The sequence below is a fragment of the Delphinapterus leucas genome, unplaced genomic scaffold (genome assembly GCF_059928025.1).
Source record: "Delphinapterus leucas isolate spDelLeu-1000000601 "Yukka" unplaced genomic scaffold, BTC_Dleu_Yukka2 spDelLeu_asBTCV2_sq25, whole genome shotgun sequence".
NCBI lineage: Eukaryota > Metazoa > Chordata > Mammalia > Artiodactyla > Monodontidae > Delphinapterus > Delphinapterus leucas.
In genome coordinates, this window is record NW_028322234.1 from 12,558,670 (window position 1) to 12,669,908 (window position 111,239).

General features: G+C 50.4%; 4 protein-coding genes across 5 annotated transcripts; 2 read left to right on the forward strand and 2 right to left on the reverse strand.

Annotated features, from left to right (window-relative positions):
- The first annotated feature begins 26,982 nt into the window (after window positions 1-26,982).
- On the forward strand, window positions 26,983-75,023 carry OLFM2 (olfactomedin 2). The gene is made up of 6 exons (XM_022557333.3): window positions 26,983-27,117; window positions 68,973-69,122; window positions 70,898-71,044; window positions 71,297-71,516; window positions 71,851-71,957; window positions 73,277-75,023. Exons 1-6 carry the CDS (start codon window positions 26,983-26,985, stop codon window positions 73,952-73,954), a joined length of 1,437 nt encoding a protein of 478 aa, XP_022413041.1. The 3' UTR covers window positions 73,955-75,023.
- Window positions 75,024-77,924: 2,901 nt separating this feature from the next.
- PIN1 (peptidylprolyl cis/trans isomerase, NIMA-interacting 1) lies at window positions 77,925-90,399 on the reverse strand. The gene is made up of 4 exons (XM_022557421.3): window positions 90,278-90,399; window positions 88,084-88,296; window positions 79,488-79,598; window positions 77,925-78,555 (listed from the first exon to the last, which is right to left on the reverse strand). Exons 1-4 carry the CDS (start codon window positions 90,333-90,335, stop codon window positions 78,446-78,448), a joined length of 492 nt encoding a protein of 163 aa, XP_022413129.1. The 5' UTR covers window positions 90,336-90,399; the 3' UTR covers window positions 77,925-78,445.
- A 5,875-nt stretch (window positions 90,400-96,274) lies between these two features.
- UBL5 (ubiquitin like 5) lies at window positions 96,275-97,930 on the reverse strand. The gene is made up of 5 exons (XM_022557346.3): window positions 97,813-97,930; window positions 97,373-97,439; window positions 97,082-97,165; window positions 96,883-96,920; window positions 96,275-96,429 (listed from the first exon to the last, which is right to left on the reverse strand). The coding sequence occupies exons 2-5, from the start codon at window positions 97,426-97,428 to the stop codon at window positions 96,386-96,388; spliced, it is 222 nt and encodes a 73-aa protein (XP_022413054.1). The 5' UTR covers window positions 97,429-97,439; window positions 97,813-97,930; the 3' UTR covers window positions 96,275-96,385.
- Window positions 97,931-103,204: 5,274 nt separating this feature from the next.
- Window positions 103,205-109,796, forward strand: FBXL12 (F-box and leucine rich repeat protein 12). Of its 2 annotated transcripts, none has more exons than XM_022557344.3 (3): window positions 103,205-103,544; window positions 103,656-103,728; window positions 108,313-109,796. In XM_022557344.3, exons 1-3 carry the CDS (start codon window positions 103,459-103,461, stop codon window positions 109,132-109,134), a joined length of 981 nt encoding a protein of 326 aa, XP_022413052.1. In that variant the 5' UTR covers window positions 103,205-103,458; the 3' UTR covers window positions 109,135-109,796. The 2 variants fall into 2 exon arrangements, with proteins under 2 accessions (XP_022413052.1, XP_022413053.1); XM_022557345.3 differs by lacking the exon at window positions 103,205-103,544 and adding an exon at window positions 104,773-104,813 and having other exon boundaries at window positions 103,662-103,728.
- Window positions 109,797-111,239: the final 1,443 nt, after the last annotated feature.

A 111,239-nucleotide genomic window follows, 5' to 3' on the forward strand; every position in this document is an offset into this window, starting at 1 on the left:
GATGGAGTCAGGGGCTTATTTGAAATAGGTTGGTCAGAAGAGGCTTTGCTGAGGAGCTGGTGTTTTAGCAGAGACCTGAAGGATGTGAGGGAAGAACCAAGTGGAGTCTTTTTTTTTTTTTTTTTTTTTGCGGTACGCGGGCCTCTCACTGTTCTGGCCTCTCCCGTTGCGGAGCACAGGCTCCGGACGCGCAGGCTCAGCGGCCATGGCTCACGGGCCCAGCCGCTCCGCGGCATGCGGGATCCTCCCGGACCGGGGCACGAACCCGTGTCCCCTGCGTCGGCAGGCGGACTCTCAACCACTGCGCCACCAGGGAAGCCCCAAATGGAGTCTTTTTTTTTGGCCGAGTAGCTTGAGGGATCTCAGTTCACTGACCAGGGACTGAACCCAGGCCACAGCATACAGCAGTGAAAGCCCAGAATCCTAACCATTAGGCCACCAGGGAGCTCCCCATGTAGAGTCTTGAGGAAGTATCCGACACACAATGAAGAACCCAGAAACCCTCAAATACCAATGAGGGCTCTTGAGGGGGTGGTGTTTCTCCTGGTCATCTCTTCTCCAGATGTGTTGCTTTTGCTGATTTCTTCACCCTGGGTTGATGTCTATCAACCCAAATGTATACCTGAGCCTGCCTTCCTTTTAGTTCCTCTCTCAAACATCTTTAACTCAAGAATGCATATGGTGGGCTTCCCTGGTGGCGCAGTGGTTGAGAGTCCGCCTGCCGATGCAGGGGACACGGGTTCGTGCCCCGGCCCGGGAGGATCCCACATGCCGCGGAGCGGCTGGGCCTGTGAGCCATGGCCGCTGAGCCTGTGCGTCCAGAGCCTGTGCACCGCAACGGGAAAGGCCAGAACAGTGAGAGGCCCACATACCGCGAAAAAAAAAAAAAAAAGTGTAATGAGGACTCTTTAATTACGTAAAAGCTCATTAAAGAATTAGAAATTCAGCCCTGCTAGATTAAAGGGTAATTGACAAAGGTGTAAGTAGGGAATTTTAGGCCTTGCACGCTCAGCTCTGTGTATTTACCCAGCATCATCACCGGCACCCTGGCGGCTGCTGGGAAATTCCCAGCTGATTTGCATATTCAGCAGCCATAATTAATCACACTGCTTGTGCTTCAGGAGCAATTACTCCAGAGCTGGGGGTGGGGCAGGGCGGCCAGCGTGGGGGCCCGGCTGCAGATTCAGGCCGGGTTGTAGGGGGTGGGTGGAGCAGGGGATGTTACACATACACACTCACAACATTGTCGGAGATACAAACAATGACATACGCAGACCAAGGGCTCATGGAATCGGACCCTCATCTTGTCACCTCCTTCCATCCCCCGCTGCTACCACAGCTGCAAATCACTTCCTGGACCCACAAGCAGACTCAGGCAGACCCGCATCACACACTCCCCTACACCCTCAGCCAGATCCAGATACACTGACACACAAAGGCCACACAGAAAGTTGCACACACCCAGTTGTGTCTGGATATACACCTAGAGCTGCCCTGAAAAAACAACTGTGTTCACAAACCCACCCTCAGAGATGGAGCCACACCTGGAGGGAGATCCCCATTGTCACACATAGAACTACTGTATCCTGGGGCCTGGCACATGCTAGGCACACAGAGGAACACGCAGCCCCACACAGAGACATGCCACCAACACACAAGCCACAGATGTGGGCCCAGGTAAACTCCATCATGGGTGGTTCAGAGATAACCCTCCCTCTGCCCACACATTCATTCATTCATTCAATCAATCAACCAATCTTTGTTAAGCACCTACCATGTGCCAGGCACTATTCTAGGCTTCGGGTACCCAGCTGTGGACAAAACAAAGATCCCTGCCCTCGTGGAGTTAACACTAGCGGGGTTGACAGACAGTAAGCAAATACATATATGATATGTCAGGTGGTGCTATGAAGAAAAATAAGGCAGGGAGGAGGACTAGAGGGGTGTTCCTTGAGACAGAGTAGTCAAGGGAGGCTTCCTGGAGGAGGCATCCCTGAAGCGGTGGCTCATACAGAGAGAGAGGGAGGGAGCCATGTGACATCTCACACAGCCAGGCCCAGAGGCACTGACCCATGCAGAACCGCGCCGATCCACATCTGGCCATGCAAACAGGTCCTGGCCCCACAAGGGCAGACGTGTGGCCTCCTGTGCTGAGTGCCCCAGACACCAGAGCTTCCTTTCGAGAGGACGGGCCTGGACCCTGAAGGTGACAGTGAAGCACTGGGAAGACGGGTGGCTGAGCAGATGGAAGACCCAGATTGACACCAAGAGGTTGTCCTGTCTTTCCGTGATGCTAGTCTAATCTCCTTTATACACGCTTTTTCCCCCTTGGTAAATTTCTTATTTTATTTTATTTTTGTGGTGAAAAACTGCATAACATAAAATTTACCATCTACCATTTTTAAGTGTACAGTTCAGTAGTGTTAAGTATATTCACGTTGCTGGGCAACAGATCTCTACAACTTTTTCATCTTGCAAAACCGAAACTCTATACTCATTAAACAACTCTCCATGCCCTCCCACCTCAGCCCCTGGCACCCACCTTCTACTTTCTGTCTCTATGGATCTGACTCCTCTAGGGACCTCACATGAGTGGAATCATGCAGTATTTGTCTTTTTGTGACTGGCTTATTTCATTGAGCATCATATCCTCAAGGTTCACCCATGTTATAGCATGTATCAGAATTTCCTTCCTTTTTAAGGGTGAATGATATTCCATTGGATGGATGGACCACATTTTGTATATCCAGTCATCCACTGATGGACACTTGGGTTGCTTCCAGCTCTTGGCTACTGTGAATAATGCTACTATGAATATGAAAGTGCAAGTATCTCTTTGAGACCCTGCTTTTCATTCTTTTGGATCTATCTCCAAAAGTGGAATTGCTAGATTGAGTATTATTTCTTTCTTAGAAATTGTTTTCATCCAGGCACACAATATGTACAATAAAATGCACTGATCTTAAGTGTTCTGTTGGAGGAGTTTTGACAATTGTCTACACACCCTAAACAAGATGTAGACTGTTTCTAGCACCCAGAAAATCCTGATGCCCTTTCCCATGCCCCCCCACCCCGGAGACACACCTTCTTCTCGGATCCATTCCAAGTGTGGCAAAACTGATGAATGAAATATGGAAGGTTTATGGAGGTAGTGTTGCGTAGTGGTTAGAGCCAAACCACCTGGTCCAAGTTTCAGCTCCTTTGCCATATCAGATGTGACCTTCACCCCTCTGAACCTCAGTCTCCAGAGCTGTAAAGTGGGGTGAATAATAGCACCTACAGCGTCAGGTTGTGTGAGGATTAAAGTAGTTAAAATAGATCACATACTTAGAACAATGTCTGCCATGTGGTAAGTGCTACAAAAGTGTTACATTTTAAGTGTTGCATATATAAAAATATGCATACATATGCAACACTTAAAATGCAACATACATATAAATATAGGGGGAGAGAGAGAGAGGGAGAGATAGAGAGAAACTTTATAATGAACACTCATGTGCCCACCACCCAACCTAAGAAATAAAGCATCATACCCACAATTGATGCCTCCTGTATACATTTCTGCCATTGCATTCCTCTCCTTTCCCCAGCAAGGGTAGATGAATGTGGAGAATTAAAAACATGGGTTTAGGGACTTCCCTGGAGGTCCAGTGGTTAAGACTCCGTGCTCACACTGCAGGGGTTGGGGGTTCGATCCCTGGTTGGGGAACTAAGATCCTGCATGCCGTGCAGCGCGGCCAAAAAAAAATACATAAAATAAAATTTAAACCATTTACCCATTTTTAAGTGTCCAGTTCAGTGACATGAAATACATCCACATTGTTGGGCAACCATTCCCACCATCCACCTCCAGAACTTTTTCATCTTCCCCAACTGAAACTCCATCCCCATGAAACCCTAACTCCCTATTTTTTCCTTTCCCTAGGTTGTGGTAATTTTTGACCTCTTTATTTCTCCATGTTTACTGCTTACAGGAAGCTGTATCCAGGGATGGTGCACAGCATGATTTTGCAAGTTTCTAAACTATCTTGCACTGGTACAATATTGGGCATGTATTTTTGTGACTTGCTTTGTTAGTTCAGCCAGAGATTTTTTCATCTTCTCCATGTAGGCACAAGTATTTCTAGTCTTGTCTTTTTCATTGCTTTGAAAATGCTCACCTCAGCAGAGTTAGCTGTTCTCCCACTCATACTCTCCTACTCATTTTAGGTACTTCCCATTTTGTTCCTCTTCAAACATCTGGGCATGTGTTGCACATGGTAAGTATCTCTAGGGTGTATAAGTATATAAGAAATTAGGAAATTCTGGGTTAGGGAGAAGGTACATTTTCATCTATCCTGAGTATGATATTCATGCTGGTTGCCCAAACCTCACTATGTACCTTTCAGATCACCACTCTCCCGAGACTCCCTTTTAGCCCTAAGACAAAGTCCAAGTTCTTCTACCTGCGGTTCTGGCCTCACTTGCCACCATACCTCATCAGGAGACCTAGCCTCCTGCACCTTGTGGCCTCAGGGCCTTTGCACCTGCTCTTCTTTCTGCCCACCACGCCCTGCCAGCTCTTACTCATCCCTCGGATTGCAACTCTGTTGTCACTCCCTGATGCTGACCCCTCAGGCTAGATCTGGGCCCCCTAGTCACACTCAGTGAACCCTGCCCATCTGTGCAGGCACCCTACTCCTAACTCTCAATTACTTGAAAACGGGGCTTCCCTAAAGCCAGTGCAGGCTGGGCCTGGATTGAGTGCCCGGTCTCTGCTTGTGGATAGATGGAGGAGTCTGTGCATCTGCCTTGGGGCTGGGGTGGCAGCTGCACAGAGACCTGGGTTCCACTCTCAGTTCTACCACTTGCTAGCTGTGTGACCTCAGGCAATGGCTTAACCCCTTTGAGCCCCTCACTTTCCTCTCCTGTGAAACCCTTCCCAGGGCTGTTGCAGGGGTTGAAATGAGCCCCAGCCAGGTCTGGCTCAGGGTAGACCGCTTTTGTTAGGAGCTGCTGTGGTTCTGAGCCAAGTTCCGGCCCCATAACCTTGGATTAGGGCTTCTCTCCTTCCTGGCTTGGCAGGGCTGGGAAGTGATGCTAGGTCTCCTTGTCCCGCCAGCTCATTCCTCAATTCCCAGTCCTTTAATGGGAACCATATGCACTGGACGCCTGCCTGCCCACCCGCCCTCCCCCCTCCGCCCTTCCCCCTCCCCCCTCCCCCAGAGAGGCCTCCTGAGTCATCTGGTCCCCCTCCCCCTCCCCCGCTTCTCACAACCTCATTCCCACACTGCTCCAGCCTGGGGTTTGAGTGTTGTGGGTGTCTGTGTTGTGTCATGGGTCCCTGAGGGTGTGTGTGAACTGTCTGCCTGTACTTTGTGACTGTGTCTGAACTCTGGGTCTGTGGGTGGGTTTTATACAAACGGTGTGCCTCTTTTTTTTTTTGGTTTTTTGGTTTGTTTGGTTTTTTTGTGTGTGTGTGTGGTACGCAGGCCTCTCACCGTTGTGGCCTCTCCTGTTGTGGAGCACAGGCTCCGGACGCGCAGGCTCAGCGGCCATGGCTCACGGGCCCAGCTGCTCCGCGGCATGCGGGATCCTCCCGGACCGGGGCACGAACCCGTGTCCCCTGCATCGGCAGGCGGACTCTCAACCACTGCGCCACCAGGGAAGCTCCCCCGGTGTGCCTCGTTTTTGTGTCTGTGTGTTGTGCTTAAACTACCTGCCCTGTTTTGTGTGATTGTCTTGTGAGTTTGTGCATGTTACTGTATGAACGATATGTCTGTTTCATGAATCTCCACATACATGAATCTGTGTGTGTGAGCTGTGCGTCTGAACCATGGGGTTTGGGTGTTTTTTGTGTCGGGGGTCTGTGTGTTGGATCAAATGTGTTTGTGAGTGCTGGTTCTTGGGTAACGGTGGTTGGTTCACCTCTGACGTTATTCCACCATTTGATGGGTGTGTGTGTGGGTTTCTGTGGGCTCTTCCGACTGGAACGTGTATCTGGCTGTGTGTTGCATGTGGTTGTATGTGCTGGTTCTGGGTGACACTGCTCCGTCTGAGCATGGCATTGTGCCTGGACCATTTATCAGGGTGCAGTGTCCCTGGGTGACTCTAAGTCCATGTTGTGTGTTTACGTGTCAGTTCACTTGAGGCCAGGCCTGTGCAACTGGGGGACAAATTCTCATTTTCACATGGTCAGTGTGTGTGTGTGTGTGTGTGTGTGTGTGTGATGCCTGGAGGGGAGGGAGTTCCTTTGGTGGCTGCAGCTCCATGGTGAGAAATGCCCAAGAGAAGGAAAGAATGGGGCTGAACAGTGGGGCCAGTCTGTGGGGGAACCCCCAGGCTCAAGGGCTGAACTTAGGAGCCTCTCCTAGAACATGGAAGGAGAGCTGGGCTCCATTCTGAGTGAACAAACTGGAAGAGCAGAATTGGGAGCCCTGGACCTGGAGGGCGCCTGGAATGATCGCCATGGAGATGCATGTGCAAGCCAGGGAGGGGAAGAGGTGATGCTCAGCTCATCTGGGATGGACCAGGTCTTCTGGACGCCACGTGAACATACCCCCTGCCATGTGAACAGATATCCCCTGCAACCACAGCATAAAAAGCCTCGTGTCTGGAATCCGACACGAACAAAATTATGGTCTTAGCTCTGCTGCACACCCCCTCTGTGACCTTGCTCAAGTGTCTTAATCTCTCTGAGCCTCAATTCCTCCATCTGAAAAGTGGGACTGAGGTAGATGATGTCGGTGTCCTGCCTGTATCCCCCTTGCCCTCATGGGTTCCTGTGCACACTTGAGCCTCAGGGCTTTCTCAACTCATATTCTGGCCAAACCAGAAATGCTGAGGAGCTGATGCCCCTGGGAGCAGGCCTCCCACAGTGACACGTGGGACTTGGAGAATAAATACCTGCCTCCCTCACCCTCTGGTGGGACAACTATGAAGGGCAGCATCTACGCTCTCTCCAAGGGGTCTCCAGGAGGACTGACCCTCGGTTGTCTGTGTGGATTTGATAGGAAAGGAAAGATGCAGAACAAATAACCCAGTAGAATGCTACAGAGGTCAATAGGTTGGCTTTGAGTCAGACAGAACTGGGTTTGAACCCAATGTCTGCTGTTTGTAGCTGGGTGGCCTTGGTCAAGTTAGCTAACCTCTCTGAGCCTCAGGCTTTTCATTCTTAAATTGGGGATAATAATTCCTACCTCATAGGGTTGTTGTAAGAATTCAAGGAAATAGGGACTTCCCTGGTGGGCCAGTGGCTAAACCTCCATGCTCTCAGTGCAAGGGGCCCAGGTTCAATCCCTGGTCAGGGAAGTAGATCCCACGTGCTGCAACTAAGAGTTCACATGCCGCAACTAAAGATCCTGCACGCGACAACCAATATCCCACACGCGGCAACGAAGGTCCTGCATGCTGCAACAAAGATCCCGTGTGCCACAACTAAAAAAAAAAAAAAAAAGAAGAATTAAAGGAATAACGCATGGAGAGGACTTCACCTGGTGTTGAGTCCTTAGTGGGAGCTCAATGAGTGGGGCTGGTTGTTATTAGAGAGATGTAGGGAATTCCCTGGTGGTCCAGTGGTTAGGACTCTGCACTTCCATGGCAGGGGGCATCGGTTTGATGCTTGGTTCGGGAACTAAGATCCTGCAAGCCACGTAGTACAGCCAAAAAAAAAAAAAAAGTGTGTGTGTGGGAGAGAGAGAGAGAGAGATGCAGCCCTGAGTAGGTAGTCGCACATAGCCTGGGGTATTAGGACTTCATGAATGACAAGGTTTTCTCCAAACAGGTAAGGGGAATGAATATTCCAAGAACATATCAATCAGGGTTTAGCTATAGGAAATAAGGACCGAAATCAGGGAATCTGGTGCTTACAAACCTGTTGGAAGGCAGAAGGATGGGGCTCTAGGCTAAGCCTATTGGATGACTTACTACAGAACATGACTTCTGAATTGACCCTTCCAGGAGCTTCTGCCTCTGATATTCACATAGGAAGGTGGGGAATAACACACTGGGAACCACTGACTTCAAGAATATATCACCATAACAAGAATGAATATATGTATATGTGTAACTGAATCACTTTGCTGTACACCTGAAATTAACACAACATTGTAAATCAACTATATGCCAATAAAATAAAAAAATACATCACCATAATGCATAAGCAAAATCCGGTCCAGCCATACAATGGAATATTATTCAGCTATAAAAAGGAATAAATTTCTGATACATACCATACCATGAGGTTTTTTTTTTTCTTTTTTTTTTTGCGGTATGTGGGCCTCTCACGTTGCGGAGCACAGGCTCCAGACGCACAGGCTCAGCGGCCATGGCTTACGGGCCCAGCCGCTCCACAGCACGTGGGATCTTCCCGGACCGGGGCACGAACCCGCATCCCCTGCATCGGCAGGCAGACTCTCAACCACTGTGCCACCAGGGAAGCCCATACCATAAGGTTTTGATAAACCTCAAAAACATTATGCTAAGTGAAAGAAGCCAGACACAAAAGGACAAATATTGTGTGACTCCACTTATATGAAATATCTTAGATAGGCAAATTCATTGAGACAGAAAGTAGATTAGAGGTTCCAGGGGTTGGGGATGGGAAAAATGAGGAGTTATTGTTTAATGGTTACAGGGTTTTGGGGAGATGAAAAAGTTCTGAAAACAGATAGTGTTGATGGTTTCACAACACTGAAGAGGTAATTAATACCACTGAATTGTGCCCTTAAAAGTGGTTTAGGGAGTTCCCTGGTGGTCCAGTGGTTAGGACTTTGTGCTTTCACTGCTGAGGGCCTGGGTTTGATAACTGGCTTGGGGAACTAAGATCCCACAAGCCACGCAGTGTGGAAGAAAGAAGGAAAGAAAGAAAGAAAGAAAGGAAGGAAGGAAGGAAGGAAGGAAGGAAGGAAGGAAGGAAGAAAGAAAGAAAAAGAAAGAAAGAAAGAGGAAGGAAGGAAGGAAGATGGAACTTCCCTGGTTGCACAGTGATTAAGACTCTGAGCTCCCAATGCAGGGGGCCCGGGTTTGATCCTTTGTCAGGGAACTAGATCCCAAATGCATGCTGCAACTAAGAGTTCACATGCTACAAATAAAGAGTTGGCGAGCTGCAACTAAGGAGCCCGCCTTCTGCAACTAAGACCCAGCACAACCAAATAAATAAATAAATAAAATATTTTTTAAAAAGAAAGAAAGATAGTTTAAATGGCAAATTTTATGATACTTATATTTTACTACAACTTAAAAAATTAATAATGTAATATACCAAAAGCCATTGAAGTATACACTAAAGGGTGAATTGTATGGTACGTGAATTATATCTTGATAAGACTGTTTTTTTTAAAAAAAAATACATCTCCATGGTTGCAGTTTAGAGATTTGGAAGCTACCCTCATTGTCACTTGCAACTGCCTCTCAACAAAAGCTAGTGACACTGGTGACTGAAGACAGTAACATCTCTGCAGGAAAACCCACATCTTTCTAGATGACCTCCATCCACTTCCCCCACCCACATCTCAATCTTCCAATTGATAGAATCTCATTGCCATACAGAAATCTAGCTGCAAGGGAGTCTGGAAAACATAGTTTTTAGCTTTGCAGCCTCTGTAGTGTAGGAACGCACACCTGGAGGCTGGGGTGGTGCTGAGAGTCAATTCATTGTCTTTTGGTTTTGCTTACACAGGAGTTTTTCCCTCTTTCAATGGTAAAAGTTCCATATCTCCCCCCACCACACACACTTTGCTCCCTTGTTCTCCATCCAATATAGATTGAATGAGGCTAACTCCACTTTCTGGGTCCAGAGGGGTGAACTATGAGCCAGGTCTGGTCAAGCCACATAATCAATTCCTCTGAAACCATGATTGGCTCAGGGATGGGCACATGACTTGGGATGGACCAATGAGAGACATTATTTTGCAAGCTCTCTTTTTGCTGAAGTTGCTGAGCTTGGAAGATGTAAGCTCCTGGGAATTATCTTTAACACCTCCTGGCTAAAAGGGATCCCTTGTAGAGAACAGTAGAGATGATAAATGGAGAGAGACAGAATTCTGATGATATAACAGAACCCCTGGATCCAGCCATGCCTGAATTCCATTACCTCTGGATTTTTCTTTCAGTTATGTGAGCTAATAGGTATTCTTTTTTTGTTTAAGACAGTTCAAGTTGCCTTTCTGCTACTTGCTATCAAAGGAGCCCTGAATAATATATGGAGGGGTCAGCAAGAGCAAATGTATGGGTAGACATGAATGGCCTAGATTCATTTACTCATTAAATTCTTCTTGATCATCTTCTCCATGTCAGGCCCTGTGCAGAGTATGGGAAAACAAAGGCCTGGACTGTTTCGTCCTCTGGCTGGACACATAGAGGGGTCACAGGTGAGTAAAGCCAATGGCTGCCCAAGCATCGATTAAGAAAACCCAACGGCCAGCTGGCGAGAGGTGGCAGGGATCCACTGCCCTTCTCCCCTGCCTCTGCACGTTGTAGAGAGCAGACTGTGCAGTACCAGACCCCAAGCCACCTGGTCCGTCAGTTTGGTTGTACAAGGTCCTTGAGAAGCTGATCTCTCTTCAATGACGGTGCACAAGGCAGACATCATGCTCATCGTAGCACTGACCATGGTGCTGATCTTGAAGCTGACGACTGTACAACCGGGACACTGAGTATGACCCTGACCACACTGCAACACGATAATAATTCTGACCATAGCCTGGCCAGGTCACTGTCCAAAGCTAGGTCAGAACACTGACCACAGCATGACCAGGACAGTGATTGTGACTGTGAGCCACACACAGCCGGGAAGCTGACCACCACACTGACCACAGCACAGTCAAGAATGACCAGTGGAGACCACAGTACTGACCACAATGCTGAGCACAGTAGAACCGGGATGCTGAGGGCAGTGCAGATCACGGTTTAACAGAACATCGACTACAGCACGATCAGGCCACTGGCAGTGCCACTGACCACAGCTGTGGTTATGTCTACAGCACTGAATGTATTGGCTAGGGTCTAATCAGAAAAACAAAGCTCATACCAGATAGTTCAATAGCAAGAATTTAATATGGGGATTTAGTTACAGAGGAGTTAATTAAGCTTTAAGAGCAAATAGGGGGCGGTGAATCTACTCTAGAAGAGCAAGCCACCACCTTCCAAGGTCTGAAGCAGCAAAGGGAGGAGGTGTTTACCAGAGTTACGGCCACCTGGCAGGAGATGAATGAACCATGGTGGGGACCCTCAAAGGGGCTGAGACCACAGAGGCTGAGACAACAGCCACGGCCAGAGACACCCAAACTGGAGAGAGAGGGAGAAATACCCTGGCTTCTTTTTTCTCCGGTCCTCCAATCTCTCTCCAGGCTTCCCATTGCCTGAGCCCAGCCTGGGAAATGTAGTTTGTAGGGATCAAGGGAACCTGGGAAATGTAGTTTTCAGGGGCCATCTCTCCTGAAACAGAGCAGGGGAAGGGTGAGGAATGGACCTAAGGGCCTATTGACCCATGTCAACCACACAACACAGGCCATAGCTTGACCATACAATGACCTCCTCCGTGACCAATCCCAAGGAGGACATTGTCCGTGGTTCTGAAACACAGCACTAACAAGGACAAGGAAAGGGACAGGGACAAGCAGGGCCCTCCTCCACCCGAGTTGACCACAGCCCACTCTTCGTCAAGAGCTCGTGGGTTCCAACAACCAATACCCCTCTCCTATCCCATGCCTAATGCAGGCTTGGCCTGAGGAGTCAGCAAAAGATCATCTCCCATCTGGGAAAAAGAGGGAGAGGGATGATGAGATGCTTTTCCTGGCTCAGATTCTGTTTTGTGTCCCACATCCCATGGCCAGTGTCCTCAACCCCACGCTTCACTGTAGTAATGCCCTCTGGGGATTGGGCGCTGGCTAGGTGCTCTATTCACTCATAAGTCACAGAAGTCCCCAACACCTCAAGAGGAAACAGGTCTCCTAAGAGAAGGAAAGCTCTTTGCCTGGGGTCACATGGCCAAGAAGTGACAGAACCAGGGTCGAGCCCAGGTCTTATTGGATAACAAGCTCTTTCTCCTTGCTTTGACAAAACCATAACTTATCTGCAGGGCACACAGTAGGGTAAGAAAAATGCCAGGCTTCCCCACTCCCAATATTTTATGGCTTATTTCTCTATAACCTGACTTGCTTGCTACCTCACCCAAAAAACCATAGAGGAACTTCGGTGAGGGAAGATGTCTGGGGAGACCGATGAGGGGGGACAGGCAGAGAAAGTCCGGAGGCTGGACGACGACGCCCTTCGTATGCAAACAGCTTCGTGTGGAGGTGGCCTTAATATTTTGATTCTCTCAGGATCTGGTCTCTTGTCTTGGGCCATTGCAATGGGAAACAGAGACTGTCCCAGGTGTGATGGGGGAAGGAAGATGCCCACCAGCTGGCCATCCCCTTTGGCCTCGTCTAGAGATCTCCCGCCCCCTGTATCTGTCTCTCACTTTCTGTCTCCATCTCCGCCCCCGTCCCTGCAGTGATCCGTCCCTCGAAGCCCAATTTCACAGACTCTGCCTCAGTTTCTCTGTTGACTCCTGAGCTTTTTAAAGAGGAGTCCTCTCAATTTCTCTTCTTTGCTACCAGGCCTTCCTCCTACGCCCCCTGCCCCTTGATCCCTCTCCCAACCCCATTTATAACGTGGGAAATGTCCAGGGAGGGTGAAATTGACTACCACGTGAAGGAACCCCCTCACCGTCCCCATCTCCATGAGCCACCCCCAGATTGGCCTTGGGGTTCTGGGTCGCAATCCCAGCTACCCTCTCGGGTGCCGGCTTTTCCCCCCCGCTTCGCCGACCCCAGACCCCGCTCCGTCGGCGCCCTAAGACGAGCTGGGGGCGGGGCGGGGGGCGGAGCCCGCAACAAAGACTCGGAGCGAGCGAGGGGCGGGGGTGGGGCGGAATCCCAGCCGCCCGCGAGGCCGGGGGGGCGACGGCATAGGGTCGCCCGGCCCGGCGGGCGGGGTAGCGCCTGGTGGCGGTCCCCGTGCCGAGGCGTCGCTAGGGCGGGCGGGGGACGGGACGCCGGGCCGGGGGCACGTCATGTGGCCGCTCACGGTCCCGCCGCCGCCGCCGCCGCCGCTGCCGCTGCCGCTGCTGCTGCTGCTGTGTTCAGGCCTCGCCGGACAGGTAGGGGCCCGGCAGGCAGGTGCGGGCGCAGAGGGCTCCAGAAGGGGCGGGGGCTCAGGGGGCCCCGCAGAAACGGGACTGGGGGCTCCATGAGCCCCCCGCGGCTGCGAGGGAGGGGGCGTCGCAGCGAGGGAGGGGCTGGGACGTCCACCCTGGCTTTGGGAATGGGAAGGGGAGCTTCAGATCCAGCCTCAGAGCTGGGATGGTTTGGGAGACAACCTGATCCCAGCTTTGGGGTTCTTAACCTCTCGGTGACCCGGAGCCCACACCCGCCATCTCGCTCGAGCTAAGTGGGGTTGTGGGGGGACTTCAGGGGGCCTTGTGTGTCGCTTATCCTTCACTTCCCCCATCATGGTAGGAGGTGCCTGGCTTTTATAGCCCCCCACTCCTTGCCCGCACCCCCAAGGTGGGCAAGGGGGCGGTACTCACGTGTGAGTGACTGACGGGGACGTGTGTGAAGTGCTGGAGGGTGCTGGGTAAACGTGTGTGCCTATGTCTCACAGCTGGGTGTGACTGAGAGTTTGCGTGTGTGGCTGTGCAGGTGTGCCCAACCGTGCATGACTTGGGGCATGGTTGGGGGAGGGTGTTTGTACCTGAGGCAGAGTCTGTATGTGACAGTGGGAGGCTGTGACTTGGAGGGCCGATGTGGAAGGCTTGTGAGCCTGAGACCGGGAGTTGTGTATCTGTGTGTGACCGGCTGTGTAACAGCAAGTGAGGACTGTATTAATCCCAGCGGTATGTGGGCAGCTGTGGCTGTGTATAAAGGACGGTGTGTGTCAGTGTCCCCATGACCCTGGCCCATCTGCCCGGGTGTTGTACAAAATGTGGGTGACCAGGTGTGTGGCTATGTGGGAGCTTTGGGTAACCATGTGTCATTCTGTGCCTAAGTCACTCTAAAAGCAGGTGTGCGGGGCAAGGGCTGTGTGTGCGAACGTGTACATCCGTGTGTGTGTGTTGGTGCCTTGCACACTACATGCTTTCACAGGAGCACGTCTCCCTCTCCATGGTACCTCATCTCTTGGGCAAGAGATGGGGGCTTTTCAAAATGCGGGGGGGGGTGGTCCCAGCTTTCTAATGCTATTGGGAAACCTCCTTCCTCCTCCATCTTGGGGGTGGGAGCCCCCTAAGTTCTCCAAAATAATAAAATAATTATAATAACAGCTAACACTTATTAAGTGCTTATTATATGCTGGGCACTGTTTCAAGCACACCGAATGAACTAAGACATTTAATCCTCTGAGAAGCTTACCTTCATTTTACAGATGGTGGGGGCTGAGGCACAGAAAAGTTAGGTCACTTGCTTAAGCTCAGACAGCTTGGGAGTGGCAGAGCTAGGATTGAACCAAGGCAGTCCGGCTCCTTAGCCCACACATTTACCCTCTTGTTAAATAATCCACTCCATGGGTGTGAACAGTGCCTGTGTAAACACTCGGAGGGTTTCTAGGTAGAAGCTCAGAGGAAAAACAGTCCTGGCACCTTCTCTTTCCTGGCCAAGAGAAGAATCAGAACCTTGTACCCACCCTGAGGGGGGCTATTGGGAGGGATGGAGATCAGATTCTAGATAGAAAGATTTCCAGGCTACAAGGAGACCTCGTGAGGTTCCCTCCCTCACTCCTCTGTTTCCCTATCTCAGGACCCACATACTGGCTGGGATGGGAAGTGTGCTCAGAGCCAAGCATCAGGCCACACATACTGTGTGCTCAACTGATATGTGAGCCCCAAAGAAGTAAAGAGAGTCAGCTGAGAGAGAGAGACGAGAGACCGAAAGAGGTATACAATTGAGAGAATGGTGCATAAAAATGCACCAGGAGTGAAGTTGAATTGGGTCTCCAAGGAGGATCCTTGGAGCCACCACCTGGGGATTTTCCTCCACCCCTGCTGGCCCCTAGGAAACTCTAGATTTCCTGTTTGTTCGCCAAGATTGCCTAAGGGTGTGGGAGAGTGCAGTGAGAGGTGATGTTGGGTGACCCCAGAGGAGGGTGGGAGATGCTTGGGGGCAGGGCTAACATGAAGATGCATGAGACCCATACCAGGCTCTTTAGGGGGTGGGACTAAACTGGGTTCAGTGGAGGTGGGGCTAAATGGCCGGTGGGGCGGAGCTAAGCTGGGGTAATCAGTTAGGGTGAGGCTGGTAGGGTCCTCCCACCAACTACAGTGCCTCCAGGCGGCCATGGGCACTACAGTGTTGTGTGCCCCAGCTTGCCCACCCAGCCTGGTGCCCCAGGGAAGGAAGAGGTCTGGAGAATGGATGCTCTGTCCCATCTCCGTCCCCTCCATCACTTCCCAGAACCCCCTCCTCGGTCCTTGATGGGCCCTGGTCTCCACCAGGGGTTCTTTCTAGAAATCATTCATTTGTCCATTCAATCAACAGATATGACGAAGCATTGGAGATATAGCCATGAGCCAAGTCATCAAATCCCTGCCCCCCTGGAGCTGACCTTGTTGCAGGAGAGACAGACAAGAATCGAATAAATATATAATACAATGTCAACAGCTAAATCAATATATAATACAATGCAAGTGGCATGAAGAATAATAAACAGGGCAAAGGGGATTAAAGTGTGATGGTGGTGCAGTGGGGGGCTATTTTAGCAGGTGTGGTAGAGGCGGTGTCTCTAAGAAGGTGGTATTTGAGGCGACACTTGAAGGAAGTGAGAGAAGGATGCCTTCTGTATTCAGGAGAAGAGAATTCAAAGCAGAAATAGCAAGTGCAAAGGCCCTGAAAGTGGGAACAAGCATGGTATGTTTGGGGAGCACCAGAGAGGCTGGTGTGGCTGGATAGGTGTGAGTGAAAGGGGAGTTGGGGGGAGATGAGGCCAGGGAAGCCAGGAGGGACCGACCAAGTGGGAACTTGTGGGCCGTGGACAGCAGTTTGGATTTGACCCTGAGAACAGGGGAGTAGGACCTGTCAGAGGAGTTGTCCATCCCTCCAGGGTCTGGAGCTACCAGAGAGCTTGACAGGTCCAAGGCTTACCATCTTACCTGTGGGAAACATGCTCCCTTCCTGACCACTGGGAAGTCCTCCTTAAGATCTAGCTACAGGGCTTCCCTGGTGGCACAGTGGTTGAGAATCCGCCTGCCAATGCATGGGACACAGGTTCGAGCCCTGGTCCAGGAAGATCCCACATGCCGCGGAGCAACTAAGCCTGTGCGCCACATCTACTGAGCCTGCGCTCTGCAGCCCGTGAGCCACAACTACTGAGCTTGCGCACTACAACTACGTGCCTAGCACCCGTGCTCCGCAACAAGAGAAGCCACCGCAATGAGAAGCCCGTGCACTGCAACGAAGCCCCGCTCGCCACAACTAGAGAAAGCCCACGCTTAGCAACGAAGACCCAACGCAACCAAAAATAAATAAATAAAATAAATACATTTACAAAAAGAAAAAAGATCTAGCTACATCTTTGGTACTATCTGGGTTTGGGGTCACCTCTTTCGTGGATGGGACAAGAGGAGTAGCTCAGTTTACAATGCATGCCTCAGGACCTTTGCACTTGCCATTTCCTCTGCCTGGGACACTGATCCCCCAGGTAACTACTCAACTTCCTCCCTCTCTTTCTGCTTAAATGTCACCTCCTCTGAGAGGCCATCAAAAATAACCTCCCACTGCCACTTTCTGAGCTCTTACTCTGTGTTATTTTTCTTCATAGGCTTTGTCACTACATTTCCAGGATTTGTTTCTTCACCTAGTGTCTGTCTTCCCTTAGAGGGGCAGCTCATCAGGGTCCAGTGGTCTCTGTTGTATCATTAATGCCTACAGCAGAGCCTGGCACATAGTAGGTTCTCAACAAATATCTGTTGAATGAATGGATGAATCCCCCTCCTCCTCCCACAGAATCTCTTTCTTTCTCAAACAGTGGAACTCTTGTGTCAAGGGAGGGTCGGGGGAACAACTCTCCCCTTGGGCTATCCCATACCCATTTCAAGTCAACCACAGCTCCTGGATCAGAGGCATCAGGAAAACCCATCTTCTTCATCTGTGCCTAAAATTCCACCATTGCAGGGCACCACTATTTGGGGTTAAGATGCTGTTTCCCCCAGGGCGTCTTTAGAAAATGTAAATGTCCCAGGTAGATGGGAGTAAAAGGAAATCTTGAGGACTCCCAGATAATAAGTGAACTGGACATTTTCTTCCTAAGGAATGGTGGTGTTGATGCTGAGCCGAAGATGAAGGAGCTGGGGCGACACCTAGTGGTAGAATGAGGTTTGTTCAGAGACTGTGTACGTCCCTGTGACTCTGGGGAAGACGTGTGGGCAGATGCCCCTGGGTATGTGTGTCAGCCAGGGTCCTGATCAGGGTGTGAAGCAAACCGGGCACTTGCCTTGGGTGCAAGATTGAAAGGAGTGCCAAAAGACTCAGAGACCAAGATAAATACTATTTTAATGCAACATTTTAAGAAACTCAAAATTAATGCAAAAAATCCATGATGAACAAAATATCAAAATTTAAATAAAGGCAGGATCCACCTCTGCTCTTGCATGACTCACTTCGCTGTAACTCTGGCCCTATAGGAGTGTGTCTGTAGTGTCCATGGGGGTGTGTGTGTGTATGTTTAGGGACAGTGTACTTGGCATTGGCCAAACTGGACACAGTGCCATAATCATGTTTGTGAGTGTGTGGGCACAGTGACTGTGTGTCCATACAGGTTGACCATGTGGGCATGTGTGGATTTCTCATAATCCCAGCAGTTGGTGTTGGCAATGACTCTGTGTCCCCAGAATTCAGTGTCAGTGCCTGGGAGGCTGTAACTTGCTCTTTTCATTTATTCATGCATTCACGTATTCATTTAGAAAGCATCCATTGTGAGCCTTCTGTGTTTTGAGCCTTATACTGGACACCAAGGCTGGGTGGCTGCTTGAGCTCTCAAGGACTGGGATGGAAGATTTAACTTCTCTAAAGTTGAGCCTGGCTGTGCTGGGGAGAAGGGAGTTGTGACAAGGGCAGGAGATTTTGTTCCCATTTTTCAGGAACTCTTGTCCAAGAACATTGACATATCTTCACTCCCAGAGCGGAAGCCTGGTCTGTCTCACAACCTCATCCATCCAGAGCTCGGCCACAAATGAATATAAAATTTACCATCTTAAACATTTTTAAGTGTACAATTGAGTAGCATTAAGTACATTTGCATTATGGCGCAAGCATCACCACCATCCATCTCCAGAGCTCTTTTCATCTTGCGAAACTGAAATTCTACCCACTAAACAACAACTCCCCATCCTCTACCCCCAGCCCCTGGCAATCTTCATTCTACTTTCTGTCTCTGAATTTGACTCCTCTAGGGACCTCACGTGGGTGGAATCATGCCGTGTTTGTCTTTTTGGCTTATTTCACTGAGGATAATGTCCTCTAGGTTCATCCATGTTGTAGCAGGTGTCATAATTTCCTTCCTTTTTAAGGCTGAATACTGTTTCATTGTATGGTTGGAACACATTTTGTTTATCCATTTATCCTTCAATAGACATATAGGCTGCTTCCACCTTTGGCTATTGTGAATAATGCTGCTATGAGCATGAGTGTGCTAATATCTCTTCAAGACCTTGCTTCTAACTCTTGGGTGTATACCCAGAGGTGGGTCTTCTGGATTGTATGATAATAATGTATTTAACTTCCTGAGGAATATGCATACCATTTTCCATAGTGGCTGGACCGTTTTCCGCTCCCACTGACAGTGCACAAGGGTTCCATTTTCTCCACATCCTCACTAACACTTGTTAGTATTTGACTTTTTGATCCTAGCTCATCCTAAGGGGTGTAAGGTGGTTCTTCATCGTGGCTTTGATTTGCATTTTATTAAGAGTTAGCGATGCTGAGCATCTTTTCATGTGTTTATTGGCCATTTGTATATCTTCTTTGGAGAAATGTCTAGTCAAATCCTTTGTTCCTTTTCAAAACTGGGATGTTTGCTTTTTTGTTGTTTAAATAGAAGGTTTTAAAGCCAGGAATGAGACATGGTTGGATTTGTGTGAGGGACAGATCCTTTGACTGAAACTAGAGTAGGGACAGTAAAGGTGCGAAGACAGAATTATTTCAGGAGCTAACAAGACCTGAGGCAAGTTGGTGACAGCCAGAGGCATAGTAGGACTGATATTTGGGGGAGGACAGGGGGAATGTACCTCTCATTGTCTGGTGTCCAAGGTCCTCAGCCAGGACTACTGTCTCCTTTGGAATCTCCTCTTGGAATTCTGAAGCAGGCAGGAAAGCAGAGATGGCAAGAGAGAGAATTCCAGGGAGAATTCAACACCATTTCCAAACATTTGCTGTAACCAAGCAAAAAACGAAAAGCAGGCATAGGCTAGAAGATTAGCACCATTTGTGTTCCAAGGGATGCAAAGCTGTGTATGTGCAGACGTAAATTCATGCCTTTCCTCTGTGTGAATGAAATGCCGTGGAGACCAAGAAGGCAGAGTTGGGTGACAGCGACCACTTGGCTTCTTACAAAGGACAGTGAGTTTTGCTTGGTTTATGTTTTCTAGCTTTTCTACTGGAACTTCTAGCATTTTTACCTGCTGCACATCAAACAGAAATGACCCTTATGTTTTATACTTGATACCTTAATTCATATTTTTGAGTAAACTTCCTTCTTGACATGAAGCATATCTACAAAGAAGTATGCAAATCATAAAGGTGCAGCTTGATAAATTGTCTTGAAGTGACATAAGGTACTAGATCAAGAAACAGAACTTTGCAAGAATCCAGAAACCCCCTCATCCTCCTCCTAGTTGCCACCTGCCCCCTCAAGAGTAACAGCTAAGCTAATGTCTCTCACTATGCACTGGTTTGACCTGCTTTGTAACTTAATGAAGTCATTAAGCATGTAGTTTTTGGTGCCCAGCTTTTTTGCTCCACATAATGTTTGTAAGATTCCTCCGTGTTATTGTTTTGTGATTGATTCTTTGTTTTTGTTGCTTTATGGTGTTCCGTTGTGTGGATATTATCGCATGTGGTATATCCATTCTACTGTTTCTTGGCATTTGGGCTGGTGAAGTTTGTGGCTGAGACAAAATGTGCTGAAATAAACACTCTGACACGTGTCTTTAGTGAATGCTTGTTCACACTTCTGTTTGGTATATATGTACAGTAGATTCTCTATTCGCAGTAATTATGTTCTAGAAAGAATTAGTGAATACTGAATTAGTGAATACTGAATCATCGTGGGGTTAGATTCTTGCAAGCTTCTGGTCATGACATTTTTGTCGACCAAACAATGTGCAACCTCCTTTTATGAATGTTTCTGTTTAAAAACACCTTATTTCCTATACATTGTTGATTCATTGGCAACAAACTCACTGCCAAAGGCACTATAACTCATGCTTGAGTGAAGCTTATTGACAAGTTGTATTTTCTCTGGAAGACACGTTACAGCTTTCTTGCGTGGGCCTAGAGCACTAGACAGAACCTAGCGCTGTGCATGGGGCCACTTAAAATAGCAAGATCACCAATAAAAAGCACGAGAATGTGAAAATTTTGGCACTAAGTAGGCTGTGAAAAAGACACTTGATTACAGTTATGAGAGCTAAAACAAGAAAGCCAGAGCATGGCTGTGGTGGATCTCCATTGGGAACCTGTGTGTCAGTGACTCAATTTTTTGCTACCCTGTGAATGTCCATGAATCCACAAAAGCCCCGTGAGGATTGATTTGGGGGTTACAAATAAATTGTAGTGGGTAGGCGAGTTTGACAATATGGAACCCACAAATAGTGAGACTCAAGTGTATATACCGAGGAGTAGAATTGCTGAGTCATAGGGGAGGAACATATTGAACTTTAGGAGATAACTGCTGAGCAGTCTTCGAAAGTTCCAAAGACTCTTCAAAGAGTTTACCAATTTACTCTCTCACTAGTAGTGTCTGGGCATTCGAGTTGCTCTACATCATCACCAACACTTGGTGTTGTCTTTCTGTTTCACTTTAGACATTCTGATGGGTGTTTAGTGGTATCACATTTTGTATTTAATTTACATTTCCTGATGACTAATAATATTTAAATACCTTTTCACATGCTTATTGACCACGTGAGTATCCCCTTTTGTGAAATGCCTGCTCAAGTCTTTTGCCGATTTCTCTATTAGGTTGTCTGCCTTTTTCTTATTAATTTTTAAGAATATATGTTTTTATACATCCAAATTTTATATCTGTTTCTCTCTCTTTTACATAAATTAAAAATTAGGATATCAGTTATTTGTTGGACATAGGATTGCAAATATCTTCTCCTACTATGTAGCTTGTCTTTTCATTCTCTTAGTGATGTCTTTGTTAAATAGAATTTCTTAATTTGAATGTAGTTTAAATAATTGTTTTTCCTTCAGGGTTAGTGCTTGTTAGTGTCCTGTTTTAGAAATCTTTACCTGCCTCAGAGTAATGAAGATATTCTTCTATATTTACTTCTAAAAGATTTATTATCTCTCACATTTAGATGTAAAATCTACATGGAATTGATTTTTGTATGTGGCTTGAGGTAGGGATCAACATTTATTCTTTCCCCTTTGAATAGGGCCAAATGACCCAGGAACTGGGTCTGTCTGGGATAGATTCCTGGGGACTGGGAAAAGTTCCTTAGCATCTCTGTGCCACTATTTCCTCATTAAAAAAATTGGAATTTAACCCTATCCACTTCACAGTGGTATTCTGAGAGTTAAATGAGATATTACATGTACATTGTTGCAGATGGTGCCGAGCTCATGATAAGTACTCAATAAACCTTAGCAATTATTGTTATTGTTTCTGAGAGTTATGAACTTTTTTCCTCCTGATAATTTTCAGGTCAGGGAAAAAAGATATAATTTATATACCATTAAATCCACCTGTTTAAGTGTGCTACTCAATGGCTTTTAGTAAATTTGCAGAGTTGTACAAACATCACCCCAATCCAGTTTTAGAACATTTCCATCACCCGCAAAAGATCCCTCATGCCGGGGGCTTCCCTGGTGGCGCAGTGGTTGAGAGTCCGCCTGCCGATGCAGGGGACACGGGTTCGTGCCCCGGTCCGGGAAGATCCCACGTACTGCGAAGCGGCTGGGCCCGTGAGCCATGGCCGCTGAGCCTGCGCGTCCGGAGCCTGTGATCCGCAACGGGAGAGGCCACAACAGTGAGAGGCCCGCGTACCGCAAAAAAAAAAAAAAAAAGATCCCTCATGCCATCCCCACCCCATCCCCAGTTCCAGGCAATCACTAATCTAATTTCTGTCTCTATATATTTGCTTTCTCTGGACATTTTGTGTAAACTACTCATACAAAGTGTGGCCTTTTGTGTCTGACTTCTTTCACTTAGTAAAATATTTTTGAGGTTCATCCATGCTGTAGCATGTATCAGTAGTTCATTCCTTTTTATTGTTGAAAGACATTCCATTGTATGCATTTACCACAGCTTGTTTATCCATTCACCAGCTGATGAGCATTCGAATTGTTTCATTCATTAGGAACAATGCTGTTATGAATATTCACATGCAAGTCTTTCCATGGACGTAGGCTTTCATTTCTCTTGGGTGGATGGAATTGTTGGGTCTTATGGTAAATTTCTGTTCAACATTTTAAGAAACTGCTAAATTGTTTCTTAAAGTAGTTGCAGCATTTTATGTTCCCACTAGAAAGCGGTTTAAGTTTCTCCACTTCATCACCGATACTTGGTACTGCCTGTCTTTTTTTTTTTTTTTTTTTTGCGGTACGTGGGTCTCTCACTGTTGTGGCCTCTCCCGTTGTGGAGCACAGGCTCCGGACGCGCAGGCTCAGCGGCCATGGCTCACGGGCCCAGCCGCTCCGCGGCATGTGGGATCTTCCCGGACCGGGGCACGAACCCGTGTCACCTGCATCGGCAGGCGGACTCTCAACCACTGCGCCACCAGGGAAGCCCTTGCCTTTTGATTGAGGTTGTTCTGGCGGGTGTCATGTGCTATTAGTCCTGTGAAACACACAAGTGGAGATGTCCAAGAAGCAGATAGGCATAGGGGTTTGAGCTCTAGATGGAGATCTGGGCTGCAGAAATGCTTTTGGGAGCCTCAGCTGTAGATTCATTTAGTCAATAAACAATTTCTTGAGCACCTACTATGTGCCAGTCACTGTGCTAAGCCCTAGGGATGAGGCTGTAAAAAACACAGACATGTAGGACTCCTTTTGGAACTGAAAGTCTAGTGGAAGAGACAAACCATAAACAAATAAAAGTACAATATAATGTCACATGGTGATAAATGTTCAAAAAAATAGAGCAGAGTAGGGGACGGGGGCAGAGGGGTTGCTGTTGTAGATGAGGTGGCCAGGGGATGTCTTTCAGGATACAATAGCTGGATCGCTCAGAGTCCAATCAGGGAAACAAACCAGTCTAGGTGTTTCAAAGAGAGGAAATTTAATATAGAGAACTGGTTAATGTGAGATGGAAGAGTTGAGAAGCCAAACTGATGGGATGATCAGGAATAAACCACAGCACAAAGCTACTGGAGGCACATGACAAAAGGGTAGTGTGATGAAGAAAAGTTTCTTGTGTGGGAGCTGGGATCATGGGATCATGGCACAGGTATGGCCACTGTCAGAATACACACCCCCACCCTAAGCAGAAAGAAAGAGAAGAAATACCCTGGCCTCTCCCTTCCTCCCCACCCTCCAGTCTCCCTCCAGTGCCTCTCATTGGGTGAGACTAATAGGAAGCCAGTGTGCCAGGGAACCTGCGAAGTGTAGTTTTCTGGAGAAGGGTAGGGCATTGCTCTGACTTGCACACTGATAGCGCAGAAATATAAATGAAGTAAAGGAACAATCCACATGTGTATCTGTGGTAATAGTGCTCTGGGTAGAGCAGACAGCAAGTGCAAAGGTCCTGAGGTGGGAGTGTGCCAAATGGAACCAAAACCCTACATGTGAGCGTGATGGATGGTCCAGGCACAGTATACAGAATGACAGTGGCTAGGGACCTAGGACAAAGCCGTGGGAGACATTTAGGGAGAAGGCAGGAGACAGTGATAGTGTGGCCTTGAAGTCAAGGGACAAATGACTTTCAAGAAGGAGGGAATGATTCATGAAGACTTACCTGTGAGAGTGACTAAATGAGGGCTTGTGTGAGGCTGTGGGACCAGCAAATCGTAAGGTCACTGGTGCTGTTAGTGAGAGGAGTTTTGGAAGCATACAGGAGGTGGGAGGTAAGGAAGCAGAGACAGCAAGTGCAGATGTGAGTGTAGACCACTCCTTGGAGAAGTTTGGCTGGGAGGAGGCAGGGCAGTTTCCTGCATCACCAATGGTGAGAGAGTGAGAGAGTATCATTGGGTTCCAGATTATCTAAACAGGAAGGGCTTGGAGCCCAGGGGTTTGGGGGTCTGAAATCAGACCCACCTAGGTCCAAATCCTGGGCTCCCATTTATGTGCTGGTCCCCTCTCCTCTCTGAGCCTAGTTTCCTCTCTTGTAAATAGGGAAGTTGCTGTACTGTTCATGGGAGGTTGCATCCAGCACTCAGCAAGTGTGTTTGCAAAGCGTTCAGTACTCATAAATGCAAGCTGCAGTACAAGTAGGCAAGGAGATATCTCATTTTTAAAAGCTCATTATCAGCTGCAAATAATTACAATGTCAGCTACTATTTATGAAACACCGTGCTCCAGACACCTGGCAAAGTGCTTTACAAGCATCATCTCTCCCCAGTCTGCCCCAGTTCACTCTGCTGCAACCACACTGCCCTCGTTCCTGTTCCTTGAACACTTATCCTCCTGCCCCAGGGCCTTTGCACTTGCTGTTCTTGGTGCCTGGAACTCTTCCTTCAGATATCCAAATGGCTCCCTCCCTCACCTTCTTCAGGTCTCTGCTCAAATGTCACATTCCCCAACCACCTCGATTAAAGTTTTACTCCCCTACCTAGTCCATATGCCCCTTCCTCCCGATACCCTAGGTATTTTACTCCCCACCCCACCCCCATTTGTTGTCTGACTTATCCCATAGAATGTTCATCTCCACATAGGCAGGCATTTTTAAAAATAATTAATTAGTTAATTATTTTTTGGCTGCACTGGGTCTTTGTTGCGTGCAGGCTTTCTCTAGTTGCGGCGAGCAGGGGCTACTCTTCGTTGTGGTGCACCGACTTCTCATTGCGGTGGCCTCTCGTTGTGGAGCACGGGCTCTAGGTGCGTGGGCTTCAGTAGTTCTGGTGCAGGGGCTCAGCAATTGTGGCTCGCTGGCTCCAGAGCACGGGCTCAGTAGCTGCCACACTGGGGCTTAGTTGCTCCACGGCATGTGGGATCATCGCGGACCAGAGCTCCAACCTGTGTCCCCTGCATTGGCAGGCAGATTCCCAACCACTGTGCCACCAGGGAAGTCCCAGGCAGGCATTTTTTAAATCTGTTGTTTACAGTGCTTGGGACATAGTAGATGTTCAATAAAGCTTTCACTTGATTCTCAGGACACAGGAGCCATTTACACGTATTAGGTCCATGGGTCCTTAAACCACCCACTTTGCAGATGAGAAAACTGAGGCAGAGAGAGGTCATTGCTGGAAGTCCCATAGGGGCAGAACCTGCCTCTCCCTGCTGTTAAGCTAAAAAAAAAAAAGGATACTTCAAGACCCCCACCATCCCTACCCCCATGTTCAGCGCTTCTCCCGAGGCGAGCCCTCGGTGAGCTGCCACGGCCCAGGGAAAGGCCTGAGTCATCGCCGCCTCCATACGGCGGCGGCGGCCGCGAACTGAGGGCGACTGCAGCGGCCGCGGCGGCAGCGCGAGGTGATGCGGGGACGCCACGAGGGGGCGTGAGTGCAGGGAAAACAGAGGAAATTAAACCAGCCGGGCTCTCCTCCTGGCGGCCTCGCCGCCCCGCCGCCGGCTGGTGCGTGGGTGCAAAGCTGAGGGCACTGCACTCCCCCTTCCTTCGAAAGGGCGGGCCCCGGAGCTGCTCCCTGGGGTCTGGAGGAAGGTCCGAAGTACCAGTTCCCCGCCCCCACCCCAAGTGGGTGGAGTGGAGTGGGTGGGTTGTGAGTGGAGACCCAGCTGGGACTTGCCGGCAAAAGGCTAGCTCCCGTGTCGGCCGTCCGGGGTTGTAATGCCGCCCCCTGGAGTCATGGGGGTCCTCCTGCTGCAGAAGTGACCCCACTCCCCATATCCCAGTAATCGCCTGTTGCTTTCGGACCTGCCACTCTGCGCTTCCCTCGTTCGGAAACAACCAATAGGTCCCCAAAGTGGTCCTGGTACCAGGGAAGCCCCTTCCCCAAGGGAAAAGGAAACACTTGGCCACCCGATTCAAGGGAGCGCACTGGAGCCCACCGCCCCATACCTGCTCTCCCGGGTTTTAGTGAGCCGGGGTCGGTGTCCTAACAGTAGGTGGGTTGGGACTTGCGACTCCGGCCCCCTGCCAGCTTTGGGTGCACAGGGTGGGGGGGCTGCCCATTTAAACGCAGGCCGAGCGCCCGGGGCTCTGAAAGGGGCTGTGAGCGGAGGGTGGCCCGGGAATACCTCGCTTCGGGGGGCAGGGGCGGGAACACCGCTGGGGGCGGGGCTGGGAATGCCGCGGCGGGGGGTGGGGGGCAGGTGGGGAATACCGCCGGAGGGGGCCCCTTGCGGGGTGGGGCGATCCCGGACAGAGGGGTTGAAAGGCCGGGGGAGAGGGGTGGGGACAGCCGGGGCGCCGCCCGCCCCCCGCCGGGCTCCGGGCCGGAGCCGTGACGTCACAGCGGCTGGAAGTGCCCGGCGCGGAGGCTGTGGGAGGCGCGGGAGGGGGTGGGGGGGGGCCGAGGCGGCGCTTTATAAGCGGAGCCCGCCGGGCGCGCCGAGCCGCAGCCCGCGTCCCCGAGCCCCCCCGGCCGGCCCCGGCCCCCCAGCTCGCGCTCGCGCCCCCTGGGCGGCTGGGTGGCAAGGGACCGAGCACCAGGCGGCGGGCGGCCGCGGGGCATGAGGCGGGGGCGCGATGTCGGTGCCGCTGCTCAAGATCGGGGCCGTGCTGAGCACCATGGCCATGGTCACCAACTGGATGTCGCAGACGCTGCCCTCGCTCGTGGGGCTCAACGGCACCGTGTCCCGCGCGGGCGCCTCCGAGAAAATCGTGAGTGGCCGCCGCGCAGGGGGCGCTCCCGGGGGGCGTGGTGCTCGCGCCGCCGCAGCAGCAGCCCCCGGGGGCCCCCGTCCCCCAGCTTCCCGGCGCGTCCGGCCGGGGAGCGCCCTCCTGGGGCTGGGGGCTGGACGCGGAGGCGGAGGAGCCCTAGGACCCGCAGCCACCTCCGCGCCTTTTATTATTGTTATTATTATTATTTCTTATTATTAGTGTGCAGTGTCCGAGCGGCAACAATCTACTAGGCTCGCTCAGGCCCCGGGGCGCAGGCGGAAGGGCTGCGGAATTCAGCCTGGTCCCGGCTGAGTGGGGCGGAGCTGGAGGGTAGATTCGGGCGGCTGGTTGGAACCCTGCCTCCGGATAGGGAAGTCTCCGGGTCTCCGAGGGTCTCCACCTTCAGCATCTCTCCCTGTTTGTGTCTCGGTGTCTCTGAGTAGCCCCTTGACTGTCTGTCTCTCTCTCCCTCTCTTCTCTCTCTGTCTCTGTCTCTCCCCGTCTCTGTCTCTATGTCTCTCTCTTTCTGTCTCTCTCTGTCTCACTCTATTCTTTTTCCTCTGGTTTGCGTCTCTATTTTCCTCTCTGTCCGTCTCTGTCGCGCTGTCTCCGACTTTGTATCTTTTTTTTTTTTCTGTCTCTCCTTTTCTCTCCCCTGCACAACACCCCACCCCCTGCATCTCCCTCCTCATTACCTGCCTCACCACGTGCTGAATATTTATTCCCATAACTGACCCTCCGTAGGAGGCCCGGTCTCATACTGGGGTGGGAGCCAGGGCTGGGGCTCATGCTGCCCCCAGAAACTGCAGGATTGCCCCCTCCCCCGTCCCATCCTATCCTCTTCTATCACCTTCATCCTCCAGCTTCCCAAGCCACAGAGTTTGGCTGGGGGGTGAAGGGGGGCAGGATGTGTGTGTTGGGGGGCACTCCCTCGGGGTTAATAATGGTGGTCCTGGGGAGAGGGGAGGAGACATCCTCCACCGCAAACTTCCCTCAGCCTCCTCCAGATACGCCCCTTCCCTCCCATTCCTTACCCTCTTCAATCTGGTTTTGGGACTCCTCCCAATACCTGGAACTGGGATTCATGGGGGCTCCCTCTCTTGCTTGATGTTCCGCCAACTTCATCAGCCCCCCTGTTTAGCCCCCAACTGCCACCACACTGAAAGCTAAGAGGTCTTTGCTCCCAAGCGTTGTGGGCAAGTGGAGAGGGGGGTGCCCTGTGCTCAGGCTTTGTCCAGCTCCTGGAGGGAATTGTCCCTGGGCTTGGCCCAGATGAGGGCTTGCAGTTTAAATCCTCAGAATTGAAGCCAATGTGTGAAACAGTGTTTATCTGTGTGTCTGTCACATCAAGCGATATTTGAATATGTCCTGGTGTATCTATCTATGCATGGTGTGTGTATGGGTGTGTGTGTGAGTGGAGGGTGTGAGAAAGTGTATGTGCTTTGCTAGCATGAGGGCACAAGTGTGTCTGCCTGTATATGAGGGTGCATCCCAGAATGAGTGTGGGTGTGTCCCTGAGTACTCGCTATATCTGGGTGTGGATGTATCTGCAGTTGTATGTCCCTGACTATGGGTTTGCATGTATGTAATTGCATGTGTGCATATAAGTTTATATACACGAGTCTGAGACAGACTTCTTGCTATTGCCTTCTGAGGGGGGAGAGAGATGGCGTCTCATTGAAATCAGAAGCCAGATTCCCCTCCCCTACCATCTAAAAAGTTTGAGTCAGTGTAAATGTGTTCATGTATTATGTACAGCATATGTGTAAATGAGAGCATGTATGTCTGGGGAACGTGTACATAGTGTATAAGAGCATGTCTCTGAGTTATGATTTTGTGTGGGTATATGTGTCTTTGCAAATATGTACAAGTACATGTTTTGTGCATATAAATGTGGACATGTATGTCTTTAGAAGTGTGTGCATATATGTTCAAGTGTGTATCTGTGAATGGTCTATGAATGGTGTGTGTGCCTAGTTTGTATGCATGTGGGTGGATTCCTGTGTGTTTCATGATTTTTCTGTAAGTGTGAGTGTGTGTGCGTACCCAAACTGACCTGGTCTTCACTCTAGCCCATCTGTAGCTAACAGGACCTTGATTCAATGCTTCCATGAAATCACCTGCTGAAAGCTAATAGTTCTCCCATTCCTGAACCCCACCCCATCCCTCAGTCTCACTAAGCCTTGCCAGAAGAGCTCTATGGAGTGAGATGCCAAGTAACTCAGGGTAGCACCTGGGAGGGGACTGTGACATGAGGGTGCTCAGGAAAGTGCCTTGGGAGTCTGATAGACATAGGTTGAAATCCAGACTTTCCCTTAACTTGCTCCACGACTTGCACTCTGGCCCAGTGACATCACCGTTCTGAGGTGCGGTTTCCCATCTATGAAATGAGAATGATAATTCCTACCTCACAGAACTGTTGTGGGTAAGAGGTCTACCATCCAGCCCTTCATCCATCCATCCTTCCATCTATCTCTCCATCCATCCATCTTTACACTCATCCTTTCATCCACCCATCCATCTGTCCACTCACCTATCCATCCATTTACCCATCTATCCATCTCTCCATCCTTCCATCCAGCTCTCCACCCATCTATCTTTCCATCCACCCATTATCCATCACCTGTCTCTCCATTGATTCTTCCACACATCCATCCATCCACCCATTTTGTTTATTCAACAAAATAATTGAGTACCTCCTCTATGTCAAGTGTGTATACGCTTGAAAATCCCAGCTCAGTGCCTGACATAGTAAATGCTCAGTTAGTGACAGGACTCTGAGTCAGATGAATCTGGGTTTGAATTCTGGTCCTGCAATTTACCAGTGGTATGACCTTGGGGAAATTATTTAATCTCTCTAAACTCCAATAGCCTCATTAGTCAAGGGGAGTTCAGAGTCCCCATTAAGCCACAGGATCCATGAGAACATCTATGTTTTACTCACTATTGAACCCTAAGCCCTGATGCAGAGTAGGCCTACAATAAATATTTGTCAAGTGGCTGAATCAACAATCACATCTTCATAAGGATTCCATCTTCAAATGGAAAGATAGCTGGGTGCATAGTAGGTGTTCAGTAAGGAGAGTTTGCTCTGTTTGACATTGTAGCCAAGCACATAATAGGCGTGGAATAAATATTTGTCAAGTGTCTAAATCAATAATGCACCTTCCTAAGGATCGGGGAGAACAAATGGAAGTGAGGAGGTACAGGGTCGATGCTCAGTAAGGAGGAGTTGTGCGAAGCTACAGAGCACCGACGTGGGTAAGCTGAGGGGTTCCGGAACCCAGGTAGTGAGAATTCCCAGTCATGAGGCAGACAGTTGGATGCTGGTCTGGACTTTAAAAACGATCTCTGTGAGGTAAGGGTGAGCCCAGACCCTCAAGCCATTCTTGTCTCTGGTTTCCCCTCCCCTATCTGATCCAGAGAAACAGTTTAGCATTCTAAGAGATTCTGAGAGATGGTGTTACAGATCATCCCTGAAAGGGGGGCGGGGAGGGAGAAGCTGCCACTGCTACTACCTTTGGCCAACTCCCAGCCATAAGCCATCCCTGTGGGATGGAGCCTTCAGTGGAATGGCTTCTCACCTGGGGGGTCATAAATTCAGAACCAGACTAAGAATTGTCAGCCCCATGGCCAGCAGCTGCCGTCATTACGGGGCCTGAAGTGAGTTACCTGCATCCTATATGTTATGCCCTTGTCCATCCCCTCCTCCTTGAGGGATGGATGGAAGGAAGGGGAGATGGAGGAGGGATATTCTGTTTGGGGAGGACCCTTTTCCTCATGGGAGGAACAGGGAGGGTCTGAGCAGCTATCAGCAAGAGGCTGTTTGAGGACTTCCTAGTAAAAACCAAAGTTCAGAATCTATGTGTTTTCTTGACAGTTTTCTGTGCAGGGGGGAAGGACCCCAATACTCAGTATCAGTCAAGAGAGGCAAGGTAACACTGGCATAACAAGTGGCCTCATATCTCAGTGGTTTAATACTGCACAGGCTTATTTTGTGCTTGAAATATGTATCCATGTTGGCTGGAGCTCTGTCCATGGTCGTCATGGACCTGGAATGATGGAGGCTCTATGGTGACACGATCATTGAAGCAGGGAAAGGAAGGTACAGCGTAGCCCCCACTGGCTCCTAAAGCTCTTCCCTAGAAGTGACACGTTACTTCTGCTCACATTTCATTGGCCAACACAAGTCACATGGCATGCTTAACCTCAAAGAGGGTAAGAAGTGTGGTCCTACTATGACCTGGACAGAGAAGAGTGGCCAAATATTTATGAACAACCCTAAATACACTACTGATCCCTCTTCCTCTTATTCTACAACAAGAATTCTCTTGGAGGGTATCTCCATTCATTCATTCACTCATTCATTTATTCAACAAATATTTATTGAGCACCTACTATGTGCCAGGTGCTATTCTAAGTGCCAGGGATATGACAGTGAACAAAACAGACAGAAATCCTTGTCTTTGTGGAGCTGACATTCTAGGGCAGGGTAGGGGAGAAATAAATAAGTATACAGATAAATTTATAATACATGGTGATACATGTACTATGAAGAAGCATAGAGCAATATAAGGGGAGTGGAGAGTGCTGGGGGGGACTATTTTAGATTGAGTAGGTGACATTTGAGCAGAGATCTGAAGGAAGTAAGCAGAGGGAACAGCAAGTGCAAAGGCCCTGAGGTGGGAATATGCCTGAAATTTTGGAGAGTCAGTGAGGAAACCAGTGTGGCTGAAGCAGAGTGAGTGAGGTGGGAAAGTGAGAAGAGATGAGGGCAGGGAGGTGGTGGGAGCCACATCATGTTCGGAGGAGAGGGACTTGCAGGGATTTTAGATTTAACTTGCAACTTCACATGCATTCCCTCTCCTCATTTCACGCTTTCCTTTTCAACATGCACTTTTAACCTTCTAACATTCACGGTGTAGTTGACATTTATTTTGTTGTCTGATTCTCCCCACTGTAATGTCAGCTCCATGAGGGCAGAGATTGTTTTAAAAATCCATTTATGTTGACAGTTATAGTTCCAGTGCCTGGCACTGGGTCTAGCACATAGTTGGTGTTCAATAAATACTTGTTAAGTGAATAAATGGGATGCCAGGGAGGCCCGACTTCAATCAGATCGCTGTCTCATCAACAGTACTTGTGACACGACATGGTATGTGTAGAGACAGAGATATTTCTGGAGTGCTGTTGGGGCACAGAAGAGGGGCACTGAAATCAGCCAGGTTGCAATGGAAGTTTCTTGGAGGTGGTGATGTCCAACTGAGTCTTAAAAGTGGAGAAGGAACTGGCCAGGTGAAAACAGAGCAACGGCATTCCAGACAGAAAGAATAGCACGGACAAAGGCTCAGAAGTGAGGAACATCCTGTTGAGGACGGACACTGCAAGCTGTTCGGAGTTGCTGAAGACAATGTGCCAGGTTGGGAAGAGTGTGGCCAGAGGGGTCCATGTCACAAAGGGATTTGGACTGAGGTGTCTGTACTTCATTCTGAGTGTCAAAGGATGGGAAACTTGAAGGGGTTTGGAGCAGGAAAGGAATATGAGGCTGTCAGTTGCATTTTTCAAAAGACCTGATTGTTAGAAAATCCTTCTAGATTGTGAGTATGAAATTTATCTCATTTTAACATTTTCCTGTCTCACTTGCACCAAATCTAAACTCCTTACCCTGGCCCAGCTTGGTAAGCCTCAGTTTCTTCATCCATAAAATGGGGATAATAGTAGATTGTACCATATAGCATTGTGTTCAGCCATGTGCCTGGCATGTGGAAGATGCCTATAAGGTTCGCTATTATTATTATCAGTAGACCCCTGCCTGAGTCTCAGATCTTGGATCACTCTTCCATCCCTTGCTGCTTTTCCTGCCTCTGGAACTTTTCACTTGTTCCCATCCTCTGGGAACATCCTTCCTCCAGTCCTCCCTCTAGCCAGCTCCTTCTCACCCCTCCTGTTCCAGCTCAAATGTCACCTGCTCAGAGACAGCTCCCCTGACCACCCCAGCTACAGTGTCCCCACTTTATTATTTGAACCTGTTCTATTATCTTCTCAGTACTCATAATGATCTGAAATCATCTTGGTAATTGTTTGTTTGCCACCAACAGAACGGAAGTGCCATCTGAATGAAAACTTTGTCCGTCTTGTTATTACTGGGATTTTCTCATTTGGGGCCATAGGTATTTCCTGAATGGTCTCAGTTCTGCCCCATGAGACCACTGCCCCTTTGTCCTCCCGGTGAAACTTCTGAGCCTTGATGAGTATCTCTGTGACCACTTAGTCTTCTCCCATTGCTCAGAAGTGTCTGCTTCTTATAGTTTTTTTTTTTATCGTGTCTTTGTTTCTCAACCCTTCTCTGTTTGAATGGATGTCCAACAAATGTGCACATTGTCACTTTCTCCATCTCTGTCTCTCAGTCTGTCTGTCTGTCAGACATAGATCTTGCCACCAGAGAGCAGAGTCATCCCTGACTAGCAATCACTGAGCTCTTCTGTGTGCCAAGTCCTGTGTTGGGGGCTGGGGATACAGCAGTGAACAAGAGAAACTTGATCTCTTTCCTCACAAAGCTTCATAGGGAGACACAGTGAACTTGGAATTGTGCAAATGGCTATATAATTAAAGATTGGTGGGGGCCGTGAGGGCAGAAAGTTGGGAAGGGTTAATCAAGGAAGGCTTCCCTGAGGAGGTGATGTTTGCCCTGAGACATGAAGGATGAGTAAGAGTTGGGCAAAGACAGAGCTGGTAACGTGGAGGGAGAGAGGCCAAGAGAACAGGGTGTGTGAAGGTGTTGGGATGGGATGGCAGGTGGTGTGTGAGGGTCTGGCGAGATAGGCAGATACCTGACTACCACTCTAGACCCCAAGCTTGATGCAACACATAGAAATGGCTTGAGATGCTGCCTTTGCCCATACGGTCGGCACCAACAACAGCACCATGGACAGCTACCAAGGGAGGGTGGTCTGGGCTTTGGGGCTGCTTGAGTGTAGTTAAAAAACTGGCTTCCTCCTCTTCCAAAGGGAAGCTCTGGTTTCTGCGTCTTGGTGTCTTCATGCCCCCAGCATCCTTCTCACCTCCTGCCCTGGGCGGCTGACGCCTCTTTGTGAAACTCCAAGAGAGGAGCAACCGCAAAGCTGGGCGATGAAAAAGCAGGCTTCTGGGGGAGGCTCAGGCGTTTTGAGAGAGTCTAATGTGGCGTTGGGTGTGTTTGTGTGTGGGAGTGAAGAAGTTGCCACTGGGAGATCTGAGGGACCAAGCTGGTTCTCAGTCCTTGTCTCTCTCTGTCTCAGCCTTGGTGCTTCTCTATTTTTAAACTTTGTATTTTGAGTCTGTCTCTGTGTGTGTCTCTCTCTCACATATCTCTGTCTCATTAGTTGTCTTTATTCCTCTCTGTCTTCACTATGTATCTACAACATATGACAGACTTTCAATAAATGTTTTTTGAGTGAATATTGATTGTTATCTCTCTCTGCCTGTGTCTCATGTCTGCGTCTCTTTGTCTCTATCCTGCTCTCTGTTTTCTCTCCATCTCTGTCTTGTCTCTATCTCTGTCTCTAAGTCTGTTTCATCCTTTCTGTGTGTCTCTATCTCTATGTGTCTCTATGTGCCATCTCTGCCTCTTTGTGTCTCTGTCACTATATCTCTTCCATCTCTGTCTCTCAGTCTATGTCTGTCTGTCAGGATTCTGTTTCTCTCTCTCTAGAATTCTGTTTCCATATCGCCGTAGTTACTGTGTCACGGTCCAGGACCCTGACAGGGAGTTGGGGAGAGACTCAAATTCTCAGACCTAAGAGGGCTCCTGAGACAGGACAGGGCCAGAATGTATGTTGGGTGTTGGGCAGGATTCAGTGAGTGGGACAGGATGAGCCAGACCAGCATCAGCCCTTGAAGGCCCTGGGGGGGACAAGGGAGGAGATGTTTGTACGCCTGGAGGTGCTGGGAATGGGGGCCGAGCTTTGATTTCAGCCCGGGGTAAAGGGTGGGTGGGTGCCCAAGCTCTAGGTGACCCTGTGCCCTCCCCCACCATGCCCACTCCCCTCTGCTGCCCAGGAGGGCATCCCTCTAGGACCCAGCCACCAGGCCCCAGCACTGGCTCCAAGATGGAACAGCTGTCTGGGCTGCAGCTGCAGAAGCTCATTTTGAACAAGGGAGATGATTGCAGGAGTGAGTGGGGGAGGGTGAGAGAAGGGGAGGGTTGCAAGGGCCAAAGAGGAATCAGGCTTGATTGTTGCTGCTGCTGCAGCGGGTATGTTGCCCAGGAGATGGGGAGACTGGGTGAGGCAGAAAAAGGCAGAGGGAGGTCTGTCGGCCCACGCGTGGTCCATCTGTCCCCACTTCTGGTCCTCCCTCGTGTGAAGTTTTTCTGCCTGTCTCTGGCTGTCTCTCCCTCTGCCTGTATTTCAGAGCCTGCATCTCTGACTCTGCCTGTGTCACTCAGACTCTGTGTTTCTTGTTGTGACACCTTCTGCCCTGTATTTCAGTTTCCCCATCTCCCTGTCTCTCTGGCTGCCACTCCACCTGGATCTCTGTGTATCTCTGAGCCTCCTCGCCTGCCCCTCGGTGTTGTCTTCATTATCAGAAGCACGGCTAAGTCTCCAGCAGCCCTTCGGACTGCTCTTTCTTTTGTTGTCATTTCTGCGATACTCAGGGGTTGGAGACAAATAGAGATGGCAAATTCCCAGGAAATGATGGGATCGTGTCCTTCCATAAAGGGATATTTACAAAGATATCTCAATTAAGACTAATTAATTAAGCGAGTCACTTCCCCTGCCCTCTCCCCAGCCCTGAGGTCCCGCAGCCTCCTGGGAGAAAACCAGCCAATGACTGGATGGCAGTCTGGTGCTCAGGTAGTGTCTCAATGTTTAATTTATAACAGCCTTCTCCTTGCTGCCCTATCAATCCATCCGGAAGGGCAAGGTGGGCTCAGGCGCGTAGACTCAGGCAGAGGCTGGAGACCTGCTGGTCCCCCAGAGCATGCAAAGGCATGTGTGCATATGTTGGAGCCTGCCCTGCATGTCAGAGCGTGTTTTGGCATGTTTGAACGTGTTGGGGTATGTCTTCATGGCAAACATGTCCCTTCGTGTAAGGAGAGTCCGATGGCCACCAGGCATATCTGAGCACACGGGACATGTTGGAGCAGGTCAGAGCGTGTCTCTCCTGTGGGGAGTGCCTGAGCATGAGGACCCCAACAGAGGATGTGGCACATGGCAGGGCACAGGGCACAGGATGGCTCCTATGCCATGCAGTGAAGGTCTACACTTGCAGGTTAAGCATTTATCCTCAAGTGCAAGGCAAACTATGTCTTGCAGGACCCCCCTGGCAGGGATAACAGAGCCATAACAATATCTACAACTTCCAGGAGGAACTGGTCACCCCCACCCACTGCCACCCCTGCAGCTATTGCACTCTGAGTTTCCACATCCCCTTCAGCACTGGTGGGTCAGGAGAGTTGAGTTCCAGCTCTTTTTTTTTTTTTTTTTTTTTTTTTTTTTGCACCACATGTGATGTGGGATCTTAGTTCCCTGACCAGGGATTGAACCCGTGTCCCCTGCAGTGGAAGCGTGGAGTCCTAACCACTGGACAGCCAGGGAGTCCCCGAGTTCTAACTCTCGATGCACTATTTGCTCCTCTGTCCTCTGTAGTTTCCCTCCCCCAGTGCATGGCATCAGGGTCCCCATTTCCCCCATTGCTACAGTCCTACCAGGTCCCTTGGGATTACTTCTCACCTCTGCCTGCACCTTCCCACCCCACGCAGTCTGTTGATGCAACCCTCAGTGTAGCTCCCATCAGAGTGATGCAGCCTAAGATATAATGACAAATCTGGAGATACAGCCCTTAGTGTGATGCCAGGGTAGTGTCGGGGCCATAAACTATCTTGAAATCTGACTTCAGTTCTGCAGACAGGCACTGGCTGGGACGTTTGGTGCAGTGAGAAGGAAGAGAAATTTGCTCATTCTGGTGAATACATTCTCTTGCTATTCCAGGAAACAAGGATTCCCCAGACCTGTTGGCCGAAGCTGGCTCCATTAGCCCTTGTAAGTGCCATGTGACCTCAGCAGAGCACCAGGTTTATTAGCAAAGCATAAATTCTTCAGGAATATTTCAGGACTGACTGCAATGCTAATGAGTTAGTCGGGGAGACCTAAGAGTGCAACTGACAGAATGTATACAGATGTCAGTTCCTACTGAGAAGAGTGTAGGAATGTTCAAGGCTACAGGATGGACACGAATGGACCTGGAGGATTATACACGGAAGGGTGTGGGGGTTCTTGAAGGGGCACAGATGTGTAACATGTTTGTGGCTTCTGGATAGACATACACATATGTACATGGCTGTCCAGAATAGCACACAGAGGGTCGTGGGTATTTAGAGGGGGGCATTCCCCTGTGTGATGGGCACACTGTGGCAGAGCTGTTTGTGGGTTTAGGCAATGTGCATTTACATATGTGGCTACTCTTTATATATATATATAAAGAGTCCTCATGCAGACTGACTCGTGGGCTCACAAATTGTACACAGAATATATGGGAACAGAATGCTTGTGAACACATCTAAATGAAGCGAATGTACATGGCTATGGACAACTGCAAGAGGCATGTATACTGGCACTTGCTCACTGATGCACACCGGCATTTGCTTGAATTTACACAAATGTGCACCTATGCACATAGCTAGTCACTGATGTATCCAGATGTTCCATATGTGTCCGGAACGTAGATGCTCACAGGTGCCCGTGGATAAACATGGATGCCCACAGACAGTCACAGAGCCCCCTGTGTACCCCAGTACCCACATGCCACTATTTTGGGACGCAAATGACCAACTCCCTCGCAAATTCCCCAGATTCCTGGCAAAGTGAGATCTCAGAGCAACAAGAGTGACCTTAGAACTGCCCCCAGACCCTTTTTGGAGGACCACGGAAGGGATGTCTCAAGTCACATGAGTGCCTGGGTGACCCGGCAACACCATCCAGGAACACAGAGCCCTGAGCCAGCCTCTCGCAGGCTGTCTTAGCTGAGATTCTCACCTGTTTGACATCCGCCTTGCATAAGGGCTAATTATGGCAGCCAATGCTCAGAAGTGGCTTACAGTAGCGCCCAGCATGTTAAGGAGCATCATTACCATTGAGTAGAAATGTTACTACCATTGTGAATATTCTCCTTGAAATGCAGAGAGATCCTGGTCCTCTGCATTTCAGTCCTGGCATCCACCGCAGTGTCCCACCAGCGTTTCAGCTTCATCTGTTTCTCTCCTGCTCTCGTTTGAGAGAGTCAGTCAGTCCATTAAAGCCGTGGTTTCCTCTCCCACTGTGCACTCTTCCCTGACATCTCTCTTCATTCTCATTTGCCTCCAAGCATCACAGTTCCAGTCTGTCTGCCTGGGGATGGGTGGGTGTTAGAGAGTCTGTTTGGAATATAGAGCCCCCTAAAATGGGCTGGTGAAATAGGAGCTTTAGATAAAGAATGGAGGGAGTCTCAGAAAACCCAATAGGTGGGGCTTTAGGGACTTGGAAGGCCGTCATTCACGCACTCATTTAGCAATTCAGTTAGCAAATATTTATTACCCACCTACTAGGAACCAGGTGGACAAGATAGACAGGGTGCTTGCTCTCGTGGAGCTGACATTTTAGTGGGAAGAGACCAGTAACACACAACGAGAACTTATCACCCAGTAAGAGCTCTGTGCAGACTTAAACCAGGGTGAGGGATGTGGTGGAGGTGGGGCTACTCTGGATTCAGGAGAAAATCCCCACTTTCCTGTCCTCCCCTCCACTCTGGGGGCCCTTCATTTCTGCACCCCTAACTTCAGCCTGCCCATGGCTCTGGTTTCTGCAGCCCCCAATCCCCCATGCACCTTCAGCTCCAGGGCCCCACTGGCTCCATACCTTTTCATTGCTTTGACCTCCATGTTCCAATTCCATTTCCCTGGACTGGAGGATTTGTCTCTTTCAACTTGTATCAGGAATCCACTTGTTGTCCAATTTACCAGACACCTTGGGCACTTGGGAAAGCAAATACATAAACAAGTTCATTTTGGATAGATAAGTGCTGTAATAAAAATAACAAGAAGTAAAGTAATGTGACTGGGGAACCTCATTTTGTCAGGACACTGGGGTAGCCTCTCTGGGGAGGTGGCTTTTTTCCCAGCTTTATCGAAATATAATTGACATATAACATTGTGTAACTTTAAGGTGTACAACAAGATGTTCTGATACATGTATGTATCACAACATAATTATCACTGTAGGGTTAGTTAACCCCTCCATCACCTCACATAATTACCATTTTTGTATGTATGAGGTGAGAACATTTAAGATTTCTCTCTTAGCAACTTTCAAGTATATAATACAGTGTTGGTAACTAGAGTCACCATGCTATACATAATATCCCCAGAACTTATCCATCTTATAGTTAGAAGTTTGAAGAGGTGACATGTGAACACAGATGAGAAGGAGTCAGTGGTGGAAAGAACTGGGAGAGGAGCATTCTGGGAGAGGGAAGAGCATTCTGGGAGAGAGAAGAGGATTCTGGGAGGAGAGCATTCTGGGAGAGGGAAATAACTGGGAGAAGAGCATTCTGGGAGAGGGAAATGACTGGGAGAAGAGCATTCTGGGAGAGGGAAGAGCATTCTGGGAGAAGAACATTCTGGGAGAGGGAACCACAGTGCAAATGCTCTGACATGGGAAGGAGCTTCTTGCCTTCTGGAAAGAGGACCGGGTGGATCTAGAGGAGGAGAGGATAAGGTCTTATAGCTTGGCAGGGGACACTGCATGCAGGGCCTCACAGGCCAAAGTGAGTTGTTGGGTTTTATTCTAAATACAGTGAGAAGTCACTTGACAAGTTGCAGTGGAGAGGGGAGCCATGATCTGATTCACATTGTGTAAAGATCCCTCTAACTTCTGTGATGGGGAATGGATTCCAGGGAGTGAGCATGGAAGCAGGGAGATCAAGGAGGAGGTGACTGCAATGGTCCAAGCAAAAGCCAGTGGTGGCTGGGCCGGGATTGAAGCATCCGGAATGGTGAACAGTGGGCAGATTTGGCACATGTCTTAAAGTAGAGCCATCAGGACTTGCTGATGGATCAGATGTTAGGGGTAAGAGAAAGTGAGGAACAGAGAAATGGGGTGATGTTTACAGAGAACCAGAGGCCTAGGAAGCATTTCTAAAAGACCCCGGGGGGACCAGAGCAGACCAGATACCAGCTGGGTCACTCTGCCTCCTAATAACCAGGAAGATATAATGGCCTGAATCCCCTTCTAAGATCCATGGAAGGCCATTTATTCCCCAAGATTCCCCCACCCCCTGGAGGGCCTATATTCTCTTGGTCATCCCTGCCTCTGACTTCCTGCTTCTATGCAATTATTATTCTTCACTTGGTGTCTTGTGTCTTTTGGTCTCTGCTCTGACCTTTACCTGGACTGAGAGCTCAGTCCTTGAGGTCATGGAGAACCTCAAATGCCAGGGCAAGTCACCTAAACTTAATCCTGAAAGCATTGGGGCCATTTATGCAATCATTAATTTATTCAACAAGTACTTTTGAGGACCTACTGTGTGCCCTTGCTGGGAGATAAGATGATGAGCCAAGCAGTGCATGGAACCTCCTTCGAAACAGGGAGACAGGTAATGATCAGATATTCACAGAGAAATATAAATTGCAACTGTGATAACAGCTTGAGGAAAAGATTCTTGGTGTTATAGGAGATTCTAATAAGGGGATTTGATCTAATCTGGAAGGTCAGAGGAAGTAAGAGCTGAGATCTGAAGCAGAGAACAAAGGGTATTCCAGGCAGAGAGAATTGCTTATGCAAAGGCTCTGAGGTGAGGGAAAGTGTAGGCAGTATAACAGAGCAAAGAAGGCTTTGGAGGGGAAAGACAGTGTAGGATGAAAGCAGAGAGGTAAATAAAGGGCAGACCTGCAGGGCCTTGTGACTTTGTTAGGGAGTTTTATCTGTATCCTAAGAATAAAAGGTGTCTACCAATGAGGTTTTGGTTGGGAGAATGATATCATCAGATGTGCCTTATAAAATTTCCCTACCCTCCTACACTGTTGCTGGGAATGTAAGTTGCTGCAGCCACTATGGAAAACAGTATGGAGGTTCCTCAAAAAAACTAAAGATAGGGCTTCCCTGGTGGAACAGTGGCTGAGAGTCCACCTGCCGATGCAGGGGACACGGGTTCGTGCCCCGGTCCGGGAGGATCCCACATGCCGCGGAGCGGCTGGGCCCGTGAGCCATGGCTGCTGAGCCTGCGCGTCCGGAGCCTGTGCTCCACAACGGGAGAGGCCACAACAGTGAGAGGCCTGCGTACCGCAAAAAAAAAAAAAAAAAAAAAAACTAAAGATATTATGGTTTTCTCAGGGTACCTAGAGTCTGTCATACAGAGTGAAGTAAGTCAGAAAGAGAGAGACAAATACCGTATGCTAACACATATATATGGAATTTAAGAAAAAAAAATGTCATGAAGAACCTAGGGGTAAGACAGGAATAAAGACACAGACCTACTAGAGAATGGACTTGAGGATATGGGGAGGGGGAAGGGTAAACTGTGACAAAGCGAGAGAGAGGCATGGACATATACACACTACCAAACGTAAGGTAGATAGCTAGTGGGAAGCAGCTGCATAGCACAGGGAGATCAGCTCGGTGCTTTGTGACCGCCTGGAGGGGTGGGATAGGGAGGGTGGGTGGGAGGGAGACGCAAGAGGGAAGAGATATGGGAACATATGGATGTATATAACTGATTCATTTTGTTGTAAAGCAGAAACTAACACACCATTGTAAAGCAATTATACTCCAATAAAGATGCTAAAAAAAACACAAAACTACACTAAAAATAGAGTTGCCATATGATCCAGCAATCCCACCCCTGGGCATTTATCTGGACAAAACTCTAATTCAAAAAGATCCATGCACCCCTATGTTCATAGCAGCACTGTTTACAATAACCAAGACATGAAAACAACCTAAATGTCCATCAACAGATGAATGGATAAAGAAGATGTGGTATATGTATACAATTGAATACTTCTCAGCCATAAAAAAGGTTGAAATAAGGCCACTTGCAGCAACATGGATGGACCCAAAGATTATCATACTAAGTGAAGTAAGTCAAACAGAGAAGGACAGATATCATATGGTATCACTTACATGTGGAATCTAAAATATGACACAAATGAACTTACCTATGAAACAGAAACAGATTCACAGATATAGAGAACAGACTTGTGGTTGCCAAGGAGGAGGGGGTTGGGGAGGGATGGATTGGGAGTTTGGGCTTAGCAGATGCAAACTTATGTATAGAATGGATAAACAACAGTGTCCTACTGTATAGCACAGGGATCAATATTCAATATCCTGTAATAAACCATAATGGAAAGAAATACGAGAAACAAAAATTCCCTGAGGCTCCCATGTGTGCAGTGGACTGGTAAGAAGAAGGGTAGAGCAAGGTAGACCAGATAGACTTTCTGGCTTGTGAGGGTGGCTTGGACCATTGAGTGGTGATAGAGAGTGGAGAACCCTGCATGAGTTGTAAAAATATCTAGGAGTTAAAGTCAACCAGACTTAGTGAGGGAGTGGAAATGGGGGTGGGGATAATGCCTGGGTATCTGAACCACTGGTCTGGGGGGGATGGAGAAGGTGACATAGGGAGTATTGAATGAGAACCAGGCTCAAGAGAGAAGATCTTGCATTTCATTTTGAGAATGTTGAAACTGAGGTGCTTTTGAGATGTCCAAAGGTGTTGGGTGGAGGGGATCAAGGAGTCAGATGTATATATGGATTTGGAGTTCTAAGGACGTTAATGCATACAAGTGATGATATAAGATTTGGTTAGAGGAAGCATCCTTAGAGAAAGATTGACGTAAAGAGAGAGCCTAAGGCTGAGTCTAGAGCAGTGGTTCTCAACCCAGAGATGATTTTGCACCCAGGGAGATATTTGGCAATGTCTGGAGACATTTTGTTGTCACAACTGAGAGGGGATACTAGCGGTGTCTAGTGGGTAGAAGCCAGAAACGCTGCTCAACATCCTACAATGCACAGAATTGTTATCTGGCCAAAATGTCAATCGTGCTTAGGTTGAGTTACCCTGGTCTAGAGTAACATTTAATGGCCAGGTAGAGGAAGATGAGTCTGCAAAACAGATGCACTGGGGTAGGAAGGAACCATGCAAACATATGTGATGGCAGCCAAGAGAAGGAAATATATCAAGAAAGAGAGAAGAGTCAACAGAGTTGAACCCTGCTGACAGGTCAAGAGAGATGGTGGGCTGAAAAGCATCCACTGGATTTAGAAACGTAGAAGCCATGGGTGGACTTTGCAAGAACTATGTTGGTCGTATGATGGGGTCAGAAACTAGATAGGAGCAATGGAGGTGCGAGTTCAGGAAGTGAGGAAATGGAGGCAGTTAGTGTAGGCAACTAAGAAGAGGAGCAGTAGACAGATGGAAGGAGGAGTCAAGTAAGGCATTTTCTGTTTTCATAGGAGAGACTTGAGTTTATTTAAAAACCAATGAGAGGGCTTCGCTGGTGGCACAGTGGTTAAGAATCTGCCTGCCAATGCAGGGGACACAGGTTCGAGCCCTGGTCCGGGAAGCTCCCACATGCTGCGGAGCAACTAAGCCCGTGCGCCACAACTACTGAGCCTGCACTCTAGAGCCCGCAAGCCACAACTACTGAGCCCACGTGCCACAACTACTGAGCCCACGTGCCACAACTACTGAGCCCGCGAGCCACAACTACTGAGCCCACGTGCCACAACTACTGAACCCACGTGCCACAACTACTGAGCCCGTGAGCCACAACTACTGAACCCATGTGCCACAACCACTGAGCTCACGTGCCATAATTACTGAAGCCTGAGCACCTAGAGCCCGTGCTCAGCAACAAGAGAAGCCACCGCAATGAGAAGCCTGCGCACCACAACGAAGAGTAGGCCCTGCCCGCCGCAAATAGAGAAAGCCCGTGTGCGGCAACGAGGACCCAACACAGCCAAAAATAAATAAATAAAATAAAATAAAATACCTTGGAAAAAAAAGAGAAAGTTCTGCTTGAGAGGGAGAGATTAAATATGTAAGACAAAGACAAGTAATATGATAGATAGATAAGTGTAGACAAGAGACAGATAAATGCAATACATTGTATAAGAAGGCAGAAGAGGACCAAGGCGAGAAAAGCTGCATGATCCTTACACGATGAAGGGCAACTCCTCCACTGTAACAGGAGGGAGGGGCTGGGATGGGGCAAAGGTTTGTAAATTATGTCAGGGGAGAAGAGGGGGTTCCATTTTATGGCTCTTATTTTCCCTGGGAGGTCAGGGAACGTTGGAGGGGAACGGAGAATGTTTTGAGCCTTCCAATGTAGCTGGAATTGCCCGTGATGGTGTGCAGGCCTTCCCCGTGGTACACACCCATGAAGAAAGCCCTCTTCCGCGTCTCTTACTGAACTCCTGTCCTGAGGTTTGGCATATGAGCCTAGAGAGAGATCAGATGGGGAGTGGGGTGTCCAACTCCAATATTTATGAGGTAAGACTCATGATGGGTTCTCGTAAAGTCCCCAACTCTTGAAGATTAATGCTCTTTGTAATAACTTATCAAGAAAGCCTTGTAATAAGCCTTGAAAAACCCGTAAAATCCACTCTAGTGAATTTTAGATAACGGCATTGGAAAAATAAAATCCCCCTACCCTTGTTAATCCTGGAACACACCTATCATTTGCAGTGGACATTCATTCAAGAGGCCTGAGCACTTGTGGGGGAAGTGATCCATGAGTGGGGAGATGCTCAGGAAGAGGAAACTTCAGCTGTTTATTTCCCACCTATTGTTGAAAGCTGAACTAGGGCAAGGTGGGCTCAGATACTAAGATAGACCTGGGGGAAGCTGGGTTCTGAGGTAGATCAGGCTCAGCTCAGGTCCTGAGACTGGAGATTATTTCAAGTCCTGGGGCAGAGCAGAGATACACCCCTGAGGTCTTAAGATACTCCGTGGTTGACCCTGAGACAGGAGCCCAGGAATGAATCCAAGTCCTGGGTGAGTCAGGGCTACAATATGAGTTTGAGAGAGACAAGGCCAAACCCTGGTCCTGGGATAGACAAGAGTTGAACCTGAGTCCTGAGATGGTCCAGTGCTGAACCCATATCCTTAGAGAGACCAGAGCAGAGCTTACGAAGATACAGACAGAAAATGGGCTTCTCTTGGGAAAGCTGGGGAGAGCAGGCTTGCCCTCGGGGGATCTCCCAACCTGTTGAGCCACTTTGCTCTAACTGGTGAGTACCTCTTTGATTAATGTCCATTGTAAATGACACGGCATATCCCAGGACTAATGAGGGGGAGTGAATATTATTTGCCGACGCCAGGTCATCCTAGGACCCAAGTCGGAGCCAGCTCAGGCCCATAGGCCCAGAAACATGCTCGGCAGAGCTGACAGCTTGGGAATGCCCAGGGTAGCCAAGCCTCCCCTCCCTCCATGTTTTTTGTTTGTTTGTTTTCGTTTTTGGGTTTTTTTGTTTTTGTTTTTGTTTCTCGGGGTTTTTTGGTCATGCCGCACGTCTTGCAGGATCTTAGTTCCCTGACCAGGGATCAAACCTGGGCCCCGGTAGTGAAACCACTGGAGTCGTAACCACTGAACCGCCAGGGAATTCCCCTCGTTCCGTATTGACTGTGACCACCCTGATGGAGACTACAGTGATGCTTACACTTCACACAGGCTCATCACACACAGGGGCTCATGCATTCACGCTGCAACAGATACACACACACAGCGCACAAACCCATGCATGTGCCTCAAACACACAGCAACGCGCTTTGCACAAATACGCACATTGATACAGCTGCCATATACAAATCCTCACACACACACACACACACACACACACAGAGGCACAGACCGCATCACAAATACACTACCAGCCAGCCAAGGCAGTGCGTTCAGACATAGCCTCCCACACCGTAGTCATAACACTTTCATATGTACAACAGTGGCACTGCTCTAGGGGACGCGGTGTTCTCTGAGAACAGTGCCCCCAGGAGTTGTGCATGCGGTGCCTCGCCACTCACATTCACATTTTCTTACCCAGCTGCAGAGTCTTGCACAGACTTACTCAGTCCCTGTTTTATACACTGATATGTGCAGTTGCTGATGCTTTCACACTTAAGCCTGTACATGGCTACACACTCACGTGTGTTCCTGGCCACACGGACACAGACATGCCGCTCGTCCATCTCACGCGCTCTCAGGCTCTGTGCTAGTCAGCGTAGGCGAGGCTGTGCTGCGTAACACACAGTCCCCAAGTCTCAGGGGATTAGCATGACCAAATGAGCGATTGCTCGTGCCACATGAGGGCTGGCAGGGGTCTCTGCCTTGTGTGGCCACCTGCTGGAGGCTTCTCATCAACACACAGTTCCGCAATTCCTGGGGCAAGAAAGTGGCAAATCACACGCTGGGTGTTAGAGCGCTTAGCCGGAGGTCACTTCCACTCACATGGCGTTGGCTAAAGGAAGTCCCAGGGCCACACTGGAGAAGTACAGTCCTATCATGTGCCCAAGAGAGAACTGGAAATTGTGTGAACAGTTCTGTCAGCTGGCGCAGTCTCTTACACATTCAAAGAGTTAGACATTCACAGAGGCAGGCCCATGCGTGCACATTTTATTTCTTCCCATATGGACTAGTCTTTGGCACCTGTTCTCCTCCATGGGACGAGGCAGCAGGCCACACATGCCCTGCCCATAGTTTGCCTCCAGAGCTCCATTGTTTCATGGCACATCTGAGGGGTCTTCTGCTCCCTCCTGGGCTGTGGGGTCTCAGGGTAACAAGTTTCCAAGCCCGTGCTATAGTCAGAGCTGAGAAAACAGCATACATACCTCCTCTTCCCCCTGGGGAAGAAGAATAATAGGCATTGGGGGATCTCCGTATTGGCCGAGAACCTTCCCCATCTTGCCAACTGCAGCTTGGAAAAGGAACCCCGAGGGGAGAAGGCGATTCCAGAGAGACCCCAGTCCTCTCCATCCACGTGTCCTCCCATCGCCACCAGGACCCTCTCCTTCCCCTCTCACGGCCCGCCCCATTCCTCCTCTGACTACTTAAATATTCCGAGGTAGGAAACTCATGAATATTTATAAGGGCCTGGCAGTGAGGGAGATTAAAAAAAAAAAATTTGGAATCTATCAACCAGGATCCGTCTATAAATAATCAGGCCCGTGGCTGGCGGGGCTCTTCCCTCACCCACCACATTCCTTCGACTTCAGGTCCAGCCCCATCCAAGCCTCCCAGAGCTACCCCTTCTCACCCCCCACCCCCCCACACACAGCTTGGCTGTGGATACATGAATCCGCATCGTCTGGTGCACTGTCACACACACACACACACACACACACACACATTCCCACACAGCTGAGCACATAGACACACATTCGCACCTGCCTGGGATCTAGCCCATTGCCTCCTTTCCACACAGAGACACGCACTTGCAAAATCGGCCTGAACATGTCCAGGCAGCCTCTTCCTGTGTCCACGTTCAGACAAATACAGGCATTTAGGCTCAGACCCGCACACACAGCACAGAGTCGCACACAGTCACACACACCCAAAGAGATGCCTGTGGACCACTCCCTTAACCACAAGCCAAGCATGGTGTTTCCCCTCAGTGGGCCTCGGTGTCCTTATCTGTGTAGGGGGACACTCAGAGTCCCTGCCTCATAGGGAGTTGTGAGAAATTTTTTAAATTAAATTAATTAATTTATTTTTGGCTGCATTGGGTCTTTGTTGCTGCACGCGGGCTTTCTCTAGTTGCGTCTAGCTGGGGCTACCCATCGTTGAGGTGCGCGGGCTTCTCATTGCGGTGGCTTCTCTTGTTGCAGAGCACAGGCTCTAGGCACTGGGCTTCAGTAGTTGTGGTGCATGGGCTCAGTAATTGTAGCACACGGGCTTAGTTGCTCCGCAGCATGTGGGATCTTCCCAGACCAGGGATCAAACCCGTGTCTCCTGCATTGGCAGGTGGATTCTTAACCACTGCACCACCAGGGCAGTCCCGGGAGTTGTGAGAATTTTCTTAAAGTAAAAAATGGATACCTGTTGTGTTCAAGGTACTATTCTAGGTACTGGTGAAACAGCAGTGAACAAAAACAGATGAAGATCCCTGCCTGACATTCTGGAGGGGAACAAAACATTAATGCATAAATGATGTAGTGTGTTGGAAGCTGATAAAGAAAAGAAGGCGACGGGTGGTGCTGAGACATTCGTAGTTCTGACTGGAGCAGAAGGGGTGTCAAGGAGGCCTCTTGAAACAATGACATTAAATAAAGGAGTTGGAAGGACATTCCAGGCAGGGGGAATAACGGGTGCAAAACCTCATATAGAAGCGTGCTCGGGGTGTTGTAGGAACAGAGAGGAGGCCTGTGTGGCTGGAGCAGTGAGTGACGGGGAGCATGCAGGAGGCGAGGGCAGGGATGGGACAGGGACAGACTGTGCAGAGCCTTGTGGGCTGCAGGAGGACTTTGGCTTTTACAAGTGAGGTGGGAGTCATAGAGGCTTCTGAGCAGAGGAAGAATATGATCTGACTTGTGCTCACAGGCGCCCTCTGGCTGCTGCAGGGGGAACACACTGTGGGCGGCGAGGGTGGGATCCAGGGTACCAGGGCAGAGACGACTGCACCAGGAAGATGCCCATCCAGAGCGGGAAAAGTGCATAGATTCCGATTGTAAAGAGGTAAGAGAAAGAGACAGTTAAAGCTGTCTCCAAATGAATGCATTTAAAGGATTCATTCTTTATTTCCAGAAATGTTTATTGAGCACCTACTGGGTGCCAGGCACCGTTCTGGCTTGAGGACACAGCAATGAGCAAAGCAGTAAACATCCCTTGGATGCTGCCCTTGGAATGTTGACAGCATCACGGGGCAGACAGAGGAAGCAAGATAAATTTTAATGTAGGGTCAAGGAGCAGTACATTTTATGCAATAAAACGCAGCAGAGGGGCGAGCCTTGGGGAGTGATAGGGGCTGCACATTGTAGGTTGGGTGGACTGGGCAGAACTGGGGATACATTTTGACGTGAGAGCTGTTATCAGGATTGGATGATAGACGGCGTATGTAGGTGGAAATGACAGAACCTAGTGCCTGGGTGTGAAGATGAGCTTTGAAGGGACACCCACATAAATACCCTCTTCTGTTGAATGTTCATTGTTTTCCCCCATCTTAGGTTGGGTTCCTGAGAAGCAGAACCCAAGACAGGGATTTGGAGCACATGACTAATTGTGAGTGGAGGGTAAGGGAAGTGGGACCAGGGAAGGGGACTCGGGTACATGTCAGGCTTGGCCTGATCCACAGGGTTGGGGGGAGCTCTGGAACGTAAATTGTACCGCAGAGGGATGGGCTTTTGGACCCCTGCATCAATCAATCATTGGCTGCTCCTGGGGGTGGGGGATGCCTCCGAGGCATCTCCAGTGTGTGGTAGCTCCCCAGAGCCAAGGGCAGGTCTCCAGAGAAGGTCACCAGTGCTACCTGTGAGCCCCCACTCTCAGCAGCTGTGGGGTGGGTGTGCCCCATTATAAGAAGATTTAGGCAGAGCCCCAAGAGCATTGCCTACACCCCCAGGCTCCAACAAAGAGGGTCATGGGAGCACCAGGCATTTATGCCAATCACAGCGCAGATGTCTGACACCAGAACCCGTTCTCAGCTCTCTCAGGATGAAAATCAGGCCAACTTGGCACTGGGGCTCCCCTCACACAGCTGAGATCCTTTCCGGATTCATTAACTGCTCGAGACTCAGCTCTCCACTGCCCAGACTTGCCTGGGAATTGCAGAAGGGAGCTGTGAGGAAGAGATGCAGCCCTGAAACAGATCCGAGTAGCTCATTTCATTCTCCCATGGTCCTGTAGGAAGGCACTGCCATCATGCCCATTTTGCAGATGTGGAAATGGATGCACAGAGAAGTTAAATCACTTGCCAAGGTCACACAGCTAGAAACCAGAGGAGCCAGGATTTGAACTCAAGTCGTTAGGATCTGGGGTCTATGTGCTTCTGAGCTACATTCAACTGCCTTAGAACCCACGCCCCCTTCAAAACCCAAAGCCCCTGTATCCACCCTGAGAGGAGTGGGAAGAAGGGAGGAAACCCTGAGAGAATAGAACAGAGAATATGTGAAGGGTGGGGGAGAAAGAGGTCACCTGGAGGACTTGGAGTGGGCAGGAGGCACTCATTCATTCATTCATTTGTTCGTTCATTCATTTACTCCTTCATGTCCTGGTGATGCCTGCCTACTCTGTCCAGCATGTGCTGGTGTTGGGACCTCAGCGGGAACGAGCACCCAACTCCACCCTTTTGGAGCTCAAGGTCTGATAGGGCATGCAGACACTCATCCAGGCAAGAAAATGTATCAGATATAAGAACCTTGTAAGAGAGAAGGGGTAGGGATTTTGGAGACACACACAGAGGGGAGTCTGACCTGTCTGCGGGGATGGGGGAGGCTTTTCAGAGGTGGTAGTGTTTACTCTGAACCCTGAAGGATGCAGAGAGTTTGGACAGCCCTGGGGTAGTTGGCAGGAGGATGGCAGAGTAGAAACACCAGCATCTCTACAGCGCCACGGAACTGGGTTTGTAATTCTAGCTCTACTATTTAATATACAGAGCAAGCAGCACCAGCTCAGGGTTTAAAAAATATTGTACAAATATTTATTGAACACCTACTATGTGCCAAGTGCCGTTCTAGGCATTGGGAACATGGTAGTGACCAAGATATAAGGTCCTTGTATTTGTACACTTCTCATGCACTACCCCAGCTAACAAATGTATATAGTATGATTTCTTCCACGACAAGTACCAGGCAGGGAGATGGGGACTGAGAAGATCTTCTTTAAAGAGGTAATCAGGGAAGCCTTCTTGAGGAGGTGACTTTTAAACTTAGGTGACTTTTTCTTTTCTTTTCTTTCTTTCTTTCTTCCTTCTTCTTTTTTTTTTTTTTTGGCCATGCTGCATGGCTTTCAGGATCCTAGTTCCCCGACCAGGGATCGAACCCAGGCCCCTGCAGTGAAAACGCCAAGTCCTAACCACTGGACCACCAGGGAATTCTCATAAACTTAGGTGACTCTTAACTATGGATAAGAAGGATCCAGCATTATCACTGTTCCTTCAAAGACTTATTATTGTGAGGCATGAAATGGGACAGTTGACTGAAACAGATCCTCCCTAAGTGTGTAGCTTCGTAGTTAAGACAGCTTTAGAGAGAGGCAGGCTGGGCCCTGAGTCCTGTGGGATGGTCATTTACATGGTGTCCCTCAGATTCATTCCTTGCCCTCCCCTTGTTTTTGGTATCAGAGGGGGGTTGACCCCTGAAAACTACATTTCCCAGGTTCCCTTGCTCACTGGCTTCCTGTTAGACTTGGCCAATGGGAAGCCGTGATGGGAGTTGGAGGCGGGAGGAAGAGAGAAGTCAGGGGATTTCTCCCCCTGTTTATTTGCTGCAGGCAGTGGCCTCGTTGTCCCCTCCTTGGGTCTAGCTCCACTAATCCCCTTTGCCCTGCCACCCTGCAGCAGTTTCTTCTTTTTTTTTTTTGGTCACGACGCGTGGCATATGGGATCTTAGTTCCCGACGAGGGATGGAACCCGTGCCCCCTGCAGTGGAAGCACAGAGTCTTAAGCACTGGACCGCCAGGGAAGCTCCCAATCCTGCAGCTTCTTACAAGTTGCTATTCTTTTGATCACTTCACCTTCCGCACCTACCCCATCCAACCCTTCTGGCTCCTCGGCACCACACTCCCCATATTAAATTCCCTCCATGGAACCATCTAGCATAGCTTCTGTCCCTCAACAGACTGATGGCATGGTAGGCTCTGCCCCCTGCCTTTCCTCCCTGACCTTCAGCTTAGGACACCCCCTACATCCCACAACTGTCGGGAGGTGAATGGAGGTGATCCTATCAGGAGCTGACCTTCCACAGTTCTTACGACGTATGGTTTGAAGCTCTATGTGCTCAGGCACTCATTTACCTCCACCACGATCGTAAGAGGTGGGTGCTGCTGTTAGCCCTGTTGTTTTGTTTGTTTGTTTTGTCTTCATTGCTGCGCACGGGCTTTCTCTAGTTGTGGCAAGTGGGGGCTACTCTTCGTTGTGGTGCGAGGGCTTCTCATTGTGGTGGCTTCTCTTGTCACAGAGCACGGTCTCTAGGTGTACGGGCTTCAGTAGTTGTGGCTCGCAGGCTCAGTAGATGTGACGTGCGGGCTCTAGAGCGCAGGCTCAGTAGTTGTGGCGTACGGGCTTAGTTGCTCCGCGGCATGTGGGATCTTCCCGGACCAGGGATCGAACCCGTGTCCCCTGCATTGGCAGGCGGATTCTTATCCACTGCGCCACCAGGGGAGTCCCGGCCCTGTTTTATATATGGGAAACCGAGGCACAGTGAGGTTCAAGGCCCTTGCCCAAGGTCACATGGCTGGGAGGTGGCACTAGGAAGTCCCTCACGCACGCACATGCCTGCATAGGACCTGGCACACGGACGGCACTCGGCAAGGCTGGTGATAATGATAATAATTACATGTAGAGCTGGTCTCTGGTGAGTGCCAAGACTAGAGGTGATGCTGAAGCTCCACCTTGGACCAGTGCAGGAGCCGGCAGTCACAATGCATGCTGACTGAAGGTCCTTCTGAGACCCATGACCTGGTAGAACAGTCCTCGGGCTCCTGCTGGCTTCTGTCCCAGCCCTGGTGGGGAGGGGGCAAAGGGCCTCTCTACAGCAGCTTTGGCTGGGAGCAGCTGCTCTGTGCTTAGCCAGGATCGATTTCCCTTCAAGCGGGCCATTCACACTAACAAAGGGCTCCGGTGACCCAGGTGGCCATCACTGCCTCCTGCCCTCCGAGCGGAGGATGTGGCTCGTGGCCGGAGCTGTTTTCTTTGAGATCCATTTCTTTGAAAGCTCTGGGAAACTTCAAAGGATGGGCCGAGTCAGCCCCCCAATGTGCTCACCTGAATCTTGCTGGTGGATTTCTCTGCCTCTCTGTCTTGCTCTAACCAGCCCACCCTCAATGATCTTCCTGACCAGATCTTTTCTCTGCTCACACATGGTTATGGGCTGAACGCTGTCCCCCCACACCCCACCCCACAAATTCATAAGTTGAAGTCCGCACCCTCAGGACCTCAGAATATGACTGTACAGTTAAGTCCCCTCTATACAAATGAGTTCTGTTCTGAGATCATGTTCATAAGTCCAACAAAGTTAGCCTAGGTACCCAACTAACACAATCGGCTATATAGTACTGTACCGTAATACTTATATAATACTTTTCACACAAATAATACATAAAAAACAAACAAACACGAAACATAAGGAAAACATTTTTAATCGTACAGTACAGTACCTTGAAAAGTACAGTACAGTACCGGCTACATCACCACTGCTTTTACACTTGCTTCCGGACATCCTGGGCTTGACATCCTGGGGAGATGCCCGGAGGAGCCACCAGTGTCAGGAGAGGAACGTTGCCACCGGGAAACCATTGCTTGGCAGGAAGGGAACCAGGGGATTCAATACGCCAGACTCTTTCCTCTGCCCGCCCCCCACCCCAGTCTCCTGTGGTCACACTCACTGGCCAGACGTCGCTGGAAGCTGGAGGGCGGGGGCTTCTGGGAGGTGGAGGCTGCAGGGGTCAGCCTCCCGGAGCACAGAGCCGATGGAGAAGTGGGGAGAGAGGACCTGGAGGGGCAAACAAAATATCCAGCTCATCTCCTGGCATCCCGATTTGAGCTTCAAATTCTGCACCATCTTCTCCCTACTGGAGTAGAATCTTGGCGAGAACAGGGGTCTTTGCCTGTCTTGTTTGCTGCTGTGTCTCCAGCACCTGGCACAGAGTAGGTGCTCAATCAGTATTTGTGGGATGCCTTTGCCCATGCTGTTCCCTTTGCCTGGAACCCGTGTAACCAGGCTCCGTAGCCATCCTCTGCTCTTACTCGTGCTGGCTCCATCACGGCTTTGTCGCGCTGTTTTATAATCGCCTCTTTGTCTCTCAAATATCTTAGCTCCCTTAACCCTCAAAACACCAGCATTGTCATCACTCTTCTCCGCTTTGAGGAAATTGAGGCGCAGAGAGAGTAACTCGCCCAAGGTAACCCAGAGCCAGGATTTAAATGCAGACTGTCTGAGCCCCAGATACTGGGCTGCCTTTTTGGTTTCCCTGTCAGCATCTATTTGCCTTTTTTTTTTTTTTTTTTTTTGGCTGCGCTGCACAGCTTGCGGGATCTTAGTTCCCCGACCAGGGATTGAACCCTGATCCTGGCAGTGAAAGCACCGAGTTCTAATCACTGGGCCACCAGGGAATTCCCTCTGTTTGCTTATTTTCATGCCATAATCAATTTTATTGCACTCACGTGTATATTACATTGCCGATGTTAAGCTATTCGAATACACTAACAACAACCTCAATGACATCACTGCTATTCTTAGCTCCATATCACTAGTGGGGAAACGGAGGCCCCGGGTGGCTAAGTCACTTGCCCAAGGTCACACAGCAGAGCTGAGATTGGAACCCAGGCGACCTGGCTCCAGATTCGGTGCCCTAAATGACCATGCTCTGTTGCCTCACCTTGGCTGGGGGAATTGAATGCCTGTCTTTGAAATCCTGAATGTGAGTCCAAGGTGTAGCCAAATGATAAAAGGTTTGGACCCCAAATTAACTTGCCACCTCCAGTGGCACACACAGAGCCCACGGAAGTCAGTTTTCAGGCAGTGCTTATGCCTGGCTGTCTCTGTGAGTTATTAGCTAGCAGATCGGGCCCCTGTCACCTCCTGGCCACACTGTCCAGCCTTCAAGGCCTCCCTCCCTCCATCCCCCGCGTGGGAGCCTCATAGCAAACACCTTCATTTTGAGCAGGGGCGTCCCTGGCACCCGGCGTGAGATTCCCGAGCCAGCCAAAGAAGGTCAGCTTCCACCGTGACGACCTTTTCCGTGCACCGATGGATTGATTTCAGAAATCCAACTCCAGCCAATGGGCCCATCCCCTACCGCAGGCACTGATGGCTGCAAATTTATGCCCAAGCCAGAAATTGAATTCCTATAGGTCGAGAGAATTGTCAGAAAAGCTCACCCAGGCTCATTTTTACTTCTGACAAACGTCAGGAAAGAGATTAAACCTGGGCTGGTGTCTTCCAGCAGCAGGGACTGTGGTGGCGGGGAAATGACCTTGACGTGGGTATTTTTCTTACATTCCCTGGCTTCACCTTGGCCTCCCAGAGCTGAGAAATAAAAAGCAACCAGACCCACAGGCCTGTGTGGTTAAAGGGAATTCCCATTTCTGACCAACTAATGTTAAAAAGGGGCAAGCTCTGTGTACCCAAAGGCAAGTCTCTTGGTCCCTGTGGCAAATATTGAGCCATTCAGAGGGATGGGAAATAAAGCTTCTAATTCATCTCCATCACGTGACAGCCAGGCCACTTCCTGCACCAGGTCCTGAGGCCGATTCAGTCTCGGCAACTTTACAAGGTTCTAATTAATCTTCCCTGTGCTATGACAAAGAGGACATAAAAATGTGGATAATGGGATGGGACTACCCTGGTGGTCCAGTGGTTAAGACTCCATATTTCCACTGAAGGCGTTGCAGTTTCGATCCCAGGTCAGGGAACTAAGATCCCACATGTCGCACAGCGAGACCAAAAGATTTGGTTTTAAATGTGGATAATTCCGTAGCCCCTCACCCCTACTCTGCCGCCTGCCCGAAGGCCGGGAAGGAAGAAACAGAAATCAAATGATAGCTCTGGGAAGGAAGAACCCCCCCCGTCTTGCTAGAAAAAAATCTCTCTCACTTGCCTTGAAAAATGAGACGTCTGATGCAAACGTAGCTGCTTCCCTTTGGTACAAAAGCCCCTAAATATTAAAGAAATGAATCCTTGATGTCTACAAAGAAAGGATCAAAAAGGAAACTTTCTGAAAGGAGAAGAGCTTTTATTTTGCTGTGAACTTTTCTAGATCTGGCCTCTGGCAGGGATCCCTGCAGAACATGGAGTGCGGGAGGATAAAGAAATAAATGACTGCCATTCTTGTATTCATTCATTCATTCATTCATTCAGGAAGTGTCTGTGAAGCAGCTACTGCATGCCAGGTATTGGGCTGTGAGCCAGGGAAACCTCAGGGAGAAATTAGGACCTGCTTCCCGCCCTTCAAAGCTGGTGGGGCATTCTACAAAGTCTCTGACCTGTAGTCCTCAAAACTGCCAAGGTCGTGAAAAGCAAGGAAAGATGAAGAAACTATTACAGACCAGAGGAGATTAAGGAGATGTGACAACTAAATGCAATGTGCAATCCTAGGTGGGATTCTGGACCAGAAAAGACATGAGTGGAAAAACTGGAGGAATCTCAATAAAGTCTGGAGTTTAGTAAGAGTGATGAACCAATGCTGGTTTCTTAGTTGTGACAAATGTGCCATGGATATGTAAGATGTTAACAACAAGGGAAATCGGGTGAGGGACGTATGGAAGCTCTCTGTCCTGTCTTTACAATTTTCCTGTAAATCTAAAATCCTTCTGGGACTTCCCTGGTGGTCCAGTGGTTAGGACTCCACGCTTCCACCGCAGGGGATGCGGGTTCAATTGCTGGTCGGGGAACTAAGATCCCGCCTGCCCCACGGCGCAGCCAAAAAATAAAATTAAAAATGATCCATTAAAAAAATAATAATTAAAAAGGTAAAAAAAAAATACTTCCAGTATAAAAAATTTATTTAAAAGAAGAGTTAGCAGGGGACATGGAACAGTTCTAGAACAGTGCTGGTTCCGTGAATTGATATAAAAGCTCCCACTGACTGGGCAGTCACAATGTACCAGGCACCGTGACTGACTCTTGACATGTACCAATTCATCATTTTCACAAGAACCCTGTGAAGCCTGGCTGTTATTATCCCAACTTTTAGATGAGGAAACGGAGAGGTTAAGAAAGGCACAGAGGGGTTAAGCTACTTGCCCAAGGTCACACAGGAAGGAGTAGATCACACAGAAAGCCTGTGTGATAAGATCTACAGCTGGCTGTTCATGCACAGTATTTACTGAGCAGTTACTATACCCTTCAGAGGCTGACCAGAGAAACAACTCTTCTAGGGCTTTCGGGGATTTTAGTTCAGGGGATTGGTTACAAAGATGATGGAAGAGGTGAAAAACTAAACAGAGATGGAAACGAAAACCAGAGATTAGCAACAGCTGAGAGCATTTATTCCCTTAGGACGGGTGGTGGTGGGGTGTCGGATAGAAGAGGTGGTATAAACAGAACCCAGGCCTGGGATTACCAGGGGAGCTGAAGCCACGGAACCAATGCTGGAGCACAGGAGGCAGAGAAAGCAGGGAAATACCGCTGCTTCTCCCCTTGTCCTGCCCTCATAGCCTCCATGAGTGCCTCCCATTGGCTGAACCTTTCTGAAAGCAAAGGAGTGTGAGAGCTGTAGTTCCCAACCGTATGCAGCAGAGCAGGGGAAGGAAAGGATGAAAATTCAGCCATCAGGCAACTTACACTTAAGTGTGTGTGTGCATGGGGGGACTAGGCAGGAAGGGGAAGGGATGGTTTTGGTTCCCACTTTACAAATGAAAGAGGCAAAGGGATCTGCTTAGAAACTCACAAAGAGGAAGTGGCAGATCCAGGATTTGGACATGTATTATGGGTTCAACCTCATAGGGTTCTTCTGAGGATTGGCGAGAGATGAGCTGCAAAGCCCTTAGAACAGAGCCTGGCTTACAGGATATGCTCCATAAATGTTAGTTGTTATTGGTGATGAGAAGGATAATAATAATTATTATTACAACTACTGTCATTTTTATGATGCTAAAGGACCTTCCTTTGCATAGAACTGCTGTATCCCACTGTCACAGGACTCTGTGTGTGTATGGGTGTGTGTGTGACGGGGTGGAGATGGGGACCATTTAAGAGAGGGGTCCATCCTGGAACCAGAACACCCCACTCTGCTGAGACCTGAGCAGATTTTCCCCATGTGAAGGAGGAGAGGGAGAGTGTCCTAAGCAAAGAACACTGCGCGGACAAAGATACAGAGGCAGCAAGGGGAACTGAAACAGCTGTATGTGGGTGAAGACAAGTAAGTGGTGAGGCTGAGAATTCAGCCGTACCCAAGTGGGCAGGACTGGTGAGTGCGTCCAGGTGGCATTTGGGCTTTATACTGAGGGCACTGGGGGCCATGAAGGGTCCAATGTGGGGGGGTGACACTTTGTAAATTTATTTATTTTTGGCTGCTTTGGGTCTTCGTTGCTGTGCGCTGCTTTCTCTAGTTGCGGCGAGCGGGGGCTACTCTTCGTTGTGGTGCGCGGTGGCTTCTCTTGTTGTGGAGCACGGGCTCTAGGCGCGCAGGCTTCAGTAGTTGCAGCGTGTGAGCTCAGTAGTTGTGGCGCACAGGCTTAGTTGCTCCGCGGCATGTGGGATCTTCCCAGACCAGGACTCGAACCCGTGTCGCCTGCATTGGCAGGCGGATTCTTAACCACTGCGCCACCAGGGAAGCCCGGGGGTGACACTTTGAAAGCTGGCTCTGGCTTCTCTGGGGAGAATGGACCAGTGGATGCAAGGCTTGAAGCCAAGCTTCCATGGAGAGAGAGAGAGAGAGTCTTCTCTCATAAGCATAGCGGCTAAGAGTGAGGACTTGAGAGTCTCAAAGGCTGGGGTCCAAATTCCAGCTCAGACACTTGCTCTGTGAGTTTGGGCAACTAACTTTCCTCTCTCTGCCTCAGTTTTTCCATCTGTAAAGTGGAGCTAATGTTAGTACGTACCTCATTGGGGGAGGGGAGGCTACAAGGATTTAAAATTTGTAAAGCAACTTAGAAGAGCATCTTAGTTCGTTCAGGCTGCTATAACAAAAATACTGTAGACGGGGTGGCTTAAACAACAACATTTATTTCTCACAGTTCTGGAGGCTGGGAAGTCCAAGATCAAGGTGCTGGCAGATTCAGTGCCCAGTGAGAACCAGATTCCTTGTTCATAGACGATGTCCTTTCGCTGTGTTCTCACGTGGCAGAAGGGTTCAGGGAGCTCCCTGAGGTGTCTTATAAGGGCACTAATCCGACTCCCAAAGACCCCACCCCAAAATACCATCACACTGTGGATTAGTTTTCAACATATGAATTCTGGGGAGACAGAAAGAGTCTATAGCAAAGAGCACTCTATAAGTGTTAAATAAAGTAAAAACCCAGGGCTTCCCTGGTGGCACAGTGGTTGAGAGTCCGCCTGCCGATGCAGGGGATGCGGGTTCGTGCCCCAGTCCAGGAAGATCCCACATGCCACGGAGCGGCTGGGCCCGTGAGCCATGGCCGCTGAGCCTGCGCGTCCAGAGCCTGTGCTCCGCAACGGGAGAGGCCACAACAGTGAGAGGCCCTAGTACCGCAAAAAAAATAAAAAATTTAAAAAAATTAAAAACCAGTAGGAGAGGCTTCTCATGGCTTTTAATCCCATCTCTCTGCTGAGGGCACCCAAATATGTATCTCTAGCCAAACTCTCTCTCCTCCTCTCCCCAGCTACCTACTTGATATTTCCACTTGGAGGTGGTCACAAGCAGCATAAATGGAACATGCCTTCAGGCTGGACTCTTGATTTTCATCCCCCCTCTAATTTTCCTCCCCGCCCCACTCCACATGGGCTCCTCCTCCAGCCTTTTTCAGCTCAGTAAATGGTACCCCCCATCCATGCACTCCATTGCTTGGGCCCCAAAAGTTGGACTCATCCTCAACTCCCCTCTTTCCCTTCCGCCCCACATCTAGTCCCTCAAATCCTGTGGGCTCTGCCTTTATACTTATTTATTTATTTAGCTGTGCCGCGAGGCATATGGGATCTTAGTTCCCCAACCAAGGATCAAACCTGTGCCCCCTGCAGTGGCAGCACGGAGCCTTAATCACTGGACCGCCAGGGACGCCCCGGGCTCTGCCTTTAAAACATAGGAATCTACCCATTTGCTGTTCCCATTCCATCTACCCTGGTGCAAGCCTTCATCATGGCTCACCTGGATGACTGTGGGGGTGAAGAGCATTTTCAAAGGCCCTGGGGTGATAAAGAGCTCAGGAGTCATTGGGAATCTGAATGTAGGCTGGTGAGATTCAGGAGACTCGAGTGAGGGTTTGTTTCTTCCCTGAGGGGTCTCCTCAAATGGGGTGTTATTGAGTGCTGGGGACGGGCAGGAACTTGTCCTTTCTCAAAGCAAACTGGTCTGACGACTGGAGTGGCCCTCGTGTTGTAGCCTGGATGCAGACCTCTGTCCGTCAGCCCAACCCTTAGGGCTGTCTGCGGGCATCCACGGTGTTTCCGACAGTCTGGGCCACACTGCAAAGGAATGGACTGCGTTTGTAAATTCTTGCACAAGGCAAGCCTTCTCCAGGGAGAAGGACCCCAGGGAGGACAGTCAGTCAAACTCAGAGACCTGTGTCTCTTCCCACCTTTCCCAAGGAAGTCTATTTCATTCATTTTGGTCCACGTTGGCACTGTAATGGCAGAGCCTAAGACATCCGGGAATGTATGTCTGGACCGGGGCCCAAGGGGCAATGGGGGTCTTCTGCCATGGCTTGGCTGGCTTCAGAGGGTGAGAGGTGGTGTGTGCCAGCCTGAATAGCCTCTCAGGGCAAGATGGGTTATCTGCATTGGAAGGGAACGAATGAATAAATGAATCGGGAATTCCCTGGCGGTCCAGTGGTTGGGACTCAGTGCTTTCACCGTCGAGGGCTTGGGTTCAATCCCCGGTGGGGGAACTAGGATACTGCAAGCCGCAGGACGCAGCCAAAAAAAAAATGCATGAATGAATGAACTCACAGTCGCCCCCCCTCATCCCATCCCAGCCCCTCCCCCAACCACGGGCTCTCACAGGCCAAGCCCCAGCTGCTCAGACTGAGGGAGGCTCTGGTTCTCCATCTCGGCACGGGTGAGCTGATATCTTCTTTAAAGCCTGTCAAGCTTATCACTCAGCAGGGATTTGCCCAATACCGCTAGGTTTGACAGGAGCAGCCTGCTATTATCTCAAGCCCTCCAAAGGGACTCAGGCCCCATCACGGCTGAGACGTGGCAGATAGGTATGTCCCTGATCATTCATCACGGCCCTTCTGCCGTCCCTGCAGTCAGAGGGAAGCCGCCGCCGCCTCTGTGCCTGCCACAGATGATCTGCAACTTGATCTCAGACAGTCCCTCCCTGGGACAGGCGGAAACCGATTTGGTGGTGGAGAGGAAACGCATGGTGAATCCGTGATGGGCTGTTTGCCCATCAGCATCTAATTATTCAACAAACATTCATCATGCCAGGCCTGGGGGATTCAGCAATGAGCAAAGCAGACAGAACTCCCCTTTCCCATCCTCTTTCCCGTCGGGGGGCGGAGGCAGGCTTTGAGCCAGTGGTCACACCCAAGAGGTCCCAATGGCCATTGTGATCAGGGCTTGAAGGAGAACAGGGGAGGTGCAGTATGGTGGTGTAGACTGTGGAGCCATGTGGCCTGTGTTCAAATCCCAGCTCCACCGCTTATAGACTGTGAAGCTCTGGGCAAGAGATTGGAGCCCTCTCTCCCCTCGTTTTCTTCACCTCTCAAAGGTGGATAATGACAGTGCCTGTCCCCTAGTGCCATGGTGAGAGCTCCATCAGTTAAAGCATGCAAAGTGCTTAGAACAAGGCTTGACATACAGTAAGAAATACAAGTATTAGGGGAAAAAAGCACAGGGTGCCTTGAGGAGTGGGTAACATGGGGAAAGGACAGTGGAGGCTGCTTTCGGAAGAGACATTTATGCTTGAGCCCTAGAAATGGGGAAGAGTTAGCCCAGCCATGAGATGGGGCAAGAGTTTTGATGGCTGAGGGACCAGCCAGTGCAAAGACCTGAAGGTGGGAAAAAGCATGGTGTGTTCCAGGAAGAGGAGGTTGCCTAGAGGATGGGCCACAGAGAACACGGCCGTGTGAGCCTTGGGGTTTCATTGTTGTCTTTTTTTTTGTTGTTCTTTTTTGTTTTGTTTTGTTTTGGCTGGACCGCATGGCACGTGGGGTCTTAGCTCCTCTACGGGATTGAACCCGCGCCCCCTGCAGTGGAAGTGAGGAGCCTTAACCACTGGACCACCAGGGAAGTCCCATGAGCTTTGCTGATTGCCTGTTACACTGAAACAGGACTCCCCTCCACCAAATTACATCAGGGAGATGTAACTAGGACCAGAAACTGAACTGGCTGAGTCACGTGGCGAGTAGGATGGAGCAGCGTCTCTGTCTGTCTTTGGTAGGACTCAACACCCTGTCTCTCCCTGTATCTCTCTCTCTCTCTCACTGCCGTCTGGCTGTGACTTCTCATCATCTTGCATTCTCAGCCCCAAATCCAATGGACTTTCACCCATTCTTCCAGATCATCTCAGTTCAGTGCCCGCATCAAATTCAAACCATTTCGACTTCAGGAAGTTACCAAATTGGCTTTAGAGCATCATGGGGATTATAACAGTAATGGCAAATGTTTCTGTAGCACTTACTACATGCTGATGACCGTTCTAATTGCTCACAAGTATAGTATTTTTTTTTTTTTTTGGCCACGTCACACGGTATGCAGGATCTTAATTCCCCACCCAGGGATTGAACCCGTGCCCACTGCATTGGGAACGTGGCATCTTAACCACTTGACCACCAGGGAAGTCCCCTCTCACATGTATGGTATTGACTCGTTCAAGCTTCCCAGCAACGCTGTGAGGTAGGTACAGATTATCGTGTCCAATTTACAGATGAGGGCAAGGAGGCACAGGGAGGTTAAACAACTCACACAGCAAGTGAGTGGCCAAGCCAGGACATCAACCCAGGCAGCCTGACCCTCAGACCCTGCTCTTAACCACCTGGCTCTACCCTACCAGCTGAGTAGGAAGAAGGGACATCCAGAAGAAACGAGTCATTTCCATTGTAAGGATGTTGTCTGGAAAGATGCTGGTGACATCACACGGACTCCTTTTTGGGAGGACCGTGGGAGAGATCCTTGCCTGTTCTTGGTACTAAAAATAGTTAAGTTTTCTCCTGAGCATCTGGTGTGTTTTTGTTTCAGGACACTGGGAGCCGCATAAATGACCAGCTTTCCCTTTTTGAGTTGGCTGCTAAGGAGCTTGAAGCCAAATTTATGGCCCAACCATATGCTGGTTGTTCAAGTTTTTAAGGGATGGGTTTTTCTTAGCCTCACTTCTGGCTCTATGTCCCCACTTTTTCTCTCTCTTCCTTGCAAAAAAAAAAAAAACCCACAAAACTTTAAACGGACTGAAGAAAAACTTCACAAGAACAATGTGTGTTTATCGTAGAAAACTTAGAAGGTAAATTTGAAGATGGGAATAAAAATCCCTACTAGTCCCCGATTTTAATGGCTGCATAGTATTCCCTCCTGTAGAGTTTTAAAATCAATGCCCCTACTGGCAAACGACTGGAGGGGAAAAAATTCCAGTTGTCCAATTTTAGACAACACTTTAATGAGCATTCTTGTAGCAATTGAGTGCTTGTCACATGATTTCCCTGGGCTAAATTCTTAGACTCAGATTGGGGTTAAATACAAATGCAGAAACCTTAAGGCTTTGGCTTTGGATTGGCAGACCGCCCTCCAGAAATATCTAATTCCTGCTCTCCTATTTAATTGGAGCTATCGTGTGGTATTTTATATATCCTTGTAAACCACTTGCAGTCCTCTCTGGAACAAGGCAGCCAACAAATAAATATCCGAGCCTCAAGCCACTTCTGCTTCCTGATTAAATTATCCAGCCTCAAACGCAATAATATCCTTGACTTATCAAGAGGTAGCTGCTTGCTCTATTCCTGTTTGCTAATCCCCGATAGCCGGTGCCCAATGGTTGGCTGCCCCTGGGATCCTGTAGCAATCCCTCGGCCCCCGGAAGAACCAAGAATTGTTTTTTGAACCAAGACGTAGGTGACGGAGCTGTAGGCTGAGCTGATGATCCCGGACGCGAGAGCTAGAAAAACTTTTCCCTGCGTGTCCTGTACTCAGTCAATCCTGGACCTGTTACAGAGACTGCTGCTTAATTGGGGCAGCAGCCTAGGTGAAAGCATTTGAAAAATCCCAGCCGCTATGGAGAACAGTAAGGAGGTTCCTTAAAAAACTAAAAATAGAATTACCATACGACCCAGCAATCCCACTACTGGGCATATACCCTGAGAAAACCATAATTCAAAAAGAGTCATGTACCCAAATGTTCATTGCAGCTCTATTTACAATAGCCAGGACGTGGAAGCAAACTAAGTGTCCACTGACAGATGAATGGATAAAGAAGATGTGGTACATATATACAATGGAATATTACTCAGCCATAAAAAGAAACGAAATTGAGTTATTTGTAGTGAGGTGGATGGACCTAGAGTCTGTCATACAGAGTGAAGTAAGTCAGAAAGAGAAAAACAAATACCGTATGCTAACACATATATATGGAATCTAAAAAAAAAGGTTCTGATGAACCTAGGGGCAGGACAGGAATAAAGATGCAGATGTAGAGAATGGACTTGAGGACACAGGGAGGGGGAACGGTAAGCTGGGACAAAGTGAGAGAGTGGCATGGACATATATACATGTGAGGTGAGACAGGCCACCAGATCAGAAGTGTCTGTACCGGGAGAGCTTCGCGGCTCTTACACCTGCTGTTATAAACATTTCCCTTAGTTATAGGCATTCTCTATCCCTAGGAGTGTGAACTCTGAGAAGTTGTGACTTTGGTTTGAAGCTAAACCCAGTCTGAGAGAGCTGGCCTTTGGACTGTCAAACACGGAGCCTCCCAGGACATTCCAGTGGGTTCCCAAGGACATGAATTGACTGTGTGTTTGAACTTGAACCCGATGGGCGAAACTCAGGCTCTTTGCCGTGCTGAGATTTGGCAGCCAAACCCCGAGCATTTAATTACGCTGCTGCAGAGAGCGCTCCAGCGAGGTGCGTCCAACGCAGACAATTATTTTAGGAAAGCCGTGGAGGCCTCCTCTCTGTGCCGCTTAAATCATGCTTCTCTTTTACAATTCAATATTTCGTGTGTTGAGAGAAAATGGCTTGTTTGCTTCAAAGCACACGCTACAGAATGTAGGAAGGGGATGTTAATTATGTTGAACCGGGCTGCTTTGTCTCTGCACAAATGAGAATCTTCGGGGGGGTTCTATCCAAATTGCTTGGGGATCAGAGCCAGGGGAGCACGGATGGAGACGTTTGGACTCAAGTTCATGGTTTTGTATTTTTTGTCTTTGTTTTTTAAGAACTGTATTTGTCATGAAAAAAGGTGAAGCTAGTTCTGCATTCTCCTAGAACCAAAGGGGAAGGCATTCCTGAATCACTTTTCTTTTCTTTTTTTAAAGTTTTATCTTTTACTGGAGTTTAGTTGATTTACAATGTGGTGTTAGTTTCAGGTGTACAGCAAAGTGATTCAGTCATACATATACATATATTTATTCTTTTTCAGATTCTTTTCCCATACAGGTTATTACAGAATATTGAATAGAGTTCCCTGTGCTATACAGTCAGATCTTATTGATTATCTTTTTTTTTTTTTTTTTTTTGCGCTACGCAGGCCTCTCACTGTTGTGGCCTCTCCCGTCGCGGAGCACAGGCTCCGGACGCGCAGGCTCAGCGGCCATGGTTCACAGGCCCAGCCGCTCCGTAGCATGTGGGATCTTCCCAGACCAGGGCTCGAACCTGCATCCCCTGCATCGGCAGGCAGATTCTTAACCACTGCGCCACCAGGGAAGCCCTGATTATCTATTTTATATAGAGTAGTATGTGTATGTTAATCCCAACCTCCTAATTTATCCCTCCCCCTCTGGGTCACCCTTTTTGTCTTAGGCCATCCTTCTTGGTTTTGGTCAGGCTTCTTCAGGAGCAGAGCTGGATGAGAGGAGTTGAGTGCAAATACTTAGCTGGGAGGCGATCCCAGGAGGAACCAGTGGCGAAAGGGAGATGGGAAGTGAAGGAAACCCAGGCAGGGCAATCTAATGGTGCCACTGTGGGCACCTGGAGCACAGATCCCCATGGGATCCTCTGGGAAACTGCAGGCAGCAGGCACCCCAGAGTTCTCCCACTGGAGAGGCGAGAGGGCTGGTATTTATCACGAACTCCGTGGGGACTTCCGGGTGGGAGGTGCTTCTGCCTGCCCAGTGCAAAGGCAGGGTGGGCTCGGACCACCCGAGGAAGCCCTTGGCAGTGAGGGATCCTGGGTGCTCTGCAGTAAGGCTGGAGTGTGGGCTCCACCTGGACCATGCCTGCGTGCAAGGGAGCCTGGGAAGGTGAGTGACTTCATTCCTCCGCCGGGGAAACATGGACTTGTAAAGAGGGGGTTCCCTCAACCTCCGAAGTGTGTACATAAGGCTCAAAGAATGACTAATGACAATAGTTTCAGATGGCATCTATGAATGTTTTCTTTTTTTCTTATAAATTAGCGGACGAGTCAAGCTCATCTGTACCGTGATATCACTTGCTCACATTCCAATAAGCTAAAAAAAAAGGCTTTATTGAGTGGGAGAGAAAAAGGTGGGCTAACAGCTGGAGTCTCTGGGATTGCTCATAACTCACAGCCTGGCTTATCTCTGCTACAGCTCATGGGAACAGCCTCTGCGGGGTGATAAGTAGCGGCTGTGCAAATGATCCATGATGGTGAAGCTTTGTTTCTCTGTAAAACACTTGGGGTTTTATCAGACTTTCTTCCCCGTCTTAGGAATGCATTCTGGATAGGACCAGCATCTTCTACTTCCCATCTCCTCGGTTTCCACCCATCATCGCTTGCCTGGACTCTTGCAGTGACCTCTGCCCTGGTTTCCCACCCTTGCCACCTCACACCCACAGTCTGTTCCCCCCCCACAGCAGCCAGGGGGCGCTTGTGAACACCTGAGTCAGGTCCTGTCCATCCTCTGCACAGAACCCTCCTTGGCTCCTACCTCACTCAGAGCAAAAATGTGTCCTCCCCATGGTCCACAAGGCCCTGTCCCATCTCTGTCCTCATCTCCCCCACCCCGCGCACAATCTCTCCCTCGGTGACTCTGTTCTAGCTGAACTAGCCTCCTCCATGTTTCCCAAGCATACCAGGCATGGTCCGGCCTCAGGGCCTTTGCACTTGCTGTTCTCTCTGCCTGGAACATCTTTCCCCAGATATCCTCATGGCTCCTCCCTCACCTCCTTCAGGTCTTTACTCAAATGACATCTTCTCATTAAGCCCTTCCCAGGGCCCCTAAAATTGCAATCCCTAACCACCCCCCAACCCTAGCATCCTCCATCATTTCTTCCCTGCTTTACTTCTCTCTATGGCACTCAAAACCCTTTAAATACTTGGTGTTAACTTATTTATTTCTGTTGCTCTCCACTTTAAAGTAACTCCTAGAGGAGCTTTTGTGTTTGTGTTTTGTTTACTATGTTTTCAATGTCCAGAACAGAGCCTGACACACAGTAGGAGCTTAACAAATATTTGTTGAACAAATGAGACCACCATGCCCCGATTAAAAACAAAAAGACTGGGACTTGTGACTGACTCCAGTACGTTCTGGGGAAGCTCAAGGGGGCCTGATCTGGGGGCCCAACACGTTCCATCCAGTGAGGATTCAATGCTTTTTGAGCAGTGTTTCTCCAATCCCTCCAGGTATTGGTCAGAATTTGTGTGCCAGAAGTGTCCCTTCCTCTCTCCCCTTCTCCTGGCTCACTCATCCCTCAAGTTCAGCTTACTTGTCCCTTCCCTGGGGCACCTCCTCTGAGACCCTCAGCCTGGGAGGGTCTGTTACTCTCTGTACTTTCTTTGTAGCATTCACTGCAGCATAGTTCTAGAAGTAATGGCAGGATTCCATAATTCATGTCTGTCTCCTCCACATCTATGGGCAGCAATCGATATGCTTTCTTCGTCTCTCTCTTCCTAGACCCTATCCCAGACCCATGCCTGGCATAGAATAGGCACTCACTAGATATTTTCTAATAATTTTGGAAAAATATGGCTCTGATGAACATGAGCCATAGGACACACGCATCCCTTAAAAACCTGAACAACCAGCGTCAGTTCCCTGATGAACATGAGCATTTCAAAGGTTCTGATAAGTCCTGCATTAAAGAAACTCGTTTCAGGAATTCCCTGGTGGTCCAGTGGTTGGAGGTCTGTGCTTTCACTGCTGAGGGCCCGGGTTTGATCCCTGATCGGGGAACTAAGCCCTCAAGCCGCGCAGCATGGCTAAAAAAAAAAAAAGAAAGAAAGAAAGAAAGAAACTCGTTTCACTCAGCAATGCACAAACATATTTGACCTCAGAGTACCGTCTTCCCAGCATGCCTGCTAAGATTGCCAGGGTTCCAAGGAGCATGGTTTGGGAAGCACAGCCATAATTGATCCCTGAATTATCTGAGCAGCATCAACTGACTTGAAGTTTAGTTTAGGAGGAGTCTAAAAGTGACGCCTTTTAGTCAAGGGCTTGGAGGTCTCTGTGAGGAGTCTGTCACCCTTTGGCCATCACCCTGCCTCTTCTCAGGAACAGGGGTTGGTGGAAGGGGGAATGACAATAGTAGAGTTATGCTTAGTGGCCCCCAAGATATATCCAGAACCTGTCTGTCACTGTGGGTTGAGAAGCAGAGAGGAATGTTCAGGTTTGAGGGTTGGTAGGAGTCTGAGTCTATGTTCTAACGGTGGTTATGGAGGCATTGTTGCATGCGTGGGCAAATGTGTTTGAGAGAATGAATTCCCCTCTTTGGAAGGGCTCAAATCCCACAATTCCTTGCCATGTTCCTTCGCCCCTCATACCTCAGTCTTATCATCTGTAAAATGGGGCTCCCTGAGGAGGGATTGAGATCACACACGTCTGGCACTTAGCACATGGTCTGGCACATTCCAAGGGTCCAGCAAAAGACGTCTGTCATCTCTCCGGGGCCCCTTTGCTCTCCCAGGAGGGATGGGGTGATTTCCCCCATTGGGTTCCCACTCTCTGACTCCGACTTCCCCGCAGACCCTCTTCCAAAGCCCAGAGGAAGGCTGGCAGCTGTACACCTCGGCCCAGGCTCCCGATGGAAAATGCATCTGCACGGCCGTGATCCCTGCGCAGAGCACCTGCTCCCGCGATGGCCGGAGCCGGGAGCTGCGGCAGATAATGGAGAAGGTAAGAACCTTCCAGGTTCCCTTGTGAGAATCTCCCAATTCCCACCCTGCCCTCTGCCCCCATCCAGGTCAGCCGGGGCCAGATCTAGCCAAACAGATTATTCAGAACTGGTGGATGACCTGGCTCCCCTCCAGGTGGATATTTCGGTCAATATCTGTTTAGTGCTTTCTTTGGAGGAGAAGCTGAGCGCTGTATGGGGACAGGGAAGGAGAACCCCAGTGGCAGCATCTGAGTCTTCGGTGCATGAGCTCTGGCCCCACCACGCACTCAGCCAGACTCACCTGCTAAGAAGGGTCTCACCCTCCATCCCAAGAGACTTACATAAAGATGCCTTCCCCTTCTGATTGTGGTTGATATAAACTGGTCCCCATTCAATACATTCCCAAGGATGTTTCGGTGCCCTTTAGAGGCCGGCTGCTGTCTCTTGCCACTACCCAGCTGAACTGCCCACTAGTCACCTCTGATGTCGGTGTTGAAAGGGACAAGCAACTTCCCACCGCCATCCTGTAGAGGAGGAAGCTGAGGACAGAAGAGACCCTTGTTGGCACTGGAGTCTTCCACCCATTAACTCTGTAGGATCCTGCCCTGCCCGTGACACCGGAACTGCTTTCCCCAACAGTGCAGAATAGCCATGTGGTGGCCCCTGATTGTTGACCACGACCGTAAAAATGTTTTGTGGCGTCCAGGATGGGTATCAGGTTCTTGGCTTTCTGAGAACTTCCAGGTGTCACGTGAACAATGGTTCAGGAAAGTCTGTGTATTTCAACAGGCATCCAGTGTTGCCTCTGAGTTCACCTTGGCCGGGAGGAACTCAACTTAGCCAAGTGGAGGTGGGAGATAGGGGGCCCTCGGTCTGGATTAGGAGAGGTTAGGGCAAGGGGAAGTTCAGTTCCCTCAGTTAGCCTAAAGGTATTTATTGAGCATCTAGTATTTACTGAGCATTCAGCTGTGGACAAGCCAGACACTGGGTCTGCCTCTGAGGATCCCACCTAAAGGAGACAGATGAATAAGAATGTTCCAGGTAGTACTCATAGCTGGAAAGAAAATAACCACGTAAGGGGGAGAGGGTGAGTGGCTGCTTAAGGCAGGGTGATCAGGGAAGGCCACTCTGAGGAGGTGATGCTGGAGTTGAGACATGAAGGATGAGGCGAAGCCAGCGGCGAAGACAAAGGGAACAGTGCTCCAGGTAGAAGGATCAGCAAGTGCAAAGGCCCTGAGGACGGAAGAAGTTTCAAATCTATGTGAGCGAAGTTGGGCTGGTGGTTGCAGTGGATGAACACGGCGAGTAGGCAGGCAAAGGGGCAGGACCAGCTCGCGGGGTCTGCAGGGGAAGGTGATCCAATCTTCCTTTTGAAAAACTCCCTCTCGGGACTTCCCTGGTGGTCCAGCGGTTAAGAGTCCGTACTTCCACTGCAGGGGGCCTGGGTTCGACCCCTGGTCGGGGAACAAAGATCCCACATGCCTTGCAGTGTGGCCAAAAAAAAAAAAAAGAAGAAAAAAGAAAAAACTCTGTCTGGCTGCTCTGTGGAGACTTGACTGCTGGGGACGAGAGTGGAGGCAGGGAGAGCAGGGAGGAGGGAAGAGGTGGGAGGTGGTGGTGGCCAGACTAGTAGCCAATGGATGGATTGGGCCTGCCATTGAGAGGTCAGGTTGCTGGTAAGGTTGGGAGGAGAAGGTTGGTTGGGTGTTTGGCCTCTGGCCCTGCCAGGTCTTGTCTGTGGCATCCCGGGGACGGGGACAGGAGTGTGGCTCTCCCTAACCCTCCGAGTTCCTAGGTTCAGAACGTCTCCCAGTCCATGGAGGTCCTTGAGTTGCGGACGTACCGTGACCTCCAGTACGTGCGAAGCATGGAGACCCTCATGCGGAGCCTGGATGCGAGGCTCCGGGCGGCCGACGGGTCCCTCTCGGCCAAGAGCTTCCAGGTGGGTCCTTCTGGATTCAGGTCGGAGGTCAAGAGAAGCATTGGGATAGGTCCCATTAGTTCCCAGAGTGGGGGGTCACATCTGGGAAGGACCGAGTGTTGGCTGGCCCAGGTCTAGGGTCCAGTGTGGGCTGAATATCAAGGGCCAGGTGCGCATCAGAGATAAGGGGTGAAGTTGTGGGTTGAAGGCTGGGCTCAGGTCTGGGTCACTGGTCAGGGGTTGGGATCAGCAATGGTTCCACCTTGGGAGCAGGAGATGAAGGACAGGATGACGGAGCTGTTGCCCCTGAGCTCGGTCCTGGAGCAGTACAAGGCGGACATGAGGACCGTTGCGCGCCTGCGGGAGGAGCTGAGGAATCTCTCCGGCAGCCTTGCAGCCATCCAGGAGGAGATGGGCGCCTACGGGTACGGGGACCTACAGCAGCGGGTGATGGCACTGGAGGCCCGGCTCCGCGCCTGTGCCCAGAAGCTGGGTATGCCTTGATGCTTGATCTTGACCCCTGGCCTCCACACCCAACCCCAGAACCCTCTGTGTGCCCAGGGCATGGTTTTGACCTCTAACTTCGAAACTTGGACCCTTGACCTCCCTACCCGAGGCCAAAAATAGACCCAGAAGTTGGAAATGCTCCTGACCCTACACTTCCAGTCCCTCACCCCCAACCTCACTCCACCTTGGGACCAGATTTCTGGATCCTTCCTCACCCCCGTTCCCAGCTCTTCAGTTTGATCACACTACCTCGTCCTTGCCCTGCCTCCCTTGTGCTCTTCCCATTCTCCACCCTCATCCCCCCTGTTCCTGCCTCCCAGGCTGTGGGAAGCTGACGGGGGTCAGTAACCCCATCACCATTCGGGCCATGGGGTCCCGCTTCGGCTCCTGGATGACTGACACGATGGCCCCCAGTGCAGATAGCCGGGTGAGTGACTGGGCCCACGCCAGGGGTCAGAACCTATACTGAGGAGGAGACACAGCCTGTGGCTGCCCCTAGGTGCCAAGCGATTCCACATCAATGATTATCTTGTAGGCCAAAGTGTCCTAGGGTCTCCAGGGCCCTTGGACCTCCCCCTGACTGTCTAGCGACCACCAAGTGACCAAGAACTTTCCAGCCCTGTGAATCCATAAGTCAGCTGACCTCCAGTGACTGTATAGAGACTAATGGTTACTAGTACTAACGACCAGCTCCCAGTGACCACTGACCTCAAAGTAACCACCAGTGACCAGTGCCTTCCCAAGGACTAGGACCTACCAGCACCACTCAATGACCTTTAAATTTCTGGTGGCCACCATGGTCACAATTGCCTATCACCTCTGATCCACAGGAACCATCTATTAACTGCCTAGTGACTATCCTAGTGATGGATGTTGGTCACTGGGCAGCCATTGAGTGTCATAGATTAGAGGTAGCAAATAGCCACTGCCCCACTGTGATCATTGGCCTCCCAGGCATCATGGTGGTTCAACCAAGGGGTTACGAGCTTGGGTTTGGGGGGAATTGCCTGGTGGTCCAGTGGTTAGGATTGGTGCTTCCACTGCTGGGGCATGGGTTCAGTCCCTCGTTGGGGAACTAAGATCCCGCAAGCCACGAGGCACCACAAAAAAAAAAAAAAAAAAAGAACTCAGACTTGGAGTTATATCCCGCTTCCACCAATTCTTAGCTGGGAAACTTGGGGACGTTCCTTAATGTCTCTGAGCCTCAGTTTTCCTTATCTTCAAAATGGTTATGATAACATCAGCGTTACAGTTTTTGGGATGCTTAGCCCAATAACCAGCATGAGTAAGGGCACTCACAAACGCTAATACCATGGTGACAGCGAAAGATGTTGACGGAGAGGATGGTGACGTTCATGCCGGTCACCTCGTGGTTACAGGAATTACCCACGGGCGATGGATTCACGTGACCTCTTATCACCCAAGGGCAGCCTAATGACCACTAGCCATCCCATATCCAGTGACCAGTGAACTCCTAGGCCCAGTGAGTCACCAGGGACTGCCATTTCCCCGATTCTTGGGGATCAAGCACTGTCCTCTGAGTGTCTGAGACCAATAGCACTCCCTGACCAAGTGATCCCAGTCACTGGGATGATGCCTGGTCATGAAAGGTCACTGGACATCCCATGACTGAGTAATGACCACTTAGTGGCTGTTGATCCCTAATGACCATATGATTCCTGAGTGGCTGCTGGGACCTTTGGGTCATTGGTGGTGGTCCACCAGTGACCAGCGGCTCTCTTGTAGGTCTGGTACATGGATGGCTATTACAAGGGCCGGCGGGTCCTGGAGTTCCGCACTCTGGGAGACTTCATCAAAGGCCAGAACTTTATCCAACACCTGCTGCCCCAGCCGTGGGCAGGCACGGGCCACGTGGTGTACAATGGCTCCCTGTTCTACAACAAGTACCAGAGCAACGTGGTGGTCAAGTACCACTTCCGCTCGCGTTCTGTGCTGGTGCAGAGGAGCCTCCCTGGGGCCGGCTACAATAACACCTTCCCCTACTCCTGGGGTGGCTTCTCGGACATGGACTTCATGGTGGACGAGAGTGGGCTCTGGGCCGTGTACACTACCAACCAGAACGCAGGCAACATCGTGGTCAGCCGGCTGGACCCGCACACCCTCGAGGTCGTGCGGTCCTGGGACACCGGCTACCCCAAGCGCAGCGCCGGCGAGGCCTTCATGATCTGTGGCGTGCTCTACGTGACCAACTCCCACCTGGCCGGGGCCAAGGTCTACTTCGCCTACTTCACCAACACGTCCAGCTACGAGTACACAGACGTGCCCTTCCACAACCAGTACTCCCACATCTCCATGCTGGATTACAACCCCCGCGAGCGGGCCCTCTACACCTGGAACAATGGCCACCAGGTGCTCTACAATGTCACCCTCTTCCACGTCATCAGCACCGCTGGGGGCCCCTAGGGGCTGCCGTCGTCGCTCACACAGCCACACGAGGGCCACGGGAGCCCTTTCTACTCCACCTGTGTCCTTCCAAATTTATCTTTCTGTCTCTGTCCTGCCCCCTCTCTCTCTCTCCCTCTCCCCTCCTGTACTGTTTTTTCTCCCTCCACCTTTGCGCCCAGCTTTCATTCTCTGCTTCTGTTATTTGTCAGTGCGTTTTCTCAGTATTGTCTCTTCTTTATTGATCTCTGATTTTGATACTTCGCTTTCTTTTTATTGAGGCCTCTCTATCTTTTGATAGATGTGACTCTCCAGCTATCTCTGCCTGTCTCTCTCCCTCCCTCCCTTCCCTCTTTGCGTCCCACTCAGTCCTCCTCTTCCTGGCTTCACGTCCCCTCCTCCCGACCCAAGGAGTTGAGTGCATGGATGTTTCTTATTTTATTTACACCTTTTCTTTCCGGGTTGCTGGAATAAACGGGACCTTTGACATTTGATGCTTCAGCGGCTCTGTGTGTCTGGAAGGGGCAGAAGAGGCCAGGTGGAGGGTGAGCCTGGAGGCCCACCCCAGCTGGGTCCTCTTGTCCCAGGCCACAAGCTTTGTGAACAGGGGCAGGCGAGCCCAGCCTGGGGGGTGGGTGGGTGAGGGCCCTGGCAGAGCCCTTTGGGAAGAGAGGAGAGGATACCCAATCCAAACTTGTTTCAAACAACATGATCCAGCTAACCAAGAACTCTATCACAACGATGAAGATTGGCCTCAAATGAATATTCTTTGTCACTGTTTTTTTTTTGTTGTTCTTTTTTTCACTCACTGATCACACAGGTGCATCACTAACCCATCTGGCAACTTTTAAAATGGGTTTTTAACAATTTGGCTGCTTTTAAGAATATGGGTATGAGAGGGTAGCACACAGAATTTTTCCTTTTTCTTCTCTTTTTTCTTTGTAACATCAAAATCATTTTGTATGAGTTGCACCTGTTCTGAGTTAGCTGATTAAAAAAAAGATAGCAAGTCTGAAAGTGCATGGGGGCCCTTCCGCTGGACACACCCACGCCCCGTGCCCGGGCTTGGGCAGGGATAGTCCCTGACGTGGGGACCTACATGGGGACTGGAGCTCCTGGAGGGGAAGGACGGGCAAAGTTAGCAAGTATCAGAGACGGGAAGGGAAGGGGTGTGTGAGAGCGTGGGGAAGAGACTGAAGTAAGCAAAGGCCAAGTCCTCAGGAACCTCGGCAGTGTGACTAAGGTGGGGTGGGAGGGGGTCATAGAAGGGGAAAAACAAAATGAAGGCTTTATTTTAGCCAGATCTTTGGTAGCCTGGGTGACAGACTGCAAGGAGATGGGGGAGACAGTCGCCTCTGAAGCTGTGGCCGGGAACAAAGGTAGTGCTGACCTCTCCCCGCGTACGCCCCAACAACGGCCCCCCCTGAAATCTCCAGCAGAAACATTGTGCAAACAGCCCACAGGCCCAGACAACACCCCCCCCCCCACCCCTGCTGAGGCCACGGAGGCCAAGCTTGCTCCTCTGGGAGGAACCCTGTCTCCCCGTCTCTAATTAATGGCCTGATTAAATCATCTCCGCTCCGTGATGGCATCTCCGGGAACTCGGGACACTGGGGCTGTACTGCCGAGGAAACCAATGAATAATAAATGCGACTGCCTAATGCACTCATTTAAAACCAATTTTTAAAGAAATCTTCAAGAAAAGCAATTAATTTCCATTTAAATTAACAAGTTCGACATTGAAGAGAACCGATTCCTGGATAAGCACCTTGAGAGGCACTTCGCTCTGTACCTGCTTTTAAAAAACAAACACACAAACAAAAAACAGGCACAGGGCGAGGGCACCTAGAACATCTGCGCCCCATCCCTCCAATTTGTATTGGGCATCAGACAGATGCCCACAGGCGCCCCTTCTCTCTTTCACACACACACAGAGGCAGGCCCAGCCCTCCTTATACTTTGGGGTTGGTGGCTTTTGTTCCAACCAAGGTAGGCAAGGAGTAATTAACTCCCCGCCCCTCGACCCAGGCGAGGGTTGCGTGTCATCTGCGTGTGTCCTAGGCTGCCTACTGCTTACCCTGCTTCCCCTTTTGTGGAGGTGTGTCTGTCTACATCGGGGAAGCTTTGTAGCCCATCCCGTGGCAGTACCCATGTTACCCCGAGTTGAAGTAACTGGCTCTAGCCCTGCTCTGTGGCCACAGAAGCCTGAGCTGGTGAAAACGGCAAAAGAGTGGAAACCAGCCCCCTGGGTCGAGTTTGGGCCGGGAGGTGCCAGACCAGTGACAAAGAGTATACTCTCACCACGCTGAAGGCCTGGGATTTAGGGCCTCACTTCTGGGCAGGAGGGGTGTGGAGCAGGTGACACAAGCCACAGCTCGTGAATCACGCGTGCTGCGTGCTGAGTGGGCTCTGGGGGCATGTTTACCAAAGAGCAACGTTCTTTTGTGTTGGGTTTTGGCCGCTGCACAGCTAGACAAAGGAAGAGGGAGGTCCATGGAGGCAGGTGGTCACGCCCAGACGGGCGGACCCCCGGGTCACACAGGACAGACACACACCTAAGGCCAACTAGTCACATGGGCATATGCAGGCTTGGGCGCACACACACACACACACATCCCGCACCCTCCCTTCCCCGGCAGCATCTCAGATGCCTGGGAGCCCAGGGAGACCTTCCCCAGGCCTTTGGTGCTGAGAGCGAGGCACAGGCCCACCCTCAGGTGGTGCCTTGGAGCAGGACCCTGAAAACCCTTCCGCCCCCAAGTACTCATTTCCGATCCTTCCCAGAGGCTCCTTTGGACCTGGAGGGGTGCAGTGGCTCCCCCGACACCACAGAACGGTTGGCGCAGACAGCAGGGCTGCTACCTGCCTTGTGGCCTCCACGGGTGGTGGGAGAGGATTCTGCCTGGAGGCGCAGCCAACCATCAGGCTCTCCCCAGCCCACCAGAGCTGAGAGGAAATTCATTAAACCCTCCTAATGACAAACGCTCTGGCAGGCGGCAGGCAGAGAGCGATGGCTCCAGGAGCTGGCCAGATGGGAGTCGGCCCAGGTGGCTGTTTGAGACTCGGGGCTTTTATCAGAGACTCAGCTTCGTCGGGGATGGGGCGGGGGGCGGGGTGTTCCCTGGTGTCAGGCCAGGAAGGGCTTTATTTTCCTCAGGTGCCCAAGCCCCGCTAGCCCGCCACCTGCCCCCCGTCCCCGCCCCGGGCTGGTCCCCGTGAAGCAGGTGGGCAGACCAGGCCTAACCGCCTCTCAGCAGCACCGCAAACCTCCTGACTGACCTGAGCCCCCAGCCCAGGCCCTGGCCCCAGGGCAGCTACGAGGAGGTGATGCACAAGAGGTGGGCCGCACCCCAGCCCCCAATCTGAAGAGGAGGAAGATTCCCCCCCACCCCCACCTCCACCCCCATGTGCCACAGCGATTCCCTCTGCTCCACGGAGGCCCCTCCCCCAGAGGGCGGGGCAGGATCCCTGCTCTCAGAGGCGCCTGGCAGGACCCCCCCACCCGCCTGGCCCCCTGCTGCCATGGTAACGGCGCCTGCAGAGGCCGCAGGACCCAAGCACAATCTTCCAGAGCGCTTGTGGTGACAGGGAAGCGGGCCTCAGGGTGCTGGGCGTAGTTCATTCTAACTCAAGTGGCCCATGTGCGTGGAGGGAGTTGGTGGGAGGGGGGTGGCGAGAGCACCCAGGGCACGGGGGCTTCAATCTGGCTCCCCGAGGATGCCCTGCTCCACCCGACCTGCTGAATCCAGAGCCGGGGGGTCAGGGCCCTTGAACACCCGAGTGTGAGGAGCGCTGGCGCTGAGCAATGCTCCAATTCCCCGAGAGTCCGGCTGCCGCTAGCATGCCCCCAAGCCCAGGAAGAGGAGAGGCTGCTCAGGGAGGAAAGGCGGCCTGGACACCTGGACGCCAGGGATGGTGGGAGATGATCGCTCCCCCAACCGAGCCCCACTCACCTCCGCAGGGAGGAAATGAGAGACAGGGACAGCAGAACACTGGTTCCAGGTTTAATGGAGGCTGGGGAAGGTGCTGCACTGCTGCTTAGAGAGGGCCCCCAAGCAGCAGGCAGCCTGGGCCCCAGGCGGAGCGTTTGCTTTTTGCAACTGAATAGAGGGAGGTGGCAAAACCAGAAATAACTCAAGGCCCTGCCCGCGCCCCCCCCCACCCCCGTCCTGGACCTGGGGGGACACAGGGGGCGGCTCAGCTAACCAGGCCTTCTCTTTGGGACAGGTCACCCCCAGCCCTTGGATGTGGAAGCCCGGCGAGCCTCTCCACCCTGCACCCTTCTGAAGTCAATTCCTAAAGGGGAGGGGAGTCTGGCAGGGAGCCCCCGGTGGTGAAGAGCCCCCCTCCCAGCCATTTTGGGATCAATAAATACTGTGTGACACGAGCAGGGAGGGGTGCCCGCTGGTCAGCGGCAGCAGGGAGCGGCGTCTGTGCGCCCGGCCACCCTGCCCCGCACCCACCCGGGCGGGGGCGGGGTGTGTGTGCGGCGGGCCTGGCCGTCCACGCCCCTCACTCCGTGCGCAGGATGATGTGGATGCCAGAATCCGTGAACACGGGCCCGCTCATCTCCCCTGTCCGCAGTGCAAAGGAGGCATCTTCAAACGGCTTCTGCATCTGACCTGGGGAAGGAAGCATGAGGGATGGCAGGTGGGGGGTCAAGACCCGGGCTGCAGGCCAGGACCAGGCAGGGCAGGCAGATGGGGCTCCCGCCTGCACCCCCGGGCGCTCACTTGGACTCATCCGTCACGTGCTTTAGGGCCCGGTCACAGTGGCGAGTGGGGCCCAGCTGAGGGCGGCAGGGCAATTAGGGAGGCCCCGGGAAGGCTGAGGACAGCAAGTGAGGGATGAGGGCAGAGCTGCGGTCTCTGCCGTGCACGTAGAGACGCGTTCTAGGGATGAACTGGTCTCCCTGTGCCGGTCCCCAGCCCCTGCCACACTGTCTGTCTCCCTTGCCTCCTGGGGCGGGCAGGCGGTCCACAGACCCTTGCTGGCTCCCCGACACCCCTCGCCCCATCCTCGGCCCCTCCCCGATGCTCTGTAGACCCCAGGGATGGAGTGGGAAGGAGGCGGAGGCCTGGTTCCCTCCGCTCCTCCCTTTCCACAGCCCCAGCTGGAGATGCCTGAACTCGGGGTTGCTGGTCTGACCCCCTCCTCCCCTCACCCCTGGTTTCCCCACCCATGAGGGCGGGGCAGGGGATGCTGGGGGACATGCCCTGGGGCTCTAAGGGGCCCCAGCCTTACACCTCCAACAGGAGGAGAGGAAAATGGCAGCAAGTACCCACCTTGGTGGGCCCGTGATGGGGACAACTGAGCAGAGAAACACACGGATGGACTCCCCACCGCAAGAGAGAATGTCACTGGGGAGAAGCCTCTGCGGCCACGACCCCCAGCAGGGCGGCCTCTGAAGCCTGAGGGAGGGACTTTGCTGCCACCTGGTGGACTCCAAAGGCCCATGCGACAGGCGTTACCCCTCCCGATCTCTAGGTGGTGGGCGGGCGCTGGTGGGTCAGAGGGTCCTGCGGGGGTTTGGTGGTGCCCATTCCTCGCGCACCTCTGCTGAAGGCACCCAGGTCTCCCCTGGCCTTGGCGGAGCTGCAGTCGCTGAACTGTGAGGCCAGAGATTCAAAGTCCTCTTCTCCCGACTTAATCTTCTGGATGTAGCCTGCGAGGGGGACACACAGGAAGACCTCCCCGTCAGGGGTGGGGCGGGGCAGAGGGCTCCAGGGAGGGCGGCGCTCCACTCGGAAAGTGCCTTTCACGTGCATGCACACCGTGACCCTGTGGTGACCGCAACAGCCAGCTGGTCTCACGTCCCATCCCAATACCGCCCGCTGTGTCACTCCCCACCACACACACGCTCAGCAACATACAACGAACAGAGCATGGCCTCTTCCTACCCTCACACACACTCTGAGAAAATCTACCCCCCAGGCCCTTCTGGGGAGGACAGCAGAAGACAGGACAGAAGTTACAAAGGGACACTGGGACCCAGGGGTCCCCCAAGAGCCCCAGGGCAGTGGTGGAAGCCCCAGTGGAGAGTTTTCTAGAGGCTTCTAGGAGAAAGGCAGGAGGCCAGGGCGCCAGCCCAACTCTGCCACAGGAGACGGCTGGGTCCTCAGCTGTCTCATCTGTCCAAAGTGTGAGGAAGGCCAGGGCCGCTTACTGGGGCATCGTGAAGAGACCCAGCGGCGGCCTAGCCGGGGCTCGGGAAGGGACACGCGTCATTCCCACAGACTGCGCCCCAGAGACAGCAGGGTGTGTTGGTAGTGCACCAGATTCACCCTCTGTGCAGCCCAAACTGTCCCCATTGGGTACCGGTTCTCCCCGAGGGACAGGGAGGCCGGGCTGATGGGAGGGAAGGAAAAGGATGACTGAGGCGAAGGGCTCCCAGCAGAGGGCGCCAGGGGGCAGCACCGAGGACCTGTGTGACTCTCCCAGACCCTGCGTGTGCGGGGGGAGGGGGGGGGTAGGAAAGGGCCGCCAGCCACTCTCCTGAGTCCAGGCAGGAGCCTTTGGAGCAAGAACCCATCCTGTCCTCCCCAGACCACCACCGGACAGCCCCTTGCCTCGAGCTAGGCCTACGTGGCTTCCCTGACAGCCACTCTCCTGGGGGGCATTATCCCTGAGGCCCCTGGGGGGACCTGGGACCACGTACCACCCCCAGCTTAGCGACGGGACACCAGCCCACGCTGGATGTGAGAGGCACCCTGTCACACCCACCAGTGGGTTTCTGAACTCCACGGTGACACCTCTACGTGTTGCTCCTGTCTGACCTAAACGAGGCTGTGACACGCCTGGTACCTGTCTGAGCACCACAGTGACACCACGGATTAATCTACCTGGTGCTCTGAGGCCCAGACACGCAGCCAGGCCATCTGCCTCATGAGCGGCTGGTGCAAACTTCACCTCGGCCCATGGGTCTCCGACTCCTGTCTGACCTCAACATCACTGGTATCCATCTATCTCCCTGGAACGACGGTGACAGCACACCTATCACTCCCCGCCCACCCCCGTCTCACTGCATGTCACAGCAGCAACTGCGTGTCCTGGCATCTGATCTGCTCGGCTGCTTCCACGGCTGTCCCGATAACCCCTGCCTCCCCCGTGTCCCTGTCACTCTCGCTCTGTCCTGACCGTCCCTTTGCTTCTGAGCCTCAACTGTCAGCCATTTGCCAGCAGGCCACAGTGCCCGGCACAGACAGACGCCTTGACAAATGGCACTTGCTGTCACCATCCTGTTCCCTCTTCCGTGTGGGCTGTGCCAGCCGGTGATGAGGCTGCCCCTACTTCTCTCTGACCTGCCCATCCCTGGTCCTCCTCGCCCGCACCTCGCAGTCTGCGCTGGCCGTCACCGTGACGCGCCGCCTGGTCAGGCAGGCTCTCCGTCGGATGCGACACAAGCCCCACCCTCTGTGGACTGCACGCATGCTGCAGTGGCTTCTGCCATAATGCTCTGCTGTGCTCTCCACACCGCCCTGGGGCTGCCAGGTAGGTGATCCCCCTGTGCCAGACGCATTCACGGGTGACTGCGATCTGAACCGGATGTCACTAGGATACCCCTCCTCTACCTCCTCCTCTCCCTGGATTCTGGTTGTGTCCTCAGCCTCACCCGGGCAGCACCACGATATCTCCTCTCTCTTCTGTCCGGACCTCAGTAACACCAGCCAGGGAATCCTGAGTGCACAGTGCTCCCCAGTGCACCTGCCCGCCTCCAGGTACCTTGGCAGGCACTGCTGCACATGCCCAGCACTTGGGGAGTCGGGCCCAGCCCTGAGCCCTGTACAAGCACCCCCCTGCTGCATCCTCCAGCAGCTGGAGCTGTGGGCACAGTGGCAGGGAACCCCCGAGACTAGGTGGCCTGGCCAAGGTGTGCACACAATGCATGTGTGCAAGCAACAGCAGCCTAAAAGCAGTATAAAAGCCAAACATTTGCCCCCCCATAATTTGTTTTGTTTTGTTTTTTTTGTTTTTTTTTGCGGTACGCGGGCCTCTCACTGTTGTGGCCTCTCCTGTTGCGGAGCACCGGCTCCGGACACGCAGGCTCAGCAGCCATAGCTCATGGGCCCAGCCGCTCCGCGGCATGTGGGATCTTCCCGGACCGGGGCACGAACCCGTGTCCCCTGCATCGGCAGGCGGACTCTCAACCACTGCGCCACCAGGGAAGCCCTGTTTGTTTGTTTTTTGGGGGTTTATTTGGCCAGCCGCATGGTTTGTGGGATCTTAGTTCACTGGGCCCTTGGCAGTGAAAGCGGAGTCCTAACCACTGGAATGCCAAAGAATTCCCATGTCCCCCATAGTTCGTAGCACCCAAATCTTCCTCTGACCAGCCAACTCTCTCAGAAAATATTCTGCTTGGATGGGAGCCTGAAATGATTTTGTTTAAAGAAACAACGCTTCCTTCCTGAGCTTCCCTTTCAAAAGCTGACCTTCAGGGGTCTGGCCACAAGTCAAGATGCAAGGCTACATTCAGAACCCCCTGTGTCCCCTCAGCTCAGTCTTACACCCCCCATGGTGTCCCGCCCAGTCTTGCCCCCCCCCCACACCCCCACCTCTCAGCCTTTGCTTAACCTTTGTTTAATCGTCTCTTCCCACCCGAAGCTCACCTGCTGTCCTCTGGTCTCACCCAGGAGTCTCCCTAAGGCCTCATTAGGCGAGGTGCCTCCCTGGGCCCTGCATTTACCCCTTTCCTGTTTGTGCGTCTGTTGCCGCCTCACACGGGGAGGACAGGGACCAGGTCGGCCTTGCTCACTGCTGTGTCCCCAGCTCTCCGTGCTGTGCACTGAACAGGTGTTCACTAATGTTGAAGGAATTCGTGAATAAATGAGACAGAAACAGGTCATGGGGAAGGAGAGAGAGGGATCCACCACTGGGTTCTGTAGATGGAAATGCTGGAATCTCATGCCTTTTTTCTGTGAACCTCAGGCTCAAATGCTACAGAGGAGGCAAGAAAGGAAGTACAAACCAGACACCCTGGGCTGTTCTCAGCAATGCCCTGCCTCACCTGACTGGCAACACCCCCTACCCAGACAGCGTCCATCTAACCCTCACCCAACGGGGCAGCTGAGGCAGAGCAGGGTAGATTGTGGACCCCAACTACTGTGTTCGGATCCCAGCTCTACCGATCCTGAGCTCTGCAACCTGGTACATGACTTCGTCTCTTGGAGCTTCACTTGCCTGGTCTGTAAAATGGGCTAATTACCAGCTCTGACCTTGGAGGGCTGCTGTGAAGGGTAAAGGAATTACTGCCAGAACAGTGCCTGGTGCAGAGTGAGCCCCTGACAATTACTAGCTGTCAGTCCATAAATAATACGGGTTGAATGTTTATGTCCCTCCAGAATTCATATATTGAAACCCTAACCCTCCAATGTGATATTTGGACATAGGGCCTTTGCTGAAGTAATTAAGGTTGAGTCATAAGGGAGGGGTCCTGATCTGACAGGATTAGTGTCCTTTTAAGAAGAGACACCAAAAAGCGCTCTCTCTCTCTTTCCCCACTGCATGCACTGAGGTAAGGCCTTGTGAGCACACAAAAGGTGGCCGTCTGCAAGCCAAGGAGAGAGGCCTCAGAAGAAAACAAACCTGTCGACACCTTGATCTTGGACTTCCAGCCTCCAGAACTGTGAGAAATAAATGTCTGTGTCTAAGCCACCCAGCCTATGGTATTCTGTCATAGCAGCCTGAGCTGCGCCATAATTATTTCAGGGAAAGTGAGTGAACAAATGGACTGGTCTCTGACTCTAAAAAGGTTTAGACGGGACCTCCCTGGAGGTTCAGTGGTTAAGACTCTGCGCTTCCAATGCAGGGCGCGAGGGTTCTACCCCTGGTCGGAGAACTAAGATCCCACATGCTGCACAGCACGGCCAGAAAAAATAAAAAAGTTTAGAGACAAACTAGGGAAGGGGCCTGGACAGGAAAAAAGGTGACAGGATTAGGTCTGCCTTCCTTCAAGGCCCAAATCCCAGCAGGGGGTGCCTAGAGAGGCCAGAGACCCAGCCTGAAACCAGCAGGCTAGAAGGGAGCCACCCACCTTGGGTGGGGACACTGGGCCAAAGGTGCTCACCGACCCTCAGGCCCTGGGCACAGTTACATGTAGGGGGACTGCTGCTCACATCAGGGCCTCCCTGGGACCCTCAGGCCCTGGGCATGTGGGGATGGAGGGATGGGAGTAGGCAGGGAGGGCTTCTCCATGGCCTGGCTTCCTTACATAAGGACACGGGCAATGACAGGCAGCCGGTCCCCAGATCCCTGACAAGCCTGTGGCCGCAGCCCAGCAGCTGCAGAGGAGCCAGCACTGGGAAAAGGAGCCTCAGCAGAAAATGTGGACACACTGCCGGCAGCCTGTCCCCTTGGGGCAACTGGGGAGCACAGGACCTAAAAGCGAACTGACAGACCCAGGCTGCCAGCTGCAGAGTGTGCCGCCCGAATTCTGGTCTCTTTACCACCTGAACAAGCCCATGATGAGAACGGGGGTGGGGGGCAACATCCACTTTCACGAAAGAGAAAACCAAGCCCAGGCGCCCGAAGCCCGCTGATGCGCCCCACGAGTGTTTGGTTACCGAGTGCACCATGGCCCGGGCCATCTCACTGCTCCGTCGTAATGACCCTCGAGGGGGCCTGCCTCAGGCCAAGGTCACTGGAGGGTCTGCACGCTAAACCCACCAGGCCTCCCACGTCCTGGCCCAGAGCTCCACCCATGGGCCATGGGGAAGCAGCAGGGAGCTCTTGGTAGGCGGAAGCCTTGTCCAGACCATGGTGCCCACCGCACACTCCTAAATGCCTGGGGTCGAGGCTCTGCTGTGTAGACAGGAAGCGTCCGACACTGAGCCCCTTGCTCTGCTGAGCATTCAGCTGCTGGCTGGCCCCTGGATCTTCATGGCCACCCTGTCCCCATCCTACAGATGAGGCAACTGAGGCTCTGAGAGTAAAGACACTTGCTTGAAGCTACACCGCTGGCACCAGATCCATCTCTGCGTGACTCCAGGGCTGGGCCACGCTGGTTCTGACCTTACCCCACGCCTGCCCCTCTAATCCATCACCCCATCCTCCCGATTCTGCCTCCTAAATGTCTCTAGAATCTACTCTACCTGCTTCCTACCTGCCCCAAGTTCAAGTCACCGTGTTTCTAGTTGAAATTCCTCCCACAGCTTCCACCAGGCCCTCTGGCACAGGCAGGCATGTCGGACCCCTGCTAACACTCCCGAGTGTGCACTGACTTAAGGCTAGGCCCCAGGGCCCAGCTGCTTACTGGGCACACCCCCAGACACCCCTTCCCAAGACCCAGGCTGACCTCAGCACCCCCAGGCTCCCACTGCAGTGAGAGCCCCACCAGACACATCCCTGTCCATTCTAGAGGTGGGGTGGGGGGCATCCTCACCTGCCACTCCCAGGCAGTCCCCAGGGCCCAACAGCTTTCCTTCCACGTGATGCTCAGATATCCCCATGTCCACCTGCCATCTCTGGCCAGGACTGTCGCAAGGGCTTCTGTCTCTGGCCTGCTGCTCTGCTGAATCCAGGTCCTCTCACGGTTGCCTTGCCAACGTCTCTTCCTCAGACCCTCAGATTTAGTGAGTCCCTCCCCAGACTGTGCCTCTTCCCAACCCCCAGTGACGGCACCTCCTCTGCTCAACCTCCAAGTGCCCATCACCTCTTGCTCACTCTCATGTGGTTCGGAAGCCTCAGAACAGGGACCCCTCTAGGAGCTAGGAGGACCCAAGAGGTCATCTCGTGATTCCTCCGGGTTTCCTGCCACGTCCTCTTCCCCTGGGGCCGCCAGACCCCGCTCATTGCTCACAGCTCACCGCTGGTCCAGCCAGCCTGGGCCTTCTGGCTTTCTTGGTCCGTCACCCTCCAGCCACACGGCTCTTTCCTAAAAGCCAGCGCCACAGGGCCCCCCTCCCAGTCACACGTGGCCATGTGTTTCCTGCGGTCTCTGGGAAAGGACCCAAACTCTTGGCCTCACTCTGGGCCGTCCTCCAACTGGCTGGGACCTGCCCTTGAGGGGGTCTCATCCCTCTTCAGTCCCCTGCACAGCCTTCCCCTGAGTCCTACCTACAGCCCAGCCACAGGCCTTCATTTCTGCCGCTTCCTCTGCCAGGGATCCTTCTCGCTTCCTCCTGATTCAGGAAACCAGGCTGCGAGCAATGCCGTGGGCCAGGCTTTGTGTTGGGTGGCAGGAATACAGTGGGGAAAGAGACAGATCCAGTCCCTGCCCTCACGGAGCTCAGGAGGTGAGCTCTTTGAATTTGCCTTCAAGATTCTGTGCGAGAACTTGGCTCTGCTCTACAAGGCTGGGAGGTAGGAGGCTAAGAGGTGCCATTTATCAGGTGCCAGACACTGTATGGGGGGTGTAGGTGTGGGCAGAGGTGTGTTTAAGTAATATCCCACAGGCCAGGGACTTTCCTGGTGGCGCAGTGGTTAAGAATCCACCTGCCAATGCAGGGGACACGGGTTTGATCCCTGGTCCGGGAAGATCCCACATGCCACAGAGCAACTAAGCCCGTGTGCCACAACTACTGAGCCCGTGTGCCACAACTACTGAAGCCCGCGCACCTAGAGCCTGTGCTCCGCAACAAGAGAAGCCACCACAGTGAGAAGCCCGCGCACCGCAACGAAGAGTAGCCTCCGCTCGCTGCAACTAGAGAAAGCCCACGCGCAGCAACGAAGACCCAACACAACCAGAAATAAATAAATAAATAAATAAAATAAAATAAAATAAAATAAAATCCCACTGGCCAAGTACCAGACCAGTGATGTCATAGCAAAACAACAGCCAATATGGACTGATTATGCCAGGGCTGTGCTAATAACAACCATCATAATAGCCACCAGCAATTACAGAACATTTACTAGATGCCAAGGCTGTTATGCATGCTTTACTGCATCAGGTCAGAGTCTTCTCAAGTACCCTATGCAGTGGGTCCTATTATCATAACTCTAATTTTACAAGTGAAAAGATTGAGGCTCTGAGGTGTTAAGTAACATGCTCAAGGTCACACAGCCAGGACCTGGCAGAGCTGGATGGGCACTCAGGCTATTTGGGCATGGGAGAGAGACGGGTTATGTGGGGTTGGAGGGCCCAGGAGGGGTCTGGGATCTCTGGTGAGAGAGGCTGAGTGGATGATGAAACCACACGTGTGATCCAGACCAGCGCTGTCCAACAGAACTTCCTGCAAGGATGGAAACATTCTCTATCTGTGCTGTCCGAGATGGCAGCCACGAGCCACATGGGGCTACTGAACACTGTGCCCAGTGTGACTGAGGACCCAATCTTTAATATGACTCAAATTTAATTAATTTAAATGGAAATAACCACATGTAGGTGGTGGTGGCCACACTGGACAGCTCTAGACCAGGGTGCTGCAAACTATGTCCCACGGGTCAAATCCTGCTGTTTTTGTAAATAAAGTTTTATTGGCACACAGCCGCACCCATCTGTTTACATATCATCTATGGCTGCTATGGAGTCACCAAGCAGAGCTGACAGAGACTGTATGGCCCGCAAAACCTAAAATATTTACCATCTGGCCTTTTCAGAAAAAGTTTGCCTATCGACTGCTGCTCTAGACTGTGGAGGAAACACAGAACACAACAAGGAACAGCCTCCTCCTTCAGGGCAGAGTTAATTCACCGACTCTACCTTTCCAACCTGCCTCCTGACCCATCCATACATGTGCCCCAGGACCCTGCTTGATGATACTACTCTCAAGGATAGCTCCCACTGAATGAGGATCCACTGTGTGCCACGCACTTTCTCATCTCACTGAGCTTTCACGATGGCCCTTGGAGGCAGGTATATGATGATGCCCATTTTACAGAGGTGAAAACTGAGTCTCAAGGAAGCAACGTGAATGTCCCAAAGTCAAGGAGCTTATAGTGGCATGGCTACCGTCTGAACCCAGGTCTGCCAGCCCCAAGGTTGGTTCCTCCACCCCTACCCTGGCTCACCCTCAAATACCAGCTGGAGAGAAAAAGGAGAGGCAGCCGTGAGAGGCAGGCTTGAGGCACTTCCAGGTCTGTCAAGGCCACAGCTGACAGCTGAGCAAGCTGGGGTAGAGAGTCTGGCATGATTTCTATAAGGCCCAGTCTGGTCCCTGGGGAGAGGGACCTGCCCCCCGCCACCCCCAGACCCTGTTTTCACCTCTGCTCACCATTGATCAGCTCCAGAGCCTCCTCCTTGGTCCGGGTGATCTTCTCCTGCCGCCAGGATGAGGGCCGCCGCGACTGGCTGTGCTTGACCAGCAGGTGTGAGCAGCGGACCCTGGCGGGCTCCCCTTGTCCATTTTTGCCGCCGCCAGTGCTATTGCCACTCGGCCGCTCCCACTGGCTGGCGTTAGTGATGTGATTGAAGTAGTACACCCGGCCTGGAAGAGGGGGGAGTGGAATTCAGCTGGGACCTGCTCAGAGGACACCACCATGAAGCCGTGATAAGGGACTGGCCAATGAGATGCCTCCATTCAGCCAACCCACTGCTGTCCACCAGTGCCACCAGGCCTTAGCGAGCTAACATTCTAGGTGGGGGCAGACAGACACCAAACAAGCAATAAGACCACGTTATAACTTCAGCCATTCATAACTTCAAGGGGGAAAATAACCCCAGGTGAGGAAGAAAGGTTCCAAGCGGGCACTCAGCAGCCAGACCGCCCGTTCAAATCTGCCACTCTGCCACTCACTCACTGTATGATCCACCTTCCCTGGGCCTCGGTTTTCTAACCTGTAGAATGGAGATAACGGCAATACCTGCCTGAAGGGTTGCTGTAAGGGCTGTATGAGTTCACATCTGTAACGTCCTTAGGATAGCGCCGGCACACATCAGGAGTGTGGTAGCAACTATTATGTCCATTTTATAGACCACAAAACTAAGCAACATTTCCTGGGTGTTTACTCTGCTCCAGGCACATACGGGGGAGGCAGGACCTGTACCCATGTGCGTCAGACACAAAAGCTCTGCTCTTTTCCCCTACCCAGTGAACCCTGCTGCAGGACTGGGGGCCAGCATTACTGGGGCCAGATGTTACCCAGAGACTAAGGAGCATGGAGTGAGGGCCGCAAACAATAAGCTTGAAGTAGGACCCAGTAGAGATAGGCTGTCATCCCAGGGGCAGAGAGTTTGCCTGGGTTATGTGGAGGACTTGTGCCCACCAATGTGAAGGGATGGATGTCACCCACGGGGAACACTGTTAGGGTTGCACTGGGAAGAAATGGAGGGAGTGGGGGCCCAGAATTGGGCAGAGCATCAGCTTTATGCTGCAGGTCACAGCCAGGGCTGCAGCAGAGTGGGTGACAGCTGAGCCACTGACTGCCTCTAAAACCTTGGCAATGGGCTCCATCTCCCTGAACCTCAGTTTTCTCATCTGAATAGTGGGGGTGAGGTGAGAGAATAAGGACATCAAACCTCATGGGGTTAATGTGGAGAGTTGATGATGATGTATGCAAAGTGCTCACCAGAGCTCCTGGCGTTCAGTAAATCGGAGTTCTTACCGCGACTGTGATTACTGTGAGCTCTGGTCCAGCGGAGTGAAACACTGGACCTCAGTGTATCTCAGTGGTTTGCAGTAAGAAGGGCAGAGGGCTGTGGAGTCAGACTGACTGGATTCTAACCCAGCCCCCACCCCCCGAAATGAATGACCTTGAGCGAGTTCCTTCAGTTTTCTGGCCTCAGTTTCCTGACCTGCAAAATGGGAGTAATAACTACCTACCTTCCAGAATTGCAGCCATTCAGAGAAAGAAAACACCTAGCTTGGCACTGAGATAAACGTGCCCTATTATTGACATTATTATTGGGGGAAAAGCCTTAAATCGGGTCCCGGAGCACGGGGGGATGTTCTCAGGCAGAATACCACCGGGCGGATATCGCAAACTCAGAATTAGGTATGGATGGCAGTAGGCATGTTAGCAGTAGGAGGTTGTGGACCCGAGGCCGAGCAACCCTGGGGCCCCGCCCTGAGCATGGGGTTGGGGTGTCCTCCCCCAGGGGTGCCCCCTGGGCCCAGCGGGGTGCAAAGACCTTCTCCCCGGACGTCACGTGCATTAGGCCGAAAGAAAGGTGTCAGATCGGCAGGGCCAGGGCCATCGTCTGAGAGAGTGCCGAGGGATCACCGTCCCCCTATCACCCCGGCAGTGCGAGGGGCCTCTCCGGCCCCGCCCCTTGCCTCAGTTTCCTCAGCGTTCCCCACTCCTCAGGCTCGCAGCCCCCACGGGGTGAGCCGGGCCGTCACCCTGGGACGACGCGGAGGAGCCAAGACCCCACGGCAATCGAGGGGCGGTGCCGCGCCCGAGGGGCGAGCTCGAGCCCTGCTTCCGCGGGCCCTCGCGGCCCCGCCCCAGCCCCGACCCCCAAGGCACCTGAGCTGCGGCTCATGCGCTTCTCCCAGCCGGGGGGCAGCTTCTCCTCGTCCGCCATCTTCCCTCCTGCCGCAGAGCCCGCTCCGCCTCCGCCGCACCGCCTCTGCCGCCCGCGCCTGCCCACCGCCGCTGCCGATTGGCTGGGTCCGCCCCGCACCGGGGTCTAGCGACGACACTCATTGGACACCCCAACTGTCCGGACGGGCTCTCTGGCTTCCTATTGAGCAGAAGCGGGGGTGGGCGGGACCCCACACGGTTTTACCTGGGCCCAGCCCCCGGTCGGCCTCACCCAGGCCCCGCCCCCCTCCTTTCCTCGGCCCCTAAGTGGTGAGAAAGGGACACGAGCCCTCCTTGTCAACGCCCTTTGCCGAGCTTCAAAGAAGCCCTCACCTCTCCTTTGCGTCCTTCGCCGCAGAGCTCATCCGATTGGCTACTGCAGCAGCAATTCCCGCCTTCCTAAGCCGTACCCGGAGGGCCGCAGCTCCCCATGCGGAAGTGTCTGGTTTGTATGGAGGTAACTGCAGCAGAGAAGGTTCTTGGCAGAGGCTGTGCTGCCTTTGCTGTTGCCATAGCAACGCAGTTACCTTGGTGATGAACAGCTAGGAACCCAGAAGCCTAAATTTGGCTCCTGCATCCTCCCTCTTCCCACCTGTTTCCTCCAGATGTCCAAAGCTAGCCCACCTCCTTTTAATTTTTTGTGCAAGTCTCTTTCCCTATGCTACTGACCCATGACCCAAGCACCTTACATTTCCGTTGGAGTCTACTTTACTTCACCTATTTCCTCCCAGTCTGGCTCCTGCCTCCGTCCTGGGTGACTAGTGGGTGTTGGCATTGCCGTTCAGATGGGAGGCGCGGATGGGAGGATGATGAGCTCAGTTTGAGTCAATTTATTTTTTTAATTTATTTTTTATTTAAGTATAGTTGAATGAGTCAATTTAAAATTAAGTCTGTGGCACTCGTGGGACACTGAGGAGGTGGTTGGAGACCTAGGGCTGGAGATAGACATGGGAGTCAAGACACCAACAGGGAAGAGTTCAACTACAGTTCATCTATAGCACAGACCCTTACATAACCGTTAAAAAGAATGAGGTGTAATGACATGAAACACAGGGAAACATGTCTATGACAAATTATAGAGGCAGGATGGGAATTGAAGGTTAAGAGCACACAGGAGTCAGATTGCTTTAGGTTCAAAGCCTGGCTCTACCATTTGCTATGACCTTGAACAAATCACTTAACTTGTTTACTTCAGCTTCTCCATCTGCAAAATGAGGGCAAGAAAAATACATATCTCATAAATACCTTTGATGTAAAGGTTAAATGAGTTAATCTATGTAAAGCACTCAAAAACAATGTCTGGTCCATAGCAAGGATATGTGTTGCTGGGTGAAAAAAAAAAGCAAGTCACAGTACAATGTGGCAATTATAGTATGTATGAAAGCATAACAAAACCAAAAAAAATCAACAAAAAATAATTTAATTATGTGTATTATTAGAGTATGTACAATTATCTCAATTGTGTAAAAACTAGTTTTATATCACAGAAAATTTCTGGATTTATTCAAATATGCTAATGACTAACACTGGTGATTCAGGTGAAGGAAGAAATGGGAACTTAAGTTCTAACATAACATTTTGATTCTTTTTTACAAGCATATATGAGCACAGTAGTAATAATACTTTTTAAAAGATAATTTTAGACTTAGGGCAGAGCTGCAAAAGTAGTATAGTTTTCAATGTCCTTCACCCAGCCTTCCCTTATATTAGCATCTTACATAATAGAACAGAGGCTCTCAACTAGGGGTGATTTTGTTCCCCAAGGGACATTTGGCAATGTTTTAAGACATTTTTGATTGTCACAAATGGAGGAAAGGAGATGCTACTCGCATTTAGTGGGTAGAGGCTGAGTATGTTACTGAACATCCTACAATGCACAAAGAATTATCCACCCAAAATGTCAACAGTGCCAAAACTTGAGAAATTCTGCCACAGAATAATGATCAAAACTAAGAAATCAACATTGGTACAATACTATTAACTAAACTAGACTTTAAAAGAATTTCCCCAGTTTTCCCACCAATATCCTCTTTACGTTCCAGGATCTACATTGTCATGTCTCCTTAGTCTCCTCCAATATATGTCAATTTCTAGGTCTTTCCTTGTCTTTCATGCTCTTGATACTTTTGTAGAGTAGAATGTCTCTCATTCTGATGTTTGGTCATGATGGGGTTTGTCTGGTATTTTCTCATGATTAGACTGAGGTTATGCATTATTGGGAGGGATACCACAGAGATGATATGCCCTTCTCAGTGCATCATACTGGGTGATCAATGATGTTGCAATGTATTACTGGTAGTATTAGGGTTTCAGCTGCTGCATGACAAATTACCCCGCAATTTAGTGGATTAACATTTGCCATCTCAGTTTCCAGTACAGTTTAGCTGGTGTCAGCAAGGGTGTCTGTGGTCTTATCTGAAGGCTTAACTGGATAGGATCTGCTTCCAAGTTCCCTCCTATGGTTGCTAGCACGATTCAGTTGCTAACAGGATACTGGACTGAGGACCACAAGTTCTTCACTGGCTACTGGCTGGGGGCCAGTAAGGCAGCTCACAACCTGGCATCTGGCTTTCATCAATGAGCAAGAGAGCAAGCAAGATAGAAACCAGTCTCTTCACAACCCAATCTCAGATGTGATATACCATCACTTATGCCATATTCTGTTTGTCAGAAGTTAGATCTACCCTATACTCAAGAGGAGAGGATCACACAAGGGTATGAATACATGAGATCATTAGGGGCCATCTTAGAAGCTGCCTCTCAGTTGTGACGTTTTTGATCACTTGGTTAGGGCAGTATCTGAACTATTTTCCCCTTTGTAATGAATAACTACTTTTGGGAGAGATACTTTTGAGGCTGTGCAAATATCCTACTTCTGCTTAAAATTTGCCCACCAATTTTAGCATCTATTAATGCATCTTGCCTACAGCAATTATTACTACGGTGATCCAAGGGTGGGTGATTTCTTATTTCTCTCTTTCCTTCTACAACTAACTGAAATCCTTTTGTAATGAAGAGTTGTCCCTTCTCCCCCACTCATTTACATATTCAGTTATTTATTTATATGAGCATGGGCTCAAGGACATTTAATTCTTTGGGTTATAATCCAATACTATCGTTATTTTGTTGCTCAAGTTGTTCCAAATTTGGCCACTGAGAGCTTTTTCACAGGTTGGCCTCTGTGCCCTTTTAACATGCTTCCATCCTTTTTATTTGAGTACTTCTTACCTTCTGGTACACAAATTTTGGGGGGTTGTTTTTTAAGCAGACAGGTAAGGAGGATATTGACTTATAAGAGCAGGAAAATACGGGCTCAGCTTGTATTTTCCCTGCCCTAGCTCTGGAATCAATTACTTCTCCTCCCCCCCACCCCCACCCCAAATTACTTCTCCCAGAAGCCCTGGTTCCTTTTATTGGAGAATATTATTTAGAAAGCAAGATCTGGCTGCTGGGTGTGCTCACTGACACTGGGGTGTCACGGCTTCTGGTCCCTCTAAGTGGGTAAAGGAAATATATGGATATATGCACATGTCTGTATTTCTACATGTGTCTGTAAACATATTAAACAAAAACCATGAGTCCACACTGATAACTCCCAACTCTAATCCAGCCCCACAGGGTTCATTCTACCCACTCCCTTCCACTGTACCCTCTCCTAGTTTTATTTGTAACTTCTTTCTCCAGCAGCAAGAAACCTGGCTCTAATTATATACAATATATTATCCAACCCTGTGTGTGTATAAATGTACAAAACTAGTTTCAGATTTGCTAAGTTATACCACTGTAAGGAACATAGTTACCAACTAAAGTACAGTGTTTGTGTATAATTCTTTTTTCTTTATCCTTACAGTATTAAATCAAATTACTTTCTCAAGGTTATTTAGGTCAGCTCCTTTCTCCCCTAACCCCTTTGATGGGGACATGTGATTCATTTGTAATACAGGCAGATTTATTTGACAGCCTGCATTCCATCTTTCTCCCTATGTCCTGGTTGGCAAATGCTGAGTCCTGCATCCACCACTACAGTTCCAGACATAGCAGTTCCATCACCACAAAAATCCCTGCATACTGCCCTTTTATGTAAAAAAAAAAAAAGCAAACAAAAATCAATAAAAATACTAATTAAAAAGAATGAAACAGATAATTTATATAGAAAGAAGTAAAGCAATAAAAAAGCAAACCGCTGAATGGTATGCAAATATTACATAATATATAATTATTCCAACTGTATAAAAACTATAGGTTGTATTTCAGAAAACTTCTGGATTCACTCAAATGTTAATTATTGCCACTGTCGGTGGGGATATTATAAAAATAAGAAACAATTTTAAACAAAACATTTGGATTTTTTTTACAAGTAGTTATTGGCACGGTCTTTTTAAAAATAAAACTGAAGTTTATATAAATGCACTGAAAAAGGCCTGACCTCAGGAGACAGAATGGGGCCAGGAGTGGGGTCTTACTTTTGGCCTGTACTTTTCTATGCTGATTTGAAAACAAGGACTCACCTTGTCAAGGTTGTCATGAAATTAAAAAAAAAAAAATTGGGGGGGTTTGTTTTTTAAGCAGACAGGTAAGGAGGATACTGACCTATAAGAGCAGGGTTACCAGAAAACAGAGATTTCTAACTTGTCAGGAGGAAGTGGAGTCCTAGGGACAGGAGGGAAGCCAAGGGAGCAGGTAGGGAGGTGGCCAATGGAGACCAAGGTGAGACCATCACCCCAGGCAGCCAGCAGGTCTGCATCCCAAGAAGCTTGGTGGCAAAAGGCAGGCAGGAGCCTGGGTGGGGCAGTGGGCTAGACTTGAACATGGTTATGTCCTGAGGAGGATCAGCCAAGTCAATACACAGAGAGGGGAGAAGGGATGGAGCAAGGTTCTAGGTGAAACTCTCAAAGCAGCTCCAGAATGTGGCTCTGGGAAAGGACAGGGCCAAGGTTGACCCCAGGATCTGTGGCCAGGGGAACAGAAATGGAGTGTTTGGGGTCCTGTCTACTCAAACCTGAGGGAAGAAGGCAGGAGACAGCTAATAATGCCAGGCATCCTGCTGTTTTTTTTTTTTTTTTTTTTTTTTTTTGCGGTACGCGGGCCTCTCACTGTTGTGGCCTCTCCCGTTGCGGAGCACAGGCTCCGGACGCGCAGGCTCAGCGGCCATAGCTCACGGGCCCAGCTGCTCCGTGGCATGTGGGATCTTCCCAGACCGGGGCACGAACCTGTGTCCCCTGCATCGGCAGGCAGACTCTCAACCACTGCGCCACCAGGGAAGCCCCATCCTGCTGTTTTAACTCCATTATCTCATCATTATCTCATGGAAACGTGATTGTCATCATGGTTCCCCCTTTTAGAGGAAGAAACTGAGGATCAGAAAGTCTGACTCCTCCAAATTCCACTGCTAATGATCAAAATTCAAACCCAGTTGGTCTGTTGAGGCTGGGTTCTTCTTATAGCCTATGCCACACTGTTTCACTCTGTCCACAAGGATTTCATAAGCGCTAAGAACTGTGGCTGCTTAATCATGCTTTATCTCATCTCCACTTCACAACACACTACTGAAGTAAACACTGTTGGTTCCAGTTTGGATAAGGAAATGAAGGTTAAGGGAGATTAAGTAACTTGCCCAGGGGCACAGTTGGTGGCAGAGCTGGGATTCCACCCACAGTCTCTCTGAATCTAAACCTGTATTCCTAACTACTACATCTATTGTCCTTACCCAGAGGTTCCTTGGTCTATTAGGGTGACAATAATCCCAGGATCTCTTGACCTTCAGAGACACATGGCTAGCCCCAGAGCTCTGGTCTTCCATTCAGGCTCCCAGTCTACTGGCTCCCTCATTGATCCAATCTTGAACTCTTATTGAGCAGCTGGGTACTGAGAATATAGTGACGACCAGATGCCAACCCTCCCCTCAAGAGATAGCCCTCACTCAAAGATGACAACAGTGAATGAAGCAGCCTCTAAGTTTTTATTAACATGAGTTTTCAAACACAAGCATCCATATTAGTGTGGGGGGCGAGGGTGGGGGAAGAGGGAAGGACAGGGAGAAGGAATTCTGCCCTATTGGTAATAAAGCTCCAGGTTCATCCCATCGTGGATTTCATCTGAAGTACAGGTGTTAAGGAATCCTCACTGTGGGATCCATCCCCACCCCTCCCATCTGTCACCGTTGGGTCAGGGTGGCCACATTTTAATTTGGATCATTTTAATTTGAAAAGAATCCAAACTTCTAAAAAAGTTCATGTTCCTTTTGCACAACAAACATGCCCGAGTCTCCCTCCACTCTGACCTCCCGTACCCAACTCAAGTGGAGCTCAGTAATAAATACTTTGACTGAAAAGTGTCAAAGTCTTACAAGCCAAGTCAAATCAAAACATTTCACCAACCACCCTCCTCCCCCAACAAAATAATTACATGGCTCCCATTTTCTAAATACTTAGCATGTGCCACATATTAAGTTAAACACATTATGTGCATAATCTCATACAGACTCCAGTATTGAACAAAGAGAACCAAGTCCGGGTATGGAGACCCTTCCTCAAGAAGTCAAAGGATACAGTCCCCCAGAGATACGTGGTCCTTAAAAATCGTGTACCTGCGGGATAAAAACTTTTCAAGAAAAAGCCTAAGGAGGCCCTTCAGCCTGGAGGCAAGCTGAGGAAGTTCTGCCTAAGCAAAGGGCTGGCTGCAGCCCTCCCCCAACCAAAAACTTCTGGCCTGCTCCTGTCCAGTCCCCAGCTCTACCCCTGTACTCACCACTTCTTCAATACAATCTTGTTCCAACGGGTGCCAGTTTGGGCTGCAATCAGCTTCTTAAGGTCCCCGATGGTGTCATCAGTACTGGGCGCAGAGGAATTAAGGAAAATGGAAGGGGGAGATAGAACGCGACAAGGACATTTCCAGTAGTGAATGCACTCTGCCAGGACCCCATTCCCACCCCTGCCCCCGGGTTCAACTAAAATCACCCTACAACATAGACTGAGTTGCCTGCCTCATTCATGTCAAGCACCCTCTGGAAGCCACCGCCTCTCGGCCGCCAGTGGATACTTGCATTTAACGCGGACCTTCTTCCCCAGACGGTCGTTGCAAACAACCTCGATCATCCTGGCTGGAGCTACACAGGGCGGGGATAGAGGCAAAAGAATCAGGGCTTCAGGATGGAGCTACACAGAGCGGGGACAGAAGCAAAAGAATCAGGACTTCAGGGGTCCCTCAGGCCCCAAGGCACCCGGTTATTGAGACTTAATGTTCACGCCCCCCTCAATCTCCCAGATCGCAGTCTTCCTGGGCCCCAAGTCCCAGGACCTCGGACCCCACGGCGACCGCGGACCCCAGGCAGCCGCGCGTCCCTGGGCCCCCCGTCCCGGCCCAGTCCCATTTCAGGTAGCCTGAAGGCCGAGCCTCGCCTCTCGCAGGCGGGCGGATCCTCGATGGCCGGGTCCCATCAACTTTCCGCTACTCCGGGCCTCTCCACCTGGCCACCTCACCTTGAATCTCCTGGCACCAGCAGACGCCACACCAAGCTCGCTCGAAGGCAGAGCCCCGACCAGCGCTGACGCTAAGAACCGGAAGCGGAAGTGCGCTGCCGAAAGCTCCTCCCTCCGCTCCTCCCAGTGCCCGTCGACACCCCGCGGAGTTCGCAGCCCCGGGCCGGATGTGGGCTTGCGGTTCCCAGGAGCAGCTTTGGGGTCCCGAGCCTGAGTAGAGGGACACATGTGGACGGAGCGTGGAGCCGAATGAGGGTCCGGACGGGGGAGGGGCGTGGAGAGTCAGAGGTCATGAACCGGCGCCCAGCCGTTTGGATGCAGTTAGTTGAAGGCTTTTCGCTGTGCCGAGACGCCGTCTGGTGTGGCATCTCGGTGGGCGGGGATGACCTCTCGTTCCTGAGCCTGACGGAGCCTCTAACTGCAGCTTTAGGGCTTTGGGGAGCCTGGGTCAAGTCCTGCGGGCATCCCGTCCGCCCCCCTGCCTTCATTCAGGGCTGGGCCTTGGAAGCGTTTTGCTCACCCCTTCCCTCTGCTTATCTCGCCTGCCCCCAGGGACATCTTGGGTGCAGACTGCAGTCAATAAGTGAAGGAGCCTCCTGATCCTGGCCTGGATACCAGCACTTACCAGAATGGAGTTCACGTTGCACGCCTACCTGCAACTGCAAAATCTCCCAGGTCTGTATCTTCAAGGAAGGTCGCTCCCGCCCTACAGGGGGCACTGTGTACCAGTTCCCAACCTTGCCTTTCAGCGCCAAAGCAGACCCTGAACTGGTCTGGTTTCCCAGAGCTGGTGGGACAGAGAACACCCCTCCCTAAGTCCAACCTGCCAGTGGAACTGACTCTTGAACTGTTCCTTCTCAGCAGACAGGATTCTCCTAGTTTGGTGAGCCTAAAAGGATTCACTCTGAAAAGGGGCCACCACTTCTTTTTTTTTTTTAATTTTTATTTATTTATTTTTGCCTGCGTTGGGTCTTCGTTGCTGCGCGTGGGCTTTCTCTAGTTGCCCCGGGCAGGGGCTACTCTTCATTGCGGTGCGTGGGCTTCTCATTGTGGTGGCTCCACTTGTTGCGGAGCACGGGGGCTCTAGGTGCACGGGCTTCAGTAGTTGTGGCACATGGGCTCAGTAGTTGTGGCTCGCGGGCTCTAGAGCGCAGGCTCAGTAGTTGTGGCGCACAGGCTTAGCTGCTCCGCGGCGTGTCGGATCTTCCCGGACCAAGGCTCGAACCCGTGTCCCCTGCATTGGCAGGCAGATTCTCAACCACTGCGCCACCAGGGAAGCCGCGGGGCCACCACTTCTGATTCACCCAATCCGCCTTCTCAATCTAGGATATGAGATTAGGTGGAAGACATGAGATGCTTTCCTGGGGAAAGGGAGGATGCTCTGTGACCCTGTTGGGACTGTCCTGCCTTAGGGAACTGGCCCAAGGAGTCCCACCTCAAACACTAGACTCAGGGGCCTTCCTGCCTCAGGACTTTGATCCGTTATTTCTCCGACCCCTGCAGAATTCCTCTGAGTGGGCTTGAGAGGGCAGGGAATCTGAATGGAAAGCTTATTCAGATTGGAGACACAGGCTTTGGATCCAGACAGATGAGTCAAAACCCCTTAATATTAAGCTGTGTGATCTCAACTCTTCCCCTCTCTGATTCTCATCTTCCTCATCTATGAATGGGGAGAGCAATCCCCACCCTAGGATTGTAGTAAGAATCGGTCTTGGACCAGCCCCTGACAGTCCTCTTGCAGAAGAACAGATGGGGCAAGAGGGGGAGATGGGAAGGTCAAGGGTGAGCTTGAGGGGACTAATGTGCCGTAGAAAGTTTGGAAGGAACACATTTTTGCACTCACATAGAAATACTAGGACACACCAGATGTTGATGGTGTTTACCACTAGACGGTGGAATTGCTGTGTCTCATGTTCCTCTTTTTGGTGCTTTTGGTGTTTTCCCAGATTACCTACAATGAACATATGTTACTTTTGTAATCAGAAGAAAAAGTAAATGTTATTTTTTGAAAACAAGAAGTTCTATTTTTTCAATGTTTGATTCAAAGATAGCTAGGGAATTCCCTGGCGGTCCAGTGGTTAGGACTCTGCGCTCTCACTGCCGAGGGCCCGGGTTCAATCCGTGCCCAGGGAACTAAGATCCCAGAAGCTGTGTGGTGCAGCCAAAAAAAAAAAAAAACCCCAAATGTTTTTAAAAATTAAAAAAAAAAGGGGGAGCTAAGGCATAGGATGGTGATGCTGAGTTATGGGCTGGGGGAGATTGGAAAGGGGTGAGGAGTGCTGCTGAAAGGGGAGGAATATAAAGTCTGGGATTGTTGGGGGCTTGGGCTCCATGGGCAGTAGTGGGGATCTAGTCGGGGGCCGCCAGCCCCAACTGGGCTAAGGCATCCTGAGGAAGTGGAGGGGATGGGCAATGGGAAGTCCCAGGACTAGGCTGCCACTGCTGTATGGACTGCCTCCTCCAGAGCCAGGTGGGAGGGGGAAAGGCCTCAGGAGACAGGACACCTCACCTTAGAGACCTCTCTCCACATCCTGGTAAGTATCATTTGGCGCTTCCCATGAAGGGCCTCAGTGCCTGCCCGTTGAGGGGCCAGGACAGTCCCATCCTCCCGTCTAGGCAGCCGAAGGACCTGCTGTCAGAGCTGCTCTTGTGAGGAGGTAGATGCTTCCCAGGAGGGAGAGTTCTGGGTCAGAACTCAAGGAGCAAGCTGGGCAGGGCCCCTCTGCCCCTTGTTGCCTAAGTTTCTGACCCAGAGGAAGGAGCTTATACTTGGGGATTCCCATCCCTCCACTCCTGTATGCTTGATGGGGAGGAGATGGTTCTTAGGAAACCCCTGTAACTGAGCTGGGGTCAGGGACACCTGCGTTCCGCTGAACTTAAAGGTTCACCAGAGGGGAAATAATCTTAGAGGTGGAGAGAGTTGCTCAGGAGGTCCCTTCTCCCAACATCTCAGCCTGTCAGCAGGCCTTGGAGATGCAGCAGTGTCCAAGGCCGACCTGCCACCCCAGAATTCAGTCTGATACAGGAGGAAGACAAGTAAAGAAGACAAGTGAAGAGGTCCTTGCAATACAGTGTGACACAGGTGCTGTGAAGGGGAAGCCCAAGGCGCTGGGAGCAGAGGAGTCATTGCCCCTGCATGCTGGCATGGGCTTTCCAGAGGGAATCGGAGAGCACTGTGATAGAGGCCCATGCTCTGGCATCAGAAAAATCTGGGCTTGTGGCCCTGGCAAGCAACTTGACCTCTATGTGATTCTTTTGGTCTTTTCTTCCACAGTTGTAAAATGGTTGCCAGAGCATGAAGCATTTTTTTCTGTGCTCTTGTTTGAGGAAATATATCAAAGGGGTTGGATTTATTAATAAACATTTGGAACTTTCTTGCACATGGTAAAAATTCAAGCAGTACAGAAGTATTATATACAGCAGCATCAAGTTTCCTCACCCTCCAGACCCCAGGCCCTCCGCAGGGACAATTACAGTTAAAAGTTTTCATTTCATCTCTGTGTCTTCAAACATGTGATACAGAGCCTCCCAAGAAAATGATGAAACCTCTCAGATGTCAATAACGCATTTCAATGGAGATAGGGACTTTGTATTTTCAAGTAACATACAGTATTTTAAGTTGTGTCAAAGGGCAGAAATGAATGACTTTGTTTTCATACAGGCCTTTATGTATAAAATGAAACACAACAAATATATATATATATCCAACGAGATCAAACTATATACACTGTTCTCTACACCTTTTGCTTTTAAAAGAAAACAATATCCTAGCGATTGTTCCAAACAGCACAGAAAGACCTACCTCATTCTTTCTGACAATTTGATATCCTAGAAGTGGAATTATTGGGCCCTACAGGGGCTGCAATCTGATATTGCCAAACTGTCTTCAAAGATTTTGCATCAATTCTGCCCCATCTGCAGTGGTTGAGAAGGTCTACTTCCTCACACCAAGGCTAGTGTGGGTATTTTCTGGCTTCCTCATCTTAATCTGATAGGTGAATACCACAGTGTTTTACTTTTTATTTATTTATGGATAAGTGAAAGCATACAGATTTTTAAGCTTTATTCAGATATAGTTGATATACAAAATTGCACACATTTAACATATACATCTTTTTTTTTTTTTTTTTTTTTGCAGTACACGGGCCTCTCACTGTTGTGGCCTGTCCCGTTGCGGAGTACAGGCTCCGGACGCGTAGGCTCAGCGGCCATGGCTCACGGGCCCAGCCGCTCCGTGGCATGTGGGATCTTCCCGGACCGGGGCACGAACCCGTGTCCCCTGCGTCAGCAGGCGGACTCTCAACCACTGCGCCACCAGGGAAGCCCTAACATATACATCTTAATGAGTTTGCTTTCTTTTGAGGGGGGGCGCCGGGCTGCCCGTCATGCGGGATCTTAATCCCCCCACCAGAAAACGAACCTGCACCCCCTGCAATGGAAGCACAGAGTCTTAACCACTGGACCGCCAGGGAAGTCCCAGTTTGCATTTATTTCTAAAACAGTTTTCAACGTCTCCAATTTCTTTGTGTGTATTAAAAACATGTATTGCCAGGGAATTTCCTGGCGGTCCAGTGGTTAGGACTCGGTGCTTTCACTGCCCTGGCCGGGTTCAAACTCTGGTCGAGGAACTAAGATCCTGCAAGCCGCACAGCGCGGCAAAAACCAAACCAAAACAAAACAAACAAAAAAAACAACCCAAAACCATGTATTGCCATTATAGGCTCTTGGGAGTGTGATTTGGCAAAACCTATTCAGAATTAAACTTCACATGTCCTTTGACCCATCAACCCAACTCCTGGTTATTTATCCTATAGAAATAAAAACATAGGAGGTATATATTACATATGTATGTGTGTGTGTATATATATATATATATATATATACACACATATGCATGTACATACATATATAAAGAGAATGTTTAGCGCCGATATTGCGGTGATAGAACTGGAAGCAACGTGAATACTCATCAATACGGGAATGTTTGAATAAATTTCACTGCCCTTATGAATTGCAACTTTAAAAGTGAGTGATATATTTAGAAAAAAAAGTGATATATATCTGGAGGGAGTGTCAGTTCAGGCTCTGTGGAGAACTATTTGGCGCCATCAATAAAAGCGAAAAATTCAACACGCCTTTTAACAAGCTATTTCACTTCTACAAATTTATTCTGGAACTCTCCGCCTTGTCCTCCGCTCTTGGTTCCGCCCTCAATCCTTCCCTTCAGGGCTCGTGACCGCCCCAGCCGTGCTTTCACCCAGTCTCGTTCCCGCCCTTAACCCCGCCCCCGAGCCTCGTCACCGCTCTAGCCACGCCTTAAGGGCGTGGTCCTAGTTCCCCAGGCACGCCCCTGAGTCTCGTTCCCGCCCTTAACCCCGCCCCCGGGTAGCGTCATCGCCCTAGCCACGCCTTCCGGGCTTCGTCCTAGTCCCTAACCCCACCTTCGGTGCCGCGTTCGGATCCCGTGCTGGTCTGGCTCCAGGGCCCAACCACGTCCCCGCAAGAGGAAAGCCAGAACTCTGCCGGCTACCGGAAGCCACGACCACCTCCCTGCCGGCACGCTCACTTCCTGCCGTCTCTTAGGGGCTTCCAAGGCGAGTCAACGAGTCCCTTTCGCCGGAAGCGGAAGTGCGTGTCGGCGGGATCATGGCGACTTTTGCGGACTTGCCGGACTCTGTCCTGTTGGAGATCTTCTCTTACCTTCCGGTTCGGGACAGGATCCGCATCTCCAGGTGCGGCCCCGCCCCGCGCGAGGGAAGGGCCGGGCGGGGGGGGTGCACCAGGAGATGGACATCTGGTCCCCGCGGGGCCGGGACGTTCTAACGGCGGGTCCCCTTCCCCAGGGTCTGTCACCGCTGGAAGAGGCTGGTGGACGACCGGTGGCTGTGGCGACATGTCGACCTGACGCTCTACACGGTATGCGGGGCTGACCGGGCAGGTCTGGGCCAAGGTCGGGCTGGCCCGACCTCGAGGACCACGCCTCCAACCCTGTGTTTCGAGCGAGGCTGTTCCGGGTGCATCCCGGCCGCGTCAATTATTTGCTCCACTGTGACCTCCAGGCCTCAGTTTCCCCACCTCCAGAATGGGTGTTACCAAAGTCGTGCAGGGAAAGGGCTTATTGATGAGTTTTCATGGAGAAATCATTTTCCATAGTCAACTTATTTCCAGAATTAATCTCCTGAGTGGTGCAGGCAAACCATTTCCACTTTCTCCCATTTGCATTTTATTTTTTTCTTTTTATTATGAACTATTTCAAATATATGTAGAAATGTACAGAGGATAATATCTGAAACTATTTCCCCCCCTACCTAGATTTAACCTTTTTTAACCTTTGGCCTTATTTACTGCTGATCTTGTGAAACACACATACAAATGTTTATATATACACATATGCATACAACATTTTTAGGTATATCTCTTGCACTTTTTGAAACCCTCCTCAGGGGTAACCACTATCATAAAGTGGATTTGTATCCCTTCGCGTTTTTATTTACTTCTTATGTGTGTGCCCGTAAGCAATACACAATATTGTTAACGTATTTCTAAAATTTAGATAATGCTGCTCTACTCTTTAGATAGTTAAATGCTGTTTTACTTATATAACCAGCTTTATTCACACATCGCTTTTGAGATTTATTCTAATCAGCACTTGTAAATCTAATTCATTCCTTTTAACTGCTGTTAAATGAATATACCACAATTTGTTTATCTGTTTTCCTGTTGACAGATGGTTAGGTTATTTCCAACTTTCTACTGTTGTGAACAGCTTTATAAGGCAGTGTCTCAGACTTTACTGTGCATATGAATCACCTATGGGGATCTTGTTAAAATGCAGATTCTGATTCAGTGGCCTGGAGTGGGGGCCCCAGATTCCAAATTTCTAACAACTTTCAAGGTGTTACTAATGCTGTTGCTTCTTGTTCCACAAGAATGTCCTTGTGTCTGTCTTCTTGCATCCAGGTACCAGTTACTCTGAAACCTAGAAGTACAATTTCTGAGAGGTAGGATCCTTTATATTTTCTCACTTTCAGTTCTTCATCTGCTATTCCAAAATCAGAAAGCCAGAAAAGTGAAAAGGCTTTTTGTAAGCTTGGCACAAATTCATTTGGTGGCAACACCTAATGTGAACTGGTGAGGCTATTAATGTCCTTTTCCTTATCCCACTTGGAATAAAAGTCATGTTATACTGAAAAATATTAATCTGATAACAAGGTGCTGCCCTTGACCCTTCTGATGGTATTATATATGGTATTTGTGCCACGTTAATTCTGAATTCTGAAACCCATCTGTCTCCAGGAGTTTTGGATAAGGAATTGTGACCTTGTATAGAAATTATTTTTATTGAAATCACCTTTAAAAATGGTTATTTTTTCTGTACTAAAAAACTAACACATTACATAATAATGTAGTTCTTAGTTTTTTTTTCTGCCATTTTATTATGAGAAATTTCAAACATATATAAAAATTGAAAGAATAGTACAGAGAACACGAAGTTGCCCACTATTAGTATTTAACGACATTTGTTTTATCCCCTGTTGACCGATCCATCCATCCCTCTTTCCATCCATCAATCCATTTTATTTTTTAAATACACTTCAAAATAAGTTGCAGACAAGAGTCCACTTCATCCCTAAATGCTTTAGCATACGTAATAGAGATTAACTAGAACATTTGTTTTGCGTTTCTCTTTTTGAGGTTTAATTTTTAAAAATCACACAAGTCATGAGTAATTCTTGTAAAAATGTTGAAGTAGTATAACTATGTGTGGTGATGGATGTTAACTAGACTTATGTGGTGATCATTTCACAAGATATACAAATATCGAACCATTGTGTGTACACCTGAAACTAATATAATATGTCAGTTATATCTAAATTAAAACAAAAAAACATTGAAGCATTGCCACAGATGAAGCTAAGAGCCTTTGACAGTCATCCCCTGGTATCTTCAACCCTTCCCCAGAGTAACCACTATTATAAGTGTGGAATATTTCCTTCTATCCCATCTTCTATGCCTTTATACCCTTGGGCCTGTATAAGGGAAGGAAAGTAAAGTGGTTACAAGAGCAAGATTGGCCTTTGGAGTCAGGCTGTGTTGAATCATAGCTGTACTCTTGCAACAAGATTCTGGCCACTGCATTTTTCCAGAGGTACCTGCTACACAACCAGGTACTGTGTGAGCTTTCTAGTTCAATGCTCATCACTGCACCTGGCAAACAGTAGGTACTCAATACAAGTTAGCCATTATGGTTGGAATAATTGTACCCATATAAAATATATAGTATTGTTTCTTTTTTCTTTAACCTTTAAAGTATCATTTTGCCACTCTTTCCTGCATGTGTTGAGGAGTTACCAGGGTTCATATCTCTGGATCTACTTTGTTCTTAGTTACTACCTACATGGCTGTTATCTTATCAGTGGACATTTGGTTTTTGCTGTTAAAACCACAATGTCAGAAACCAATGTTTCTGTAGGGTAAATTCCACAAAAGAGGTCTTAACTAGATCAGGCAGTATGTGCATTTAAACAAACTGAAAAATTAGTTTTAAAAAATAATATGAGGGGGCGGCACAAAAAAGATATACACAGGATTCAAAAGGTACAAAATAATAAAAATTGGAAAGTAAGGTCTCCCTACTTCTGTCACCCAGGTCACCTTGTTCTTTCCCAGAGAAGCAGCAGATGCTCCTCCCTGCCTTTTTTTTGTGTGGGATCTTAGTTCCCTGACCAGGGATCAAACCCGGGCCCTCGGCAGTGAAAGTGCGGAGTCCTAACCACTGGACCGCCAGGGAATTCGTGCTCCCATATTCTTAAAGACAAAACAGGTGCCAGTGGGTGCCAACATTTTACATTTCAGTAAAACCCGCCAGATCGCATTCCAAAGTAACCAGACCAAGTGCCACCAGCAGGACCTGAGAACTGCTTCTCCACATCCTGGCCAGTGTTCGATATTATGAAACTTAAAGGATTTTCTAATTTTGTCCTTTTACAAGTAAAAGGGGTTCAACCTCTGGCTTCGTGGCCATTTAAAATTTTGCCAACGGTCGCTTCTACTTTTGTGAGTTCCCTTTTAGTGGGCAGTATTTCTAGTGAGTCCCTTTCCCTCGGCCCAAACTTGCAGGTCCAAATTTTATCAGGAAGATTTGATTCCTCTGTCAAGAGTAGTCAACAGGGAGAAGGGATAAATTAGGAGTTTGGGATTAAAATATACATACTACTGTATATAAAATAGATAACCAACAAGGACCTACAGTATAGCACAGGGAATTATACTAAAAATCTTGTAATAACCTAAAATGGAAGACAATGTAAAAAAAGAATATATATATATATATTCTGAATCACTTTGCTGTACACTGAAACTAACCCAAGATAGTAAATCAACTATATTTCAATAAAAAATTTTAAAAAAGAATTTAGGAATAAAAGGATTAGGGATACCAAGAACCCAACAGAAAAGGTGTAACTGAGAGGCAGCAAAATATCCTCTTGCCTGGTCGTGGATTTTGCTAATAAAAAAGTCATATTTACAAAAAAAAAAACTCATCAACAGATTTTATGGTATGCAGTTTCTTTTTAATTTTATTTATTTATTTATTTATGGTTGCGTTGAGTCTTCGTTGTAGTTGTGGAGAGCGGGGGCTACTCTTCGTTGCGGTGCGTGGGCTTCTCATTGCGGTGGCTTCTCTTGTTGCAGAGCACGGGCTCTAGGCACGCAGGCTTCAGTAGTTGTGGCACGCAGGCTCAGTGTGGCTCGTGGGCTCTAGAGCGCAGGCTCAGTAGTTGTGGTGCACAGGCTTAGTTGCTCTGCGGCATGTGAGATCTTCCTGGACCAGGGCTCGAACCCTTGTCCCCTGCATTGGCAGGCGGATTCTTAACCACTGCGCCACCAGGGAAGTCCCTACAATTTCTTTTTTCTGTCCTTTTTTTTTTTGAAGCTAAAATGTACATATAATGAAATGCACAGGGTACCAGTTAGTTATAGTTTGTTTGTTTGTTTTCTACTAAGTCTAACTTCCCAGGGTTAATTTTTGCAGCTTTCACTATTACCAAGCTGTGATTTTTATTTTTTTCTTTTAACCTAGATCTAATTTACCCTGGGCAGTTTTAGCCTTTTTCAGTTTTATTTTGTATTGCTTATTTCTATGAGGAGGTAGTCATTAAGAAAGGGATAAAAATATTGCCAGGTGGATTTACTTTCTTGCTTACTGCAGAAGATAACGAGAATGCACTCTCTTGCTAGAGACAGATCTGTTATGGTCTCTTATCGCCATTGCTTTTGTTCCAACCTAGAGGTCAAAACAGATTAAATCATCCTGTTGCTCCTGGGGAGGCATCTGGTTGCGTGAGGCTGGTGAGGGAAGGACGGAATTCCCAGGGAACATCAGAGCCCCAGCTGGGGACTGCCTGTCTCCAGGCAGGTGGGGGCCTTGGAAGATGCCCCACATCTCTCCCCCAGTCACAGCCACCCCCCCCCACACCCCGTTTCTGGTTCTTACAGATGCGGCCTAAAGTCATGTGGCACCTCCTTCGCCGGTACATGGCATCTCGGCTCCATTCCCTGCGGATGGGCGGCTACCTGTTCTCGGGCTCCCAGGCTCCCCAGCTGTCCCCCGCCCTGATGAGGGCCCTGGGCCAGAAGTGCCCCAACCTCAAGCGCCTCTGCCTGCACGTGGCCAACCTGAGCATGGTGCCCATCACCAGCCTCCCCTGCACCCTGAAGACCCTGGAGCTGCACAGCTGTGAGATCTCCATGGCCTGGCTCCTCAAGGAGCAGGACCCCACCGTGCTGCCCCTGCTTGAGTGCATCGTGCTGGACCGTGTCCCCGCCTTCCGCGACGAGCACCTGCAGGGCCTGACGCGCTTCCGCGCGCTGCGCTCGCTGGTGCTGGGCGGCACCTACCGGGTGACCGAGACTGGGCTGGATATGGGCCTGCAGGAGCTGAGCTACCTGCAGAGGCTGGAGGTGCTGGGCTGCACCCTCTCGGCCGACAGCACCCTCCTGGCCATCAGCCGCCACCTCCGAGATGTGCGGAAGATCCGGCTGACCGTGCGGGGCCTCTCGGCCCCTGGCCTGTCGGTCCTGGAGGGCATGCCGGCCCTGGAGAGTCTGTGCCTGCTGGGGCCACTCATCACCCCAGAAATGCCTTCCCCGCATGAAATCCTCTCCTCCTGCCTCACCATGCCCAAGCTCAGGGTCCTTGAGCTGCAGGGGCTGGGCTGGGAGGGTCAGGAGGCGGAGAGGATCCTGTCTAAGGGGCTACCCCACTGTATGGTCATTGTCAGGGCCTGCCCCAAAGAGTCCATGGACTGGTGGATGTGACTGCACCAGCCGAGCCTGAGACCCCTCTCAGCTTTTATTAATGAGTCCCAGACCCTCTGAGCAGCACCTTACCATGGGCAGGTAATCCGGCTGGAGAGCTATGAAGGCCACAGGTAGAGAGAACCTAAGCCTTGGCTCCTCCAGATCATTAGAATCGTGGTTTGCCAGCTGTGTGGCCTCTGTGACATCAGCCAGCCTCTCGGAGGCCCTGTCCTCACCTCCAGAAATGAGGAAGACCATAGCTACCTCTCGGTTATGTTGCAAAGCCTTACTCTTTACCAGCCCTGAGGCCCGAGAAGGTCCTGGATGAATAGCCATTCTCAGGAACAGGACAGATGTGGAAGGGTGGGTTAGGAGTTAGGGAGACCTAAGGGGTCAAGGCCCCTTAGGAAGCCTGGAAGGGCTGTCAACGCATGTGCACCAGCACACTGATACATCATTGACACGCCGACACACCACTGACACGCCAACACACCACTGATAGTCCTACATGCACGCAGGAGACACGGAGAGAAGGGCAGATACAACTCATGCTTTGATGATCGAAATGTTAATAAAGGTTCTAAGTTGTCCTTTCAGTATTTTGTATTCTGTATTTTCCAAGTTTTGCACAATATATATTATTTTGCTATTAAAGAAAGATAATCACGTTTTTCAAAAAAGCATTTGGTTTATTCATTCAACAAATGTGCCTTCAGCCTCCGCTCTCTGGCAAGCATGGTTTTAGGCACTGGGACCACAGCAGTGAACAAAACAGACAAGGAAGAAGACAGGATGATAAACAGGTGAACACACGCGTGGAACAGCTTCAGAGACTCTGAGACAATAAACCAGGGCCACGTGATGGAGGCACACGTGTTTGGTTGAGTGGGCAGGGTGGGCCTCTCTGAGCCGAGAACTGAGAGGTGAGGAACCAGCCCCAGGAAGCGCTGGGGAAGACAGAAAAGGCAAAGACTTGAGATGGGAGTGAGCTTGGCAATTTCCAGGGATGGGAAGAAGGTCCAAGTGGCCGAGGGAACAGGGGGTGAGCAATCAAGAGTGAAGTCAGAGAGATGATGGGGAGAGGTTAGAAGGGCCTCACAGGTGGCTTTGGTTTTAGGGGTTCAAAAGGTAGCAACTCCTTTTCCTGCCCTTTGAGTCTGAACCACTTGAAAGATGCAGGTGGCAGACTGATAATGATCCTAAGTGCCCACCCATGAAATGAGCGTTAATTTTTTTTTGAAGTATAGTTGATTTACAATGTTGTGTTAATTTCTGCTGTACAGCAAAGTGACTCGTGACTCAGTTATACATATGTATATACATTTTTTTTTTTCTGGCCACGCTGCACGGCATGCAGGATCTTAGTTCCCCAGCCAGGGATCAAACCCGTGCCCCCTGCAGTGGAAGCGTGGAGTGTCAACCACTGGACCTCCAGGGAAGTCCCTGTCATCTGTTTTAAAATGTATGTGGACAATAGTGCAGCCTTGGGACAGGGTCCTGGTACCCCCCTCAAGGGATACACATAACAATATCTTCAAGCTGTTTTGCAGATCCTGAAACCTCCACCAGGTGGGAGAAGTTAACTAACGGTATGGTGCCCACAAGCATTTAGACCCCAGAACGGTGAGAACCAGAAGGTTAATGATGCGGACTCCCACCTACCTCACCACCAGCCAATCAGAAGAATGTCCACGAGCTGATCACGCCCTCCTCTTTGAACCATTACTATAAAACTCCTCAGTACCCCACTCCAGGTCGGGACACACAGTTTTGAGGACATTAGCCTGCTGTGGCCCCCTTTGCCTGGCAAAGCAATAAAGCTATTTTTTTTTCTAATTCACCCCCACCAAAATAAAACAAGACAGAATGTACCTGGAACTTGTTTTAATCACGTATAGTAAGGTGACAGACGTGGAGACAGCGGTTGTATGGCCATTAGCATAACTGACACCATCTTGGGCCCTGTTCCTCCTGTCCTTCCACTGACCCTATGCAAGATTGTACTGTACAGTAGATGACTTCTCTGTCGTCAAGGGCTTTGTAGTTAATACTGTTTCATAATCATTAGGTTCAGGTGGCCTCTATGCTCTGTTAGGCCCCAAACAATGATGAAAACTTTCACT

What these genes read in the sequence shown, in the direction of transcription:
- UBL5 (XM_022557346.3), bottom strand. Translation starts at nt 97,428, where the DNA reads ATGATCGAGGTTGTTTGCAACGACCGTCTGGGGAAGAAGGTCCGCGTT. An exon ending in AAGATTGTATTGAAGAAGTG is followed by an intron (nt 96,921 to 97,081) that starts GTGAGTACAGGG and finishes TTTATCCCGCAG; the next exon opens with GTACACGATTTTTAAGGACC. An exon ending in CCACGTATCTCTGGGGGACT is followed by an intron (nt 96,430 to 96,882) that starts GTATCCTTTGAC and finishes CCTGTACTTCAG; the next exon opens with ATGAAATCCACGATGGGATG.
- FBXL12 (XM_022557344.3), top strand. Translation starts at nt 103,459, where the DNA reads ATGGCGACTTTTGCGGACTTGCCGGACTCTGTCCTGTTGGAGATCTTC. An exon ending in GACAGGATCCGCATCTCCAG is followed by an intron (nt 103,545 to 103,655) that starts GTGCGGCCCCGC and finishes CCCCTTCCCCAG; the next exon opens with GGTCTGTCACCGCTGGAAGA. An exon ending in TCGACCTGACGCTCTACACG is followed by an intron (nt 103,729 to 108,312) that starts GTATGCGGGGCT and finishes TGGTTCTTACAG; the next exon opens with ATGCGGCCTAAAGTCATGTG.
- OLFM2 (XM_022557333.3), top strand. Translation starts at nt 26,983, where the DNA reads ATGTCGGTGCCGCTGCTCAAGATCGGGGCCGTGCTGAGCACCATGGCC. An exon ending in TCTCGGCCAAGAGCTTCCAG is followed by an intron (nt 71,045 to 71,296) that starts GTGGGTCCTTCT and finishes CCTTGGGAGCAG; the next exon opens with GAGATGAAGGACAGGATGAC. An exon ending in CCCCCAGTGCAGATAGCCGG is followed by an intron (nt 71,958 to 73,276) that starts GTGAGTGACTGG and finishes GCTCTCTTGTAG; the next exon opens with GTCTGGTACATGGATGGCTA.
- PIN1 (XM_022557421.3), bottom strand. Translation starts at nt 90,335, where the DNA reads ATGGCGGACGAGGAGAAGCTGCCCCCCGGCTGGGAGAAGCGCATGAGC. An exon ending in GCGCATGAGCCGCAGCTCAG is followed by an intron (nt 88,297 to 90,277) that starts GTGCCTTGGGGG and finishes CCCCTCTTCCAG; the next exon opens with GCCGGGTGTACTACTTCAAT. An exon ending in CCTGGGTGCCTTCAGCAGAG is followed by an intron (nt 78,556 to 79,487) that starts GTGCGCGAGGAA and finishes TTCCTTCCCCAG; the next exon opens with GTCAGATGCAGAAGCCGTTT.